General features: G+C 40.7%; 5 protein-coding genes across 7 annotated transcripts in view; 4 read left to right on the top strand and 1 right to left on the bottom strand.

Annotated features, from left to right (window-relative positions):
• Window positions 1-63960, top strand: part of LOC135465525 (uncharacterized) — an 87986-nt gene extending 24026 nt beyond the window's left edge. Inside the window, exons 4-33 of the mRNA XM_064742764.1 lie at window positions 31310-31552; window positions 32000-32260; window positions 32692-32810; window positions 33596-33703; window positions 34467-34641; window positions 35386-35524; window positions 37228-37331; window positions 37769-37928; window positions 38303-38421; window positions 39282-39367; window positions 40168-40366; window positions 41313-41473; window positions 41748-41884; window positions 42718-42867; window positions 49379-49527; window positions 53160-53774; window positions 54042-54257; window positions 54891-55139; window positions 55716-55834; window positions 56504-56617; window positions 57101-57275; window positions 57923-58070; window positions 58594-58703; window positions 59141-59304; window positions 59627-59726; window positions 59900-59982; window positions 60298-60502; window positions 60712-60872; window positions 61319-61455; window positions 63238-63960. Of these exons, the coding sequence (XP_064598834.1) occupies window positions 31310-31552; window positions 32000-32260; window positions 32692-32810; window positions 33596-33703; window positions 34467-34641; window positions 35386-35524; window positions 37228-37331; window positions 37769-37928; window positions 38303-38421; window positions 39282-39367; window positions 40168-40366; window positions 41313-41473; window positions 41748-41884; window positions 42718-42867; window positions 49379-49527; window positions 53160-53774; window positions 54042-54257; window positions 54891-55139; window positions 55716-55834; window positions 56504-56617; window positions 57101-57275; window positions 57923-58070; window positions 58594-58703; window positions 59141-59304; window positions 59627-59726; window positions 59900-59982; window positions 60298-60502; window positions 60712-60872; window positions 61319-61455; window positions 63238-63385 (5054 nt within the window). The 3' untranslated portion in view covers window positions 63386-63960. The remainder of the gene's footprint in view (window positions 1-31309; window positions 31553-31999; window positions 32261-32691; window positions 32811-33595; window positions 33704-34466; window positions 34642-35385; window positions 35525-37227; window positions 37332-37768; window positions 37929-38302; window positions 38422-39281; window positions 39368-40167; window positions 40367-41312; window positions 41474-41747; window positions 41885-42717; window positions 42868-49378; window positions 49528-53159; window positions 53775-54041; window positions 54258-54890; window positions 55140-55715; window positions 55835-56503; window positions 56618-57100; window positions 57276-57922; window positions 58071-58593; window positions 58704-59140; window positions 59305-59626; window positions 59727-59899; window positions 59983-60297; window positions 60503-60711; window positions 60873-61318; window positions 61456-63237) is intronic.
• Window positions 63961-67666: 3706 nt separating this feature from the next.
• LOC135465524 (Y+L amino acid transporter 2-like) lies at window positions 67667-83622 on the top strand. The gene is made up of 9 exons (XM_064742762.1): window positions 67667-68303; window positions 74988-75113; window positions 76578-76677; window positions 77128-77296; window positions 77593-77696; window positions 78680-78776; window positions 81556-81705; window positions 82513-82690; window positions 83570-83622. Exons 1-9 carry the CDS (start codon window positions 67667-67669, stop codon window positions 83620-83622), a joined length of 1614 nt encoding a protein of 537 aa, XP_064598832.1.
• Window positions 83623-87646: 4024 nt separating this feature from the next.
• On the top strand, window positions 87647-105788 carry LOC135465714 (Y+L amino acid transporter 2-like). Of its 3 annotated transcripts, XR_010444055.1 has the most exons (11): window positions 87647-87692; window positions 88079-88736; window positions 89447-89572; window positions 89921-90020; window positions 93981-94149; window positions 98330-98433; window positions 99987-100083; window positions 100760-100909; window positions 102239-102416; window positions 103150-103681; window positions 104969-105788. XR_010444055.1 is itself a non-coding variant. In XM_064743030.1 (9 exons), the coding sequence occupies exons 1-9, from the start codon at window positions 88106-88108 to the stop codon at window positions 103200-103202; spliced, it is 1608 nt and encodes a 535-aa protein (XP_064599100.1). In that variant the 5' UTR covers window positions 87957-88105; the 3' UTR covers window positions 103203-103888. The 3 variants fall into 3 exon arrangements, 1 of the variants encoding a protein (XP_064599100.1); XR_010444054.1 differs by lacking the exon at window positions 87647-87692 and having other exon boundaries at window positions 87957-88736; XM_064743030.1 differs by lacking the exons at window positions 87647-87692; window positions 104969-105788 and having other exon boundaries at window positions 87957-88736; window positions 103150-103888.
• A 946-nt stretch (window positions 105789-106734) lies between these two features.
• Window positions 106735-120744, bottom strand: LOC135465715 (mitochondrial import inner membrane translocase subunit Tim21-like). Its single transcript, XM_064743031.1, has 6 exons — window positions 120355-120744; window positions 115741-115803; window positions 114905-115002; window positions 114474-114547; window positions 113467-113566; window positions 106735-107334 (listed from the first exon to the last, which is right to left on the bottom strand). Exons 1-6 carry the CDS (start codon window positions 120671-120673, stop codon window positions 107245-107247), a joined length of 744 nt encoding a protein of 247 aa, XP_064599101.1. The 5' UTR covers window positions 120674-120744; the 3' UTR covers window positions 106735-107244.
• Window positions 120745-128889: 8145 nt separating this feature from the next.
• LOC135465716 (hemocyte protein-glutamine gamma-glutamyltransferase-like) lies at window positions 128890-143055 on the top strand. The gene is made up of 16 exons (XM_064743032.1): window positions 128890-129107; window positions 130101-130340; window positions 130910-131170; window positions 132262-132537; window positions 133228-133346; window positions 133639-133752; window positions 134269-134443; window positions 135188-135335; window positions 135515-135618; window positions 136108-136267; window positions 137602-137717; window positions 137948-138027; window positions 138410-138611; window positions 140065-140225; window positions 141395-141540; window positions 141947-143055. The coding sequence occupies exons 1-16, from the start codon at window positions 129095-129097 to the stop codon at window positions 142134-142136; spliced, it is 2505 nt and encodes an 834-aa protein (XP_064599102.1). The 5' UTR covers window positions 128890-129094; the 3' UTR covers window positions 142137-143055.
• The last annotated feature ends 1124 nt before the right edge of the window (window positions 143056-144179 follow it).

Raw genomic sequence — 144179 nt, 5'->3', positions numbered from 1 at the left:
GTGAGCTATCAGTGAGAGTCACCAAGGAGCATCAAGACTATGTTTGGGGGCGAGGTGGTGGTGGTGATGGAGAGTGGGGCTGGAAACCTTAAATTAGGAGTGGGGCCAATTTATTAAGATTCCAAAAGATTAAGACAAATTTATTTTTGATGTCTTCATGGCAGTAGAAGTGGAAAGCTCCCCTCTCCACAAGCCTGGGAGAGCATATGGTCCTGTCTGAAATTTAACACTAAACAGATGGTATTTTAATTGGGTTAGAAATGCAGTGTAAAGTTAGCCTGTCAGAACTGGACACAGAAGAAGGCTGTGAAGCAATAAGGCTGATGACTGTACCTAATGCCCCAGTACGTGTTCGTGATGGACCTAACCATGGAGTGGTTGTCCTGCTACAAGCGTCTGGTCTGGCAGTGAACAGTACTTCGTTTCATCCTGACAATTAAGCATCTTGGGGAGGTATATTCAGATAAGCACCACCAATTTGTATGATTTACAAAAAAAAGAGATAACCTAAATTTAATAAATTATACAAATTATTCACTTTTAGATGTTTTTTTAATTATATATATATTTTTCCTATTTGATGTTAGAAGTGTTGAAGGGAAAAGCTGTAGTCTTGAACTGGATCTTGTTGTATAGAGGATTTGTATATTTGTTTTTGATAGGTGCAGATTATATAAGAGCTTGTTGAGCAGATCACAGCCTTGTAGCCAGTGTTTTCTGTGTCAATATGAGGCTGCAAAATGGGTGTTCTTGGGTCAGCTGAGTACCATGCTGGTAGCCACTTGAGGCCCTCATAGCCTGTTCACTGTTTTTGAGTTCGCCATGCACATGTGCTGGGGTGACAGCTATTAAAATGTAGATAGCAGATAGCCTTGCACAGAAGGATTGCAGGTTCTGAGAAGGATGTAAATATGGTAAAAATTTGTTAATTTTTTTTCCAGGTGTATTTTTTTTTCTTAAAATTGCACATTATTTCAAACAGTTAGTTTACGCAGACTAACAACCAACCAGAATGAAGGGAATGGTCAAAAGCACATATGCAAAATATATGCACAGGTCCACCTGGTTTTTAACTTTATCTGAGGGGTCTTAAAATAAATCTGTATACAGAATTTTATCAAAAAAATATTCGAAATGATTATTGCATGGAAACTAGCGACCAGAATGAATCAAGGAGATGGTTAAATATTCATTAAATATTCAAAAGGTCAGATTACTGATGTTCCACAAGGTCAACCTGTGCTGATTATTTTGTCAAAATCTGACAATATTTGGAGCAGTTATTGCAAATAAATTTTCCAGTGAGAATCACAGAATTCATTAATTAAATGCACAAACATTTTGCATTGATCAAGCGCTGGTTTTCAAACATCATGCTCCACATCGTGAACCTGCAGGAATATGCCATATGCACATGAAAATAAAGGTGTGATAGATGGATAGATGGTGCGACAGATACTCAGGCAGACAGGCCGAGAATTAATAACCTAAGAATGTATACCCTGTTGGTAACACGATTCAGCCAGACATTAGTGATGACGAGGAGAGACATATTGTTATGTCATGTCTTGTAATAGGAAAATGCTAAGACCAAAGCTGTCTGATGTAGCAGCAGGGGAGACTATCTCACACATGCTATCTGAGGATGGCAAAGTTCAGTCTACATTCATCAATCCTTCAGATTGCCTCTGTGTGTATGTGTAAGAGTATCTCATGGGGGACAATGCTAAACCTGTTATAGAAGCTTACCCTGATTGATTGGAGGGGTTTTAAGCCAGCGTTTCTATTAACCCTTGCATCTGTCACTGTCATTTTCTCCTCCACCCACTGTGTGTTGTGGGAGAAGGTACCTGTGTTAATGACCATCTATGCAGGTATGAAAGGCTTTTGTCAGGTAACATATGACATGGTGTATTGTAAGGATTCTGAAAAAAAAGAAGAACAGCATACAACAGTGTTAACTTAAGACGAAAATACTGGAGCAGAATTTGTTGACTCAGGTCATTTTGTAGGGTTGTCTTATTTATGTAATTACAGGATATGACAGATCCGTATTAATTCGACCTTATCTGTCAGCTCGTGCTGTTCAGAACTTCATAAGAGTGCTTTGTCACTGAAGCTACTCGTGACTTAGCAGTGTACCTGTTTGACATTGAAGAGGATTACTCCTTTGATCTGTATGCTCTTATGTAATCATACCTGTCAGATTAATACCCTAAATCTTGATATCATGTTAAAGGGCTATAGTGGAACTTTGTTATTCTTAGCGGTTTACAGGCATTCTTAAAGCCGTTATGTGATTTGATTTTCATTAGTTTGAAGGCTGGCGTGGTTTTAAGGGGGGGTAACTTTTCACGATTTGAGCACTGTGTTAGACTTCAAGAGAGGACAAGTTTTGCTTTTCACAGGATTCTGTGTTTAGAAGTCTTGAAGGCAATAGTATATTATATGACTACTTCAGATTTTATGTATGGGTGATGGTAACCTGGCAGGGCGATGTTTATTTCAATGTCCTTAGTGTTTACTAACTTTCCCTTATCTCACAGAAGGTTTGATAAAGTTCACACTATTTTAAGAATGCAGCAGGATAAAAAGGAGACAGAAAATCAGATATCTGAGTCACAGAGAAAAGGGAGGCATCCAGCAAATTTATGGAATCTTCTAGTATTTAATAAACATACATGTATATGAAGGCAGCAAAATATTCAGGTTTCAAGAAGGAACATCTAAACACATCCTAGCAGAATGGGGTGGCATTAAAATTTAGAAAGTTTAGATGATAATGATGCAGAAAGGTTTGCCTGATGTCTTAATTAGAATTCAGGACGTCTGTTACACACAGATGTACACCAATAAGCAGGCTAAGTACTTCACATCAAGTGTTCCAGTTCCTTTTGCGATTGGCCGTTATGGATAGCTCACATGTCTTCTGATATGAAACATGCAGATGTACTCGTGGTTTGATCTGTAAACATTCATGGTTTATATAGCAGAGAATTTATACAGGTATATAAACAAGTAAGTTATTTCCTGACTTAAATGATGCCTGATACTCCAGTATGTTTAATGTAGATAATCATTAACAGGACAGATACCTGTAATAGACAGATACCTGTAATGGGCACATACCTGTAATAGACAGATACCTGTAATGGCACATACCAGTAATAGACAGATACCTGTAGGTTGTTACTTATGCAGAAAGATTAAATTTGCAAATCTTGTGGTAAAATTTTGATATTAATATGTAACATTTTAATGTAAGCATGGTTTCAGTGAAATCTAAAGTTGAGGACATTTCTCAGGCCATAAGTCTAAATTCAATTAATTTTGCAATGCGTTTTTGTTCTCAGTGATTTATTCTGTAAATGGGTGTTTGGAACTTCAGTATATAATTCATGTGTCCTCTATGTTGAATGCACTTTTAGCAGTTTTGTAATATTGCGAGTGAGTGCGTGAGTGCGTGCTTGGGGTTTAACGTCGTACTCAACAATTTTCCAGTCATATGACGACGAAGGAATCCTTAGGGTGCATGTACGTGATTGTTGCAGGACGGATTTTCCACCGCTCTTTTATTTAGTGCTGCATCACTAAGACGACTTACCGAAGGCAAGTAAGCCGCCCCGCCCGAGCCGTTATACTGATACGGGTCACCAGTTGTTGCACTATCCCTTCATGCTGAACGCCAAGCAAGGAAGTTACAAACTTCCTCTTTTAAAGTCTTAGTGTGACTCGATCAAGGATTGATCCTGGATCTACCGGTCCTGAAGCGGACGCTCTACCAACTGTGCTATCCGGCCGGTTTGTAATATTGCAGAAAACTTCATGATTGTAGGAATTAAATTGGCTTCATATTGTACATGAGGTCACATGATATGATCTCCACAGCCCTCAATCTGTAAAAATTGTTGTGTATTATTGTTTATTTATTTTCCTCTGTTTTTGTTTTTTATTTCTTTATTTTTTTCCCCTAATAGTGCAGAAAAAATGAGGAAAAAAAATGTTTCAGAAGCTGAAAAAAACAGTATATTTATGTACATAACGTTGTTTCAGCTGCTGTCAGTTTTTGTTTTATTTGTTGCGGTTCCATGTTCATAACTAAGTAGACAAATCTTTGCTAATTGAGGAACAGATGTTGTGGTGTGTAACATTAGGTATGGGTTGATTAGCACAAGTTTGGAGTTATCATGCTGTGATATGACATAACGCATAGGGCATGAAGAAATTGGCCTCATGCAGTCTCTTAAACAAACACACACCCCTCCCACCCCCCACTGATAACAGTTTGCATTCAGCTGAATAAGTTGTACTACATATCCAACTTCTGACACCAGTTAGAGAATCTGGTGTACGTTTAGTGTTAACTCCACAGGCTAACACTGTGTCTGTTTCCTGGTGTACTTTTAGTGTTAACTCCACAGGCTAACACTGTGTCTGTTTCCTGGTGTATTTTTAGTGTTAACTCTGCAGGCTAACACTGTGTCTGTTTCCTGGTGTATGTTTAGTGTTAACTCCACAGGCTAACACTGTGTCTGTTCCTGGTGTACTTTCAGTTTTAAACTCCGCAGGCTAACACTGTGTCTGTTTCCTGGTGTATGTTTAGTGTTAAATCTGCAGGCTAACACTGTGTCTGTTTCCTGGTGTACTTTCAGTTTAAACTCTGCAGGCTAACACTGTGTCTGTTTCCTGGTGTACTTTTAGTGTTAACTCCACAGGCTAACACTGTGTCTGTTTCCTGGTGTATGTTTAGTGTTAACTCCACAGGCTAACACTGTGTCTGTTTCCTGGTGTACTTTCAGTTTTAACTCTGCAGGCTAACACTGTGTCTGTTTCCTGGTGTATGTTTAGTGTTAACTCTGCAGGCTAACACAGTGTCTGTTTCCTGGTGTACTTTCAGTTTTAACTCCGCAGGCTAACACTGTGTCTGTTTCCTGGTGTACCTTTTAGTGTTTAACTCCATGGGCTAACACTGTGTCTGTTTCCTGTGTATGTTTAGTGTTAACTCCACAGGCTAACACTGTGTCTGTTTCCTGGTGTACTTTCAGTTTTAACTCCGCAGGCTAACACTGTGTCTGTTTCCTGGTGTACTTTTAGTGTTAACTCCACAGGCTAACACTGTGTCTGTTTCCTGGTGTACTTTTAGTGTTAACTCCACAGGCTAACACAGTGTCTATTCCCTGGTCTACTTTTAGTGTTAACTCCACAGGCTAAACACTGTGTCTGTTTCCTGGTGTACTTTTAGTGTTAACTCCACAGGTTAATACTGTGTCTGTTTCCTGTTGTACTTTTAGTGTTAACTCCATAGGCTAACACTGTGTTTATTCCCTGGTGTACTTTTAGTGTTAACTCCACAGGCTAACACTGTGTCTGTTTCCTGGTGTATGTTTAGTGTTAACTCTGCAGGCTAACACTGTGTCTATTCCCTGGTGTACTTTCAGTTTTAACTCCGCAGGCTAACACTGTGTCTTTTTCCTGGTGTACTTTTAGTGTTAACTCCACAGGCTAACACTGTGTCTGTTTCCTGGTGTACATTTAGTGTTAACTCCACAGGCTAACACTGTGTCTGTTTCCTGGTGTACTTTTAGTGTTAACTCCACAGGCTAACACTCTGTCTATTCCCTGGTGTACTTTTAGTGTTAATTCTGCAGGCTAACACTGTGTCTATTCCCTGGTGTACTTTCAGTGTTAACTCTGCAGGCTAACACTGTGTCTGTTTCCTGTTGTACTTTTAGTGTTAACCCTGAATTAGTCATGTGTCGCATTTGTGTATTTTCATTAGATTTGCTTGCAGGTGTCACTGAGTGATATTTAGTATTTCTATGGTATTCCAAATTCCAAAGGTAATCGACCCAATAGAAGACGATCTTCTATTTTTATCTTGTTGATGATTTGCCTCTTTTGCCGTGACCTGAAGACATCAGTTGTAACAGTTTTAGGGTTAGCTAATAGCTTGTGCAGACTTTCACTCAGGGCATGCCCGAACTCCAGCATTTCTGTATACTATATACATAGACTTGACAAGTCAAGAGGAGTCATGTAATTTCAAAGACATATACCACCTTGTTTCCTAATCAGTGAAAATTCATTGAAATCCACTGTTTTTAATACATTAACCCAGCTGTTAATAGGCAAATGAAAAATTAGATTGATAGCAAAGTATTTTTTTAAAGACATTTTCTGAGAAGATCTCCTTTTTTTCTGGTAAGCCGGAACTTGCAGTCAATTAACCGTTTCCTTTCTCACTGGTCATATCTAAGTAAAAAGCAGCTTTTTGCAAGAAAAATGATAATGATATTCGTGTATGTATGATTGGGATTTTACATCGTAAAAACAATAATGGAAAAGTGGTTGTAATTGTGTTGTTACCTCAACATCCTATACATTTAGAAGTTAGACAAGTTTTCTGTAGAGTAGGAGTGTGAGATCATGATTGGTTAGGGAAATGTTCATATACACATGTTGACCTTCCAACATGATCCTGTTTGACTTGGTATGTGGTGAGAATATTGCTCATGTATCAGTAAGCTTCCTGAAGGGGGGGGGGGGGTGCAGCAGGAGGCGTTCGGTGGGTCGAGGGTGGGGGGTATACATAGCTGCTGAAAAGTTGTTCTCCTTCCTGCACAGACAGCTTAGCACATATCACTTTGTAAGTTAATTCACTATTCAAAGACAAGACAGAGACAGGAACATTGGTGAAGTTTAGTTTGTTATAAAGATCAGGTGCACCAGATGCAGTTTATAAACCCTGTAGTACTCATGTCAATTCCTCTATATGTGAACATCAGCATTTGTTAGTGTTAGACCTCTTTAGCTTGATGGTTTCCATAGTATCAGATTTCCAGTCTGCCAATTTTTGGTGGTCAGGTGTTCTAGAAAGATAGGTTGGTTATAGTGTTAAGGAATGATAGGCTGGTGCAGCTTTTGGATGATAATTAAGGCTGTTAAATATAGACTCTGAAAGATCAGCGGTATAAAAGTCAGATAATCAGATTTGACTACATTTGAATAATAGGGGAATATTAATAAAGCCTAAATATATGTTTATTAGAACTGTAAAAAAGTGTAAAGGAAAGACCACTGAATCCCCGGTCAGGTCACAACCTCAACCCCAGCTAAGATCAGCCTAGCTGTCGATCATCAGTCAGGTCACAACCTCAACCCCAGCACAGATCAGCCCAGCTCTCAATCCCCAGTCAGGTCACAACCTCAACCCCAGCACAGATCAGCCCAGCTCTCTCAGTCAGGTCACAACCTCAACCCCAGCACAGATCAGCCCAGCTCTCTCCAGTCAGGTCACAACCTCAACCCCAGCTCAGATCAGCCCAGCTCTCGATCCCCAGTCAGGTCACAACCTCAGCACAGATCAGCCCAGCTATCTCCAGTCAGGTCACAACCTCAACCCCAGCTCAGATCAGCCCAGCTCTCACTTCCCAGTCAGGTCACAACCCTCAACCCCAGCACAGATCAGCCCAGCTCTCAATCCCCAGTCAGGTCACAACCTCAACCCCAGCTCAGATCAGCCTAGCTCTCAATCCCCCAGTCAGGTCACAACCTCAACCCCAGCTCAGATCAGCCCAGCTCTCGATCCCCAGTCAGGTCACAACCTCAGCACAGATCAGCCCAGCTCTCAATCCCCAGTCAGGTCACAACCTCAACCCCAGCTCAGATCAGCCTAGCTCTCAATCCCCAGTCAGGTCACAACCTCAACCCCAGCTCAGATCAGCCCAGCTCTCGATCCCCAGTCAGGTCACAACCTCAGCACAGATCAGCCCAGCTCTCAATCCCAGTCAGGTCACAACCTCAATCCCAGCTCAGATCAGCCTAGCTCTCAATCCCCCAGTCAGGTCACAACCTCAACCCCAGCTCAGATCAGCCCAGCTCTCGATCCCCAGTCAGGTCACAACCTCAGCACAGATCAGCCCAGCTCTCAATCCCCAGTCAGGTCACAACCTCAACCCCAGCTCAGATCAGCCCAGCTCTCAATCCCCAGTCAGGTCACAACCTCAACCCCAGCACAGATCAGCCCAGCTCTCTCCATTCAGGTCACAACCTCAACCCCAGCTCAGATCAGCCCAGCTCTCACTTCCCAGTCAGGTCACAACCTCAACCCCAGCTCAGATCAGCCCAGCTCTCAATCCCCAGTCAGGTCACAACCTTAACCTCATCTCAGATCAGCCTAGCTCTCAATCCCCAGTCGGGTCACAGCCTCAACCCCAGCACAGATCAGCCCAGCTCTCATTTCCCAGTCAGGTCACAACCTCAACCCCAACTCAGATCAGCCTAGCTCTCAATCCCCAGTCGGGTCACAACCTCAACCCCAGCTCAGATCAGCCTAGCTCTCAATCCCCAGTCGGGTCACAACCTCAACTCAGCTCAGATCAGCCTAGCTCTCAATCCCCAGTCAGGTCACAACCTCAACCCCAGCACAGATCAGCCCAGCTCTCTCCAGTCAGGTCACAACCTCAACCCCAGCACAGATCAGCCCAGCTCTCAATCCCAAGTCAGGTCACAACCTCAACCTCAGCACAGATCAGCCCATCTCTCGATCCCCAGTCAGGTCACAACCTCAAACCCATCTCAGATCAGCCTAGCTCTCAATCCCCAGTCAGGTCACAACCTCAACCTCAGCTCAGATCAGCCCAGCTCTCAATCCCCAGTCAGGTCACAACCTCAAACCCAGCTCAGATCAGCCCATCTCTCACTTCCCAGTCAGGTCACTACCTCAACCCCAGCTCAGTTCAGCCCAGCTCTCCCCAGTCAGGTCACAACCTCAGCCCTAGCAGTGATTGGTTGATAGTGTAGGTCTGGGTTAGGAGGTTTATCTCAGGTAACTGGCCCAGAATCCCATCTGCCATCATGTCAGTGACCAGTTTTAGAGTAGAGCATTAAACACAATAAATGAATAAATATACTAAATTGAACAGCAGAATGTATGATGTACTTCATATGCTGAAATACAGGTATGACCTGGGCAAGAAGTAATTATGACCATATTTATTATTAAGGTACATAATGTAACAGCACATGCTGGTATTTTATCTGGATATCTTTGATCCCAATCATTTGATCATTTCATTACAGTTTTAATGATACTGAGGCACACCAATAAAAAGCCCTGAGTGATACCTATCAGAGATGTTTACTTTGATGTTTGTATTGTCCTGATAATGTCACTTTCTGGTCTCTGCTTAGACTGAGACTGGCCAACCTGACAAAATACACAGCACGGTCTGGACAGGACAGAGGAGTGGCATAACCAGAATTATATGGAGAAGACTCTCTGATGTGTACAACAATAAAAATCAGACTATGATTGTTTATTCTGTAGCTAGTGAAAGCCTGTAAAACCAGTCTGGGAGAGGCTAATGACAACTCCAGCCCTCTGGGTTGGAATGACCCGGGTTAATAATGCCGGTTTCCATCTAGCTTTGCGTAGTTTCTTTTTCAGTATGGATGGAAGATGTTTTAAAACTTGTGATAATGCTAATAATGAGGTTGAGTAGTGCTGGACTTGTCAGTGTACATGGAGTAGTTCATATATAATCTTCATGTAGATTTATATTATCACCATAGGTGAACTAGGAAGAGAACTACTTAAAGCTATCAAAACATAACTAAATAGTGAATTACAGATAAAACAGGTGCAGTGTCAGGCAGATCTAGAGCTGTGTAGCCAGGAGTGGATACCAGAGTATAGAATATGTCATGATTTGTCTAAGAGGCCAAGCACTTTCAGAAACCTTTGTTAATTATAACTACCTTAATTCTTCACCGTTTTGAAGTATTAAACAGCGACTTTCAGTGCAATTTATGCACATTTTAAATTTGATATTGGAAATAAAATTACATTGGTTGGATTGGTCAGTTACAGGGCTTCACAAAAAATATAATTTTATCAGTCAACACGAAAACAAATACCTTGAGAATATGCCTGCATGTAAGTAAACATGAGAAAAGGTTGAAAAAGTACAGTGCTGTGTTTCCCCGAAAGTTTAGCATTTTTCAGGTGACATATTTTTCTTGATTCTGATTGGTTTATCCACCTTGTAGAGCTATGTAAGAGTTGTTTGTTTGTTTGTTTTTGTTTTGTTTTCTGTTGTCTTACAAGGATCTTAACAGTCAAATCCATGAACTGTGATTAATCATTCAAAAAACTTACAAAGTCGGCATCAAAAAAATGATTGTAAGGTTTTTAAGTAGATATTTACATATCAGTCTTCAGGTGAAATACAGTAGTTAGGTTTTTGTGACTTGAATATATCAGTACATGTATATTCAATACATGTGGATGTATATTCAATACATGTGGATGTATATTCAATACATGTGGATGTATATTCAATACATGTGGATGTATATTCAATAATCTGAAGACCATGGCAAATACTGGATGGAGAGAGAGAGTGGTTTCAGTATCAGGCATTCAGTATCAGCGATGTATTGATCATGATGGCAGTTGTTAACACATTACTTTTCTCACCTTGATTACATTATTTATTTATTTGGTGTTTTATGCTGTAATCAACGATGGTAGCGGACATTGTGGAGGGAGCAAACCGGGCAGAGCCCCGGGGAAACCTCACAACCATCCGCAGGTTGTTGGCAGATCTTCCCAAGTACGGCTGAAGAGCAAGGTAGCATGAGCTGGACTTGAACTCACAGCGACCACATTGGTGAGAGCCCCCTGGGTCATTATGCTGTGATAGCATGCTAACCCCCTCGGCAATGGAGGTGCGTTGATTACATTATCTTACCCCCCAAAGTTAACTGAAGTTGAATTTATGAGTTTCATGACACTCAATTAGCACCATAACAAACACTGTGTATTAACACAACAATTTTTACACTCTTATGACCAGTACTGCATTATGTAAATCAAATATTTTACACAACTAATCAGAAAAGGAAATACTGTATCCTGCTCAGTTAAGGGAAAAAGTGATGCACAATTTATGGGAAATAACTATGAAATTACTTTCTCTGTAACTAGATATTATTGTACATGTATTTTCCACTTGTGAATGAGACTGCTGTTTAAAAGCGGAAACAAGTGCTTGTTATTGAGGGGTCATTACATGAATTACCATTGAGTAAGCGCTTGTGACTTGACCTCTAAGTGCTGTATGAAGTTAGATCATTGCTATAAGCCTGTTTCTCTGAGTGAGAGGTTAATCAGGGGAGTATAACAGTCTGTAGGCATGTGGGTACTGTACCCAGATGAATGTCTGCATACCACATCCTGTGGCCAATTTATACCAACACATGCAGAGGAATTGATCCATTTGTTTTATACAGCAGTATACAGTTACCACATTTCACCTAAAGTTCAGTCTTTAGCACATTTGGTCTGATTCTGATTGATTCATCCACCTTACAGGGCGACTTACGAGTATTTATGTGAAGTTTTAATAATTTCTTACCGGCAAAACTTTCGTGTCGGCATCAAAGGTACAGTGCTATAAGGCCTTACATGCTTCTGAGAGTGCATTTTAGGTATCAGTTTTTAGATGAAATAAAATATGTTACTTATCCAATACATTAAATACACAGAAAAACCCAAAATACAGTGTATTACTTATCCATACGTTAAAATACACATAAAACCACAAAATACAGTGTTTTACTTATCCATATGTTAAAATACATAGAAAACCACAAAATACAGTGTTTTGCTTATCCATACATTTAAATACACAGAAAAACCAAAATACAGTGCTTTACTTATCCATACGTTAAAATACACAGAAAAACCCAAAATACAGTGTTGTACTTATCCATACGTTAAAATACTGCAATGCTTACTGCAATTTGTGTAGCCTTTGCTTAAAGTGAAGTGTTAATTTGTTTGAACCAGAAGTTTATTCATGACTACAGGTTACTCATTTCATTACAAAGGTGTTTTGAGGATTGTTTGAAAGGTAGACTGATCGTATCCTACAGGGAAAAATGGAAGCTTCAGTACCAAAAGTGTTCACAAATAAACTATGTGGGTAGAATTCTTAAGGCAGACACAGTAAGTTCAATGAAGCACTCAACTGCACAGAACTGTGGGCAATGTCAGTGTTAAAATTCATTATAAAACAGGTGCCAACAATTCGCTGAAGAATGAAGTCAGTGACAGACTAGTTGATAAGGATGCTAGCATGGTTAAGATCTATCAGTAACTTCACCACATGGTTCCCGTCTCTTACAATAAAATATCACCTCCTAATGTTACCCTGTCTAAGTTTACCTCCCTATGTGCAAGTGTTGATCATGTTGCCATGGTAACAGACAAGCTTAGCTGACCTGTGGTTGGGTGTGACTGGCTGAGCCCTTCCTGGGAGCATAGTCTCCCCATCAAGCACAAGGCCTGAACTTATAAACTCTGGGAATTTTTCTTAGGGAGTCTCTATCTTAGGCAACAGTGTAGCCTGTATGCTGCATATGAAATGGGGATTTTAATCACCTCCCCAGAAATTCCCACCTGTGGTTATGACAGTTATGAGGGACGCTACAGTTTCATAATAAAGAAGTCAATAAGTCACACTGTATTAAATTAAGTTTATTTGTTACATATGCAGTTATTCTGATGCTGTTGGCCATCACCAGCCATCCTTCCCCCCCCCCCCCACCAACTCCAAAAAAAACAAGAAAAAAAACTCACCAACTTCCTCTCCACTTAAATTATGAGGACAGCTGTATCAAGTACTCACTGAACATGTTGTAACACTAGACATATAGACATGTATTCTTAATGTTTCCTTGTTAAAAGTGAACCAGGCTTTCCACGCACACTTACATGTAGATGTGGAAGACTTAAAGGAGAGTCTGTAACTCAGAGACCAGGGGCCTTGTACAGTTTACAACATAACAATATCTGTAGTCACGTGTCCTAAGAACTCAGCTCAGAGACCAGGGGCCATGTACAGCTTACAATATAACAATATCTGTAGTCATGTGCCCTAAGAACTCAGCTCAGAGACCAGGGGGCCATGTACAGTTTACAACATAATATCTGTAGTCACGTGCCCTAAGAACTCAGCTCAGAGACCAGGGGCCATGTACAGTTTACAACATAACAATATCTGTAGTCACATGTCCTAAGAATTCAGCTCAGAGACCAGGGGCCATGTACAGTTTACAACATAACAATATCTGTAGTCATGTGCCCTAAGAACTCAGCTCAGAGACCAGGGGGCCATGTACAGTTTACAACATAATATCTGTAGTCACGTGCCCTAAGAATTCAGCTCAGAGACCAGGGGCCATGTACAGTTTACAACATAACAATATCTATAGTCACTTGTCCTAAGAACTCAGCTCAGAGACCAGGGGCCATGTACAGTTTACAACATAACAATATCTGTAGTCATGTGCCCTAAGAACTCAGCTCAGAGACCAGGGGGCCATGTACAGTTTACAACATAATATCTGTAGTCACGTGCCCTAAGAATTCAGCTCAGAGACCAGGGGCCATGTACAATTTACAACATAACAATATCTGTAGTCACGTGTCCTAAGAACTCAGCTCAGAGACCAGGGGCCATTTACAATTTACAACATAACAATATCTGTAGTCACGTGCCCTAAGAACTCAGCTCAGAGACCAGGAGCCATGTACAGCTTACAACATAACAATATCTGTAGTCACATGTCCTAAGAACTCAACTCAGAGACCAGGAGCCATGTACAGCTTACAACATAACAATATCTGTAGTCACGTGTCCTAAGAACTCAACTCAGCGACCAGGGGCCATGTACAGCTTACAACATAACAATATCTATAGTCACTTGTCCTAAGAACTCAGCTCAGAGACCAGGGGCCATGTACAGTTTACAACATAACAATATCTGTAGTCACGTGTCCTAAGAACTCAGCCCAGAGACCAGGGGCCATGTACAGTTTACAACATAACAATATCTGTAGTCACATGTCCTAAGAACTCAGCTCAGAGACCAGGGGCCATGTACAGTTTACAACATAACAATATCTGTAGTCAGGTGTCCTAAGAACTCAGCTCAGAGACCAGGGGCCATGTACAGTTTACAACATAACAATATCTGTAGTCACGTGCCCTAAGAACTCAGCTCAGAGACCAGGGGCCATGTACAGCTTACAACATAACAATATCTGTAGTCACGTGTCCTAAGAACTCAGCTCAGAGACCAGGGGCCATGTACAGTTTACAACATAACAATTGCTCATAAAAAGAGTACATTTGTACAGGCAATTAAAATATAATATTGACAAAATATTAATAAATATTTATGTAATACAATATTAAATTCTGGTGTGAAAATTACCATATTTCCAGTCACATATAATCCTACTTTCCAAAGAAAGCTATAAACACTTTCTAAGATCATAAGAACCAGGCAAAACTAGTCATTTATTCCTCGATGACATTTTAGGTCAAGTACAGTAATTCAAGTGTAGTGATGATGTCACAGTGTTGTACAGTGCCTGGGCTCATCCCAGCTGTGACAACACTGTCTACCTTCCGGTCACCAGCCTATGGCCTGTCTACTCAGACAGTGTGTGGGCAGTTTGAAGATCCAACAGGAATTCACCCACAGGCTTGGTACTAGATTCATACGCACGTAGCCTCACCTTCGTAGTGAGGGAATCAGAAGTAAAAAAAATATGCTCCCTAGTGATTTGTGAAGGGACATCAGCTAAAGTGAAGACCTGCAGCTTAGTTGATAGCTGTACTGCTAGCTAGAACAAGATTCTAATTGGAGCTGTTTTCTTTATTGGTATCATATCATAAGTGGATGGGATCGAGCTATAACCACTCGATGAAGCCGTGCATCTCTGACAGGGAAGGAAGGAACAATTTATACCTCAAAAACTTTCAACAACCTGTGAAGAAACATCCAGCAGCAAAGTTGGAAAAAAGTCTTTGACTATAGTGCTTAGAATTGATGTCATTATCATCATCAGCAGCAACAGCAGCATCTTGGCTGAGGGTGTAAGTTGTACTAAGTGTTTCTGGCTCAGATTCCGTCAGCCTTACCTACCTCCAGCAGTTGTGTGGAGAACCTGAGACTGGTTCATGTACAATACGTTCCCTGGTTATTTGTGAGCACAGAGATTAAACAGTCGCCTGAAGACGTACGCGCAAGAGGGACACACCTACCTTGTTAGCTGGTGGTCATTGTGGAGCAGGATGGGGTGTACATCGAGTAAGCTGTTGAGTCTTGGGGGAGGGGACAGCGCCCGTCGCACCCGCTCTGGCCATGTGGAAAGTTCCGAGTATTACCGCAATCATCCAGGATTACGTAACCCTAATTACAAACCTTTGGCATCTTACACCGGGGCAGAGGTTATCGGTAAGTCTGTCCCTAACTGTATCAGCTTAGCATAATATTCTCTCTTTGGAGTTGGGGTTGGGCGGGAGTGGGGGCAGTGGGGTTATTCTTAGTGGGAGCATAATTAGTTGATAATAGTAAGGTCTTGTGGGGTTTTTTTCTTTCCATGTGTAAGTAGTGTATCAGAATGAAGTAAAGTGAATTTCTCACCGTCACCGTGCTGACATTCCCCTGCCCACAGGGCCTCCTTGAAGACAAAGGGTTTTTCAACCCTTTTTGTCTTTTTTTTTATGTGGCCTGTGAATTACTTGCAGGGCAGTACGTGCATTTAAATCATGTTTGTTATATATATAACAACACCCAATTCTCTTTTGATTTAATTATATAGACAGCCACTTAATTTCCCTGTCTCAAGTTTACAATGTTAAGCCTGAAGTATAAAGTGGAAAGAATGTAGGAAAAGAATGAATCCATTCTAATGGCTTTTGAATGGCTTTATAACTTCTTGTAATCATCATGTAATTAAAGAGTTGTCAGGACATGCATGATTGATGCTAATTACTGTCTGTATGAAGGTCGGGATAGGGCTGGGTTTGGGGGTACTGGAGATTGGTGCAGACAGAGTGACAGCTAACAAGTGTGTATACTGCTACTGTATTGTATGGGCTCCAATATAGAGCACATCTCCCAGAGCCTGAACTGAGGGCTACATGTGAACCACATGTCAGGCTGATTTGTTCTATTTCTGGTGAACATGTGGGACTGACTCTATGACAACTCCAGTCATCTCTGTGTTAAATACATTCTCAAAACCGTACCTGCAGTGACATAGTAAATTATTTTGCAGCTGTGTTTTTTTTTTGGGTTTTAATGACTTTTTGAGCATCATGTGATATCTTGCACCTGACATTTGTATGGAATTATTTTTAGTTCTAATAAAGGGGAGTTTTTTTGTAATATAAATGTTCTGTATTATATTTCTGTTAATGTTACAGTGATATTAGTTTAACCCTGATGGTACTTATTGTCTGGCTGGCCAATCTGTCTTGTATTTGTGATATGAGTACTGAAAGCCTGTAGTTTACACTGCTATTAAGGAACATAGGCACATGTTACTTTTAACCCTAAGCCTCACTCTAGTATACATGTACATTCCAGTCTGCCAGTGTGGAAAAGCTGACGTAGACTTGTGTAAGTGGATAGGTGAGATAATGGTGTTATGTGCGTTACCTGTGTATGTTTTACCTGCGCTCACAGTTCCCTCCCCACCCAGAGTAAACAGCTGAGGACAATGGTCAGGGAATCTCTGGATGCATCTCAGAGCTACGTCATACATAGTACATCATACGTAGTTAGACCTTAAAGTCTCCTAGCAGTAACACATGCCTACCTGTTCTTGTACCCTTGTCAGCAAGCAATACCACACACCTACATGTTCTTGTACCCTTGTCAGCTAGCAGTACCACACACCTACATGTTCTTGTTCCCTTGTCAGCCAGCAGTAACACATGCCTACCTGTTCTTGTACCCTTGTCAGCTAGCAGTACCACACGCCTACATGTTCTTGTACCCTTGTCAGCCAGCAGTAACACATGCCTACCTGTTCTTGTACCCTTGTCAGCTAGCAGTACCACACACCTACATGTTCTTGTACCCTTGTCAGCTAGCAGCACCGCATACCTACATGTTCTTGTACCCTTGTTGGCCAGCGGTACCACACGCCTACATGTTCTTGTACCCTTGTCATCTAGCAGTACCACACACCTACATGTTCTTTTACCCTTGTCAGCTAGCAGTACCACACGCCTACATGTTCTTTTACCCTTGTCAGCTAGCAGTACCACACACCTACATGTTCTTTTACCCTTGTCAGCTAGCAGTACCACACACATACATGTTCTTTTACCCTTGTCAGCTAGCAGTACCACACACATACATGTTCTTTTACCCTTGTCAGCTAGCAGTACCACACACCTACATGTTCTTTTACCCTTGTCAGCTAGCAGTACCACACACCTACATGTTCTTTTACCCTTGTCAGCTAGCAGTACCACACACCTACATGTTCTTTTACCCTTGTCAGCTAGCAGTACCACACGCCTACATATTATTGTACCTTTGTCATCCAGCAGTACCACATACCTACATGTTCTTGTACCCTTGTCATCCAGCAGTACCACACACCTACATGTTCTTTTACCCTTGTCAGCTAGCAGTACCACATGCTTACATGTTCTTGTACCCTTGTCATCTAGCAGTACCACATACCTACATGTTCTTGTACCCTTGTCATCTAGCAGTACCACACACCTACATGTTCTTTTACCCTTGTCAGCTAGCAGTACTGCATACCTACATGTTCTTGTACCCTTGTCAGCCAGCAGTACCACACACATACATGTTCTTGTACCCTTGTCAGCTAGCAGTACCACACACCTACATGTTCTTGTACCCTTGTCAGCTAGCAGTACCACACACCTACATGTTCTTGTACCCTTGACAGCTAGCAGTACCACACACCTACATGTTCTTGTACCCTTGTCAGCTAGCAGTACTATATATCTACGGGTACATATTACTGTGCCTCAGTGAAGTCTGTCAGCTCAAACTTCACATATACATGTTCAAGTACTCTTGTACTATCTAGTACTATCTGTTTTGACATTAATATGTGGCTCCCAAGTAAATCTACCTAGTGCCCACTGGTTCTACTGGCCATCTGATATACACATATGGCATTCGTATGATGCCTGATTCCATGGCCTAGCCTAGCGTAATTACCTAGGGGCCTTTCACCAATGCGGTCACTGTGAGCTCAAGTCCAGCTCTTGCTGGCTTTCTCACTGGTTGTAAGTGCTTACATGAAGGTCTGCCAGCAACTTGCGGATGATCATGGGTTTCCCCCAGGCTATGATCGGCTTCCTCCCATCAATGCTGGCCGCCATCTTATAAGTGAAATGAATGAGGAAGACATAAAACACCAATCAAATAAATAAATAAATAAAACACCATTCAAATAAATAAATAAATAAATAAAACACCATTCAAATAAATAAATAAAACACCATTCAGATAAAAAAATAAAACACCAATCAAATAAATAAATAAATAAAACACCATTCAAATAAATGAATCAATAAATAAAACACCAATCAAATAAATAAATAAATAAAACACCATTCAAATAAATAAATCAATAAATAAAACACCATTCAAATAAATAAATCAATAAAACACCATTCAAATAAATAAATCAATAAAATACCAGTCAAATAAATAAATGAATTCTCTGACCTGTTGGAACTCTTATCAGGCACATGTAGGCCTATATACTTCACTGAGGAAAGCTGTAGCAGTTTATGGTCCTGATATGCCATGACTATGATCTAGCAGACTAAAGGGATTTCAGACAAATTCAGGCTGTGACCTGAAATGAAATCCAGTACTCAGTCTGTACCCTCAGCATGTTTAGCATCTATTTCTCCAAATTTCTCTATTAGTATATGTATATGTAACATGAACTTCAGTAAATTTCACTAAAACTATCAGGAAACAAGATTCCAACTGTAACCCGTGTGGTCCAATTCAACTTAAATGGTCTGTTAATCAAAAAGAGACCAAATTACAGACCATTTGAGTTAAAATGGAAATGATTAATAAATGTCAACCTTGGCATTAAGGAATCAGCCTCAGGTGCTTAAATCTGTCTACACTATAACTAATACATCTTTGTAAAGTGCACATATCCATGTATGTTTACTGTGGAGACTTTGGAAAGTGTACACCTCCATGTATGTTTACTGTGGAGACTTTGGAAAGTGTACACCTCCATGTATGTTTACTGTGGAGACTTTGGAAAGTGTACACCTCCATGTATGTTTACTGTGGAGACTTTGGAAAGTGTACACCTCCATGTATGTTTACTGTGGAGACTTTGGAAAGTGCACATCTCCATGTATGTTTACTGTGGAGACTTTGGAAAGTGCACATCTCCATGTATGTTTACTGTGGAGACTTTGGAAAGTGCACATCTCCATGTATGTTTACTGTGGAGACTTTGTAAAGTGCACATCTCCATGTATGTTTACTGTGGAGACTTTGGAAAGTGTACATCTCCATGTATGTTTACTGTGGAGACTTTGGAAAGTGCACATCTCCATGTATGTTTACTGTAGAGACTTTGGAAAGTGCACATCTCCATGTATGTTTACTGTGGAGACTTTGGAAAGTGCACATCTCCATGTATGTTTACTGTGGAGACTTTGGAAAGTGCACATTTCCATGTATGTTTACTGTGGAGACTTTGGAAAGTGTACATCTCCATGTATGTTTACTGTGGAGACTTTGGAAAGTGTACATCTCCATGTATGTTTACTGTGGAGACTTTGGAAAATGCACTTCTCCATGTATATTTACTGTAGAGACTTTGGAAAGTGTACATCTCCATGTATGTTTACTGTGGAGACTTTGGAAAATGCACTTCTCCATGTATATTTACTGTAGAGACTTTGGAAAGTGTACATCTCCATGTATGTTTACTGTGGAGACTTTGGAAAGTGTACATCTCCATGTATGTTTACTGTGGAGACTTTGGAAAGTGCACATCTCCATGTATGTTTACTGTAGGGACTTTGGAAAGTGCACATCTCCATGTATGTTTACTGTGGAGACTTTGGAAAGTGCACATCTCCATGTATGTTTACTGCGGAGACTTTGGAAAGTGTACATCTCCATGTATGTTTACTGTGGAGACTTTGGAAAGTGCACATCTCCATGTATGTTTACTGTGGAGACTTTGGAAAGTGCACATCTCCATGTATGTTTACTGTAAAGACTTTGTAAAGTGCACATCTCCATGTATGTTTACTGTGGAGACTTTGGAAAATGCACTTCTCCATGTATATTTACTGTAGAGACTTTGGAAAGTGTACATCTCCATGTATGTTTACTGTGGAGACTTTGGAAAGTGTACATCTCCATGTATGTTTACTGTGGAGACTTTGGAAAGTGCACATCTCCATGTATGTTTACTGTAGGGACTTTGGAAAGTGTACATCTCCATGTATGTTTACTGTGGAGACTTTGGAAAGTGCACATCTCCATGTATGTTTACTGTGGAGACTTTGGAAAGTGTACATCTCCATGTATGTTTACTGTAGGGACTTTGGAAAGTGTACATCTCCATGTATGTTTACTGTGGAGACTTTGGAAAGTGCACATCTCCATGTATGTTTACTGTGGAGACTTTGGAAAGTGTACACCTCCATGTATGTTTACTGTGGAGACTTTGGAAAGTGTACACCTCCATGTATGTTTACTGTGGAGACTTTGGAAAGTGCACATCTCCATGTATGTTTACTGTGGAGACTTTGGAAAGTGCACATCTCCATGTATGTTTACTGTGGAGACTTTGGAAAGTGCACATCTCCATGTATGTTTACTGTGGAGACTTTGTAAAGTGCACATCTCCATGTATGTTTACTGTGGAGACTTTGGAAAGTGTACATCTCCATGTATGTTTACTGTGGAGACTTTGGAAAGTGCACATCTCCATGTATGTTTACTGTGGAGACTTTGGAAAGTGCACATCTCCATGTATGTTTACTGTAGAGACTTTGGAAAGTGCACATCTCCATGTATGTTTACTGTGGAGACTTTGGAAAGTGCACATCTCCATGTATGTTTACTGTGGAGACTTTGGAAAGTGCACATTTCCATGTATGTTTACTGTGGAGACTTTGGAAAGTGTACATCTCCATGTATGTTTACTGTGGAGACTTTGGAAAGTGTACATCTCCATGTATGTTTACTGTGGAGACTTTGGAAAATGCACTTCTCCATGTATATTTACTGTAGAGACTTTGGAAAGTCTACATCTCCATGTATGTTTACTGTGGAGACTTTGGAAAATGCACTTCTCCATGTATATTTACTGTAGAGACTTTGGAAAGTGTACATCTCCATGTATGTTTACTGTGGAGACTTTGGAAAGTGTACATCTCCATGTATGTTTACTGTGGAGACTTTGGAAAGTGCACATCTCCATGTATGTTTACTGTAGGGACTTTGGAAAGTGTACATCTCCATGTATGTTTACTGTGGAGACTTTGGAAAGTGCACATCTCCATGTATGTTTACTGTGGAGACTTTGGAAAGTGCACATCTCCATGTATGTTTACTGTGGAGACTTTGGAAAGTGTACATCTCCATGTATGTTTACTGTGGAGACTTTGGAAAGTGCACATCTCCATGTATGTTTACTGTGGAGACTTTGGAAAGTGCACATCTCCATGTATGTTTACTGTAAAGACTTTGTAAAGTGCACATCTCCATGTATGTTTACTGTGGAGACTTTGGAAAATGCACTTCTCCATGTATATTTACTGTAGAGACTTTGGAAAGTGTACATCTCCATGTATGTTTACTGTGGAGACTTTGGAAAGTGTACATCTCCATGTATGTTTACTGTGGAGACTTTGGAAAGTGCACATCTCCATGTATGTTTACTGTAGGGACTTTGGAAAGTGTACATCTCCATGTATGTTTACTGTGGAGACTTTGGAAAGTGCACATCTCCATGTATGTTTACTGTGGAGACTTTGTAAAGTGCACATCTCCATGTATGTTTACTGTGGAGACTTTGGAAAGTGTACATCTCCATGTATGTTTACTGTGGAGACTTTGGAAAGTGCACATCTCCATGTATGTTTACTGTGGAGACTTTGGAAAGTGCACATCTCCATGTATGTTTACTGTAGAGACTTTGGAAAGTGCACATCTCCATGTATGTTTACTGTGGAGACTTTGGAAAGTGCACATCTCCATGTATGTTTACTGTGGAGACTTTGGAAAGTGCACATTTCCATGTATGTTTACTGTGGAGACTTTGGAAAGTGTACATCTCCATGTATGTTTACTGTGGAGACTTTGGAAAGTGTACATCTCCATGTATGTTTACTGTGGAGACTTTGGAAAATGCACTTCTCCATGTATATTTACTGTAGAGACTTTGGAAAGTGTACATCTCCATGTATGTTTACTGTGGAGACTTTGGAAAATGCACTTCTCCATGTATATTTACTGTAGAGACTTTGGAAAGTGTACATCTCCATGTATGTTTACTGTGGAGACTTTGGAAAGTGTACATCTCCATGTATGTTTACTGTGGAGACTTTGGAAAGTGCACATCTCCATGTATGTTTACTGTAGGGACTTTGGAAAGTGTACATCTCCATGTATGTTTACTGTGGAGACTTTGGAAAGTGCACATCTCCATGTATGTTTACTGTGGAGACTTTGGAAAGTGCACATCTCCATGTATGTTTACTGTGGAGACTTTGGAAAGTGTACATCTCCATGTATGTTTACTGTGGAGACTTTGGAAAGTGCACATCTCCATGTATGTTTACTGTGGAGACTTTGGAAAGTGCACATCTCCATGTATGTTTACTGTAAAGACTTTGTAAAGTGCACATCTCCATGTATGTTTACTGTGGAGACTTTGGAAAATGCACTTCTCCATGTATATTTACTGTAGAGACTTTGGAAAGTGTACATCTCCATGTATGTTTACTGTGGAGACTTTGGAAAGTGTACATCTCCATGTATGTTTACTGTGGAGACTTTGGAAAGTGCACATCTCCATGTATGTTTACTGTAGGGACTTTGGAAAGTGTACATCTCCATGTATGTTTACTGTGGAGACTTTGGAAAGTGCACATCTCCATGTATGTTTACTGTGGAGACTTTGGAAAGTGTACATCTCCATGTATGTTTACTGTAGGGACTTTGGAAAGTGTAAATCTCCATGTATGTTTACTGTAGGGACTTTGGAAAGTGTACATCTCCATGTATGTTTACTGTGGAGACTTTGGAAAGTGCACATCTCCATGTATGTTTACTGTGGAGACTTTGGAAAGTGTACATCTCCATGTATGTTTACTGTGGAGACTTTGGAAAGTGCACATCTCCATGTATATTTACTGTAGAGACTTTGGAAAGTGCACATTTTCATGTATATTTACTGTAGAGACTTTGGAAAGTGCACATTTTCATGTATGTTTACTGTAGAGACTTTGGAAAGTGCACATCTCCATGTATGTTTACAGTAGAGACTTTGGAAAGGGTACATATCCATGTATGTTTACTGTAGAAACTTTGGAAAGTGCACATCTCCATGTATGTTTACAGTAGAGACTTTGGAAAGGGTACATATCCATGTATGTTTACTGTAGAAACTTTGGAAAGTGCACATCTCCATGTATGTTTACAGTAGAGACTTTGGAAAGGGTACATATCCATGTATGTTTACTGTAGAAACTTTGGAAAGTGTACATCTCCATGTATGTTTACTGTGGAGACTTTGGAAAGTGCACATCTCCATGTATGTTTACTGTGGAGACTTTGGAAAGTGTACACCTCCATGTATATTTACTGTAGAGACTTTAGAAAGTGTAAATCTTCATGTTTGGTCCTGGCTTGGTTGTATTTTTGCTTCCGGTGCAAAGCTAATATCATAAATATGAATGTGTATGTAAATCATGTATGTACAGTAAGTTATATCAGTCACAGTTCAGTGATTTCGGGGAATGATTCGCTCTAGATGCATATATCTAATGAGGTTAAGGATACATGAAACTAGAATTAATCAGTGTGAATCATGTTGTTGGATGTGTGTTGTTTAAAATGGATTCACTGAACAAAACTGATGAAAACCAGACCTGGGAGCTGTGTTATTGGCGCTTGTTGCTCTTTTTTTGACGCATTTTGTCAACTACACAGAACAGGCCTAACCAGCTGTTCAGGTCAGCTGAAGTAGGGCGGTGAGTATATAGGGTGACGGTGGATCTGCATGTGAGACAGTCTGCTTCAGTCTTCATGACATGTGGATTACCTCTCATCACTGTTACCTTAATGACACCTGATGTAAATCTTTTCTGTGGAAAGGAACAAGAAGATCAGCAGCATCTACAGGTATACTGATGGTGGAATTGATCAATATTTGCTGTCCCAGTAGATGCCTGGATATAGCTTTGAATAAGTGACAACGTTATACTGGCACAGCCCAGGTATTTGCAGTCTGCCACAGAACAGAGGAAAATTGATTTCTTGGATTCTGGTGTGAAACATTAAGATGAACTGACAAAGTTTTATGCGTTCCCAGATTGAAATCGATTTCGTCACTTGCCATCCCATGTAAATACCAACCACATACTACTCGACCTGTTGGAATAGAGGTTTGTATACCTGGCTAAGGTATTGCGCCATCAGTGTGTCGATGTTTGGTTATCGCTACCTTAACATGGGAAATTCCAGTGGACGTCGCGGTGAAATCTCCGCAGACAGCTATGATTCGGATAGACGAAACCGCAGCGGGGTTGTGGGAGGTAGTTATGGTGGGCGATACAGTCGCAGAAAGCCGCTGCGCGGTCGCACCCACATCTCCTCATCAGATCGTTATCCTGGAAGTCCTGTGGGTGGAAATGTGGATGTAGTTGGTAGGTCTAGTATATTGTCGTATTTTACTGATACAGTATGTTGCAGATTGACAGTTAATCCTTAAGCCTGTGTTAAGGAACATGCACCTTCAAGTAATCCTCAGTGAAACTGTCCAATGGCTGGATGAATCTAGTTGTATACCCTAATTTCTCATCCTTTTCCCATATGAAAGAGAAAATTTCAGTGCAGTTGATTCACATTTTTCATTTGTATTTGGAGACAAAACTACATTGGTTGGATTGGCCAGTTTCAGGCCTTCATCAAAAGTATAAGTTTATCAGCCTACACAGAAAACTGCCTTCTGAACCTGCTTGAGTTAAACACCGTGCAAACATGCAAAGAGCTGAAGAATTACGTGTGCATCAAAAAGCACACGTGTGTCAGTTGTTTGATTGACCAAGTGTAGACATTTGACAGGAAAATGAAGACATGTTTACACCTGGTTTTTTTTCAGGGTCATATCTGCAACCATTTTAGTTCAGGAAAATGTTTAGGTTAGCAAGCCATTCTATCCAAACTTGTCATGCTGTGTTAAAATTAACGAGTAAATTCAACAAAAATATGATGGTTTACCAGTGCAAAGTTAACTTTTCATACATATTTCTTTGTTCTAAAACTTTTGTAAAATTTCTTTATGCACAGTGACATTGTTGAAGTTTGATAAAATTTGAAGATCGGTGACAAACTGTGGGATTAAAACCTTGATTTTTATCTAGATTTGACATTTATCTACATGTGTGAGATAATATAACAACAATCTAGAACATGCAAGTACCCATATTGTTTTTAACATTTACATTTCATTCCAGTATAAGTGCACTTTAACATGTAGACTAGAAGGCTTACTGATTTTATAACATAGTATCATAGCCCTATCAGAACAGCAGCGGTTTTCAGTGCAATGATAAAATCAGGAGTGTTTTAAGGAAGGGTCTGTGATGTCATAAAGAATACAAAAAGACAAACTTGTCTGACAACTTGTTAAGCATGTTAATAACAAACGTAGCTCACTCGGCTTTGGTCTAGTTTAATGCATGAAACGTGTTTATCTGTCAAATTGTTAATTGACATGTTGCCTAATGGCCAGTTGCGTGGCGTTGTCATGATACCTGTTAATACAAGGAAGGTTTAGCCAGTTTGAAAGCTGCCATGCTGGTTGGGTATCAAAGCACCATTTAAGATAATGCATTTCTATTTGTACATACACAACACTGTATACTGTATTTCACTCAAATTGTAATGTGCAGAAATGCACTGTCACATGTACGGGCCTTAAAATGATACCTTTTATACCAACACTTCAGTTGTTCTGATAAGAAATTAATGAAACTTCACGAAGAACTCTGAAATGGCCCAATAATTAAAGATAAGTGGATCAATCAGGATCAAGCAAATATTTATGAATATCTTTAGATGACCACAGTGTATGACTTTGCTTGAGATATGATGTCCTGAAGTGGTATATGATGTCCTGAAGTGGTATATGATGTCCTGAAGTGGTATATGATGTCATGTAGTGGTATATGATGTCCTGAAGTGGTATATGATGTCAAGTAGTGGTATATGATGTCCTGAAGTGGTATATGATGTCCTGAAGTGGTATATGATGTCAAGTAGTGGTATATGATGTCCTGAAGTGGTATATGATGTCCTGAAATTGCATGTGGTGACCTGAAGTGGCATGTGGTGTCCTGAAGTGGTATGGGATGTCATGAAGTGGTATGTGATGTCAAGAAGTGGTATATGATGTCATGAAGTGGTATATGATGTCATGTAGTGGTATATAATGTCTTGAAGTGGTATATCACTCTGGTATCTCTGATTAGTTCAGGATGGAACATTTATACCAGTTTCAGAGCATCAGTTGATTTTTGCACAAAGCTCTTCACCAGAAGCAACACGGTCAAATATGCTTTATTTTTGACCCAAAATTTTGGCCAAATAGTGCATTTTTAAGCACAAGTCTAATATAAAATATTACTTTTTGTGCTGAAGTGTATATTTATGTAGTAGAATATCACCTTACCTTCCAAGCAAACCTGAAAACACCTGATTAAGATAAATAAAAACCTCAGAATCAAGCAAAATGAGTAACAGTCATAAATTAAGTTAAATACACCTTAGCTGAATACAGCCATTAGTGTGCTCATTATCAATAAATATCTGAAAACATAAAGAAAAATGCTGGAGGACATGACACAGTTAACGCGCCGACACAGATGGCTGTAATGTATGGAATATGTTTACAGCAGTATCGATTTGTGGAGCGTGAAAATGTTTAGATGAAACAATGGTGCCATGTATTGTAAAGCACAGGGAATAAATCCATTGTGTTCATCTGCTGCACTCTTAATGTATGAACCCTGGTGTGCACTGAGATGTACAAATGCACTTTGGCGTTCCAGAAATTGAGTCCTCCAAAGAAAGAAAACTTTAGAGATTAGCTACATGTGTATGCACATATCCTCAGCGTGAGGTAGAAGTGACTTCATGCTGCTATGTATATGGCACATTACTATTCATCCACTTGTAAACCGATGGCGTACATGGGAAGGTCTGACAGCAACCTGCTGACGGTCCGATGGTTGTGGACTCCCCCGGACTCTGCCGGCTTTCCTCCCACTATAATTCTGGTTGCCGTCAGATAAGTGAAATATTCTTGAGTATGGCGTAAAACACCAGCCAAATAAATAAATAAACAGATGACACAAAGACATACATACAAAGATGACACATACAGATAATATACATGTATATGTAAGTACATGGTGATTTCTGTTTTCGGAAGTTTAAGGTACATGTGCCAGTTTCTATAATAATGAATTATTTATAACCTGGCTTACCTGTTGTCATATGTATAAAGAAATCCATGATTTCTTAAAATTAAATGCATTTGTTCATATAACTGTTTATTTATTTTTTTTTTTTACAAAAGTTAAAATTAATTTTATATGGAAGATAACCAGGAGTTGATTTTAAGAAGGAAATACATTGATAATGTATAAAAATGATGTATTGTATTTGCCTAAGTATTGGAATGGTTGATTCTTTGTAGTGGATTTTCAGTTTTATTTTTAATTCTATTTTGGGATTGTTTACTGTCAGCTCACCCATAAAACACAATTGGTGTCACCTAAGCTAAATGGTCACCGAAAGCATTTAGAAAACAACAAGTGGTGAAATAGGCCACATATTCTGGGGAAAATGTGACAAAAATAAGTAACATTTTTGACATTACAGTTTAACACAAAAGTGAAACAGATTGACAAGTGTATGACCCTGTGATTTTCAGTTGATTGTTGTTATGGGTCTAATTATCCATTTGAATTATTGTTTGGACATTCTGTACATGATGCCATGTAACATCCTGGACTCACTGCTATTGTTAGTGACACATGACTCCTGAATGGGTCAAAGTTCACTCAGTTTTTACATCAAAGTCCAATTTGTGGTTCTGCTAATTGTTTCAGATAGGAGACACAATCCAGGCAATGTGACATACGCAGTATATTATCAAACATTGATTTTCAAAATTTTGTAGAAGTCTTTGGAAATGCGTGTTAACTGATTTATTATCACATGGAACAACCGTGATAATTGCTAAAAAAATTGTGGTTTTTACATAATTTGACGCATTTAAAGACTTTAATGCTGTAACAAATTAATGTGGAGACTCAAACTTGATGTCACAAATTGAAGTCATATATTTGATGTGACAAATTGTGATGAAGTACAGTGTAGGTGTCTGTTCTTTCATTTTTGGTGTTTGATGTGTGTACCCTATTTCTTCTAATTTTTGGGGTCACCTGGTGTGCTCATTTTAGCCAATATATGTGTAATTGTAGAAGGAATTCTGAGTTCCTTTTTTTGTCACATGGTTAGACCATCAAATGAACATCCTCATATCTTCACTTTTCCAAAAGGCTGGTAAAGAATTATAATACTCTACTTTCAACACTACAAATGTCTGTCCCAGAAATGAGAAGAATGGTAGTGTGGAAGCCAGAAGCAAGTTTGCATTCCACAGAAGTACATGTATACTCCTGACTTCACCTGTAGTGTGTAGCGGTACCCAGTACTTTTGCCCTTATGGATGGCATAAGGCCTGCGTGTGTAGGTAGTCCTGTTTTACTCACTAAACTGGTCTGTTGACACTCACACAATACTGTCACATTCTTCACACTGTATGGAATGTGAAGTTGTCATTGAGCTCTAACATCTGGCCATATATTCCTGTGCGTGGGTGTATGGTTTGACCACACCTAGCTGTGGTATATGCTACATGCACATAACTGGCCAAATCTGATTTCTATTCATTACTTATCAGACAAGGCACGGGTGTGCCAAGGTATAGGATGAATAATTACTGCAAAAAAAGACATTGGTAATGAAAGAGTGTTATGTAATTTTTTTCAGGATTTATGAGTTGTTTTGTACCTGTATGTACCTGTATAGTTAGACTGTAATCTACATTTTCCTGTTGTGCGAACCATGAGGCTTTGTGAGTGTCCTGCTGGCATTTAGCCCAATCCCTCCAATTATCATCAGAATAGGGTTGGTTAAGGGTCACAGAGGCTGATGTGTTAACCTGTCACCAGGCTGGGAGATTTAAGAAGCCTGTTGACATTTGTCCTGTGTGTCTGGCTGGCTGACACATGGAGAGACTGGCACACTCTCTCTGTCTCCTCTACTGGGCCCCTCAACCAGTTCTATATGTACATGTATGGAGAGCATAATGCTTTGAGTGTTGAACAGGGGTGGAAACCAGCAGATTTATCTATCTGCTGGTTAAAATCATGTAGCCATTTTCAGAATCTTTCATCGTATGTTACAAAAAAAATTTCTTGACACCAAAGGTTAACTGTATTCAACTTAAAATTTTGTACAGGACTGTAAGTTCACTGCCGACGTGCTTGTATCTCATTTTGACGGTTCTCTTTATCTAACAGTGTATCTATGTAGTGTAAGCTGAGCTTTTTTTACTTGTAACAAGGTGTTCATGCAAATGCAGTTTACTACTATATTTAGATTGTATAAGGGCCTGTCACGCTTGTGATATGCACAGTAAAAGTACATGGAAGATGCAAGCTTTAAGTAATTCACCCAGCAGAAGCCAGAAAACTGTCTGGGATGATATTGAGCTACTGGGAAGCCTGTTAGTTAGGTGATGCAGGTGTGGGTTTATCATAATGATGGAATCTTGAGGGCCAGGGTCTCTGAGAGACAGGCTCCTGGGAGTCTGCACACAACCCACTCATGTAACTGTGCATATATTGTCATAAAACAGCCAGATAACCCAACTGCGGCTGGCAGGCATGGTTCCGGCAGCACCAGGCTTTATCACTGATGCTCACATTTAATGTGCAGATGTCTTCCAAGAAAAATCCATGATTAAATTTATTTACTTTAACAACTGATGTGAAATTCATACGCATGTATCAAGTAGATGCATTTTTAGAATGCTATTTTTCTTGTTGCACTATGTAAAAGCAATTAGGGTAAATACTGACACAGGTATGCATGTAGGTAGGAAATGTGAGGTAGACTTTTCACATTGCTGTGGTGTGTTTATATGCGTGCACATACATACCAATATCTAAAACATGGAGTATGTATGTTTTCAATGTTTGCCAGCAAATGAAACTTAATAACCCTGTAGTCATCTATAAAAGATGTCGCGGACCTCTGTGGCCAAGGTGGTTAGCATGCCAGAGTGGTGCAATGACCAGGAATCTCTCCCCAATGCAGTCGCTTTGAGTTCAAGTCCAACTCTTGCTAGCTTCCTCTCCAGCCGTATGTGGGAAGGTCTGCTAGCAACCTGCGGATGGTTGTGGGTTTCCCCTTGGATCTACCCGGTTTTCTCCCACTAATACTGGCCGTCGTATCAGTGAAATATTCTTCAGTATGACGTAAAACACCAATCAAATAAACAAATAAAAAGAAAAGATATCAAATGCCACATGTTTGTCAGTTACCAGCCTTCAGCATTGATTTTATTGAATAACGAAGGATAAATAGTGGGTATTACATCCATTTCAATGATTTTTTTGTTAAGTATACTCAATACAAAATCAAAAACTGGTAGTTTATACTTTACCGAGATTGTGGGAGCTAGATTCTAGTCATTAGGAATGTTTGCTACATTAATATATGCACTAAATGAAATATGTTTTTGTCCACTGAATTTTGTCTGTAGTTCCCAGGATTTTTATATTGTAAATTTCTGCTTCTTTGATGTTTTTCCTTAAGGCTTATTTTCTTGTTTCCCATCTAAATATTTTAATTGGAAAATTGGTGCAGATGGTAGAGCGCTTTTCAATTTTTGTTATTATTTTATGCAAACTAAAAGCCACCTTTTTCTGAAGTGAAGTTTGAAAAATGATATGCTTGATTAGAATTAGCCACACTATTTTGTGATATTAGCATGTTCCCACTACAATATACAAGCAACTGAAAGACCTATTCCTTGAAGAAAAATAATTATTCCTTCTTTCATTCACATTTGTTGTTGTTGCAGATGGGCATCGTGCTGGGGAAGACCCGTCAGTGTTACAGGTGCTGGAGGTGGACCTGTGTGTGGAGGCGAACACCAAGCTCCATCACACAGATGAGTATGAGATTACGCAGGAGGAAAGCAACACCTTCAGACGCCAGCAGCCCCAGCTTGTCACCCGCAGGGGACAGCCATTTGATATCAAGATTAAGTTTAACCGGGCCTATGATAGCAGCAAAGATGACCTGAAGCTAATCTTTGAAATTGGTGAGGACTTACTAATCATATAATAAGGTGTAACATTTTGACCTATTGGGGGCAGATTTTTCTCTGTTTAAAAATTAACTAACCTGTATTGGATCATTTGGATTAAAGATATTTGATAATCCAGAGGATCATAGGCTGTGTTTATCAGTAACTACGTCAAAATTCTTCAAAGGAATAAGATTGGAATATTAACAGGTGAGCAGGTTCATGTAGAATATACCATATTACAATTAATGTACATGTTTTTCTATAATACATTAAGAATGTCACACATTCCAAATGTTGCTTTCGTAAATTTTTCCAGACACAGTAGAGAAAACCTTTTTAAGAAAACGTACATTTATCATTGTATGCACATACAGTATGAGGAGGTGTGTATAAAGGTGTTGTTTAAATTATAGTTAATTATGTTCAATGATTGTAATTGAATTTGCTCTGGTTGATCAGGTGATAGCCCATTGCCCAGTAAGGGTACCCTTGTAGAGCTGGTCCTGTCTGACCGCGATCTGCCCAAACAGTGGGGTGCTAAGATTAAGCATGTCCAGGGGGAGCTGCTAAATGTTACCATCATCGTCCCACCCACCTGCTATGTGGGCAAGTGGAAGCTGAAGATCGATGTCATCAAGAGGAAACCAGATGAACGCATGAAGATCTACCGCTACCAGCATAAGAATCCCTTCTATATCATCTTCAACCCTTGGTGCAAAGGTGAGGCTGGCTTACAACCAATATCTGAGGGAAGAGAAAAACATTTTCCAATAACCACTAGTTCTGAAGCACAGGTAGCTGGCTGATATGGTAGAAATTGACAGAACTCTTTCTGAAATGGAAACAGTGAAAGAGCGCTGCTTTGTGTGTCATTTCCAGGAAAGATCGTGTACTGCCCAGCTGTAAATGGCTGTTCAATATTGTATAATTCACTAGACGTGCGTTTCTTCATGATTAGACACACGTTTTATATCTCTGATCAAACTGAACCTGTCCAGAGGTAGATACATTTATCCAGGGCAGAATGGGGATGTTTGTGTAGCTGTTGATAACCATCCCGACTTAACATGTTAAAGAGGTTCCAAATAAACCTGACGGGGCTGATAGCTGATGTACACATACTAACAATGTAATGTACTTTGTGTGAACAGATGACTTGGTGTACAACAATGACAAGACGGACATTGAGGAGTATGTCATGGCAGAGACAGGGAAGATCTACTCGGGCTCCTCAAAACAAATCAGCGCTAAGCCGTGGAATTTTGGACAGGTAAGTTCATGAACTTCAGTTTCTGGCAAACGTGTTAATTCCTGTGCCATGAGACATCAGATCAGTAGCTCTGATCAGCTAAATTCAGTTTCATTTAAATCATGGTAAGTGAGATCAAAGAATAAATGTGTTATGTCGGAATCTTTTTGGCATATGCATGCATGAAAAAAGTGAAAAGTAAATCTACAGATTCATCTACGTGCAAATGATGCAGTAAGCTGGTTTATTTAAAATTGATTCAACGATGACACAGCCTAATAAAGCAATCTTGTAAATGTATATAAAAAGTGTTTATGTATATAACAGAAGGAGTTATGCATGTGCTGTTGTACATTAGCTGTACATTAGCTGTGCATTAGATGTACATTGGCTGTACATTAGCTGTACATTAGCTGTGCATTAGCTGCACATTAGCTGTACATTAGCTGTACATTAGCTGCACATTAGCTGTACATTAGCTGCACATTAGCTGACATTAGCTGTACAGTAGCTGTACAGTAGCTGCACATTAGCTGTACATTAGCTGCACATTAGCTGTACATTAGCTGCACATTAGCTGTACATTAGCTGCACATTAGCTGTACATTAGCTGTACATTAGCTGTACATTAGCTGCACATTAGCTGTACATTAGCTGTACATTAGGTGCACATTAGCTGTACATTAGCTGCACATTAGCTGTACATTAGCTGCACATTAGCTGTACATTAGCTGCACATTAGCTGTACATTAGCTGCACATTAGCTGTACATTAGCTAATGCAGACTGTTTTCCTCTGGTGAGCAGTTTCAGGGGAATGTCCTGGACTGTGCTATCTATGTCTTGAACACAGCTGGACTGGCCTGGACCTCCAGAGGGGACCCTGTCAAGATCTCCAGGAAACTCTCTGCAGTGGTAAGTACTAGGCATTTTTATGTCTAACGTGACTGGCTCTGCAGGTGTGTTTTTGGAATAAGTGGCCTATGGCATGTAGGACCATGCACTCTGCCTTTTTGCCATTTTCTTGTAAATATTTTATGCTGATTTTTAATGGAATGATCAGCTGCCTCCAATACATGTAAGACTTTCCCCTTTGATTTCTGTACCAGATACTAACCATCTTATTGTAGATGTCAAACTATAGGAGAATCAGGTTGTATGTAATCAGGTTGTATGTAATAACCAGTAACCTATAACCAGTACAGAGTGTAAAAGACTACATACATAGACTCTTCAAACTATAGTTCAAAAGACCAAAGCATTACAGTTTCCAGTCAACAATTTATTTGTTTCACAAAATTATAATTTATTATGATTGTTTACAGTAAAATATGTGTGTATAGAATTTGTGTAGGTGGACTAATGGGAGACAACCCATGGCAACAATGAATGTGTGTATGCAGACTAAGGGCAGACAACCCAACATGATTCGTGCAGTTACATTGTAAAACACATGAGATTAGCTTCTAATAACTGTTTGAATGTGCTCCAAAACACCATTTACTGTTTTCTGTGTGAACTAAAATTATCTATGATCAAAGGATGCATGATTTGAACTCTATTAACCTGTACAAGATGAATACAAATACGAAAGCCTCTCCCCTAACAGCAGGACCACATGGTTGTTAATCCAGGTCAAAAGGTGAAAAAATGACATGCACTTTGATTTATGTTACAGGCAAACTCACCTGACGATAATGGGATCCTGGTGGGGAACTGGTCAGGGAACTACACAAGTGGGCGGTCACCTTTAAGCTGGACTGGTAGTGAGGAGATTCTGGAGAAGTTCTACAGAGAGAGACAACCGGTCAAGTTTGGCCAGTGCTGGGTCTTCTCTGGGGTGCTGACCACATGTAAGTTACCCTCTCATCACCCACTCTGCATCATACAAGGACAGAAGCACACAAAATGAACTAAAATCAGATAGATCACTGCCTCCATAGCCCCATGGGTTTCCCGAGAAAAGGTAGATGTGAATGTTCGTGTGAGTCTCTCGTGTGAGTGGAGAGATACAGCATGGGTGTTTCTCTATATGATACATGGGCCCAGTTGTTAGAAACTGTATTAGCTAATACTGGTATTAAGTCACATTTTTTAGTGAAAATTTTAGCAGCCAAAGTCAAAGTGTAACAGCAGCAGTTTTAGTTCATATTTAATGAAAAGTAACACAATCTGTTTTAGGGTAGGTACAAAATTGAACACATGGCTAAAAGTTAAATCTGGTATTAAGTCTTAAACCAGTTTTGAATAACCGTGCCATGATTTTGAAAGTCTGTAATACACAAGCAAACTGATATAGTGACAGGCAAGTATAGACTGACCACTGAGATGAATAAACATGGGGATGTTCAAAAGTTTCCATCTGTGATTTGAGGTCGATATCACTATGTTGCAAATATTCTTTCTAAAGACTGAATTTTGATAATTTAAAAAATTAAAAATCATACACCTGTTCCAAAATTCCATAATTTTTCGTGTATGTTCTAATCTTTTTGGATAAAATTTCTAAAATTCTTATTGCAGCACACTTTAATGTAGATAAAATAGTGTTTTGAGTGCGGCCTGTGGTTAACCCATTGCATCTTTTTCACCTGCAGTGTGTCGCACGTTGGGAATCCCTGCCCGCAGTGTGACAAACTTTGCCTCCGCCCACGACACTGACGGGACAGTCACCATTGACGTGCACTGGAGTGAGGCCATGGAGCCTCTTAGCGACTTTAACAAGGATTCTGTGTGGTAAGATAGCTTTGTACATGTGTATCTACAAGTATGGTACTTGGTGTTAAATTTTTTAAATTTCAAGTTTTTGCAATGTTTTACAAATACAGTTATTAATTAGGATAACTGTGTAAATGATCCTTGTTTAACATCACAGACTGCAAGTGTATCAACCCCATAAGCCTTCCCTGGTGCTGACAATACATGAGTCCTGGCTACAGTATAGTATGAGCAGGATGATGGTGATAATTCCCAAAAAGGCTACCCTCATTCCTCAACCTTTTCACATATGACGGAGTTACGTTCTGTGCAATGTATGCACATTTATAATTAGATTTTGGAGATGAAGCTACATGAGCATTGGGTGGATTTACCAGTTTCAGGGCTTCACAAAAGTATTATTTTAATTTTATTATTAGTCAGTGTAGAATAATACCTTCACAGTGAAATTAGAATGTTCTGTGACATGTAATGATCATCCAGTATGTTTTATATTAGACAGCGGTTTATTACTGCAGGTGTTATACAACCTCAGCTGTGACTTGTAATGATCATCCAGTATGTTTTATACTAGACAGCGGTTTATTGCTGCAGGTGTTATACAACCTCAGCTGTGACTTGTAATGATCATCCAGTATGTTTTATACTAGACAGCAGTTTATTGCTGCAGGTATTATACAACCTCAGCTGTGACATGTAATGATCATCCAGTATGTTTTATACTAGACAGCGGTTTATTACTGCAGGTGTTATACAACCTCAGCTGTGACATGTAATGATCATCCAGTATGTTTTATAGTAGACAGCAGTTTATCGCTGCAGGTGTTATACAACCTCAGCTGTGACTTGTAATGATCATCCAGTATGTTTTATACTAGACAGCAGTTTATTGCTGCAGGTATTATACAACCTCAGCTGTGACATGTAATGATCATCCAGTATGTTTTATACTAGACAGCGGTTTATTGCTGCAGGTGTTATACAACCTCAGCTGTGACATGTAATGATCATCCAGTATGTTTTATACTAGACAGCGGTTTATTACTGCAGGTATTATACAACCTCAGCTGTGACATGTAATGATCATCCAGTATGTTTTATAGTAGACAGCAGTTTATCGCTGCAGGTGTTATACAACCTCAGCTGTGACTTGTAATGATCATCCAGTGTGTTTTATACTAGACAGCGGTTTATTACTGCAGGTGTTATACAACCTCAGCTGTGACTTGTAATGATCATCCAGTATGTTTTATACTAGACAGCGGTTTATTGCTGCAGGTGTTATACAACCTCAGCTGTGACTTGTAATGGTCATCCAGTATGTTTTATACTAGACAGCGGTTTAAGGCTGCAGGTGTTATACAACCTCAGCTGTGACTTGTAATGATCATCCAGTATGTTTTATACTAGACAGCGGTTTATGGCTGCAGGTGTTATACAACCTCAGCTGTGACATGTAATGATCATCCAGTATGTTTTATACTAGACAGCGGTTTATGGCTGCAGGTGTTATACAACCTCAGCTGTGACATGTAATGGTCATCCAGTATGTTTTATACTAGACAGCGGTTTATTACTGCAGGTGTTATACAACCTCAGCTGTGACTTGTAATGATCATCCAGTATGTTTTATACTAGACAGCGGTTTATTGCTGCAGGTGTTATACAACCTCAGCTGTGACATGTAATGATCATCCAGTATTTTTGACTTCTCCTGTCAGGAACTTTCACGTGTGGAATGAGGTGTGGATGGCTCGCCCTGACCTGCCTGCTGGGTACGGAGGCTGGCAGGCGATAGACGCCACTCCTCAAGAGGCCAGTGATGGTAAGCACAGACACAGCCACTTTAATATAATAAGTCTGTCTATGTTACCTATGTGAAGTCATATAGAAGTTAGACAGGTAGAACAACCAGGTATTTGATGTACATGTACTTGTAAATGTAAGTGTACTAGCTGTACAGTATGTGACCTAATACTTGGCTCTCTTTTTGTCACATTTGTTAATTGTTTCTTTTTCCTTAATTTGTATCCTGACTTTGAATTAGTGATGAGAGTCTAACTTTTTGATTTTGAAAAAAACCACTTATGTCTGTTTTCACTTTTAGCATTATTCATGTTTTAATGAGTTGTTTCCCTTGTAAAGAGTTGTCCAACTTTAAGTGGGAAGTTTCTCTTAAGTTATGCATATGTAAGTAAAATTTTATCATGATAATTTCAAAAAAATAGACGTAATGAAATACCTGTACCCTCTCTCCCCCAGGTGTGTACTGCTGTGGTCCTGCTTCGCTGACTGCCATCAGACGTGGGGAGGTACACCTGCCCTATGACGGCTCCTTCATCTTTGCTGAAGTCAATGCAGACAAGGTGCACTGGCTGCTGCAGCTGGATGGCACATGGCAGAGACAGTTCCAGAAGAATGTGTAAGTCGCAGAAACCTGACAATGTAGACCACCCAGCAGAACAGTGGAACAAGGGGAGATAATTATTCCTGAGTATGTACATGTGTACATAGGATGGCTGGATATTGTTGTTGTAGCTTGATTTGTTTACATATATCCTCATAAGGAAATGATGACTAACCATTTTCACTACATATGCTTTGTTTTCTTTCCTCTGTTGAGGAATAACACATTGCCCACATATACAAAAATACAAATAAAGAAAGAGAGATAATTTACTTCAGTAACAGTTTATCCCAGTGTATAAAGAATAGAATTTTAATCACTTTGTAGTTCTTAATTACTATGTAGTACCTTTTCTAAGCTGTATGTACATGTGTATGTTTTGTGTGTAGTGTTGGAAAGCACATCAGCACAAAAAAGAAAGGCGTGATGAAAGGACGTATAAACACCACAGCTGACAAAGATGATGAAGACAGAGAAGATGTGACTGCCTTGTACAAGTACAAAGAGGGTAAGCAACCATTCATACACGGGTAGAACAGCTTTTCTGCTTTACATGTGTATAACCATTTATTTTCTTTTTTATTATAAGTCAGTGTCAATTCCATTGTGTTTTTGTAAGCACATGGGTAGCTTAGTCTGCAGGATGAACTAGATAGAGGAGAGTGCGTTTGTGCTAGAGTAGTTGTGTGTCATGGATATTTTCATAAATAAGTCAGTTTGTAAACTTACGTATACACCATGGCATAAATATTCTGGTATTTTGATTTTGTTTTTATTTTTTTGGTTTTTTTGTTGACGTCTAACATACAAAAGGAAAAAAGTTTGCATTTTATTAGCAATAACCCATCGTAAAAGGGAGTTGCGAAATGGGCCAGGTGTGACTTCCATGAGAACATGTATACTTGTGGTGAAGAGATATGGTAAATTAGCTTGGTGCGGCCGGTGAGAAACCTTTGTATAACGAAAGCCACGTGTGTCTTCAGATACCTCAACAGGCACAGTTATTTATTTATTTATTTGATTGGTGTTTTACGCCATACTCAAGAATATTTCACTTATACGATGGCGGCCAGCATTATGGTGAGAGAAAACTGGGCAGATCCCGGGGGAAACCCCCGGGTTGCTGGCAGACCTTCCCACGTACGACCGGAGAGGAAGCCAGCATGAGCTGGACTTGAACTCACACTGACCGCATTGGTGAGAAACTCCAGGATCATTACGCTGCGCTAGGGCTCTAACCGACTGAGCCACGGAGGCCCCTCAACAGGCACAGAGCACAGTTGATCTAATGTACATGTACAGCCAGATGACAGTACTAACTACATTCTGGATTAAAGTCCCATGTGTATAATTTACAAAACTTTTCAGGTTCGGAGGAGGAAAGAGCAGCTGTATTGAGAGCCCAGAAACTGAATGTGAACACCGGCTTGGGCATCTATGAGACAGGACCCACTGTAAGTTCTCATATACATGTGCAGTGTGAATGATTGCCAGGTTTTTTGTGTCACCTTCAAACCATTGACCACAGTACACATTATATATGTGATAGCCTGCATGTTTCTCACAGCACCATCCAAATCCAACACAGTCAAATTTATTCCACTGCATGTATATACTTTATACACTACATCTAACTACATAACTTACCTGTATTCAGGTGAGGAAATCATCAAAGTTACATCTCATTACTACAGAAGGTTTTTAAGCTAGCTGAGAAGCTGTAGTAGTTTTCTCCAGGTCTGTCAAGGTTTCCATCAACCTCACCACATTGCCATCAGCCAATTATATGTAAAACATTCAAAGAAACAAATGGACCGTTTAAAGCAAAATATGTTTTCACGCCAACCAAAAAAACTTGAAATGCCCTTCGACTACCTGCATTCAACACAGTACCGGACAAGTTTACCATTCGATGGGTAAACAAACACACTATTAGCAGCAGGGTGTGCAGTATGTGATTTTGCAATATTTACCACAACTCCAAAATCATGAACATTTCAGATGGCAACTTGCAGAGTTACCCCCCTTTGTCGTCGCAAGCTTGGAAAGAGGAGTGTGTAATATTTTAAAAGTGTTTTGGAGAAGAGTTCTTTTTCTTATTTTTGTCAAGATACATGTATTTTAACTTAATAGATAAATCTTAAGACAGATACTTTAAGCAGTGATTATAAACATATTTTGTACAGTTCCCATATTTTTAAATGCTTACTGAGTTATGAAAATTATGAAATTACTTTGTATTTTCTTTTGGCAGGATGTAGAGTTTGAGCTGATTGAGAAGGACTCTATCTTCATGGGAGAAGACTTTGATGTGACACTGAAGGTGTCAAACAAAAGTGGGGCTGAACGTACGGTCGCCATCAAGATCACCGCAGATGTTGTCTACTACACAGGAGTGCCTGCCTGCAAGATCAAAACTGATCACTTTGAGATCAAACTTAAACCAAATACAAGTACGTACTAACAATTTTTGATGTTGATGTTGATGTTGTGGAAATAAAATCTTTCTTTTTTAATTCTGTATACTAGATGCCATGGTAAATATGGATTATGTCATATCAGGATTTGAACTCAGCCAGATCTCCACACCAACCTGAAATTTCCCCGGGCTAGTGCTAGTATGAAGCATACATGTGTTCCTGTTATTAGCTTTGTTCACATATTGTAGTGTAGTATGTGAGATTATCTAGTCAGTTTAAAGTAATAATAATTCTACTTCACGGGCCACTTTCATATAGTGTGATTTGTTGGAATGTATATACATTGTCATATTAAATACAGATGTATCCTGTTTTTTACTTGACTGGCTGAATATGTGTGGTCAGTACAACAATTTGTGTGGTCAGTACAACAAATTGTGTGGTCAGTACAACAATTTGTGTGGTCAGTACAACAATTTGTGTGGTCGGTACAACATATTGTGTGGTCAGTACAACAATTTGTGTGGTCGGTACAACATATTGTGTGGTCAGTACAACAATTTGTGTGGTCGGTACAACATATTGTGTGGTCGGTACAACATGTTGTGTGGTCAGTACAACAATTTGTGTGGTCAGTACAACAATTGTGTGGTCAGTACAACAAATTGTGTGGTCAGTACAACATATTGTGTGGTCGGTACAACAATTTGTGTGGTCAGTACAACAATTTGTGTGGTCAGTACAACATATTGTGTGGTCAGTACAACAATTTGTGTGGTCAGTACAACAAATTGCACCAACTACCTGTATATGCTACTAAGCAGTGAAAAGCTGCCACAAGCTGATACATATAAATCCTGTTTGTTACTCAGGTGGTTTGATTTTGTATTTTAAAAACACAAATACTAACTAAAATCTTTTGTGACCGGGCATGCTGTTTGTCACTTGTGTGACTGTTTGCGTTGGTGCGTTTGTACAGGTGAGGATGTGGTGATGCCTGTAAAGAAGAGTGAGTACCTGGACAGGTTGGTGGACCACTGTAACCTTCGCTTCTCCTGCATGGCCAAAGTCATGGAGACGAAGCAAACGTTTGCTGACCAGGACGACTTCAGGCTGCTCAAACCAGAGCTCACAATCACGGTACATTAGTGTATTTGTAGAGCCACTTTAAGTTTTTCTCCATTTGAATATGTTTATATCATTTCAGACAAAGTTAGATGTGTGATATATACCTGTGTTGTTTTGTTATGAGGTTGATCAGATACCTGCTGAAGGGTCTGGTTTCTGTATGACTATGGCATACAGAGACCGCAACAAATCAAACAAGTACAAATTAACTTTGTGTGTATAAACAGGGGTCTCTGTCTGCACCACACCTGTACACGTAAATACACCTCTGGGCTTTTCTCTGCAGGCTCCTGACGAGGCACATGTTGGAGAAGCCTTTGAGGCTCAGGTATCCTTCACCAACACCCTACCCGTAGCGCTGACAGGCTGTGTGCTGAACGTGGAGGGACCAGGCCTCCAGAAGCCGCTTTCCCTGCCCCAGGCGTATGTATTACTGCTTTCCAACTTCTACTCTCTTAATGTTAATATCCATTCTAATGACATACTAATGGTGACAAGAAAAAAATCTTGTAATTACCCTGTATATGTCTGTGTGGAAAATTTGCTGGCATAAAGTATGGATACTGGTTGTTGTGCATCACACAAATGCAAATCTCATTGAAGATGAGGTCAAATTTCAATTCTTAAAAACACAACCAACTGGTGTTGTCTAAATAAAGCTGTAATTTAAGCTGAATGCTACATGCCAGATGGAACAGAGCATCAATTCTTAAAAACACAACCAACTGGTGTTGTCTAAATAAAGCTGTAATTTAAGCTGAATGCTACATGCCAGATGGAACAGAGCATCAATTCTTAAAAACACAACCAACTGGTGTTGTCTAAATAAAGCTGTAATTTAAGCTGAATGCTACATGCCAGATGGAACAGAGCATCAATTCTTAAAAACACAACCAACTGGTGTTGTCTAAATAAAGCTGTAATTTAAGCTGAATGCTACATGCCAGATGGAACAGAGCATACTGGTTCTGTTTACAGTCGACTAGTCCCCTATGACAAGTGGTGATTGTGCCAACATGACCATGTCTGAACAAGTATGCATGGGCCAGATTTTAGGCAACTCCCTAAGCTGAATAAATAGCTCCACTTGGTATCCAAACCTGAAATATTTCTTGAATAAATGATGTCAAAATCTTGAGTTGCCAACTAACCATGAAAACACTTTTGCTCAGACAAAGAAACTAAGAAAGTTTTTAGCTGAGGTGAATAAATATGATGTGGATTAAGCTGATGGCTGTTTTCTTGTCTTCCTTCAGGAACATCCCAGCCAATCAGACGATGTCTACCACAGTCCGGCTGGTACCTGCTAAAGCTGGCTTCCGACAGATTATTGTCAGCTTTGACTCACGCCAGATAAGCATGGTTGATGGGCTCAAGAACATCTTTGTGAGGAAGAGGAGCTCATAAACACAGTGTTTGGTTACTGAGGAGCTCGTAAACATATTTTTTGGTTACCGATGAGCTCATAAACACATTGTTTGGTTACCAAGGAGCTCATAAAGACATTGTTTGGTTACCGAGGAGCTCACAAACACATTGTTTGATTACCGATGAGCTCTTAAACACATTGTTTGGTTACTGATGAGCTCTTAAACACATTGTTTGGTTACTGAGGAGCTCATAAACACATTGTTTGATTACCAAGGAGCTCTTAAACACATTGTTTTGGTTAATAAGGAGCTCATAAACAGAGAGTTTGGCTTCCGAAGAACTCACTGTCTTTTTGGTCTAAAAGAGCCTGTTTACTTCTCTGGAAAGCTGCCCTTTAGGCTTTGAGCAGTTCATAAACATTCTGAGTATTTTACTGTGGAGCTGATGAACAGTATGTTTTGGCTATGGACATTTGTGATTTTGTTCAGTGCTGTGTTGGTTTGTTTTCCTGAAGGAAGCATAAACTTGATCTTGTAAAGGATTTGAAGCTGTTGTTAAACTGAGGTAATATAATTGTTGTTAACATTTTGGTCAAGTGGGGATGGGTACATATAACATTGGGTTTGTGTTGAGGGTAAACGTGGTTTGTTTTTGTTTGTTTTGTTTTTTTCTGGTTTCCTATTATAAGTAAATAATTGGTTCCTTCAGGAACAGAGGAGCATCGGGCCTTATCTTTTTCAGCGAGTTATCAGTTTTTATTTGAGTGAGTTATTCACTAAGAACAAACATCAGTGCTCACATTTCTGGAGAGGTACATGTTATATGTTTAATGTATTGAGTTTCTGAATTTTAATACTAATACATTGTGCATTTGCCACAACTTCACTATACACTTACACTCACGTACTCAAAGAAGCAGACAAATTTCATGTACATGTATTGTCTGAAAATACTACATTTTACACATGTAAGTATGGAATACGCGCCTTTTGGGAAGAAATGGGATTTAGTATTTACTGTAATCTCCTGTTATTATGTGACAGATAAATGATGGTTTAGTGTGGGCTTGTGAAGTTTATACCCAGTGAAAGAGAGGGTTTGGATTGGTTTGTTGTATCCGTGCTTTTATTAAACTTAAACGGTTGTTGGTGCTGACATGGTAGTTGATACTGTATGCTGGGAAACATGAATACCTATGTTGAGAAATTTGTTCCTGGGTGACAGGAATTTACCTGGAAAAGGTACTGAAGGAACTGACCTGGTAAAGGTACTATCTAGGAAGGGTACAAAACAGTTGAGTTGATGTGCATGTGTGGAAGTTTGGGCCATGTGTAGGTTGGGGGTCATGTTGGAAATAATTCTGAGTTAATATGATGTAAGAAGTGTAGGCAGGGCTACGAAAGTTTGAGGCAGATTGGGAAAGTTTGGGCCTGTTTGGGAAAGTTTAATCCAGGTTTTGGCTAGGGGTGGGAAAATTTGGGAATGTGTGTGCTAGGTTGGTAAAGTTTGGAACAGGTTAATTGAGAAAGTTTAATCCAGGTTTGGGCTAGGGTTGGGAATGTTTGGGCCAGGTTGGGAAAGTTTGTGTCTGGTTGGGAAGGTTTGGGCCAGGTTCCTGTATTACAGCTGACACAGATAACTCCAAATATAACCATGTGTGATTGAAATGTGTGTATAGCTTTTTGTAATTTCATGTGGGTCCTGGTATAATTGTATCATCACTTCTGTGATCATCCTGAAGGGTTGTGATAGCATGGAGGTGAACAGTGAAACTAAGGTCAGGTCGTGTGGAAATGGTGACAATGATTTAATCTACTACCATAACCCTGTCTGGAGATCTCTGATGACTTTAGCAGTGACATGACAGTAGGAACACTACCAAGCTATCAGTTCATCGCCAGCTGGTTCAGTTGAATCGTCACCAACCATTGGTACTACCCATGAAGAGCTGTACCCAGTGTCTTCCATTGTTAAGCCAAACCGTCATCATACACACGTGAATGAAGGGAAACTCCTCGAGTACAACTACTCAATGAGGCTGGCTGCTCCATGCAGTAACTAATTATGTCATCGTCAGCGAAGCCTACATAATTTACATATGATTTGATTTTAATTAAACTGAGAGTTGAGCTTGTTATATTGAAGCCTATCAAGTATTAATAACCCATGCATTTTTTCAGTATTTCTCCCAAGACCGTACCATTATAGTATCATTAGAATTGTGTGAGCTATGTTTGTTGTGGTTGTTTTAGTGCGGGCCTAACATCTACATTTTCTCTCGCCATGTGCCTACATTCAGCCTGCAGCCTTATTCTATCATTTATGTCATGTTTTTGGTAGTAGTTATCTTTGTATCTGTGGGGTCGCAGACCACAAATGTGTAGGGTTAAAAGGGTGCTACATCAACATTGTATTATGCTCAATTGTTAACGTGTTTGTGCAGCCTAAGTATATGCCGTTTTGATATTGCTAAATGTTCTGATGCTCTGAGTAACCGGTAACAGCTCTGCTAAATATGGTGCGATTATCAACTTGTTGGGTCAAATTTACATCAGCAGTCTAAGGTATCGTGGTTTTCTGTTAATCCTCCAACCCTGTCAACCTGTAAAGCACTTTTTTACTGGAATTTATGCATACAATTATTATAAAAATGATTTGTTTGTGTAACTAAAGATGCAAGCTTCATAAAACTGTGCAACCTATTTCTCTGTACCCAATAGCTCTCTCAGAATGCTTCAAAATATTACTTGCAGAGGCGGATGAAAAGGTTGAAGGATTTATGGAGAACTTGAGATTTAGGCCTAACCTATTCATTATCTTTGCAATATACATAAGTGTCCATAGGAGAAATTTCCTTAATGATCAAAAGGGCTAGCCAGATAATAAGGAGCTTCAGTCTAACCCTTCTGTGTTGTAGCTTAATGGTTGTAAATTTCCAAATGTTGTCAGCGTAGAAATTTACAGTAGCTAAATTGTATTGCTTTTAAGACTGTTGAGCTGTGAAATGATGTCACTTTTTTAAAGTGTTTTTTTATAGCTTTTCATAGAATTTGTAACTTTTATGTGTGTTGTTACTTATTGTCTCAGCCGTGCTATTTTTGTATATTTACTTTATTGCTAAGATTTATTATATTCAAATATTATTGGACATTTATTCATGTCATTACATTTTTTAACTTCATAGTCTGTATAACAAGTTTGCTGCTGACAGATGTAAGCTGATTTGAAAATACCAGTCATGTTGTATATCTACGTTGTGCCTTTAGACCACTGTTACTTAATTGTTAGTTTCTCAATCCCTTCTGCATCTAATATATCGGACAAAATCATAAGAAAATAAATGTGCGGTTGGCATATTCAAACAAAATTTTATTAAAATTCTCAAACATTTTATTTAAGAAATAATAATGAAAAATTATTGCACACTCAGTTTCTCTGTTTTCGAAAGGAGTGTCATGTGACGCTAAGAATTAGTTAACAATGGCCTTATTCCGTTCAGTATATACATGTATGTACAAGTTGAAGAGTCCATGTGGATTAACCAATGTGCCTTTGTGGAACAGCATGTGTGTCTTATAGACAAATAAGTGCTGATGCAATATGTGCCTTGTAGCATAATATTTTTTTTATTATTTTAATATCAGTTTATGTCAAACATTGGCAATTTTTACTTTTATATTGCCAATTTTTACAAAGAAAGACGAAGCGAAAAAACAAAAGACAAATGTATATTGGATGTGCCATGTTGTATCAGAGTGCTGTACATCACTAGTTGTTATATCCTAGATGTCTGAGATCGTTGTTAACATGATGTCATTTTTTTTTTTAATGTTGGAATTTAAAAATTTGTTTTATTTTGGTATTAAAAATTGTAGCATTTCAGGGTGTAGGATCTTTTCCTGAGATTCATCTGTATCAATAACAAAGCTGCTCTTTCCTCGGTGACATTTGTTAGCGTTCTCCACCCCTCACAGCTGTATTGGCTGGAGGACTTTCTGCTGATAGTATACCTTTAGGCGTGGTTGTTTTTTCGCGCGGGATCAAGTCCGCTGTCTTCCCCTATATCTGCTGAACAATGTATGTTACTTATGAGCGAAATGTTTGTGCCATTAAAAGAAATAAAATACTAATAACCATTCCGTTGTGCGATTTGTATTATTGTATATAAAGGTAGTCTAAACTTGGATGTAGGCCTAATCTTGTATTGGACTGGTCTCAGATATGCGATTCCTTTTTCCCTGCCTTCCAAAGAAGCGTAAAAACGGGCATTTCTGTTTTCATCCCAGTTACATGACAAGTCGTTCTACATTTCAGATCGTCTTGATGTCTTATAAAATAAAACAACATCGTTGACTAATATCAACAGTTGGATTGAGTTTGGTGGCGTCAAAAATCATCGCCATCGGAAACGCATATGCTGTGGTCATTTTCACAAAACCTCGTGCATGGGCGCATTTTCCACCTGATCAGAGTTTTGGACCCCTTGGAGTACTGCTTTACGCCTATCTTAAGTGCTTATAATTATCTTTCTTGCTGCCTCAGATCGACTGAAAGTTAAGAATGATCATCTTCGCCCTCGAAGCGGGGCGAGATTCACAAGCATAAATTGTACACAATTTCTGCATATAATCGTATACTTGGTAGCCATGGACAAAAGTAGGCTCAACAATTTTCACCTAAATGCTTAGCCATCTTCTTAAGACAAAATGTTATTTCTTACGTACCAAGGTCGAAATTCTGCTTATCGACTATAATTCTGGATAAATTATTGTTAAAACAAATTTTAGCTAAAACTACATAAAGAATCATTACAAGTTTAATGAATTGTCGATCTAAGATCTCTTCGTGATCCCGGGACCCATAGAGTAGACACTTTGCATTTTGTTGGTATAAGATGACACAAGCTGACCTTCTCTGATCTCTTTATTATATTGGACTGAGAAAGGCATGATGAGGCACTTTCTTAAACCTGAAATAAATCCTCAAGTTTTCTATTTATGGCTTCTCGTCTATTTTTGGAATCCAGTATAAGGTTGTAGTACGAGAGATTAAGATGTAGGTTTGGAGTTAGTCAATACTGTTTCTCCTGAGTACATGCAGTGGTGGTGTGGCTGGTGCTAGTGCTGATGTAACTAAAAAATGTGATATTATTTTACTATTATATGATGGTCGTCGGTTAAAATATGGATTAAATCAAGCCGGACTAAGGCCAATATTATGTTATGCTCAGATATACACGCCGTATTGGCGGAAGACAAGTGGTCTTTGCAGAGCGTAAGACTGCGCAAGTTGTCCCACAAATACCCTGAACGGGGGAAATGTACAAATCCTCTGCCAAGGTCGAAACAGAACTCCCATGTACCTCCTGTACCTCGTGGCTATAATGTCGCCAGGAGATGTGCATCTTACTAGCCAGGCCACGTCCCTCTAACCTTCATTATGTCAAATACCTTTGCAAATACTTTGATAGAAGCCCTTGATCAAATTGAGATCTGACCGTTCATTACATGTCCGTCCAAACTTCTGAAACTGAGATCTGACCGGGTCATTACGTGTCTGTCCACAATGCTCAAACTGAGATCTGACTGGTCATTACGTGTCCGTCCATACTGCCCAAACTGAGATCTGACGGGTCATTACGTGTCTGTCCACACTGATCAAATTGAGATCTGACCGGTCATTACGTTGCCGTCCACACTGCTCCAACTGAGATTTGACAGGTCATAACGTGTCCGTCCTCACTGCTCCAACTGAGATCTGACCTGTCATTACGTGTCCGTCCATACTGCTCAAACTGAGACTTGACCGGTCATTACGTGTCTGTCTACACAGCTCTAACTGAGATCTGACTGGTCATTACGTGTCCGTCCACACATCTCAAACTGAGATCTGACCGTTCATTACGTGTCCGTCCACAGTAACCACCATGATTCATACAGCATATCTAAGCTACAATTTTATGTAAGGCTTCTCACGTTACGAGAATCGTTTTGGCCTAGACAGTTTGATGACGAGATGAAATATTCATATTCACCAAGGCCATGTGATGTGTCACGGCGTAGTCCCATGCCGGTATCTTGTCCCTTTTACATGTATGACTTATCCACGACTAACTTTATGCCTTATAAGGCAAACTACACGAACTTTAACAATACTCTCCGATCCGAAAAGCTTGGATACCTTGGATAGGGAGAATAAGGTTATTTCAATCAAGGCTCATGTGGTGATTATTCAATATTTAGCTTTCTTTTTTCTTTTTCTTGACTAAATTACAAAATTGAGTGGACCGACTTGTGGCCTGTGGCTGTTGGGAATCCTCGAGAAATAAATAGGGGCCTAACACTAAAGAGTTAAATTAAAGGATAATCATGGAATTTAGCATAGGTATATTGAAAGCGCGTTGCCACTTAATGAATTTGAGAAAATTATGAGTTAAACACACGAATAATACTAAATCAACCTCGGTTATCTTAACATTATTCTCCTTCAGAGATATTGTGCTTTTAAAATGAAAAGCTATCATATGTTTTGGGGTTGCCATTACAGCTTGAAAACAGGATCTGTGACAGAGTGGTTTAATAAGGATGTCTTCATTCTCAATAGGATGCTGATGTTTTGCCATGTCTCCTTGTTTATCACAGAACGAGCTTCTGTCTCATTTGATAAGAGGTCTTGTGCCTGGTTGTCGAGAAATAGTAAGACCTATGATATAAATATGTTACATAAATTGTACACCTGAGAGCTTCAGGTCATATTATTCATAATAAATACCAACAACAACAGGTCATAAAAAGTAAAAAAAAAAACTTCGAAAATTTAGTGTTCTGGTTGGTAACTTTTCTACATATTATAATACGATTATTTTGAGCTTAGCTTAATAATACTTAATTTAATACTTGGCTTATAACAGTAAAAATCCGGTATGGAATTGTAAAACACTTATACACACGTATAAACCCCCACGGGTCATACATCAACTCCCACCAAATAGTACAACGGAAATCGAGTCTGTTTTCATTACGGATCGCAAAATAAAAGCCCACTATCATCCAAAAATGGGTCACGTCAAGAGATATAAAAGGCATTTCCTCCGCTAAGTACTCGTGTATATGTGACAGTGTTGCTGACAAGATTGAATGGACAACACGGATGTGGTCTCGGTACATCCCATAATACGTCACCCACACATTATCGTCACAGGCGAGGGTTTCACCTGTCAAAATAGGAACACATTCATAGCGACAAAACACCTACATGAGAATCTCTATTTAAGTTTACTACGGATGTTTGGAATCTTAACAAACACTGTACAGAAGCAACTTATATGTAGAATATTAATTACGGCACTGTATACCTTTTCGAGTCAATGTAACTTCGTATATTCACTGCTATACTGAGTTCTGTTGAAGGACTTTAGTTGCTGGTTGCGCCACAGTTTCTGTTCGTATTTGTACGGGGGACGGGGAGAAGATGTAAAGTAAATCGTGTGAATGTGGGATATTGATGTTAAGTGTTAGGGCGAGACTCATGCACTATACTATAGTTGAAATCGTAGACGTATGGTTTGACTGTACCCGGGCTTACACCCGCGGGATACAGATACAATTCTCACCCACCCGGATAGGTACCAAAAGCTCCCTCTCAATTATACTAATATTTGCTCAACAACCAAATAAATGAAGAAAAGAAATGCGTGCCTTTAAGACGAAACTCTCAGAAAGGGTCTTTTATTGAAGCCCCCATCCACGGCAGTCGACAATAGCCTGCGCCCCCGAATTTCTGATCACAAAATCCCCCACCTCGCTTCACATATACACGGGGTTATTTGTGGGTCGGCCAAACTACAAATACAGGGAGCTTTGCCAGTCTGTACCATACCAGTATTGTGTCGTACAGAAGTCGGTCACCTACAGTTGTCAATAGCTTCTGTCGACTACTTGAACTAAGTACCCGTACATGTAAGTATATGTATATGTATAGGTGTGTATCTATCCAGCCTTCACATGTTTGTATGTATATATATATATATATATGTATAACTCTTGTCAAAGGTCGGTGGTTTTCGTCAGATAGTTCGCTTCCATATGCAGATAAAACTGACCCTAAAGCTGACAAGCTGATAAAGCTGTCATATAGCAAGAACGGCGTTAAACATCGACCAACCAACCTTGTTTCCGCGAAAGGTGGAGAGTTCGTACCTCTTCGATGCTCAGGGATTTGTGTCTGGCCATTAAGTATCCACCGGAAAAGTCAGAAGGTCTGTCAATCGTGAGGCGTTCTTTCATGCTTGCAGATCTTCGCCGGACGACGGCTATGTTGAAAAAAAAAGACAATTTATCTACATTTGTTACGATTTATAAGTTTCTCAAGCTAATTAGTTCAGTTTTAAGTCATCAGTCTTTTGTTGGGTCATCAGTCTTTTGTTTTGATTCTTCACCATTGAAGACAGGGCAGAAACTTAAAGAAGCGTCCCTATAAACGGTTCGTGTGGTTGCTCCCTTGGAGTCCTTTTATTCTGGTTTATTTACTATTTCATATTTGTTCAACGCAATACCCAAACCTATTTTACTTACACGATTTGCGAGTGCATGAACAAGTAGGATTCGTTAACCTTCGTGAAGGCCTCACGAACAGTGAGAGGGTGAAAATGTACAAATTACCTGCTCAAACCGGGTTTGAACCCGCGCAAAACGTGTCCCAGCGATGGGAAGACAATCACTTCAACACAGGGCACAGCCCGCCCAAAAGTACAAGTCTAAAGCCGTTGCCGTAGTGTCAGGGCTAAAGGTATGAGCCCAGAGGTGAAAAAGACAATACTTTGAAATGTACAGGTTACAGCGCAGCATTACTATCCTGGATACAAAAGTAAAAGTGCCATACAGCTCAGGTCTTTTAGCGATTCCGTTCAATTCTTTGTTCAGAATGCCACATATTTGCGCTTGGCCTTATATTTCACTTATATGACAGTGGCCAGGCATCAGGGTAGGAGGAAACTTGGCAGAGCCCGGGGGAAACCACTGTATTAGTGAGAGACTTCTGGGTCATTGTGCTTGTAGAGTGCAGTAAAGTTACCAGCGGGGTGTATAACATGGACAGATGAATCTTCCCTGGTGTTAACGTTCTATACTGTTATACATGCTACACTCGTCATATGACACAATATGCCACTTGATATATAATCAGCTAAATCGGACCCTAGGTACAATTTTTAGGGAAACGTGGCGCTTAGACTTTCAGTATACAAAGTTTGGTGGTCACGACTTTCGGATTGACAATGCCTACCAAGTTAGACAGATCCGGGCAGTGTTTGGTTAGTGAAATCGTTTTCCTGACAAAAGGTTGGGTGTTTGAGTACACAGTCAGCTTTTATGTCCTTATTGTGTCTGGAGGGCAGATCCACTTTATCAAAGAAACTGCACTGTGTGTACAACTACTATCCTACTATATTTCACAAAAACGCAGTGTCATGGTAAGATATAGGCGAACACTAGTGACTGCTTTAACATTTTGTGACAAAAGATAGTTAGGTAATTTTGAAAACGACGCCACCTATGTATTCCTTAAGGACTTTTGATGTCAGTAGGGAACTTGTGAATATCAATAAAATGCAACTAACTTGCAGTGCTTTTCAGAAGACTGTCGATGGTTTTTTTGTGGTCAAACATGTTTTGTTTGTTCAAGATCAGTGTTAGATAAAGTTGACTAGACAGCGCCTGTTAACATGTTATCAGAGGGTATTCAGTGGTTGTATACGACCCTCTGAACATAACTCCGTTTCTCCTGTTAATAGTTATGTGACACCCTCCCCTGGATGACCAGGTTTTACAGTCACCACGTGACGTTGTCGTATTACAGGCAGTCGATCGAATCTGCCACCGTATAATTTATGGCGTTCTAGTCACTAGTCGTTATTAGATACTTTAGTACTTCAATACACTAGCTATTCTGCCAGTGCAAGGCTGTGCAAAGTTATCTCAAAGTAAAGAAAAGACGCTCTATTCTTAAACAAACTGGACAAATGACACTCACAAATATCCCCCTCTCCTCTACCAAATCCACGTATCCACTAAACTATTTCGCTGTACAAAAAAGAGATTTTTGTCAGCTACATATGTGAATCGGCTGGTGGGAAGAAAAAGAACAAAACTACGAACGCAAACATCAGTCCATAGTGAACGACTACTGCATTCCACAACAAAATGAAACGGTTCTGTGAACGAGTTGTTGAAAGTTACACATGGTGTGTTCTGATTTATATCACAACGTGACGCCAAAGATTCACATGTTTGCAGCAAACATTTTTCCATTGTATTATAGTTATGACAAGAAATTCAATCAGCAGCCGCAGCTATGCCATGCAGAAGAGGTCGAGGTCGTTTCGGGGGAAGACCAGGGAGAGGACGTCGCCACTTTGTTTATGGTAGACGGGGACGCTCACCATCGCCTGGGAGACGCCATTCCCCAGGACGTCATTCACCTGGACGTCGTTCACCCGGACGTCATTCTCCAAGACGGCATTCCCCGGGACGTCATTCACCTGGACGTCATTCACCTGGACGTTGTTCTCCAGGACGTCGTTCTCCAGGACGTCGTTCACCCGGGCGTCACTCACCCGGGCGTCACTCACCCGGGCGTCACTCGCCCAGGCGTCACTCACCTGGACGTCATTCACCAGGTCGTCATTCACCTGGACGTCATTCACCTGGACGTTGCTCTCCTGGACGTCATCGTCCAGGAGGTTGGTTCCCTGGGCGTCCTGGAAGATTACCAATCTTCAGCTTCCCAGGGGGGTTCCGCGGGGGGCGACTGCCACCATGGATACTGCCGATTGGTCCAGGGCGCGGACCTTGTCGAGAACGGCCTACCAATAAGCCTCATGTCCCTGGAAAGCCCGAAAACCCTGATGAAGAAAAGCCGAAAGATGAACGACCTCCAACTCCAGGTAAGCGATGTTAGTCTGCTGACTTATCTGTGACACATAAGGAATCATAATACGTCTTAATGTCTTTAAGTGGTCCAGATAAAGACTTTGTGGTCCATGTACGTTTTTGTGGTGTTCAAATACTAGTGAGCGTAATCATTAAGAAACTCATGTACTGATTGTTGTATGTTGTATGACGAATCTATTTAACATGCTTTCTGGAAGTATTCGATGTGCGTTAACATAACTGGTGTCATTTTCGCTTGACTGTTATCGTTATCTACATAGAGATTCCAAAAGAAGAGATGCAGAAGAACATGCATGTGACCCAAGTTGACCTTCATATTCTGACGAATGGAAAAACTCACCACACAGACACGTACGACTGTGTAGATGAAGAACAAAAGCTTGTACTGAGGAGAGGAGAGGCCTTCAGGCTGACTGTTACCTTCAGCAGGCCAGTGAACACCGCTAATGACAAGTTCAGGCTCGTTCTCGAGATAGGTTAGCCCTAAGCTACAGTAAATAGGCTGTTTTAATAACATTTACATAATGATGTTTGCCGACAGCGAAATAATAACAGACTGTAACCGTAATAAACATATATTCTATTCTTACATAAATATTATTTTAGTTGGAGATTTCATAATCTTTATCTTTTATAACAGTATCCAGCTCTCGCGGGTACGACTGTGGCTTTATGTCGGGAGATTTGTCAAGTACAAGTACCTGGTGAAGGTCGATGGTTTACTCCAGGCACTCTGGTTTCCTCCAGGCACTCTGGATTCCTCCAGGCACTCTGGTTTACTCCAGGCACTCTGGTTTTCTCCAGGCGCTCTGGATTCCTCCAGGCACTCTGATTTACTTCAGGCACTCTGGTTTCTGATTTACTCCAGGTACCCTGGTTTCCTCCAGGCGCTCTGGATTTACTTCAGGCACTCTGGTTTCCTCCAGGCACTCTGATTTACTCCAGGTACTCTGGTTTACTCCAGGCACTCTGGTTTCCTCTATCCTTAAACTTGACCACTTTCGTGTATGTGAACGGACTTGCACACTAGACAAAGCTACTGTCGAAACCGTTTGCTTCTAGGTTATGCGTTTATGTTTGGCCTCATTGTAATGACCTTGAACTTGCAGGTAAAAACCCCTCCCCGGGAAAAGGGTCCCTGATCCGGTTACCCATTTCCGCTCAGGTGAAGCCCAAGAAATGGGGCATGGTGCAGGAGAGCCAGACTGGCAATGACCTTCACCTGAAGATTCACATCCCTGCGGACTGCATCATCGGCAAATGGAAGCTCTTCTTGGAAACCAAGGAGCCCGGCCAAGCCCAGTGGTTGAGACGAGACGCAGAGCCGATCTTCATTCTTTTTAATCCCTGGTGCAAAGGTATTCACGCTTTGTTAATTTATGCATAAGGAGATAAGAATGAAGGTTATATGGCATATGTAGGATCTCTGTTGAAGGAGATAGGACAATCGTCAATAATCAACTATACAAGTTTAACCCAGTAGACCAGTCTTCATTTTTTTAAATTTAAATACATATACGTATATGTACCTTTGAAGAATAGTAAAATCCCGTCTATTAAATTAGATGGTGACGTGTATCGTAATTAAAGGGCATTATGGTACTCATGAATTCTGCTGGTGGGCATCTTTCAGGTGCTTTAAGTAAAAACCCTTTCTCCGGACCCCCACCGTCACATGATGAATACACAACTACCACCGCCACATGGTGAATATAAAACTCCCATCATCGCACGGTGAATTTAAAACTCCAATCATTACAGGGTAAATATAAAACTCCCACCTTCATATCCCACCATAAAATCTCGTCCATCCATCTCCAGTCCGTTCTGTAAAATAACAGTGCTCAGGTTTCCGGAGTTTCTGTTCACTCTACTACTGATACGCCGAATGTTGAAATTAGGCTGAAGTTATTCTATTTTTGTGCGTTTTCTAGACGATTCCACGTACATGGAAAAAGAGTCGGATCTCGAGGAGTACGTGCTGAATGACGTGGGCTGTATTTATAACGGTAACTCCAGACAAATCGGTGCCAAGGCCTGGAACTTTGGACAGGTATTGTTTCTCTCTGTCACGATATAATCATTTATGTTTTGACCTCAAACTCATCCTTGTTAAGAGAATAACTAAAAACAAAGAACGCCCTGAACTGGTCACCATCGCTACAGACTGTTGATGCATTCGTTCCGACTGGCCAGGTTGTCACGTTTGTCCTGGTTGGCTAGCGTGGTTGGAAGCTTACGTGCATTCCACACTGGTGCCACGTTGGTCCTGATTGACCAGCTGTGGTTGGAAACTTACGTGCATTTCATACTGGTCTCACGTTGGACATGATTGACCAGCTGGGGTTGGAAGCTTACGTGCATTTCATACTGGTCTCACGTTGGTCCTGATTGACCAGCTGTGGTTGGAAGCTTACCTGCATTCTATACTAATGTCACGTTGGTGCTGATTGGCCAGCCGTGCATTTGACACTGATGTCATATTCGTCATTACTGGCCAGCCGTACAAACTCGTGTACCTGTTCTCTGAGATAAAATAAGATCGGACTATGCGTTTTGCTTGGCATCGGTTTTGTCGGTTCTGATATTCTGACTGTCCCTAAATCTCACCTGATTGTATATTGTGTATCGTTACTTAGCATTGACCATTAAAATCGGTATTCACAGAGATGCTAATTCGAAAGAGGTTCAACAAATTTTGTTTTGTTTAAATTTTTTACAGTTTGAAGAAGGTATTTTGGAGGCAGCAATGTTTATCATGAACAAGGGATTTGCCTGGCAGTACAGCCAGATCCGAGGAGATCCTGTGCGGGTTAGCAGAGTCATCTCTCAAATGGTAAGTGAGCACGACTTAGTGAGAATTGTATCATCGCTAATTACATCATTCCTCCATAACTTGCCCATGGACACGTATTGTTTTTCTGCGATTGTTATACAATGTGTGTCATTTGTCTTCGAATTAAAGCCAGCTGAATGAAACACGTATATCCTGGAAATATATGCAACGAACATCATCCTTATAATGTTTACGCAATATGTAATATATCATTTTCATGAAATATGCAATAGTCAGTGTGTTAAGAGATGTCTGATAAGTAAAAATGTCAGTATGGTAATAAAAAAACTTAAAGAGAAAGGAATACGTTAATGCCACAAACTTTAGTTCCACCATTCACCTTGGTTTCCGTGACCGAATCCCGATTTATTAGCCTAACAGTTGGAATTGAAAATTCTCCAATGATGTTTAAGGTATAAGCTCTCCTTTATCAGGAGAAGTTCTCGTTTAGGTGTACACTGTATGCGCATGTATGGCTGACAGGTGAACAGCAATGATGACGAGGGTGTGGTGTACGGGAACTGGTCTGGTGTCTATGACGACGGCACCGCTCCCACACTCTGGTCAGGCAGTGTGGAGATCCTACAGGAATACATGGCTCGCCGGAAGCCGGTCAAGTACGGCCAGTGCTGGGTCTATGCTGGGGTCACCACCACGGGTAATCACTTTTCTCAGTCATGAGCATAGTCTCTTCATACGTCAGTTCGTGAAAGTTTTAACGAACTGAACACCTCTTGTTGACAGCTGACAAACAATTCAGACCAGAAACATCATTTTGTAATCTTACACTATCCTACGACTGTTCTATGTGAATTGGTTGAAATAGGCGGCGGAGGACAACCGTAAGGCTGCTTAAGGTGTCTCCTTGATGAAGTTTGTTGAAGGTGGCGTGCCTTCCACCAAGATGCTATTACCTTTGAGTTGGCTTGGCCGGTGTAAAATGGTGCGTCACATTGGTCACTTGCTTGCTCAAGTTTGCTTGGCTGGTGTAACACCGTGCGTCACAATGGGTCACTTACTTGCTCAAGTTTGTCTAGCGGGTGTAACACGGTGCGTCGCAATGAGTCACTTACTTGCTCAAGATAGGTGGTTTACTCACAAATCTCCGGTTTCCTCTTCTCCAGGAAACTAACCGCTTTGAGGACGACGCTAAACAAACATCGGTCCGTAAATGAAAGGTTGGTCCAAACTAAATCTGAAATTGTTACGGATTAATTTTCTTTTACAATATGTATTCTTATAGTTTTAAGACTTATATTTGCGAGATTGGTTCAATTTCTACATGCCATGTCGTTTCAACTTCAGTCTGTCGTGCTATTGGTCTCCCATCCCGGTGTGTCAGTAACTTCCAGTCCGCGCATGACACTGACGGCAACATCACCATTGACTCGTACTTTGAAGAAGAAGGGGGCATTATTCAGCCAATCAACGAAATGAATGAAGATTCTGTCTGGTAGGACTGTTACCCTTTTTTGCAAGTCACAAACCGGAACTCTTGCACCAGACAGAGCATACATTGGACCTCATTAGACTCTATAGACTATGGCTAGAACAGTGTTTTAGTCGTTATTACTGTAAGAAGTATAGGCTTCTTAACAAACGATCCCACACCGAAAACTGGATGGTGGCCCAGTAACTGATATACCATTTCCTAACCCTTCCGAGAGCACAAAGTAATAGTTCCGTTTTCCCTGATGAACTTTTAGAAAATCGCCTATTTAAAGCATTTTCAAACAAAAATGTCGATACATAGTATATTTTGAAGTCAGAAAGACAATATGACAAAGTTATACGAGTAACAACTTCGTGTTTATTCAATATAGGTTCTGTCACCGCTGTAAACTATAATCTGTATTCCAGTGTGTACCTATATCGAAACGTCGGTAGAAGTTGTTGTTCATTTAACTTTGTCATGTTTACAGTTTACATCTCTGATGTTCGGATTAGTTTATTCTGCAAACGTATAATCCCCGCAGGAACTTTCACGTATGGAATGAGGCTTGGATGCGCCGTCCGGACCTTACTGCAAACCCTGGGTACGACGGCTGGCAGGTGATAGACGCCACCCCACAAGAGGCCAGCGACGGTAAACCAACCATTTTAGATACACCTGGTTATTTAGATAGCAATTCGGTGCCATGTGGGGCTCATTTTACATTATAGAACTTCTTGAAAATCATACATTAGGAAATATAACACAGAAATCAAAATCCTTATACTGAATGAAGTAGAGTTGTTTCAGGTATCTGCCGATAGGCCGTGGTGTATTCAACCTCTTAACATGGCCTTCTTTGTATAAGTGAAACATTCTTATGTATGGCATAAAACGTATTAATCATCTGAATAAATAGATACGTCTCGAGGAAGCATTCGAAAATGACATTTGTCCCAAGCCAAGTATAATATGCAGAAAGTTTAAACCTAGATATTCCGTGGCTGAAGACATGATTGATTGTTGTGTAAACAGTGCACACCATGTTGAATGTGCAGGATTGTCCGAATAAGCAGCCTTGTTTGTTGCAGGTCTGTTCTGCTGTGGTCCAGCTCCAGTGGCCGCCATTAAGGCCGGGGACATTGGGGTGTCTTATGACGCCACCTTCATCTTTGCCGAAGTCAACGCTGACAGAGTCTACTGGATGGAAACCCCTGATGGCGATTTCAAAGTCTACAAAATCATGGAAAACATGTACGTAATTAATCAGAAAAAAATCAGATTTATTTGAGTCGGGAGCCTTGGGAGATGTGATTGAAAGAAATGCTTTAACATGAACCATGAGTGATCGGTGAAGTCAAGGTTTCTCTATGGTAATTATGTGCCCGTGCGTATATCTGAGAGCGCTTCTGGAGACATGCCCAAGCTACTTTGACTCTCTTAGACTGATTATATACCTTGTACATGCAGATTACTGAAAGCCTCGTCAAAGCAAACACTCACCTTGGGCATGGCCAGTATCAGATCTTATGTTGTATACCTTCATCCTTATGGATTTTACTTCTGTTCTGTAAGGGATTGGGCAACACATTAGTACAAAGACTCCAGATGGACAGCCGATGGAAGACCATAAAGCTCAGCGACTGGATATCACCGATACATACAAACATCCGGAAGGTACGTTGTCCTTTCTTTTTTCATGCTGTTTTGGCGAAGTGCTTAAGGTTGTACATGTTAACCTTTTAAACATTCAAATAAAAGTCCACTTGTGATAATTCAGCCTCTTAAGACAAGTTATGGGATAATCAACTTTGTGATAAATACCTAGAGATTTATTTTATACCTCTCAGGACTTGACGCTGAAAGAAATGCTGTCATCCGGGCAAGTTTCAACGTGACCTCTGACCGGAGTGCATATGACCAAGATCTTGGGGTGAGTTACGACCAAGAGAGACAAGCCTTGAAAGGTGTAAACGTGCAGTTGTAATCAAGCTTGACTGGATAGTTAACATAGTTATGTTTCCAGTAATCTTGGTAATATATCTAGTCGAATATATCTATGCGTATATGCTTGGTAGGAAACACCAGATTCTAAGAATGAAGTTTTCTTAAGCCTCGGGGTGTAATCAGGTGTCAATACAATTTGAATAGAGGGTGCTCATTTCACACTGGCTGATCAGTTTAATTTTTTATTCTCGGACCGCCGCACACTGGTATTTATCACTGATCTGTTTTCCTTATTCGACAGAGTATCCGTGCGGAGTTGATTCTGAATGACCAACAGATGATAGGGGAGGACTTTGACGTGCAGATTGTACTTACAAATATCAGTGATAAGGATGTAACTGTGGGACACATGAGACTGCACTGCGAGTCTGTGTTTTACATCGGAACTGTAGCAGGGGAAATCAAAACAGAACTGTTCAAGGACATCAAAGTAAAAGCTGGAGAAAGTAAGTGTAAAGGGATGAAATCTCCTCTTGAGCAATTTCTCTCCAATAAGAAGTGATGATGTAACTCTAATATGTAGTTCGTTAGTAGATGAAATATACGCCCAGTGTTTTCTCCATTAGCAATCGATTAGGAAGCAGAATATACAGGCCTAATGTTCTTGTGCGACTGTGTCAAATTTTTATTCCTGCAATGATTTTTGGCATTTCAGGCGTAACTGTGGCGACCACTGTCACCAAAGACGAGTATCTCCCCCATATTGCTGAGCTGAATGGTATACGCATGCGCGCTGTCGGCATGATAACCGGAAGCGACCATTACTTCCTATGTGAGGACGACTTGCGACTGGATCCACCAAAACTTGAACTTCGGGTAATAGAAGGGGCTGTGTTTAAGACAGGAACACAGATTAACTTGTAGAATTTCGAAATGAGAAGCTGTGTTTCATTTCAGATTGCTAGATATCATTTAGAAAGTGCTTTTTAATATCACTGTCAAAGTTATTAGAGAGCACACTTCTTGACGTACCAGACTCACACTCCGCCTCCCTTTTTGTTACAGACAAGTTGGTCAAATAGTCAAGACGGTTTATATGTATTGTAGGCGATTATTTTTTTCTAAACTCGGGGTGGTCACGGCCAATTTTAAGCTGTAGAATTTGTGCTATATCCAGAAAGTACAAGCCCTAATAATGACAATGCTCTCATTTTGACAATTTCCTTCTTTGATATTTAACATTAAGGGACTTTCCCTAAGCTAAATGACCAAAGTATCTGTACGCAACAACATGCAAACTTTAAAGAAATATTTCATTGCAGCTACCTGCCAGGTCCAAAGCTAAATCTCCATTCACTTGTAAGATCAGTTTGACCAATCCACTTCCTGTACCGTTAACCAACGGTATCCTTTCCCTGGAAGGCCCGGGCATGCGCAAAGCTAAGAAAATAAAAATTGCGTGAGTAAAATTATCTGAACTTTTCTGAATGTTGACGAGTAAAGTTTTGTCAGTTTCATACATTATATGTTTCCTATTCTGAAAATCAATACTCAGTTTAATCTATCGTGCAACCAACGATTGCACTCGATTAAACATTATGTCGATTCGACTTGTTTCATCATTGTTTTAGTAGTGAAATCCTCTTGCAGTTCTTTTTTCATAATATCCAAGCAAACCGATATGGAGGCCAAACAGCGCATCTTCTAACAATGAGTTCATGTCTGGCAACACTGACGCAGGAGTCGTAGACTTTGTGATTCATAGTGGTTATCTGGGGAACTGTTTGGAGAACTGGAAACTATATACAGTGGATCTCCTTAGACAAAAATTCCCGTGTCTTGAAAGGCTGTATCATGAGTTGTACAATTTGATGACTGACAGTGACCATCGGCCCCGTATACTCAGCCATCACAACTCCCCTTTAGGGAAGATTCCAATATAAACAAAACTGCAACATAATGAGTGAAACCAGAGCAGTAACGACAATGTGTTACTTGGCAAATGGTTATAGTAACCGGTGAAAACCGGCCTTGCGTCAATTGTTTATTCTATATAAACTGTTCATGTAAATGTATAAACAGTAGCAATTCAATAATTTAAGTCGACTAGGATAAAAACACCTGTAACAAACTGAGTGCTTCACGTCAGGTCATCGAAGAATGTTGTTAATTTTAATTTGGTTTCTTGAGTAAGAATTGTATTTGTTAAAACTGAGTTTCAGTATTCCGTTAACTAACATTATCTGCGGGATTCGATCCGCTGTTAATACATAGGTAGCAGGTGGCATAGAAAGATTAAACAGAAACATAAATGGTAGAATTGCTCGTCCGGAGTATATATACAAAGTAGCTCAGGTCAAATTCATCTTTGTAAATCTTAAAATCGTTTTCAATTATGTTTGGCATTTTTATTTAAACGCCTAGCTGGCTAAGACTCTTTCAGAGTCTGCGTTCACATGATACTCTGACTTAAAACATCAGGCTTCAGGTCACTTAAGCCTGATGTTTTAAAGGGTATTTCAGAAGATTATTAGTGCCGCCGGATGTAATAATGACGCTTAGCCAGTGATCGAACACACAATATCTCGTTAGAAGATTTTTATGGTTGCTAAGGTCTTCCTTGAGGCAGTTTATTAGTGCAGGTCGTTTAAAAAACTCAAACATGGAAAAAGTACTCGAAAACACACAGTTGCTTAATTTAGTATTCTAGACGAAAAGTGGCAGATTTCTTTGCATGTATTTATGGAGACCATATCTCCCATGACTGCCAATATCAAACCCTGTCTGTTTCGAAAGTCAACGGTTTTAGTTCTGGTGTCTAATGTTGTCAGAAAATAAAACCAGATGTTTTCTGGAATGATCGGCTATTATTACCATCCTAGCGATTACTCTTATCCAGGCTTTTTGCGGGGCCTCCATGGCTCAGCATAATGACCCAGGAGCCTCTCACCGATGCGGTCGCTGTGAGTTCAAGTCCAGCTCATGCTGGCTTCCTCTTAAGCCGTACGTGTGAAGGTCTGGCAGCAACCTGCGGATTGTCGTGGGTTTTCCCCGGGCTCCTTCCACCATAATGCTAGCCGCCGTCGTATAAGTGAAATATTCTTGAGCACGGCGTAAAACACCAATTAAATAATAATAATAAATAATATCCAGGCTTTGCTTGGCCCATTCTCATCACCGATCCCCTGTGATTGCTAATTAGTCTTGCCCATGTAATCAGTGTCACTTTTTCTCTCTTCAGTGAGATCGCTGCCGGTGGCTCCTGGGAAACCGAGATTGATTTGACGCCACGCAGGAGGGGTAAGAAGCAAGTGCTTGCTTCCTTTGACTGTGAAGAGTTGCAGGACGTTACTGGATCGGCAGTCATTCAGATCTCTCCAGCTCGCTAGATGTCGCTCTACATGCCATAAGCTACACCGGTAATCACTGCAGAGCCTCTAGGTCACCGTCTATGTCCTACCCAAACAGAACGTCCATGTACTTTCTATTATATAACAGCTGCATTGCAAATGACGTATCTTTCATAAAATGTTGACGGTATTTTGACACTTTACAGGGTTTCTATATGTTAAACATAAGTATTTTCGCTTTTCCGCAAACATTTATTTACTTGGCGGATTCATCACACAAGTCCATATGCATATATGCAGTTTGCTTTGCTATATTTGCTATCAAAATTCATTTTGACATTTTATGTAAAACTAATCCATGCAAAAGGTATTAAATAAACAACCAAATCAGTTTGAGGCGTTGCCATTTCTGGTGGGGATGGATTTCTACAATGGCTAAGCTGTTCTTATGAGTCCAGAACTGATTTTTATGTTTTTGTATGTCTCGAATTTGTTATTTTCATGAATTTTGTATCAATCTATACTTAGACAGTAATTTTGTCAATATTCAGAAGTTCACTGTGTCTGTTCAAAATTGATTGCTTTCTGTACCACCTGATTTACAGTATTAATAAAGGAAATGTATGTGAATTGTATATTTGCTTTTTGAGTACAGTTCATGTGGGGTCACTGTCACTCAGTTTCTGGCCTGTAGCATTTCTGCCCATGCATTATATATATGTATTATATATATTATCACTTCTATGAGACCGTTCAGGTTAATAGGTCAGAGTGCCCAGAGGCACAGCTGACCGAGTGTCATGCACCAAGAGGACTTAGTTTTTGTGATGAAAACAGCGTTTACTGAAGTGGACAAATGAAGACTGCTTGTTGATAAAAAAAAAACGTTTATTCAAGGCGTCTTAGCGCGGACGTATATTAAAAATAATATTTTCTTTTAAATATCATTTCATCAGGTTTTGTGATTTTATCTGCATTTTAAGTAAATACTATGCACCTCACGGAAAACGAAAGATATGAGCTTTGTGCCAAAAAGTTACTATAGTCTATTTCATTTTATATCTAATCGCGTGTATTTAGATGTCTGTAAAATACGCCATGCTAGCTGCACAAGTTACCTTTAGTCGGTAACACGTAACAACACAAGCTGCAACATGTATATGTTAGAAGTCATAACATAAAATGAAATTATAACACTTCTTCTCATCTATAATGTTAAACCGCATAAGCTCCGTTTCGTCATATTAGAAACCGACCGTTGACCCTGTTGGACAATGTTTAGTGTTTGGCATCGCCATATTAGAAACCGGTTGTTGGCCCCGTTGGACAACGTTTAGTTTGAGATCGTCGTATTAGACACCGACTACTGACCCCGTTGGACAACGTTTAGTGTTTGGGACCGTCACTTTAAATGCCAGTTTTTGACCCCGTTGGACATCGTTTAGTGTTTCGGACCGTCATATTAGATACAGGCTGCTGACCACTTTGGAAAACGTCCAGTGTTTGGGTCCGTCATATTAGATACCGGCTGCTGACCCTGTTAGATGACGTTTAGGGTTTGAGATACAGGCCGCTGACCACGTTGGACAACGTTTAGTGTTTCGACACTAAACACATAAGATGCCAGTTGTTGACCCCTATATAGAAAGTTGTTTAGCGTTTGGGACCGTCACATCATATACCAGTTGTTGACCCCGTTGAACAACGTTTAGTGTTTGGGACCGTCACATTAGATGCCGGTTGTTGACCGCGTTGAACAACGTTGCGTGTTTGGGACCGTCACATTAGATACCGGCTGTTGTCCCCGTTGGACAACGATTAGTGTTTTGAACCGTCACATTAGATGTCATTTGTTGACCTCGTTGAACAACGTTTAGTGTTTTGGACCGTCACATTAGATACCGGCTGTTGACCCCGTTTGACAACGTTTTGTGTTTTTGACCGTCACATTAGATACTGGGTGTTGTCCCCGTTGTACAACGTTTAGTGTTTGGGACCATCGTAATACATACTGGATGTTGTCCCCGACGGACAACGTTTAGTGTTTGGGGCCGTCATATTAGATACCGGCTGTTGACCCCGTTTGAAAACGTTTAGGGTTTGAGACCGTCACATTAGATGCCAGTTGTTGACACTTGATAACAACTCCTGACCACGTTGAACAACGTTTATTGTTTGAGACTGTCGTATTAGATACAGGCCGCTGACCACGTTGGACAAAGTTGAGTGTTTGGACACTAAACACATTAGATGCCAGTTGTGGACCCGTATATATAAAGTTTTGCGTTTGGAACCGTCACATCATATACCAGTTGTTGACCCCGTTGAGCAACGTTTAGTGTTTGAGACCGTCACATTAGATACCGGCTGTTGTCCCCGCTGGACAACGTTTCGTGTTTGGAACCGTCACATTAGATGCAAGTTGTTGACCGCGTTGAACAACGTTTCGTGTATTGGGCAGTTACATTAGATGCCGGCTGTTAACCCCATTTGACAGCGTTTAGCGATTTTGACCGTTACATTACATGCCATTTGTTGACCCCGTTGAACAACGTTTAGTGCTTTGGACCGTCACATTAGATACTGGCTGTTATCCCCGTTGTACAACGTTTAGTGTTTGGGACTATCGTAATAGATACCGGTTGTTGTCCCCTTTGGACAACGTTTAGTGTTTTGGACTGTCATATTAGATACCGACTGATGTCCCCGTTGAATAAGGTTTAGTGTTGGGACCGTCGTATTAGATACCGGCTGTTGTCCCCGCTGGATAATTTGTAGTGTTTGGAACCGTCATATTGGATGCCACCTGTTAATATCCTTGCTTGACAACTTATTGGATTATGGCCATTGTGACATACCAGTTGTCGTCCACTGTGGATAACATGGAGCAGAATGTTTGGTGGTCTTCTGCATGCGCTTTGCCTATGCTGGCGTGCTTTCTTCTTGCAAACAAATGAAGAAACGACTAAACAGTGGCTGCATGCATGGGTAGTCTTACAACATACTGGATGTTTTGAGATTGGTCTTGTTTTATGTTCCTGATTATTAATTTTGTTACGTCGGATTAGCTTCTTCCCATTTCAGTGATTCTAGATTAGTGACGTCTGATTTACTTATGTTTTTATTTCATTTGTGTTTTACGCCGTACTCAAGGATATTTCACTTATAAATACGATGGTGGCCAGTATTATGGTGGGAGGAAACCGGGCAGAACCCAACGGTATTCCACGACCATCCGCGGGTTGCTAACAGAACTAACGTACGATCACAAAGGAAGCCAGCCTGAGCTGGACCTGAACTCACAGCGACCACAGTGGCTTCTGAGTCATTGCTCCGCGCTGGCGTGCTAACTACACGGCCACGTGACATCTGATCAATTATAATCAACTTTACTAAATTGTTTTTTTTTTCTAATTCTACGTTTCTACCGTTTAAGGTACTTAAATCAAGAAAAAATTGAGGTAAATTGACAATTTACCAACTATATCGCTGTCTCGACTGCCCTGCCCTGGTTTCACTCTCCCTCTGTATGTAATAATCTTTTTTATATAACCACTATACAAGCACTTACATCAACTGCTAAAATAAAATTCTGACTGAGATAAACATATAACGATGGTCACAGGTTACCGGATACCATCGGTTATCGGTGACCATTTGTCAACTATAATTCTTTATATTGACTCAAGCTACTGTGGAGCCCACAGTTTTCAATGTTATGGGTGTAAAATGCGTGCTTGTTAAACTTTTTGTCAACCGAGAGCCCAGAGAGTCCAATTCCTCATTTATAACGTGTGATAATCATGCACTCAAATGATAAATGCATGTTAAACGCATCAAACCTATGATGAATAAAACACATTTTAGGTCACCATGCCTTGAATACTAATTCTTCTGTGGCATACGTTTTCAAACAACTCCCAAGCAGTACTTTCACGCACAGATTCCCCTTGAGATTTCTCTATACTATAATACTTGATGCATCTATTAGAATGGGATATACAACTGCCAGACAGACGAACTGTACATACCGCTTAGCCTTTTTCAGTTGCGAGTATAAACGCTTTCAGAGAGGTCTGAAAACTGAAGGACAACCTTACTATTGCATGTTTTTCCACCAAAGGAAACAGTGTCAATCGAGATTAATTGCTAACGAGGGGCCATTCAGTGTCTGTGCCTACCCCAAAGGCCTTCAGTCAGGCGTACAAGAGTGAACAGATAAGGGAGGGGGTGGGGGGACGATCTAACACCTACAAAAGTAATGTCTACCCAGTAAGTCCTTGCCCGTGATATCGATCAGGTCATCGTGATTTGTTGGCTATGGCGATGCAGGACGAAGGCGGAGAAGCAAATCATGGTTTTGAAGACATCGACCTAGGTGAAAGTCCCTCAAGTCTTGACACTGGTCACCCTGGTAACTCAAGCCCGATCAACCAGACAGGGACCCAAGTAATACATAAATGTGACATTTACACCGCAACAGGGGCAGTTAAACCAGAGTGTGAAGCAGTTGAGAAGTCGCCTCCCATAAATACAAGAAATGAAACTGTACGGCTGGATAGGTTTATGTCTTTGGGTCATTTTGTGGTCATTTTAGTAGCTTCTACAGGCGGTCAATCTGTATTTATATCCCCTGGTCCGGTCTTGCAATACTCCGGCTCGGTGGGACTCGCTCTGATCATCTGGTTCGCCGGGGGGATTTTAAATCTGCTATTGGCACTATGCTTCACGGAACTGGGCACGCTGTTCCCAGAAGCTGGAGGCCCATATGTGTTCACCCTGAGAACGTTTGGCTCGATGCCTGCCTTCCTGACAGCGTGGGGCTATACTATTCTGGTGGTCAGCCCCGCCTGGGCGTTGTTGGCGTACATCACGGCGCTCTACTCTGTCCAACCGTTTTTTTCTGGCTGTTCCCCGCCATTGTTGGGGGTAAGGCTTCTGGCAGCAACTGTCCTCCGTGAGTAAAATCCCATCTCTGATTTACACATGTTTTTTTTTAATATAGGGTGCCAAAAAGATCTGTATTGTTCAGATGTGGATGATTGTTTTAACAGCCCTTCATTATTAGCTATAAATTACACAACGAGAAAGTCAAAGTATATATGTGTATTTACAGATGCTGCTTATACTTTATTAAATATTAAATGCCTAGGTCCATAAACGGATGCTGCTTATACTTAAATATGCTATTTGTTTTGACGCATGCAGCTTATACTTTATATGATGTTAAATGTGTAAGTCCACATACGGATGCTGCTTATAGTTATCCAAGCTATGCTAATTTACTGCATGCGCAGATAACGTTTATACTTTATTATACTTCGTGCTTCAACACATTCTGCTTTATCGTAGCTTTGCTTTATTTTACTTTTTCATGTCAGTTGTATAATTTACATGTGTCAGACGGATGCTGCATATGTTATATTATGCTTACGCACAGATATCGTATGTACATGTACTTCATTATGCTTGTATATATCTGATATATTGTTACCCCTCATTAATCTGTGTGTGTGTACAGACCGAGCTGCCTTTAAGATCATGTCGTAAGTATGTACTAATGTTGAGTACACTCCATTAAGCGATACATGTATATGTATCTATAGACGATATTCTGCATACACTGTCTTCGTATTTTAGTAATTAAATTTTCAAAGTGCATAAAGGATTACGAACACTCTGATATTGTGGATTCCTTATGTTCATGTTCCATAACAATATATTTAGATCCCACCCCCATTACTTTAATTAAAACTGACTTTAATTAAAACTGAGTCATTGCGCGAGTAAGATAGATTTTAATTAATACATTTCCAACTTGTATTCAACGTACATGATATTTATGCCAAAAACAACCAGTGACGACGATACAATCTGAATATCCCTGCGAATACCCACATGATCTGTACGGACGCTCCTGTCCTTACATCTTGCTAAAGAAACTTGTTATTACGAGTTTTAGGCCATTCACAAACCGCCGCAATTTTTCTCTAGTGAAAAGTATAGAGCAAGTACATGGTTGGGGAAGTAGAAAGTGTTTGGCTGAATCACAGATGAGACCGCTTCGAAGTGATCAATCCCAGATCGGGTTATAGCAAACACGTTAAAAATGGCACTGTCTCGCTTGGTGCTCAGAACTGAGAGGTTAAAAGCAAGGACACATCACTATTTGGCCCGGAGTCAGTATAATGATACCTCAGTGGCGGCAGCATTTTGGCGGTATGCACTCGCTCTGTCACAAGAAGACACAGTATATGTACACAAACCTAATGAACTAAGCAGAGGCTTGGGTGTTATTGTAGGTGAGTACAAGTACGAAACAGAAACTTGGGTGTAATTGTAGGTGACTTCATCCACTAAACAGAAACTTGGGTGTAATTATAGGTGACTTCATCCACTAAACAAACAACTTGGGTGTAATTATAGGTGACTTTATCCACTAAACAGAAACTTGGGTGTAATTGTAGGTGACTTTATCCACTAAACAGAAACTTGAGTGTAATTGTACGTGACTGCAAGTACGAAACAGAAACTTTGGTGTAATTATAGGTGACTTCGTCCACTAAACAATAATTTGAGTGTAATTGTAGGTGACATCATTCACCATAGAGAAACTTGGGTGGAATTATAGGTGACTACATCCACTAAACAATAATTTGAGTGTAATTGCTGGTGACCTCATCCATTATAGAGAAACTTGAGTGTAATTGCTGGTGACCTCATCCATTATAGAGAAACTTGAGAGTAATTGTAGGTGACCTCATCCATTATAGAGAAACTTGAGAGTAATTGTAGGTGACCTCATTCACTAAACAGAAACTTGAGTGTAATTGTAGGTGACCTCATTCACTAAACAGAAGCTTGAGTGTAATTGTAGGTGACACCATTCACTAAACAGAAACTTGGGTGTAATTGTAGGTGACTACATCCGCCAAACAGAAACTTGAGTGTAATTGTAGGTGACCTCATCCAGTAAACAGAAACTTGGGTGTAATTATAAGTAACTTCATCCACTAAACAAACAACTTGGGTGTAATTGTAGGTGACTTCATCCGCTAAACAGAAACTTGGGTGTAATTGTAGGTGACCTCATCCAGTAAACGGAAACTTGAGTGTAATTGTAGGTGACCTCATCCACTATAGAGAAACTTGAGTGTAATTGTAGGTGACCTCATCCAGTAAACAGAAACTTGGGAGTAATTATAAGTAACTTCATCCATTAAACAAACAACTTGGGTGTAATTGTAGGTGACACCATTCACTAAAAAGAAACTTGGGTGGAATTGTAGGTGACACCATTCACTAAAAAGAAACTTGGGTGGAATTGTAGGTGACACCATTCACTAAAAAGAAACTTGGGTGTAATTGTAGGTGACTACATCCGCCAAACAGAAACTTGAGTGTAATTGCAGGTGACCTCATCCACTATAGAGAAACTTGAGTGTAATTGTAGGTGACCTCATTCACTAAATAGAAGCTTGAGTGTAATTGTAGGCGACACCATTCACTAAATAGAAACTTGAGTGTAATTGTAGGTGACCTCATTCACTAAATAGAAACTTGAGTGTAATTGTAGGTGACCTCATCCAGTAAACAGAAACTTGGGAGTAATTATAAGTAACTTCATCCACTAAACAAACAACTTGGGTGTAATTGTAGGTGACTACATCCGCCAAACAGAAACTTGAGTGTAATTGCAGGTGACCTCATCCACTATAGAGAAACTTGAGTGTAATTGTAGGTGACCTCATTCACTAAATAGAAGCTTGAGTGTAATTGTAGGTGACCTCATCCACTATAGAGAAACTTGAGTGTAATTGTAGGTGACCTCATTCACTAAATAGAAACTTGAGTGTAATTGTAGGTGACCTCATCCAGTAAACAGAAACTTGGGAGTAATTATAAGTAACTTCATCCACTAAACAAACAACTTGGGTGTAATTGTAGGTGACTTCATCCGCTAAACAGAAACTTGGGTGTAATTGTAGGTGACTTCATCCACTCAACAATAATTTGAGTGTAATTGTAGGTGACATCATTCACTAAACAGAAACTTGGGTGTAATTGTAGGTGACTACATCCGCCAAACAGAAACTTGAGTGTAATTGCAGGTGACCTCATCCACTATAGAGAAACTTGAGTGTAATTGTAGGTGACCTCATTCACTAAATAGAAGCTTGAGTGTAATTGTAGGTGACCTCATCCACTATAGAGAAACTTGAGTGTAATTGTAGGTGACCTCATTCACTAAATAGAAACTTGAGTGTAATTGTAGGTGACCTCATCCAGTAAACAGAAACTTGGGAGTAATTATAAGTAACTTCATCCACTAAACAAACAACTTGGGTGTAATTGTAGGTGACTTCATCCGCTAAACAGAAACTTGGGTGTAATTGTAGGTGACTTCATCCACTCAACAATAATTTGAGTGTAATTGTAGGTGACATCATTCACTAAACAGAAACTTGGGTGTAATTGTAGGTGACTACATCCGCCAAACAGAAACTTGAGTGCAATTGTAGGTGACTACAGGCACTAAACAAAAGCTTGGGTGTAATTGCAGGTGACTACATGCACTAAACAAAAACCTTGGGTGTTTTTGCACATAAGCTTAATGGGTGTAGTAAGTTACAATTACCACGGGAAAGAAAAGAGTAGGCCTACAAAATTTTAAACCGCTTTGTCAGAACCAGGGAGCAGTTTTATCTACTGTAGTTTGCAGCTACTTCCAGCTTTCTGTTTCAGTATCCTGTTTCGCTCTCAGCTGTTTCAGTATCCTGTGTCACTCTCAACTGTATCCACTGTTTCAGTGTCCTGTGTTGCTCTCAACTGTATCCACTGTTGCAGTATCTTGTGTCGCTCTCAACTGTATCCACTGTTTCAGTATCCTGTGTCACTCTCAACTGTATCCACTGTTTCAGTGTCCTGTGTTGCTCTCAACTGTATCCACTGTTGCAGTATCTTGTGTCGCTCTCAACTGTATCCACTGTTGCAGTATCTTGTGTCGCTCTCAACTGTATCCACTGTTTCAGTGTCCTGTGTTGCTCTCAACTGTATCCACTGTTGCAGTATCTTGTGTCGCTCTCAACTGTATCCCCTCTTTCAGTATCCTGTGTCGCTCTCAACTGTATCCACTCTTTCAGTATCCTGTGTTGCTTTCAACTGTATCCACTCTTTCAGTATCCTGTGTCGCTCTCAACTGTATCCACTCTTTCAGTATCCTGTGTCGCTCTCAACTGTACCCACTCTTTCAGTATCCTGTGTCGCTCTCAACTGTATGCACTCTTTCAGTATCCTGTGTCGCTCTCAACTGTATCCACCGTTGCAGTATCCTGTGTCGCTCTCAACTGTATCGACTGTTTCAGTATCCTGTATCGCCCTCAACTGTATCCACTCTTTCAGTATCCTGTATCGCTCTCAACTGTATCCACCGTTGCAGTATCCTGTGTCGCTCTCAACTGTATCCACTGTTTCAGTATCCTGTGTCGCTCTCAACTGTATCCACTGTTGCAGTATCCTGTGTCGCTCTCAACTGTATCCACTGTTTCAATATCTTGTGTCGCTCTCAACTGTATCCACTCTTTCAGTATCCTGTGTCGCTCTCAACTGTATCCACTGTTTCAGTATCTTGTGTCGCTCTCAACTGTATGCACTCTTTCAGTATCCTGTGTCGCTCTCAACTGTATCCACTGTTGCAGTATCTTGTGTCGCTCTCAACTGTATCCACTGTTTCAGTATCTTGTGTCGCTCTCAACTGTATCCACTGTTTCAGTATCTTGTGTCGCTCTCAACTGTATCCACTCTTTCAGTATCTTGTGTCGCTCTCAACTGTATCCACTGTTTCAGTATCTTGTGTCGCTCTCAACTGTATCCACTGTTTCAGTATCCTGTGTCGCTCTCAACTGTATCCCCTCTTTCAGTATCTTGTGTCGCTCTCAACTGTATCCATTGTTGCATTATCCTATGTCGCTCTCAACTGTATGCACTGTTGCAGTATGTTGTGTCGCTCTCAACTGTATCCACTCTTTCAGTATCTTGTGTCGCTCTCAACTGTATCCATTGTTGCATTATCCTATGTCGCTCTCAACTGTATGCACTGTTGCAGTATGTTGTGTCGCTCTCAACTGTATCCACTCTTTCAGTATCCTGTGTCGCTCTCAACTGTATGCACTCTTTCAGTATCCTGTGTCGCTCTCAACTGTATCCACTGTTGCAGTATCTTGTGTCGTTCTCAACTGTATCCACTGTTTCAGTATCTTGTGTCGCTCTCAACTGTACCCACTCTTTCAGTACCCTGTGTCGCTTTCAACTGTATCCACTGTTTCAGTATCTTGTGTCGCTCTCAACTGTATCCACTCTTTCAGTATCCTGTGTCGCTCTCAACTGTATCCCCTCTTTTAGTATCCTGTGTTGCTTTCAGTATCTTGTGTCGCTCTCAACTGTATCCACACTTTCAGTATCCTGTGTTGCTTTCAACTGTATCCACTGTTGCAGTATCTTGTGTCGCCCTCAACTGTATGCACTCTTTCAGTATCCTGTGTCGCTCTCAACTGTATCCACCGTTGCAGTATTCTATGTCGCTCTCAACTGTATCGACTGTTTCAGTATCCTGTGTCACTCTCAACTGTATCCACTCTTTCAGTATCCTGTGTCGCTCTCAACTGTATCCACTGTTTCGGTATCTTGTGTCGCTCTCAACTGTATCCACTCTTTCAGTATCTTGTGTCGCTCTCAACTGTATCGACTGTTTCAGTATCCTGTGTCGCTCTCAACTGTATCCACTCTTTCAGTATCCTGTGTCGCTCTCAACTGTATCCACTGTTTCAGTATCTTGTGTCGCTCTCAACTGTACCCACTCTTTCTGTATCCTGTGTCGCCCTCAACTGTATCCACTCTTTCAGTATTTTGTGTCGCTCTCAACTGTATCCACTCTTTCAGTATCCTGTGTCGCTCTCAACTGTATCCACTGTTTCAGTATCCTGTGTCGCTCTCAACTGTATCCACTGTTTCAGTATCTTGTGTCGCTTTCAACTGTATCCATTGTTGCATTATCCTATGTCGCTCTCAACTGTATCCACTGTTGCAGTATCTTGTGTCGCTCTCAACTGTATCCACTCTTTCAGTATCCTGTGTCGCTTTCAACTGTATCCATTGCTGCAGTATCCTATGTCGCTCTCAACTGTACCCTCTGTTTCAGTATCTTGTGTCGCTCTCAAGTGTACCCACTGTTTCAGTATCCTGTGTCGCTCTCACCTATATCCACTGTTTCAGTATCTTGTGTCGCTCTCAACTGTACCCACTGTTTCAGTATCCTGTGTCTCTTTCAACTGTATCCACCGTTGCAGTATCCTATGTCGCTCTCAACTGTATCCACTGTTTCAGTATCCTGTGTCACTCTCAACTGTATCCACTGTTTCAGTATCTTGTGTCGCTCTCAACTGTATCCACTGTTTCAGTATCTTGTGTCGCTCTCAACTGTATCCACTCTTTCAGTATCCTGTGTCGCTCTTAACTGTACCCACTGTTTCAGTATCTTGTGTCGCTCTCAACTGTACCCACTCTTTCAGTATCCTGTGTCTCTTTCTACTGTATCCATTGTTGCAGTATCCTATGTCGCTCTCAACTGTATCCACTGTTTCAGTATCCTGTGTCGCTCTCAACTGTATTCACGTGAAAATCGTCACCAAAGTCCAGACATTCCTCAGTAGTGTGAAGCTCCTGGCTCTTCTCATCATCGTGGTAGGAGGCATTTACAGAATGGCCACGGGTGAGTCAAAGACAAAGAAACCTATCAGTGATTTGTAGGCAATTTATACCATGCCAATTAAATATATATGTGTAAATAATTCCTATCTACCACACAGTGTAAATACCATGGCTATAGGTGTCATTCCACAGGTAACTGAGCACTTTTGGAGATCTGAGGAATGTGATTTTAGTGCACAAATCCAACATATCGAAGGCAGTGCCCCTTTAATAGACGAAAGGTGTTTTATTGTCACTAAGCCGCTACCGGGATGCGAGGAATCTATGGTTTATGTAAAAATCCAACATGTCGGATTTTTTCATACACAATATTTCCATACTTGAACACTTCACTTTCTTTAGTGTTCGGGAATATACCCGGCAAGTGTGACGCCCAACGGATGAACAGTTATGGAGGAAATCGAGGGACATTAAAATTGTAATGAAAGGAGCTCTATCCCATTTTCGATTAATAATCGCTACGCCAATTCACACAACAACGTTTAACAAAAAGTCACCAAAGCACTAAGAAAGCATGATGTTGGAAAGACACAAGGAATACTCTAGTCGGAGGAACGAAATCAGTATTCAAATCGCCCATGTATAGACACTTGCAGTCCTTGGGAGATAGAGATCAAATCATGTTTTCTTTCTCGGGGAACCTTTGCATCTCCCATTACAGATTTCGTGAATAAAAATTACGCTAATAAAAGCAAATACAAACTGTTACCCCGAAAATCCAATCTAAGGAACGCTTGTATTTACTGATACAGGGAGTCAGATGTCTGCCTTAGTCCGGACAATGTGTGCACCCGATGATGGCAATGTATCTGTATTCTGCTACCCGATCGACAAATCATACTGCATCCAAATCCACTTGATACATGGTCTGTGCGCAGGCTAAGACATTTTATGTACCTTTTGCAACCATTGACACTGACCTTTATCGAATATTTCCCCAGAAAATCTCAGTCGAATTCGAAAATAAGGCCGCGCATTATACTGTCTACCCGACTGACCTCAGTACACTGACGTCTGTTGAGAATCTGACATGTGTAAACATATCTAACAACCTTATTTAAGTATTCGGATTTATAGAACAGCTCAACACGCAAAGAAGAACAACAATGTTGTTTTGAAAGCTTATTCTAGAAGGAAATAGAAGTATGAAATGCCAGATAATTTTAAAATAACAAGAAATGGACGTTTTGAGAGCGAGTTGATGTACTATGGCGCGCCACGGAATGAGATAAAGAATGTCAAGGTTACCACGAAGACTTGGGTGAACGTAATTTATCTGACCTTTGCCCGTGACACGTAAGTTTTGGCATTGTACTATTGTATAAGGCTCTGTGTTGACAAACTGTGTAATGTTATATTACACAAAATACAGGCAATGGTACATCTGTTGTTTGTGTCGCTAGTAGTGACGACTAATTATACGACTAATTATACGACTAATCAGAAACATTCACTTCCATTTTAGGGGAAATAGAAAAGTTTAATCAGTCATTCGATGGAACCACAGAGAAACCGGGACAGGTAGCACTGGCGATATTGTCCTCGTATTACGGATATGGTGGGTGGTACGTAGAACTATTCCTGTTTAACTTTGCTTAAGGTTCCCTTATGGAGTGGCAATGATCTAAAACTCTTCGATAAGTCATATCGTGTAACATTATTACCTGTGGCATTTCATCTCGAAACATTACTGTTTTGACCATTGCTATCAACACGGTTACTCATTTACGAAATCAGAGTTAGAATGTACGCCAAAGGCGCATGGCTGTCGATATTTCCTGGAAAGAGTTTTTATAAAACAGAAGTATGTCCTTTATGGTTTATTTTAATTTTCTTTTTATTTTGGATTCAAATAGTTAAACAGAAAACCAAGAGGTTATTTTACATTTACCGTGCCAACAAAAATGGCATACTGGCGAAATCTCACTTTTTTTCAAAACAATATTTCCAGAAAAATTCGATAAAATATCAGAAAATCAAGACTGATTTCCTGTTATTCCCGTTGTTTCCGTCAGGCAGGTTATAGTGAACGTGGTTGAGGAGAGCAAGCGCCCGGAGAGAGATCTACCTCGATCTGTGTACATCAGCTTCGCTCTCGTCATCACCCTGTTCTGTCTCACCAACATGGCTTACTTCTCCATCCTAAGCTTCACGGAGATCACAGGCACCGATGCTATAGCTGTTGTAAGTGAGGTCATATTGCAAAAGGTTGCTCGCCTAGTATTTCCAGCAGTAATGATGTTTGTGGTATAGGATTACAAAGTATGAACTATTTTAAACCAGTGAAGCCAGCAGAAGAGGCCAAACTTGCCAAGTAAATACTCGTGATAAAATGATCCATTACTTTTATGCTTTTACTTTTGGACTCGAGTCTTTTTTATTACAGGTACAACAATGTAATGTCACCTTGTGCATAAAAAAAACGAGCAATCCCAGTATTAAATACGGTAGTTTTATATGACCATTTCCCCGTGTTTTAGTTATATGCAGACAGATTGTACCGGCCAATCACAGCTGTAATATCTGTTCTGGTTGTGGTGTCAGCCATCGGAGCCCTCAACGCTCTCGTCCTCGGCCACTCCAGGTGAGAACAATACCAACTGGATGTATATACTAGATGATAAAACCATTAAACACTTGAAAAATAGGTTGGTTTATTAATGTTTTCTCCACCTGAGTTTGATCATATTCTCACCAGTGACATGAGGATTTTTGGCACCTAATACACATTCATTGCTAGCCTTCTGCATTTAAAATGTTTATACTTGTACAGCTGTGAATGCATTGACCTTGAAACAAATTGATGTGACATAATCGATAAGCATTTTACCCGGAAACGTTCAAAGAAAATAAACGTACCGGTGTATAAATTTCCTGGACAGCTTTTAATTTTTTTTCCGTTTATCACGGATTTTATTTTAGTTACAGTGACTTCGTTGTTAGCATATTTTTAGCATGTCAGCACTGCACAATGACCCAAGAGCCTCAACTGATGCAGTCGCTGGGAGTTCAAATCCAGTTTATGTTGGCATCCTCACGGGTCGTACTTGGGAAGGTCTACCGGCATGTTACCCCGGGTTTCCTCCGACCATAATGTCGGTCGCCGTTATATAAGTGACATGATCTTAAGCACGGCGTAAATCACCAACCAAATAAGTTAATAAAATAATCCGGCAACCAGCGGGTGGTCGTGGGCTTCCCCAGGGCTCTTTCCGGTTCGTCCAACATAGTGCCGGCTGGAGTGGCATATGTGAAATGCGTATAACACCAATGAAATAAATGTGCACAAAACTTAAATCAAATAAATAAATATCATAATGTTTTCTGTCTGTGAACTGATTTCATATTGCTACAATGATGATGGTGATCATCGAATAAATGCCTCTTAGAATGTGACCTCAAAACGTGTGTAAATAGTATTGGCAATCACACGAGCGATGTTGTTAACAGGTAAAATTTATAAAGATTACTTTTGTTAAAATTTAGCTTTGAAATTAGTGACAATAAAACACCTTTTGTCTATTAAAGGAGCACTGCCTTTGATATGTTGGACTCCTTTGTTTTCAGGTCACTGTTCGCCGCGGGTCGTGTGGGACATATGCCGTCGTTTGTGGGAATGGTTCACCAAAAGTATCACACTCCATGGCCATCACTCTTCATTCTCGTGAGTTTACCGTGAGCTCGTGTCCATCCTTACAGCTCACACCATGATTCGTGTTAATTTGCACAGCACACATCACGGTTCGTGTAAATGCGTCCAACTCACACCACGATTCATGTCATTGCGTACAGCAGACGTCAAGATTCGTGTCAGTGTGTGCATCACACACCACGAATCGTGTTAATGCGTACAGCACACTCCACCATTCGTGTCAATGCATAGGCCTAAAGCACACACCACGATTTGTGTCAATGCGAACAGCACACACCACGATTCGTGTCAAAACGCACAGCTCACACCACGATTCTTGTCAATCCGCACAGCACACACCACGATTTGTGTCGGTGTGTGCGAAACACACCATGATTTGAGTCAATGCGTACAGCTCACATCACGATTCGTGTCAATGCGTGCGGCATACACCATAATTCGTGTTAATACGTACATCACACACCATAATTCGCATCAGTGCGTACAGCTCACACCACGATTTATGTCAATACGTACAGCACACACTACTATTCGTGTCATTTTGTGCCACACAATGCGTACAGCACACCACGATTCGTGTCAATGGGTATGCTTGCACCACACACCACGATTCGTGTTAATGCGTACAGCACACACCATGATTCGTGTCAGAGTGTGCATCGCACACCACGATTCTTGCCAATGCTTGCGACACACAATTCGTGTAAATACGTACATCACATTACCATGATTCGTGCCAGTGTGTACAGCTCACACCACGATTCGCATCAATGCCCACAGCTCACACCACGGTTCGTTACAATGCGTACAGTTCACACAACGATTCGTGCGTACAACACACACCACAGTTCGTGTCAATGTGTACTGTACACACCACGATTCGTCTCAAGGCGTACAGCTCACACCACGATTCGTGTCAAGGCGTACATCACACGCCACGATTCGTGCTAAGGCGTAGATCACACCCCACGATTCGTGTCAATGCGTGTGACGCACACCACGAATCGTGGCAATGCGTGTGACGGACACCACGATTCGTGTCAATGCGTATAGCTCACACCACGATTCGTGTCAATTCGTGCAGCTCATGATACATCTCATACAAACTCACTGACAGCAATCGAATGTTTGTTGATTATAGAGGCATATACGTTTTTACCCAGCCGGTTTGATTTAAATTAACGTCTCAAAAAGCTGTGTAGAAACTCATTACATTGAAGAGATCTGGTAAGTGTAAACTGTCAGTTCAGAATTGTTCTACATTGTTGTGGAACAGGTATATAAGAGTAAGTGAAGGCGTGATCAGTACGTTGCTGTAAATCCTCTAGATGACCTGAAATCGAGCGAACATGTTGGATCTCTAATAAAACACTTTCAGGGTGTCTTATGGAGTGTGCCTTTCATTACAGCTTACACATATCCAAATTAAATACATGTGTTTGAATATAATAAACAAATTTACATCAGACTTATTAGACACATCTTTATTTACAACATTATTATGCAAAGAAGATATATACCAAGGGGTGGTCCCAAATATCCATCGTAGAAAAAATTCCCTTTTCTGCTAAAAGAAAATTTTTTTTAATAAATTTAAAGACAATATTTGCAAATAAGTTTTCAGGCTCTTTTGGTGTCATTGTTATGTTTTCTTCTCCCCTAACAAAACCATTTTCGACTTGTCAATGCTTAAACCCTCCTTAAAAGTCTTAATTTTTCTTCTGGATGTTGAAATTTTGACTTTTCTGGAGATAGCATTAAGGAAGTGGTTAAAAACTATGCTTTTAAATCATTGTCGAAATTTAATTATTAAATTGCACAGTGGAATTTGCCCGAGGACTTGCTATATGTAAATATATTTTTTGTTCATCCCCTACATTGTCTTTTTATCAACTGATAAACCCGTGTGATTAAGTCCACGTTTGTGCATTTTAAACGGCCATTAAACTCTATAATCTCATTTTGTACTTAAGTGGAAAATGAAAACCTCAATATAATACACAGTTTATACACCCAGAGGTTCAGAGTTAAAACTGAGGGAGTGAGGGCTTAGGGTTTAACATCGTACTTGTCAATTTTTCAGTCATATGATGACGAAAGAGTCCTTAGAGTGAATGCAATGTGCCTCCTTGGTGCAGGACGGATTTCCATTGCTATTTTATCTAGAGCTGCTTCAGTGAGACGACTTTCCGAAGGCAAGTAAGCTGCCCACTCGAGCCATTATACTGATACCGGTCAACCAGTCTTTGCACAATCCCCTTAATGCTGAACGCCCAATGACTGACGCTGGATCTTCCGCCGTCGAAGTGGGCGCTCTACTACTGAGATGTTGAGGCCTCCAAAATTAAAACTGATATATTTGACCTAACATATCACCTGTTACTCGTCTCCGCTTAAACTTCGCTGGGACTAAGAGCAAGCGTTAAATCAATTTTAAAATTTTAACTTAATTCAGAAATGATTTGGAGGAATCGGTTCATGTGACCAATACATGAACCTCGATTAAAACATTCTAAAATCAAAGTCTCTTCTAATCACTCATGAAATACAGCTTCGGACGAACCGGTCTCGCTGCATACATCATCTCCTTAAAAAATAACGTCGCGTGTTCGAATCCAGTTCCGGCGTGTTGGGTTGTGGCTTTACGTCACAAGCTTTACCTCGAGGGGATGTAGCAGCAGCCTGTCTGCTCTTGGTTCCCTTAGTTCACACACCTCATCATCGTCGTATTATGGATATATTTTCTGAAAATCCCCACCCTAATTGAAACACGGCCTTTATTTTCACTCAGGGCATCATGTCCATCGTCATGCTGTTTACTGGAGACACCATAGTCCTGATAGAATACGTCAGTATTGGCGCCATCTTGATGGCTTTGGAAGTTTTGGTTGTTCTGCTATATCTTCGCTGGAAACCGACCAACAGGAAGCCTCCCTATAAGGTACTGTTACGCATGCGCTCGTCATTTTGAATCTTCAAACGCAAAAAATCAAGGATTAGCGTTTGAAAATTTAAACTGTGGAGATACCATTTAGAAATGAGTAATACATTACCCAAGAATTAGCTTTTTCAAGCTTATATTCTGAGGACACGATAAAAAAATGAGTAATAAAAATACCCAGGGGCATTCGCAAGCTTATATTCTCAGGACATAACTGAACAATAGATAAGAGAAAAACAGAGAATTGGTATACCCAAGCTTATGTTCTCAGGACATGGATAAGAGAGAAACAAAGAACTGACATTCTCAAGCTTATATTCTCAGGAGATAACAGAAAAATGTACAAAAGAAAAGTCAAGGGTTGGCATTTTCCATCCTGATGCCGTCAGGATGTAGCGTGGATTGTTATCCATAGAAACAATCCAATGGAAACCGAATGAACACACGAGTTTATTCGTATTAACAAGCCATATATTAATTAGAATCATTACCCATTACTACATTGTTTGGGCAGAAAAAAAACAAACAATGTAAACCCAGTCAACGAGTCTGTATTAGCAAGTTGTGTATAGGTCAGAACGATTTGCCAAAATCCCATTCCATGCAGGCGCTCCGCTACACTGGTGTGGCCTATTGCGGAGTTCATTATGGCTTGCCTGCCTACGCGTCAGATGCTGTCAGTGACTTACACAGGTTGCTAGGGCACTCCGATTTCTTCCACTCACAAAACTGTGACAACAACTTTTAACAACAAGCAAATAAATAAATAAAACATATTTTATTCCCACTTGTATTACTCTTTCACAGGTGTCACTTGTGGTGGCTGTTACGCTGGTTTTCATTCATCTGGCCGTTGTGGGTTTGTCTGTTTACCAGAAGCCCAGTGAGATGGGAATAGCCCTGGCCGTCATCTTTGTGGGCATCCCAGTCTATTGGTTTGGGGTGGCTTGGAAACATAAGCCTAAAACCTTCCAAGCCTTCTTAGGTAAGCTGTCAGAAACCACTTCATCAGTCCATCAATTCAGCTGAGTGCTTTTACATACATGTTTGTTTGTCAAACGAAATGTTCACAGCGTAATATCATGGTGTTTAGCGCCATGCACAAGAGTTTTTTCGCATATGACGGCAGTCAGAGGTAGGAAACTGTAGTGCCCAGATTAAACCACCGACCGTCGTCAGATACCTGATGAATTTCCTCACTTAAAGCCCCAGCCGAAACAGCGAGAGTTGGATTCGAACAGGCTTTCATTGGTCAAGGGGCAGACAATAGAACCGTCCCAGCACTTTAACCATCTGAGCCTGCAAGTTCCCTCCACAACAAGAATTTGAGCAGTACATTTCCTGGGTTAGCTGTTACACATAAAAACTTTATATACAATGTAGTCATGTTGACTCACTACATGAAATAAAGTGTCGAATAACTTTAACATCCTTAACCAATGATATCAAAGACTCAAATCCATGATCTGGCTGGTTTTTCCACGGTTTCGCTAAATGCTTAAGGTTCGTTAGGTATTTAGCGAAGTACGTTTTTTTTTTACCCCTGACACTCATATTTCTTTCAAACATATCTCTGACTGCAGATGTATATGTTAAAAGCCTGGAGTATGGCGTTAAATGCAAGTCAGATCAACGAGCACATATCACAACTCTTGATGGCTGTGCGGTTAAGACAAGACGCGATTGCATATGCCGAAACTTGAAGTTTAACATATTTCATACCTACTTATAATATAATTGATACCGCATTGTTGTGTTGTGTTTTCATACACAGTTTTCATATAAATGAAAATGTGAGAGCTCAGATAGGGCGAAGAACTAAATGATGAAGTTGTTATTGTTATTTCATGTCTACAATCTACAGACAAATTCACCCGGATAATGTCCAGCGCCTTGGATCTGACGAAAACCCAGTGAACCACGAGGTACCGCCTCCACCAACTTGTGTCTTTTTGGATTACTTGTCATTTCTCATGGATGAATTCTACACACGGATACTATGCGGTGCCTTGGATCTGACGAAAACCCAGTGTACCTCGATACACCACCTACAGCGACTTGTGTTTTGTTGGATTACGTGTCATTTTTCATGGATGAATTCTACACACGGGCAATGTGTGGTACTTTGGGTCTGAAGAAAACCCAGTGAACCTCGAGGTAGCACCTATGGACATTGCCGTAGCGATTTGTGTTTTGCTGGATTACAATTATTTCCTCATGGATAAGCTCTGAATGCGGACAATTAATGCCCATGGCCTTGGGCCTGAAGAGAGACCAGTGAACTTCGAGGTTGATGAATCATAGGGCTACACACTCAATTCCCCGGGAATGGACAAATGCACAGTTCATTCCTTTTCGCAATCTATACAGGTGTCTCTGATTCAAAGGGTCATATATCCTCGCTCGGGGAGAAAACTATCGGTATCTGTACAAAAACCCAGAACAGAATTTCGTAACCAAGATAAAAAGCTATTTTGGGGGCATTGGCGGTCAGCTCAAAAATGTAACTCTATCGACTCAATTTATACTCATACATGTGTACAAAAGAGATTATACAATAGGTTTCGCTATGCATGGTTGCATATCGATTTGTAAGTGCCGTTGTGTTTAAATGCATGACGGTCACGTTGAAACCAACAACATATAAGACGCGTCACAAGCTGTGAAAAATAGGCATTGTCCGCTGAATACTAAAGTACTTGAGTATTCTTTGTTTATTTCATGAACATTAGCTACAGCTCAAGTAATCACTACATATGTACATGTATAAAAGCCTATGTATTCGTTACTGTACATACTTCCTGACTTGTAACCACTGGCGTGTAGTTACAATCAGCAGCATCAACCCAGGTAAATAGGGCAATGAACTGGACGTGAATTCATTAGGGTTCAGCAGTGCATATACATACTGGTTCTTTATTTGCCTTGGGCAAGGAATTTGCGCACCCCTCCGCTCTCAGTATTCACCAGGCATTGTTTACATTAGGGGCATGCGCAGTCTAACATCTATCCAATATGGTGTGCTTACAGCTGTATATGTATGTACGTTACACCTGGGAAAGTTCTTCAGTAACTTACCAAAGGTTGATGGTTTCTGCCAAGGATTTGAGAATTACACGTATTTTGTGACATTATTATATAAAGTCATAGTATGTAAATGTACACAGTTAAACTGCGGCGTGTCGATTAAAGCACGCAAGATCTTTGCTCAAAAAATTGGCATTACGGATCAGTTGCGTTTGGTATCAATAAATGATATTGCGGATCAACGGGTTATTGGAAATGGGTTGCAGGCTACAAAATACAATACAATTATTTACAAGCAGTTATATCTGTAATGGGGGCCTCCGTTGTTGAGAGAATAGCGTGCTGGCACAGCACACTGACCCAGGAGCCTCTCAGCAATGCTGTGAATTCATGTTGGCTTGCTCTCCGGTCGAAACGTAGGAGGGTCAGCAGCCTGCGGATGGTCGTGTTATCCCCCACCCCCCCCGTGTTCTGTCCGGATTTCCTGCTGGCGTAATGCTGGCCGTCGTAGTTTAAGTGAAATATTCTTGAGTACGACATAAAACACCACAATCAAAAAAAAATTAATACTTATGTAGGTAATCAGGTGTAGGGTGCTTCATAGAACTCTCAACGCAGGTCTTTAATGAATGTTAATTTTATAAATATTTTGAAATTATTTAAAAAGCGCTAGTGTTTGGCCTGATCGGCAGAGTGCGTGTAAGTGAAACTTAGAATGTTTCATTTGTTGCCTTTTTACATTTTATTTATTGATTTATTTGAATGATGTTTTACGCCATATTCAAGAATATTTCACTTATACGACGGCGGCCAGCATAATAGTGGGAAGAAAACGGACAGAACTCGGGTGGAAACACACGTTCTTCGGCAGCCTGTTGCAGACTTTCCCGCGTAGAGCCAGTGAGGAAGCAAGCTGAACTGGACTCGAACTCACACTCGCACTGGTGAGAGGCTCCTGGGTTATTTTTCGTACATTTCACATTTAAACCATCATGCAACTGATACGTTAACTCGGATTGATCGCTATACTCTGCATTTCTCGTCAAACAACAGATTTTGTTTCTTTATAAATTCTATATACTGACAGGCTTACATACCGACATACAGTATAGATCTGTGTGCGGTCTATTCAACACGATAAACGCGTGCAGAGTACAAACCACCTGTATATTTATTTCAATATCAACATTATAATTAAAGACATACAACACAGAGAGTAGAACCAGAGCAGCCATGACAGTGTAATAGACGTACAGCACAGAGAATAAAACCAGAGCAGCGAGGACAGTATGATGGACGTACAGTATAGAGAGTAAAACCTGAGCAGCCACGACAGTGTGAAGACGTACGGCACACAGAGTAGAACCAGAGCAGTCACGACAGTGTGAAGACGTACAGCACACAGAGTAAAACCACAGCAGCCCCACAGCATGATAGACGTACAGCACATAGAGTAGAACCAGGGCAATCACCACAATGTGATAGACGTACAGCATAGAGAGTTAAATCAGAGCACCGACGACAGTGTGATAGACGTACAGCATAGAGAATAAAACAAAGGCAGCCACGACAGCTATCACGTGATAGACGTGCAGCACATAGAGTCGAACCAGGGCAGCCACGACGGTGTGATAGACGTACAGCATACAGAATAAAACCAGAGCAGCCACGAAACTGTGAAAGGTATCACATAGCCAGCACATAGAACAGAACAATGGCACCGACGACAATTTGAATAGACGTACAGCATAAAGAGTAGAACCTGAGCAGCGAAGGCAGTGTGATAGACGTAAATCATAGAGAGTTAAACCAGGGCCGCCACGACAGAGTGATAGACGTACAGCACAGAGAGTAAAACCAGAGCAACCACCACAACGTGATAGACGTACAGCATGGAGAGTAGGACTAGAGCAACCACGACAGCGTGTTAGACGTACAGCACAGACAGTAGAACCAGAGCCGCCACGACAGTGTTATAGACATACAGCATAGGGAGTAGAACCAGAGCAGCCACGACAATGTGATAGACGTACAGAATAGAGAGTAAAACCAGAGCAGCGACGACAGTGTTATAGACATACAGCATAGGGAGTAGAACCAGAGCAGCCACGACAATGTGACAGACGTACAGCATAGAGAGTAAAAACAGATCAGCGACGACAGTGTGATAAACGCACAGCAGAGAGCAGAACTGGAGCAGCGACGGCAGTGTGATAGCTGGCAAATGGCCACACGTAAGCGGAGAAATACGAACTCTTGTTAACTTTCTTGAGTAAGGGTTTTATTTACAGTGTGATAAACATACAGCAGCGAGAGGAACTTGAGCAGCGACGGCAGTGTGATAGCTGGCAAATGGTCACACGAAATACGGCCTTTTTGTTAATTTACCTGAGTCGGGGTTGATTCTAACTATGCCGCCCCATTGAAAAAATGTTTTACTTCTCACACAATGCGAGTATCTCTATGTCGGATCTAACTACAAAAAAAAACTTTTTTGAAGCAAGTAACTTTCCAAGAAAGTGGCTAAGGGTATAGAAAATTATTTTTCTTAGCGTGATCGGGAATGTATGTTATAACCTAGGAGTGGTTTCAGATTAAATCGTCAAAAAGATAGACGTTGTCGTTGCAGCACGTTTCACAAGATAATTCTATTCTGAATGATACTAGCGATGTTTTTGGAGAGAAATCAATTGTAATTTGGAATGGGTTTGAATGTGTTTACGTGGCTGAAAGGTATCACATAGCCAGCGACAACAAGGAAGATCACATGACCGGGTACGGGTAGAGCCTTTGACAGCAGGCCTCCGATGCAGATGGGGCTAGGTTAGGTACGTTGATATAATCTAATACCGGTTTTGTATACATATGTGGGTTAGGCCCAATAGCTGGGGACGAGAGGTTCTCACATTACCAGATTGAACAGAACTTGCCACAGTCTTACAGAAGTATACATTTAGAAGGTATGAAGTAAATAGGTGACTTCAAAAAACCAGCTAATGTTACTTTGCTACCAGGTTTTTCACCAAATAATTTACCGTTTATTCTTTGTTGGCAGTTGATCAATCAAACATAGTACAGATGTACTTAGATTTGAAACCCTCTGGCGCTTTTGTTCAGGAAACTGCGCACGTGATTTTCAGAGAACTTAAATGACTCTAGGTTTATGGATGACTACCCTGTCACGGTTTATTGATGACAAGCTTTACACCAATGACTATGTCTATCGCCAGCCTTATGCTTAGATGTGGTTATAGCTTTAGACAAACATGCTAGACTTTAGTCATTCTTAGTCGTGAGTTCAACAGATTTGTTTTCACGTTCATCCAACATTTTTCTTGATTCATAGGCAGTCTGCTGAAATAGTTCACCAGTCATGCAGGTTGCGGCCAAGGACGGACGAACGAACCCAGGCTTTGAGGACGTTGACTTAGGCACTGGATCTTCAAGCTTTGACCACACCCAAAACGGTCCGCTTGGCAACACAAACCCGGGCAACCAGACAGAGCCGACGGAAGTGAGCAATAGCGATGACAACTCTTCTAATGGAGCTGCTGTGGCCGGGACGGCGGAGAAATCTCCTCGTGGTGCTGTCATTGTCCGATTGGACAGGTCTATTTCTCTGCCACATTTAGTGGCTATTTTGTTCGCTGTGAGTGGAGGATTGTCCATATTCATCTCCCCTGGTCCCATCTTGCAATACTCCGGCTCTGTGGGACTGTCACTCATCGTCTGGTTCTCTGGTGGAATTGTGAATCTCTTGTCAGCGTTATGTTACACAGAACTGGGCATCCGTTTCCCGGAAGCAGGGGGGTCGTATTCGTACGTTTTGCAGACATTCGGGTCAATGGCTGGTTTTGTTACCTTGTGGGGCTATATTATTCTTCTTGTGTGCCCTGCTTGGGCGTTGTTGGCTTACGTCTCGGCCGTGTACATCGTCCAGCCGTTCTTCTCAGGCTGCGCCCTGCCACTAGTGGGAGTGAGGCTTCTGGCTGGGGCTATTTTCTGTGAGTAGATAATTTGTAATTTACGATTGCACTTAGAGAACAAATACTGACCCATCTTGAGCACAGGGGTGTCGTTCCTTGTCATTTAGTAGTGCGAATATATGACCAGTTGGTTCAATCCCAGCCGCTCGGCACGATATGGCTGCAAAATTGCCGATGTGGCGTTAAGCCATGATCATTCATTCAATTTTGGGCTTGGTCAGAGAACTTCGCACTCTTCTGTCTCCGTTGTTCTCGTACCTTGGTCCCAATAAACGATCGATATCGTCTTGAGGACCATTCAGACAGCATTACACAAAGTTTGGCGGATACCACATGCCTTCCAACAATAAGGCATTAATACTGAGCTTAATGCGGATGAAAACACGCGCGTCAAACGTCAACAAGTTTCTCAGTTACTCAAGAAATGAGCGTAGTTCGTTCCGGGTTGTTTTCACAATGAAATTTACCACCGTTGCATGTCATTGAGTACAGCGTTAGAGACATCAGTGAATCAGCAGTTCAATCTTTAGGCTGACAGGTATTTTCACAATCACATTCACGGATCCCGCCCTTTTAAGAGCCGCTTGGGTAACACTTGCCATCCGCATGCGGGTAATACGATGATACGATGGCTTGCAATGGTTAACCAGCTGTCCACCATCATATATATAAGTGAAAAGTTCTTCAATATGGCGTTAAGCACCACTCGAAACAAAATTCCATTTCAGTATTATGCGCCGTCCTGAACTGCATCAACGTCAAGTACATCTCCAAAATTCAGATATGGTTCAGTGGGGCAAAAGCAACGGCTATTGTACTTATCATCGTGGGAGGAATATACGAAATGGCATTGGGTATGTATAGATAACAAGACACGTTGGAAACATTCAACCACAATATAACAAAAAAAAAGGAAGGAGAATGAGCTGAATGTTTCGAATGTTTCGTTTACATGGTGTAAAGAAGTATGGAAATAAGTATGAATAGTTAATAGGAAACGTCGGTGAAAGCTCAGTTATAATGTCGCTATAGACCGGGTTAGAAGAATGAGTTGGGCGTTTTGAGTATGGTAAAAGGAAGCTATGTATACAAATTGACGATGGGTGTGTTTTTAGTGTACAGCGCATAAGATAACCAATTAATGCAGAAGAAGTATGTTTTGGTGCCAACACACTAATGATTATTGCATCACCTTTACGTAGGAAACACTGAGAACTTTAGCCAGCCTTTTGAGGGAAGTTCAACTAAGCCAGGCGAAATAGCTTTGGCCATGCTTTCATCTTATTTTGCGTATGGAGGCTGGTAAGTGATGCTCTTGCTTTGCGTTTGGTGGCTGGTAAGTTATGCTTTCCTTTTGCGTTTGGAGGCTGGTAAATGATGCTCAATATTTGCGTTTGGAGGTTGGTAAGTGATGCTCTTATTTTGCTTTTGGAGGCCGGTAGGTGATGCTCTTGTTTTGCGTTTGAAGGCTGGTAAGTGATGCTCTTATTTTACGTTTGGAGGCTGGTAAGTAATGCTCTTGTTTTTGCATTTGGAGGCTGGTAAATGATGCTCTTGTTTTTGCGTTCGGAGGCTGGTAAGTGACGCTCTTGTTTTTGCGTTTGGAGGCTGGTAAGTGATGCTCATATTTTGCGTTTGGAGGTTGGTGAGTGATTCTCTTGTATTGCGTTTGGGGGCTGGTAAATGATGTCCTTATTTTGCGTTTGGGGGCTGGTAAGTGATGCTCTAGTTTTGCATTTGGAGGCTGGTAAGTGATGCTCTCATTTTGCGTTTGGAGGTTGGTAAGTGATGCTCTTATTTTGTGTTTGAAAGCTGGTAAGTGATGCTCTAGTTTTGCGTTTGGAGGCTGGTAAGTGATGCTCATATTTTGCGTTTGGAGGCTGGTAAGTGATGCTTACATTTTGCGTTTAAAGGCTGATAAGTGATGCTCTTGTTTTGCGCTTGGAGGCCGGTAAGTGATGCTATTATTTTGCGTTTGGAGGCTGGTAAGTGATGCTCTTATTTTGCGTTTGGAGGCTGGTAAGTGACGCTCTTGTTTTGCGTTTGGAGGCTCGTAAGTGACGCTCTTGTTTTGCGTTTGGAGGCTGGTAAGTGACGCTCTTGTTTTGCGTTTGGAGGCTGGTAAGTGATGCTTATATTTTGCGTTTGGGAGCTGGTAAATGATGTTCTTATTTTGCGTTTGGGGGCTGGTAAGTGATGCTCTTGTTTTGCGTATGGAGGCTGGTAAGTGATGCTCACATTTTGCATTTGGGGGCTGGTAAGTGATGCTCTTATTTTGCGTTTGGGGGTTGGTAAGTGATGCTCTTGTTTTGCGTTTGGGGGATGGTAAGTGATGCTTTTGTTTTCCGTTTGGTTGATGGTAACTGATGCTTTTATTTTGCTTTTGGAGGCTGGTAAGTGATGCTCTTTTCTTTGCATTTGGAGGCTGGTAAGTGATGCTCTTTTCTTTGCATTTGGAGGCTGGTAAGTGATGCTCTTATTTTGCATTTGGAGGCTGGTAAATGATGCTCTTATTTTGCGTTTGGGGGCTGATTAGTGATGCTCTTGTTCTGCGTTTGGAGGCGGGTAAATGATGCTCTTGTTTTGCGTTTGGAAGCCGTTAAGTGATGCTGATATATTGCGTTTGGAAGCTGGTAAGTGATGCTCATATTTTGCGTTTGGAGGCTGGTAAGTGATGCTTTTATTTTGCGTTTGGAGGCTGGTAAATAATGCTATTATTTTGCGTTTGGAAGCTGGTAAGTGATGCTCATATTTTGCGTTTGGAGGCTGGTAAGTGATGCTTTTATTTTGCGTTTGGAGGCTGGTAAATAATGCTATTATTTTGTGTTTGGAGGCTGGTAAGTGATGCTCATATTTTGCGTTTGGGGGATGGTAAGTGATGCTCGTATTTTGCGCTTGGAGGCTGGTAAGCGATGCTCACATTTTGCATTTGGGGGATGGTAAGTGATGCTCTTGTTTTGCGTTTGGAGGCTGGTAAGTGATGCTCTTATTTTTCGTTTGGAGGCCGGTAGGTGATGCTCTTATTTTGCGCTTGGAGCCTGGTAAGTGATGCTCTTGTTTTTGCATTTGGGGGCTGTTAAATGATGCTCTTGTTTTTGCGTTTGGAGGCTGGTAAATGATGCTCTTGTTCTGCGTTTGGAGGCTGGTAACTGACGCTCTTGTTTTGCGTTTTGGGGCTGGTAACTGACGCTCTTGTTTTGCGTTTGGAGGCTGGTAGGTGATAGTCTTATTTTGCGTTTGGAGGCTGGTAATTGATGCTCTTGTTTTGCGTTTGGAGGTCAGTAAGTGATGCTCTTGTCTGGCGTTTGGGGCTGGTAAGTGATGCTCTTGTTTTGCGTTTGGAGGCTGGTAGGTGATAGTCTTATTTTGCGTTTGGAGGCTGGTAATTGATGCTCTTGTTTTGCGTTTGGAGGTCAGTAAGTGATGCTCTTGTCTGGCGTTTGGGGCTGGTAAGTGATGCTCACATTTTGCGTTTGGAGGCCGGCAATTGATGCTCACATTTTGCGTTTGGCGACTGGTAAGTGATGCTTGTATTTTCCCTTTGGGGGCTGGTAAGTGATGCTTGTATTTTGCGATTGGGGATCTTTAAGTGATGCTCATATTCTGCGTTTGGAGGCTGATAAGTGATGCCCTTACTTTGCGTTTGAAGGCTGGTAAGTGATGCTCTAGTTTTGCGTTTGGGAGATGGTAACTGATGTTTTTATTTTGCGTTTGGAGACTGGTAAGTGGTGATCTTGTTTTGCGTTTGGGGGCTGGTAAATGATGCTCTTGTTTTGCGTTTGGAGGCCGGTAAATGATGGTCTTGTCTGGCGTTTGGGGCTGGTAAGTGATGCTCTTGTTTTGCGTTTGGAGGCCGGTAATTGATGCTCTAATTTTGCGTTTGGCGACTGGTAAGTGATGCTTGTATTTTCCCTTTGGGGGCTGGTAAGTGATGCTTGTATTTTGCGATTGGGGACCTTTAAGTGATGCTCATATTCTGCGTTTGGAGGCTGATAAGTGATGCCCTTTTTTGCGTTTGAGGGTTGGTAAGTGATGCTCGTATTTTGCGTTTGGGAGATGGTAACTGATGTTCTTATTTTGCGTTTGGAGCCTGGTAAGTGATGCTCTTGTTTTGCGTTTGGAGGCTGGTAAGTGATGATCTTGTTTTGCGTTTGGGGGCTGGTAAATGATGCTCTTGTTTTGCGTTTGGAGGCCGGTAAATGATGGTCTTATTTTGCATTTGGCGGCTGGTAAGTGATGCTCTTATTTTGCGATTGGGGGCCGGTAAGTTATGCTCATATTTTGCGTTTTGAGGCTGGTAGGTGATGCACATAATTTGTGTTTCGAGGCCGGTAGGTGATGCTCTTATTCTGCTTTTGGAGGATAGTAAATAGTGCTCTTATTTTATGCGTTTAGAGGCTGGTAAGTGCTGCTCATATTTTGCGTTTGGAGGCTGGTAAGTGATGCTCTTATTTTGCGCTTGGAGGCTGGTAAGTGATGCTCTTATTTTGCGCTTGGAGGCTGCTAAGTGATGGTCATATTTTGCGTTTGGATGCTGGTAAGTGAAGCTCTTATTTTGCGTTTGGAGGCTGGTAAATGATGCTCTTCTTTTGCGTTTGGAGGCTGGTAAGTGATGCTCTTATTTTGCGTTTGGAGGCTGGTAAGTGATACTCTTATTTTGCGTTTGGAGGCTGGTAAGTGATGCTCATATTTTGCGATTGGAAGCTGGTAAGTGATGCTTTTATTTTGCATTTGGGGGCTGGTAAGTGATGCTCTTATTTTGCGTCTGAAATTTTCTCAAAAATTCAAAAAACTTGTACGATGGTTGTCATTTTTTTGGGCGGAAGGCACTGGAATGCCCGACTTTTTTAAACCGCCGACGTTTGGCCAGGTAGTAGGGAACTTTCCCAGTTGTGTGTATACACCTTACTGGTGCAAGACAAGTGGTTTTCATCAAGCTCTGGACTGCGCAGACTTTTGGTCTTGTTCCAGAAAATTGAGAACATCCACCATTTATTGTCACCAATAGGAAGAGCGTGGAGATGGCAAATATGCTTGCCGGAGGCCGGGTTTGAGGCCGCACGTAACGAACGAAAGACGCGCACGTTATCCACTAAGCAAAAGCCCGCTCCAATATTCTTGATTTTAAGAATTTAATAGCTGTTGTGAACATATTTTCCAATATGAGTCTTTCGCAGCGCCCTTGTACTCCAGTGGCTTCTGTGATCGATAAATACCGTTTAAAATGGGACGTATTTGTGTTTGATTTATATCTGCAACAAGGCAAGTGATAGTGAATATGATGGAGGAGAGCAAGCATCCAGAGAGAGATCTACCTCGGTCTGTGTACATCAGCTTCACTCTGATCATCACCCTCTACTGTCTCACCAATATGGCTTACTTCTCCATTCTAAGCCACACGGAGATAACAAGCACCGATGCCGTGGGTGTGGTAAGTATATACATGTTTGATTGTAGTCAGGACAGGGTGCCATACCAATTAAAACTTTTTGCTTTAATTACAGGCTTAATTTGCCGACTGGGTGTCTTTGCAAATCTGCTGAAGCCTTGATGTCAGGGGCATAAAGTAAAGCATAAACAGTTAGAATAAAACCCTAACGAAAGTGTATTGGCGAGAAGTTATGTTAAAGTCACTGGGGGTGATTCCAAAACCATTCAGATATAGACGTTGCAGTGTCGTTAAAAGCTAACGGAGACAAATAATCTTCTGCATCGCTTAACATCTTTTGTTTGATGTGGTCCTAATCAACATGGCTTACAAATGAAGGAAAAATCTGCACCAGATTCCTATCCTACTGACTACCCGTGCAACTAGACAATATCCGACCACAGGTCAGTCAAATCATCGCCTAAAAGCGAAAGAGAACTTGAGATGTGTCGCTGTTTAAATTAACTGTTCACAACAAAGGAACAGTAACTTTTAATATAGTCGGCCACATTAATTTCATTAATTACCCTTTCTTTTCTTAACCGGAATGAGATAAGCTTTTCTTATTTTACCGAGAATTTTATCCTATATCACTTTTAATTAATATGTTAACATTATTAGCCTCTCGGGCATTTTATACTGCACTCCCGCTACTTAGACAGCAAACTAACATTTGCGAGCTAGGTTCTTTCGGTCTGAATGGGTAGGTCCGGTTGCCCGTTAGTGCCTTTCTAAATTTTTAACCTTTTCCACTGATTTACAATAATTCACAGGACGTTCTAATGAAACTTATAATTATGAACAAAGGATTTGAAGTATCGCTATATATAACAGGAAATCAAAGAAGAAACAAAAACTTGATACGCACCGCGGAGGAAAGGTTTATACAACGGAGAAAAGGATTAAGCACCGCGGAAAAGGCGTTTATACCTTGGCGAAAACCTTTCCGCTGCGTAGAACAACAAAAATATTTCTTAGAGAAACCTTGAAAAAATGTCCAATGGCACTAGCAGGCCACCGTAAGTACGACACAAACAATAAACATGTTTACAACAGTTCACAGTTGATTCTAATAGCAACACAGAGACAACATATATACATCGACAGTATATATCCTGATGGATGGCTAAGATAAACAAGAGGCATGTTTGAAAGTGTTAACAGCCCAATGTCTAAACGTAGATCATACACAGCTGATCACCCTAAAGTTCATTCCCCGAGTATAACAAAGCAATAAGCAGACTGGCCAGGACATCCCACCCAGTCCCATTATACTGACACCGGGTCAACCAGTCACATTATACTGACACCGGGCCAACCAGTCACACTATACTGACACCGGGCCAACCAGTCTTGTTTCCTTGCTCTAATCTCTCGCTGAGTCAAGCGAGGCAGCAGCAAGTGCCACTTTTAGTCAAAGGGTATACGTGAGCCCTTTGGATTCAAAGACAAACAAAACACTAGTATACGAAAGATCATTAAACACTGTTCCTGAATATTAAGATAGTACAATGCGTTTGAAATACTGCATTCTGCACTAGCCATGATTGCCGTTTTGGCCATATTATATACAAGTGAAATCACGTTAGGATTTTGCTACTTGAGACACCCACACTGTTTTATATCTGTATTTTAAATGTATGAAAACACATACCTATGAATATATTCTCCGAATGGACCTTGAAATGAAACATTTCAAGCAAAGCATGAATGTGACATCGCTGATCTCAATTGGGTCCCAACAGCATTTTACTGATTGGAGAAAAAACACGAAAAAAAATAAATCTAACTTTTTTTTATCCCATGTGGTACTTCATCGGGCAAGTATGTTCTTTTTTGTGTTCTCTTGGCCTTTATCGTAAACTCTAATGATGTTGCCGGGTGTCGATGAAAGGTGTTAGTGAACGCCCTATTACAGCGGTGATGATCAGACAACATATGCCCCCCTTCTAGATGTAGCCAAGAGATTATAAGATGAACAAATTACAATAACGCGCTTCTGTCTTGTGAAAGACTTGACCCTTTCTTAATGTGCCGTTGGTGAATCTTCTACACAAAAACATTGCTTGATATGTCCCAAAACATCCGCTCTGTGGCAATGAATTTTTGCTACAAGTGCAGATGAAAGTATACGTGGAGCAGTATTGTGATGAAAGAATCCTTGATCTATCTGCTTCAGCCTCATACAGTTTTTCTACTTGAGACTCCTGCATGTAGACATCTACGGAGTGACCAGAATCTCTGTTACTTTACAACTGTGTTAATTCCGCTTAACCTAGGACATGGGCAGTATATCCATCCAGCTGAGTATGATCTCCGTGTTGGATATACGAACAGTTGTAATCCAAGTCAATTTCCATCCTTACAGAAAACTGTGGACTATGCTTTTCTTAGTCTCTCTCAACCAGACCTAACCTCCCGTATCCTACCTGTTTCCGGTCTGTCGAAATACCTATCAAATTAGTATACAAGTGAACAGTGATGTAATCATTGGTCGAAGTGTGGGTGTGTCTTCGGTAATATTCATCATCAAGCAAGAACTTGCAAAAGTCAGATGTCGACCGAAGAACTGCTGTTTGTTCGTTTCCCACTACTCTTTAATATCCTTGCAAATATCACCGCTCTTTCGTTTGCATGTTTCCTCTTTCCGTATTACAGCCTTTTCTGATTTATTTAATCTCACGAAACATGACATGCAGACGTAGCCCTCTCCTTTTACCACAACAACGCTAGGGAAGACGAAGTGGAAAGCGTCCAGGAGCTCCTTAGAAGTCTTCCTTTCCGTCGTCAAATCCCGCCTTTGGGCGGTCACAACACGATTATTCATTGTGGATACTAGCTGTGCTAAACAAATTCAACAGTAATCCTTGAAATCCACATGATCTTTCCACTTCATTGGCGTGGCCATCGAATCACATGATTGCAGTAGATAGAGCTATAGGTGTCTGTACATGTCAACTGCCATTCACTGTTTACGACTTTCCGCCCGAAGATAGAAGAGTCGTTTCCATTGGTCAGCCAAGATTATGTTAAATAGCTATGTTTACGTCACCGTATGCGAGTTGTGCGGGATTATCAGCAGAGGTTGAGTAGACTTACGGCTACGATACTCTGCATAACGAGAGTACGCTTTTCTTTGCGGGAGCCTTGTTTTCCTACTTTATGACAGTCTGATACAGAAATTATAATTCCTTATTGTGTCATTATAGGCATGTTGTTGGTGAATATAAGTGAGTCAAAAGTCAAAAAGTGATCTGCTGTTTACTGTCTTCCTGTGGAACAATTCAGACTGTCTGCAATATTTGATTTATTTATTTGATTGATGTTTTACGGCGTATTCAAGAATATTCCATACGACGGTAACCAGCATTATGGTGGGAGGAAACTGGGCCGAACCCGGGGGAAACCCACGACTATCTGCAGATTGCTATTTGGAATATATCCGGAGTGATATATTAATTTTATTTTCAAGCGTGGGCTTGGAACACTAGACCGGAACGATCTTAATTGCTGAAAATGTTCCGTATATTTGGTCGTGTCCTAATTGCAACATCTTCATTAAATCACACCAGACACTATTATATACATCGCTACGATTTAATGTCACTTCATTATCTGTCTTGATTCTACGAACACGCGAAAGGTTTCTTATGGAACTGAACGGACCGTCATCATCATATAGTCAGATATTTACTTAGTCGACTGGTAAAAGATTTATTCAAATAAAAATTCATTAAAGGTGCACTATTTTATAGACGACAACCCCTTTAAGGATACCTGTTAGCTAAGGAAATCATATAAAAAATGGACTAAGGACATGTACCAATTTAAAAGTAGCAAGGAAAATTGGCTACATTGGGTGGTACCAGTATGTGAAATCCTGGGCGTTGGCCCACTGTACTATGTGCCTTGTTTGCTCTTTGCGTCTGTATTGATGGATTTGATGTCTGTACAGGCCACTCACTGTACTATGTGTTTGTGTGCTCTTTGCGTCTGTATTGATGCCGTCTGTACAGGTCACTCACTGTACTATGTGTCTTGTTTGTTCTTTGCGTCTGTATTGATGGCGTCTGTACAGGCCACTCTGTACTATGTGTATTGTTTGTTCACGTGTCTTTGGGTTATATTTGTCGCAGTAAGCTCACAGTACAACCTTCCTGTTGTTATTTTGTTACTCGTACAGCTATTTATCAGCCGATTGTACAGTCCCCTTACTACGGTGATATCTGTTCTCGTCGCCATATCGTCTGCTGGGTCACTTGTGGCTGTCGTGATGGGACACTCAAGGTAAGTGTCAGTGCCAGGACAAATACCCGTATGTGAGGGTTAGACACAGAACGTACACACAAGTTAGTAAAACAACAACGTCGTAGTTTCTAACAAATGGCAACAAATTCAATGCTAGTCAATGTACCAAAACCAGAGACCCTTATATATATATATATATATATATATATATATATATATATATATATATATATATATATATATATATATATATATGTGTGTGTGAAGTGACATATATATAGACTTCCTAGTGTCAGAGGTATCTTGATCAACTTTTACCATATGATATAGCGCAAGGCTGTTGGCAATAGTGTGCATATCGTTTTGAATTTGTAAATTATTTTCTCGCTGGCTGAAATTATTTTGGCTTTGGGTTGAAATTTTGTGAAGCTTTGTGGAGTGTACATATTCGTCAACCCCCAAAATAGCTATTATGAAAAAGAGGAATACAGTCCCAGATTTTATCATCCGTCTCGCATGAGCCACCCGTGCACTAAACCGTGTAGACTGGCAAACACTGAGTAAGAAAGTCTTGATGTGTTTCATCCGGAGAATGATAAGGTAGGCGGATATACATAAAACAATAGTTCATGGTATAATGGATTTGAACTCATTAAGTTGTGTAACTCCTAAAGGCAAACGAAATATGAGTTCATCCCCGCCCTTGGATGAGGGGATTTATAGACTTACCTCTTACTGTCTCATTTTTCACGAGGCCGTAATGGCAATAAGCGGTCAGTGGTGTTCAACAGTTTATCGTTCGTTGACAACAGCTTGTCTTCTATCTGTATTGCGCGCAAGTCTGTGGAAAACAAGTAGCAAAGTTCATATGTAACTTGCCAAAGGTAGCTAATTTTAACGTTAAGTATGATAAATGTCTGACGGAAGTTACCTGGTACGAGATCATTCAAAGTCGAGAGTTAGAATCTGAATCTCTGGTTTCATTTTCCTACAGCCGGTTTACATCAGGTGGTTTTCCTTGTACCTGTCGGTAGTTTTGTATAGGGCTCTACTAGTTTCCTCCACGAATAAACTTGACATGCTATGTACATCAAGCATCATGTACAAATCGATTAAATACATAAATAAAATTATAAAATCATAATTATTTCACGTTCTTCGAACACAGCAAATTCTAATCTCCCTAGAGACAGAGAGTAAAATCCCGATGTCGCCTATTGCAATGTGGAAAAAGACACATTCTTCAACTGGACAAGTTTTTCCTACCGGTTTCAAAAGCCATCCTCTAGTGAAAATCAGCACCATTTGCGCGGGAAAATTGATTAATAGAAAAAAGAAAATTAGTGCAAGTATTGCAGTAAGGGTATACACGTAGAACTCTACAAGAGTGTACATTTTCTCAGAATTGTTCATGATGAAATTCCCTGAAGAGACATTCATTCCTTCAGCACTGATCTTCTATGGTCCATCAGGCACCGTGCCCGATCTGGTAAGCAGTGAATCTATAATTGGCTTGCCTCTGATAGGCCGTGCATTCGGTGAATTGCCCTTACCAATAAGACAGCATATTAAATGAGCCCAACCCTTCACAGGTTATTATTCGCAGCGGGTCGTGTGGGACATATGCCGTCGTTTGTGGGGATGGTTCACCAGAAGTATCGCACTCCATCGCCATCTATCATCATTCTTGTGAGTTAACGGACGGGTCAGCTATAACATAACAGCAACATTCATGACTATTAATGACTCTGATGTCAACATTCCTGGTTATTGATGACTCTGAAGTCAACATCCCTGGATATTGATGACTCTGGTGTCAACATCCCTGAATATTGATGACTCTGATGTCAACATCCCTCAATATTGATGGCTCTGATGTCAACATTACTGGATAGTGATGACTCTGGTGTCAGTATTCCTGGATACCGATGACTGATGTCAACATTGCTGAATATGGATGACACTGATGTCAACATTCGTGGATATTGATGACTGATGTGAACATTCACGTAACACATATAAGAAAAATGTATCACAGTTGTACAGAAATCATTACACGTTTTAACGTGACACAGTGTTGCCAGTATTAAGATGTATTAGATTTTGTTGAATCGTTCAGTAGAAGATGTGGCCATGGATGAAATTTATTTGCTCTTATCACTGAATCCATATAAGTATCTTATATACCTGTACAAAGTATTCAGTCCTGATCTTTTTTCTTCTCGTTAAAATGATTTTGTAGTTTACGCACACAATTAATTTACTTGTTTAATTCGTGAAGGATGCCCTCATGTGACCGCTGGAAAAAAAACAAGAAACAAAACGAGGATAGGATGTCTGATATGTCAACATCTTCCTTTTTCAGAGTTTCCTGACTCTAGTTATGCTGTTCACGGGACAAGCGCTAGTCCTGATGGAGTATATAAGCCTCTTCAGCGCTCTTATGTCTGTGGAATTGCAAATAATTCTTCTGTACCTACGATGGAAGAGAACCAATGAGACGCCATCATTCCAGGTGACTTTTTATCTAGAATTTATCTCAGACATACATACAGTTAGTTCTGATTCATACATTTGTTTCATTTAACTATTTGCTTCACTCATTATTTACGTTTGTACTGATATTGATTCAGTATAGGCCTAGTTTGTACGCTTTTTGCAGTTGTTGCCTTAATAGATAATATGATAGATTGGATATATATGATGTTTTCAGCCAATCAGTTGTCGTGGATATTCATTATGAAAAATCTTTATAATTATGACTCGGCTTGATCACTTCGCTACATGCACCCAGTCGTACACTTTTCACAACGAATCTGCTTGCAAGCCTACAAAGATTTACAGAATTATCGAATTTCTAGGAAAGTTATACTGAATACCGTTAGCACAAACCTTCTATGCCTTCTGGTCCTGTGTATCCGTGTATCGCGGAACTGATCTATGTTGAAAGAAGGTGCTTCAGCCAGGCTGAACCCAAAATTAAGTGACAAATACGCTTCAAGAGCCTCAAATTGGAAACATGCGCGAAACAATACGTCAACTGACGCCTCATACTACATGTGTAAGCTCTGTCGCAAAATTCCTAAAAAAATATCGTCTACCTTATGCGTAGCAGTTTTGAAAGGTTATTCTTAAATTCATTGTTAATATTGCAATGCGAATAAACCATATACTTAGGTGCAAATCACAAATAACAAACGGTGTTGATACACACTCCTGATAACGTCACTCGGTAACACACTCCCGGTAACGTCAGACGGTAATACACCTGTTGGCACACACTCCTGACAACCTCAGACGGCAAAACACGCTGCTGACACACACTCCTGATGACGTCACACGGTAACACACGCTGCTGACACACACTGTTGGTAACGTAAGACGGTAAAACACCTGTTGGCACACACTCCTGACAACCTCAGACGGCAAAACACGCTGCTGACATACACTCCTGATAACGTCACACGGTAACACGCTGTTGACACACACTCTTGGTAACGCCAGACGCTGCTGACATACACCCCTGACAGCATCAGACGATAATACACGCTGCTGACACACACTACTGACAACGTAACAGGTGATCTTGATTATCGCCGTTTTACTCCTGTTATTTCACCTGGCCACTTTTCCTTTGACTCCGCAGATGCCTGTGATTTTCGCCGTTTTACTCCTGTTATTTCACCTGGCCACTTTTCCTTTGACCCCGCAGGTGCCTGTGATTATCGCCGTTTTACTCCTGTTATTTCACTTGGCCACTTTTCCTCTGACTCAGCATGTGCCTGTGATTATCGCCGTTTTATTCCGGTTATTTCACCTGGCCACTTTTCCTCTGACCCCCCAGGTGCCTGTGATTATCGCCGTGCTCCTCCTGTTATTTCACCTTGCCGTGTTGGTGTTGTCTGTATACCAGAAGCCTCGTCAGTTGGGCATCGCTCTGGCAATCATCGTTTCGGGTATTCCTGTCTACTGGCTGGCGGTGTCATGGAAACAAAAGCCCACATCATTCACAAACTTCATTGGTAAGATTACCTTATAAGTTAAAACTCTAGCCATATTGATAATGATAAATTTCTTTTATTTTGACCAGAATTTCAGATCAAGTTAAACGCAGAGATTATATAACACTATAAAAGATTACAGCTGTAAAATAGGTTACATTCTGTCAGGATTACACAACCAGTACAAGGCACTATGTATGTACTTGTGTATCGGCATCATATTTGACAGTACATCTTACAGTGATCTTTTCTAAATAAACACTTATGAAGGTGAACACGCTTAAAACGTGTAGAATATATCCTCATCGTGCTCAGATGAGATGCCCTAGATGTTAAAAAGCATAGTTTTTCACCCACACAGAGTGGCTTACAGTTACCAAACCATGTGACACAAAATTACCATGCCCGTACATCCCATTTCTTGGTATTGTGGTACAACATTACATCATGCGTAAAGAGCGTATATATAGGGCGTCAGTGAAGCCAGATTAGAAACTTTTTGTAGTATGCACCGACCTAGATGCACATAGGCCTGCAATTTGTATAATTTATTCAGAATTCACTATTGTCCTGACCACAGTTTGACTATGTTCCCGCTGAGAAGCTGTCATTTGTAACTCAGTAGCCATACTGATAATGATAAAAGCTGTCTTATGCATGTATCTAATCCTGACATCAGATAGAATATTATTTATAAAAGCGAGCATGCTTGCGATACTAATGTATTTATATCAAACTGTTCATCTGCTTCCAGATACTCTCACCAGGATCGTACGTTGTACTCTGGATGTGAAGAAGACAGAATAAATATTCGCTACTCCTTGTATGTTGCCGTAATTCTGTAACCGTTCGCAGACGTCATTATTTCATACTTATTTTGCACCAGCTAGGAACTATGAAGAGTAACCTGCCCCTTACCAGTGAGATATTTGTAGCAAACTCCAGCCTGTTGTCACCAGTTACCCTTAGGCATTCAAGGAGATCAAAAGATAAAAATGATGCCACAATCAGATAAAGGATTCTGAAAACTTATTTGCAGATATTTGATTTATTTATTTGAATGATGTTTAACGCCGTACTCCATAATATTTCACTTTATACAAAGGCGGCCACCATCATGCTGAGAGGAAACCGGGCGGAGCCCCGCTGAAACCGACGATCATTGCTGGCAAACATACCCATGTATGGCAGGAGAGGAAGCCAGCATGAACTTGACTTAACCAGACATCCAGCGATCGCCTTGGTCAGAGGTTCCTGGGGCATTCCGTCGCGCCTCGTCTAGGGTGGTGGGTATTTGGAACCTCCTCTTGGTACATATCGTCTTAGCTTAATAATGCTCTAAATAAGGAAGTGCATGTCTAATAAATTTATTTGAAAGTACATTTGTCGTTTATATATCCAAACACATACATTTATAAATACATTAAAATATAAATATATGATCATAATCCAGGTTAACCAGATTTGTGGCTTAAAAGTCCAAATTCTAGAGCAAATATTTTTTATCAAATATGTGTTACATCCTTTTTTGTAACATTATTATGCAAACAACAACAAGGTGGTGCGAAGTACCCGCCATACAAACATAAGTGTTTTTTTTTTCGTTTTTTTTTTTGTCTGTAAAGAAAAATGGGAAAAAAATACTGAAAACTACATTTACAACTAGTTTTTCGCACTCTTTTATCTAAAGTTTATGTTTTCTCCACCGCTACGGAAGGATGCAGAAGTTTCCTGCATGCAACTCATCATACAAAATGAGAGTGCTTCGGGTTTAACGTCCTTAACAATTTTTCAGTCATATGACGACGAAGGAATCCTTAGGGTGTATGTAATGTACCTCCTTGTTGCAGGACGGATTTCCACCGCTCTTTTATCTAGTGCTGCTTCACTGAGACGACTTACCGAATGTAAGTAAGCCGCCCCGCCCGAGCCATTATACTGATACGGGTCAACCAGTCGTTGCACTATCCCCTTCATGCTGAACGCCAAGCGAGGAAGTTACAACTTCCTCTTTTGAAGTCTTAGGTGTGACTCGGCCCAGGATTGATTCTGAATCTTGCGCTCCCGAAGGGCATATAAAATGAAAAGTTATTGAGCACGGTGTTGAAACAGCTGTTATGTACTTTTATTTTATTTCAACTCGTTCATAACTTCTGCGTATATACCGGTACCTTTTGATACAATGGCATAAGCGTGGTCGAGACAGTCGCCCCGTAAGCCCTCACAGCCAATATTTCAGGCTTTTTTGGGAACATATTTTAACACCCATGACATTTGCTTCTGCGGCAAGTGTTAAGTGTAAACAACGGGAACTTCCTGAAGAACTGACTTCGTACTTTAATTTTCGTACTTTACGTTTAAAGTACTTAAAGGCCCCAACCACAGTCCGTCAATGTAGTGCATTTACAGAATTCCATTCGTGACAGAACAGCTTGAGTATTTTAATTTTCGAGAAGAATCGACAAGTATTTAAAGGCAGGGACCACAGTCCATCAGTATACACTAGTGCACTGACAGAGGTTCATTCGTGGGAGAACATTTTATATAACCAGTATATTTTTTCCCATTTGCAGCTATATACCTATACTGTATGATAGCGCCGATACTTACTGGATACTTGGACTGGAGGACACTGCCGACTGAGCTCTTTCATGAACAATAAAAGTAAGCCTACAAGTACCTTGCGACAAAACGTTCAGGGCCGATTTCCGTGGACCGAGATCAGAGCAAAATGGTTACTTAACGCGGTCACATTTTTACTTACATGTATCTATGTAAACATGCCAACTTATTTTATTGCTTTTTGTCACCATGCGTTCGTATTTAAGGACAAGCGTAATAGTGTATTTGAACTATTTCAATGCATTCTTTTATACGTTTTTTTTTGTTTGACGAGTCCATTGACTGAACGACGACTGAAATGGCAGCTTTTGTTTACAAGCTCTTTATTTTTAATGTTACATCACAGAGCATCCAAATAAATAAATGTGAGATGACGGACAGTTTAATGCAAAGAGGAAAAAACAATCGTCCCTCGTCAGATTCTTGACAAACCTACTAAAGTAAAGCTGTGGACGAACCAACAAACGATGGATTCGAGCCTGTTATCTCACCCGCCATACATAGGACAGCCGTCCCATCATGTGACTCGGTCAGCAAATACCTCATACTGCCCTACATGTATCACTTTAACTGCAATAAGATATTGGTTCTGAGACTGTGTACCAGGCGACTGGGATGCACTTTATATATATTGTCTCCACTCCTTATGTAGTTTAATCAGAAACACGCTACCAACCTTTTGTATTAGCATGGTGGCCCCTTGACATTGCGTTATTAAAGTACAATTTCTGCTATTCTACCAAAACGGCCTTGATTCACTTATTTATTCGATTCGATTATTAACGCGGTACTCACTGATTTTTCGCTCATATGATAAAGACAGGGATTATTGCACATCCGTATGACGTAAGAAGTAAACGTATGGAAAGGAGCAAATCACAGCTCAATGGGTAAAGCTCAGAGGAGCTGAGAATGCTGTTGCAAGGGAGACAATTCCGTAAATCCTAATTCAGAGGAAGCACATGCAATGGTGTTACACGGGTCGAGTCTCTAGTTCTTAACCTCTTGATTTTTTTTTTTTTTTTTTTTTTTTTTGATTGGTGTTTTACGCCGTACTCAAGAATATTTCACTTATACGACGGCGGCCAGCATTATGGTGGGTGGAAACCGGGCAGAGCCCGCTGGAAACCCACGACCATCCGCAGGTTGCTGGCAGACCTTCCCACTTACGCTTAACCTCTTGACATTAAAACCGCTAATGGGTGGCGACAACCACCAGAGCACGCGAGCCTTTGGTTTTCACCCACAAACACACTACCTCATTGGCCATGAGCCTGTTTCATCCACGGAACAACATATCACTGGTTCCGAACCTCTTGTTTCAAACGAGCAACATACCAACAAACGCCCAGTTGTAAAACTGTATAATGTTGTATTGTCTCAGCATATTACAATGTCCGTTATACAAAGTACATGGAGTGCTGTATAGAACATACGCTTTCTTCACCACACACAACAGACCCATAGTTTTTTTCCCTTGAAACAGCATTCTGGATATACAGCTGTATCTCTTGCTGTCAATATGACAGCTACTGTAAGATAGTTTGTGTTCATACTGTTTCCTGTCTTAAGCAGTCACACGTAAATTAATTAATTAATTTATTTGCTTGATTGATGTTTAAGCCGTACTATTCACTTTCACCTTTCACTAATACGACGGCGACCAACATTATGGTGGCACGTAAATTAATCAAAAACCACTGATCATATCGAATTTCAATCACACAATTTCAATTCGATTATACAATTAAAATGTAAGGGCAGTAGAACAAAGAAAGTGAGCACACTAGGGCTACCGTACTTTTCTACCATTCATTGTTCATTTCCCTTCTTCCATGACTTGTCAAAGAAATATCCCTGTATAGATCTGAAGCCTGCTTAGTTTCTATCGCTATGAAGCTTCATGTGCATGCATATATGATTTAGTTTATTTATTTGATTGCTGTTTTACGCCTTACTCATAAATATTTCACTTATACGACGGCAGCCAGCGTTATGGTGGGTGGAAACCGGGCAGAGCCCGGGGGAAACCCATGCATATATGAAGCTGTGTTCATAGTTTCATGCTGTCACTAAAAAGGTGTGGAAAACTGCTCAAGATATTGAACAATTTCACCCAGACTTATCACCTTAAAGATCTGCGGGCAAGATGGAAGTTGTAGTTGTCATGAATTGTGGCAAATTTAAGGTCATCCAAGAATAAAATAAGTTAGAAATTGCTGCAAAGCTATCTCCTATCTTCTAGAACAATTCTTCTCCTCGGGTAACCCTCCAACTCCACAAATAAGTACCTGTACTCGTACTTCCCGCTCTCATCCTACAACAGAAATTACACTCACTGATCAGTCGTACATCTCACTACACACGCACATCTCACTACACACGCACATCTCACTACACACGCACATCTCACTACACACGTACATCTCACTACACACGCACATCTCACTACAAACGTACATCTCACTACACACGTACATCTCATTACACACGCACATCTCACTACACATGCACATCTCAATACACACGCACATCTCACTGCACATGCACATCTCACTACACACGCACATCTCACTGCACACGTACATCTCACTACACACGCACATCTCACTACACACGTACATCTCACTACACACGCACATCTCACTACACATGTACATCTCACTACACACGCACATCTCACTACACACGTACACCATGCATAAATATCGTTGGTGTTCCACACATAAAAGAACAAAGGGAGGTGAAATCTTGCCCTTCCTGTCAGGTATGAATTGCACTGTGTGAATGGCTTACTTGTTCAACCTCTGCCTTTCCCCATCAGGTACATGTATGAACTGTACTACTGTACATAAATGACTTACCTGTCTAACCTCCCACTGAACTGTGCCTTTCCTGTCAGGTAAGACCTGTAATACATGAATGACTTACCTGTCTATCCTCCGACTGAATGGTGTTCATCCTGTCAGGTAAGAATTGTACTACATGAATGACTTATCTGTCTAACCTCCAACTGAATTGTGTTCATCCTGTCAGGTAAGACCTGTAATACTTGAATGATTTACCTGTCTATCCTGCGACTGAATTGTGTTCATCCTGTCAGGTAAGAATTGTACTACACGAATGACTTACATGTCTAACCTCCAACAGAACTGTGCCCTTCCTGTCAGGTAAGAAATGTACTATGTGAATGATTTACCTGTCTATCCTGCGACTGAATTGTGTTCATCCTGTCAGGTAAGAATTGTACTCCACGAATGACTTACATGTCTAACCTCCAACAGAACTGTGCCCTTCCTGTCAGGTAAGAAATGTACTATGAGAATGATTTACCTGTCTAACCTCCGAATGAGCTGTGTCCTTCCTGTCAGGTAAGAAATGTACTACATGAATGACTTACCTGTCTACCCTCCAATCGAACTGTGCCCTTCCTGTCAGGTAAGAAATATACTACATGAATGACTTACCTGTCTACCCTCCAATCGAACTGTGCCCTTCCTGTCAGGTAAGAAATGTACTATGTGAATGACTTACCTGTCTAACCTCCGACTGAACTGTACCTTTCCTGTCAGGTAAGAAATATACTACATGAATGACTTACCTGTCTACCCTCCAATCGAACTGTGCCCTTCCTGTCAGGTAAGAAATGTACTAACGACTTATCTGTCTAACCTCCGACTGAACTGTACCTTTCCTGTCAGGTAAGAAATATACTACATGAATGACTTACCTGTCTACCCTCCAATCGAACTGTGCCCTTCCTGTCAGGTAAGAAATGTACTATGTGAATGACTTACCTGCCTAACCTCCGAATGAGCTGTGTCCTTCCTGTCAGGTAAGAAATATACTACATGAATGACTTACCTGTCTACCCTCCAATCGAACTGTGCCCTTCCTGTCAGGTAAGAAATGTACTATGTGAATGACTTACCTGTTTAACCTCCGAATGAGCTGTGTCCTTCCTGTCAGGTAAGAAATATACTACATGAATGACTTACCTGTCTACCCTCCAATCGAACTGTGCCCTTCCTGTCAGGTAAGAATTGTACTACATGAATGACTTACCTGTCTAACCTCCAACTGAACTGTGTTCATCCTGTCAGGTAAGAAATGTACTATGAGAATAACTTACCTGTCTAACCTCCAACAGAACTGTGCCCTTCCTGTCAGGTAAGAAATGTACTATGAGAATGACTTACCTGTCTACCCTCCAATCGAACTGTGCCCTTCCTGTCAGGTAAGAAATGTACTATGTGAATGACTTACCTGTCTAACCTCCGAATGAGCTGTGTCCTTCCTGTCAGGTAAGAAATATACTACATGAATGACTTACCTATCTACCCTCCAATCGAACTGTGCCCTTCCTGTCAGGTAAGAAATGTACTATGAGAATGACTTACCTGTCTACCCTCCAATCGAACTGTGCCCTTCCTGTCAGGTAAGAAATGTACTATGTGAATGACTTACCTGTCTAACCTCCGAATGAGCTGTGTCCTTCCTATCAGGTAAGAAATATACTACATGAATGACTTACCTGTCTACCCTCCAATCGAACTGTGCCCTTCCTGTCAGGTAAGAAATGTACTATGTGAATGACTTACCTGTCTAACCTCCGAATGAGCTGTGTCCTTCCTGTCAGGTAAGAAATATACTACATGAATGACTTACCTGTCTACCCTCCAATCGAACTGTGCCCTTCCTGTCAGGTAAGAAATGTACTATGAGAATGACTTACCTGTCTAACCTCCAACAGAACTGTGTCCTTCCTATCAGGTAAGAACCGTACTACATGAATGGCTTACCTGTCTACCCTCCAATCGAACTGTGCCCTTCCTGTCAGGTAAGAAATGTAGTATGAGAATGACTTACCTGTCTAGCCTCCAACAGAACTGTGTCCTTCCTATCAGGTAAGAAATGTACTACATGAATGACTTACCTGTCTACCCTCCAATCGAACTGTGCCCTTCCTGTCAGGTAAGAAATGTACTATGAGAATGACTTACCTGTCTAACCTCCAACAGAACTGTGTCCTTCCTATCAGGTAAGAAATGTACTACATGAATGACTTACCTGTCTAACCTCCGAATGAGCTGTGTCCTTCCTGTCAGGTAAGAAATGTACTATGTGAATGACTTACCTGTCTAACCTCCGAATGAGCTGTGTCCTTCCTATCAGGTAAGAAATATACTACATGAATGACTTACCTGTCTACCCTCCAATCGAACTGTGCCCTTCCTGTCAGGTAAGAAATGTACTATGTGAATGACTTACCTGTCTAACCTCCGAATGAGCTGTGTCCTTCCTGTCAGGTAAGAAATATACTACATGAATGACTTACCTGTCTACCCTCCAATCGAACTGTGCCCTTCCTGTCAGGTAAGAAATGTACTATGAGAATGACTTACCTGTCTAACCTCCAACAGAACTGTGTCCTTCCTATCAGGTAAGAACCGTACTACATGAATGACTTACCTGTCTACCCTCCAATCGAACTGTGCCCTTCCTGTCAGGTAAGAAATGTACTATGTGAATGACTTACCTGTCTAACCTCCGAATGAGCTGTGTCCTTCCTGTCAGGTAAGAAATATACTACATGAATGACTTACCTGTCTACCCTCCAATCGAACTGTGCCCTTCCTGTCAGGTAAGAATTGTACTACATGAATGACTTACCTGTCTAACCTCCAACTGAACTGTGTTCATCCTGTCAGGTAAGAAATGTACTATGAGAATAACTTACCTGTCTAACCTCCAACAGAACTGTGCCCTTCCTGTCAGGTAAGAAATGTACTATGAGAATGACTTACCTGTCTACCCTCCAATCGAACTGTGCCCTTCCTGTCAGGTAAGAAATGTACTATGTGAATGACTTACCTGTCTAACCTCCGAATGAGCTGTGTCCTTCCTGTCAGGTAAGAAATATACTACATGAATGACTTACCTATCTACCCTCCAATCGAACTGTGCCCTTCCTGTCAGGTAAGAAATGTACTATGAGAATGACTTACCTGTCTACCCTCCAATCGAACTGTGCCCTTCCTGTCAGGTAAGAAATGTACTATGTGAATGACTTACCTGTCTAACCTCCGAATGAGCTGTGTCCTTCCTATCAGGTAAGAAATATACTACATGAATGACTTACCTGTCTACCCTCCAATCGAACTGTGCCCTTCCTGTCAGGTAAGAAATGTACTATGTGAATGACTTACCTGTCTAACCTCCGAATGAGCTGTGTCCTTCCTGTCAGGTAAGAAATATACTACATGAATGACTTACCTGTCTACCCTCCAATCGAACTGTGCCCTTCCTGTCAGGTAAGAAATGTACTATGAGAATGACTTACCTGTCTAACCTCCAACAGAACTGTGTCCTTCCTATCAGGTAAGAACCGTACTACATGAATGACTTACCTGTCTACCCTCCAATCGAACTGTGCCCTTCCTGTCAGGTAAGAAATGTAGTATGAGAATGACTTACCTGTCTAGCCTCCAACAGAACTGTGTCCTTCCTATCAGGTAAGAAATGTACTACATGAATGACTTACCTGTCTACCCTCCAATCGAACTGTGCCCTTCCTGTCAGGTAAGAAATGTACTATGAGAATGACTTACCTGTCTAACCTCCAACAGAACTGTGTCCTTCCTATCAGGTAAGAAATGTACTACATGAATGACTTACCTGTCTAACCTCCGAATGAGCTGTGTCCTTCCTGTCAGGTAAGAAATGTACTATGTGAATGACTTACCTGACTAACCTTCGACTGAACTGTACCTTTCCTGTCACATATGAACTGTTCTACACTAATGACTTAAAAGTACATGTACCTGTCTTACTTCCAACTGCACAGTGTGTTTTCTCTCAGGTACATGTATGAATTGTACTACATGAATGACTTACCTGTCTAACCTCCTACTGAACTGTACCTTTCCTGTCAGGTAAGAAATGTACTACATAAATGACTTACCTGTCTAACCTCCAACTGAACTGTGTCCTTCCAGTTGGGTAAGAAATGTACCATGTGAATATCTTACCTGTCTAACCACCGACTGAACTGTACCTTTCCTGTCGAATATGAACTGTACTACACTAATGGCTTACATGTACATGTACCTGTCTGACCTCTAACTGCACAGTATCTTTTCTCTCAGGTACATACATGAACTGTACTAAATGAATGACTTACCTGTCTAATCTCAAACTGAATTGAGTCCTTCCTGTCATGTAAGAAATGTACTATGTGAATGACTTACCTGTCTAATCTCAAGCTAAATTGAGTCCTTTCTGTCAGGTAAGAAATGTACTATGTGAATGACTTACCTATCTAACCTCCGACTGAACTGTGTTCATCCTGTCAGGTAAAAATTGTACTGCATAAATGATTTATCTGTCTAACCTCCAAATGAACCGTGCCCTTTCTGTCAGGTAAGAATTGTACTACATGAATGATTTACCTGTCTAACCTCCAACTGAACTGTGCCCTTCCTGTCAGGTAAGAATTGTACTACATGAATGATTTACCTGTCTAACCTCCAATTGAACTGTGCCTTTCCTATCAGGTAAGAAATGGACTATGTGAATTACTTACCTTTCTAACCTCCGACTGAATTGTGTTCATCCTGTCAGGTAAGAAATATACTACATGAATGAGTTGCCTGTCTAACCTCCAATTGAACTGTTCCTTACCTATCAGGTAAGAGCTGTACTACATAAATGACCTACCTGTCTAACCTCCAATTGAACTGTGCCCTTCCTGTCAGGTAAGAATTGTACTACATGAATGATTTAGCGCGCTAGCGCAGTGTAATGACCCAAGAGCCTCTCACCAATGCGGTCGCTGTGAGTTCAAGTCCAGCTTATGCTGGCTTCCTCTCCGGCCGTAAGTGGGAAGGTCTGCCAGCAACCTGCGAATGGTCGTGGGTTTCGCCCGGGCTCTGCCCGGTTTCCACCCACCATAAAGCTGGCCGCCGTCGTATAGGTGAAATATTCTTGAGTATGGCATAAAACACCAATCAAAAAAAAAAAAAAAAAAAAAACATGAATCATTTACCTGTCTAACTTCCAATTGAACTGTGCCATTCCTGTCAGGTAAGAAATGTACTACATAAATGACCTACCTGTCTAACCTCCAATTGAACTGTGCCATTCCCGTCAGGTAAGAATTGTACTACACGAATGATTTACCTGTCTATCCTCCAACTGAACTGTTCCTTTCCTATCAGGTAAGAACTGTACTACATAAATGACCTACCTGTCTAACCTCCAATTGAACTGTGCCCTTCCTGTCAGGTAAGAATTGTACTACATGAATGATTTACCTGTCTAACCTCCAACTGAACTATACCTTTCCTGTCGGGTAAGAATTGTACTACATGAATGATTTACCTATCTAACCTCCAACTGAACTGTTCCTTTCCTACCAGGTAAGAAATGTAGTACATAAATGACCTACCCGTCTAACCTCCAATTGAACTGTGCCTTTCCTATCTGGTCCTTCTATGTAAAACTTCATCCTCATATGTTTCACTCCATTAGCCTCAAACTCTGCATGGCTGTGGGACAAAATGTTAACATGTATGACAATTAGAGATACAGAGTTCGATGGAGGGCCGGGCATATTCCTGACGATCACTGCGATATGAGGTGCTGTTAAGGATGAGACACATGAAGTAAGTGTCATCAGAAGATGCACTTATGTGGGACTAAATGTTAACATGTATGACAATTAGAGATACAGAGTTCGATGGAAGGCCGGGTATATTCCTGACGATCACTGCGATATGAGGTGCTGTTAAGGATGAGGCACATGAAGTAAGTGTCATCAGAAGATGCACTTATGTGGGACAAAATGTTAACATGTATGACAATTAGAGATACAGAGTTCGATGGAAGGCCGGGTATATTCCTGACAATGACTGCAATATGAGGTGCTGTTAAGGATGAGACACATGAAGTAAGTGTCATCAGAAGATGCACTAATGTGGGACAAAATGTTAACATGTATGACAATTAGAGATACAGAGTTCGATGGAAGGCCGGGTATATTCCTGACAATGACTGCAATATGAGGTGCTGTTAAGGATGAGACACATGAAGTAAGTGTCATCAGAAGATGCACTAATGTGGGACAAAATGTTAACATGTATGACAATTAGAGGTACAGAGTTCGATGGAAGGCCGGGTATATTCCTGACGATCACTGCGATATGAGGTGCTGTTAAGGATGAGACACATGAAGTAAGTGTCATCAGAAGATGCACTAATAACACTATTTAACAATCTACTCATCTTAAGGATTTCTTTTCTCACCTGCCATGTAACTGTACTGATTTATATGTTTGTATTCTCAGGTGGGTTATATGAACAATATACAGATTAGTTTAATGTTTCTTCTTTCATTCTTCCCTGGTTTTTTTCTGTGCTGGTTGCTTAGGAGCAAGAGCAGCCAATAATTCTAACCTGACGTGACGGCGCCGACCGCGTCTTGAGAGTTCTCCATAACCTTTGATAGGCTCTCCAAGAGCAGCAATTATCTGTATAAAATACAACAATGAAGGAGAAACTCACACCATACATCACATTCAAAAATTCTTTTTAAAATTTTTTTTACAGATATTTTATACTTATAAGAGGGCTAAAAATACACAGAATCTTGTACTACTCAGAACAGTTCATCAATTAAAAGACTTCAGAAACTGGAATCTATAAACAAGCAGCAGACTGACATTGCAGGTATTGTCTTGATTAAAAGCTAAAACTGAAAGATGGCTCACTGATGACTACACCATAAGGTAAAGCATATATTAAAGTGGTTAACATTACTATAATATCTCCACACACATTTAGCACCAGTACAAAATATACACTCAAATAGCAACATGATTCTCTACCTCTGGGTTCTGTTTGCAAAGTTTCAGGGCTTGACCATAAACACCACTGGGACTGTCTTTGGACAAAAGCTCTTTCCCAATTGCATAAAACATTAAACCTGGAGAAAAAACAGAGAGAAAAAAGCCACAACTGTTCTAGGTCAACATATTCTAGTTAATTCAGTGGATCATTGTCGTCATCGGACTGAAAAATTGTTAGGTATGATACTCACTCACTCACTCACTCACTCATTCAATTCAGTAGATGACTGGTCCTGGCAATTATGTCATATGTGAATTATGTATATATCTGAAAATTGTATTCATATGCAAGAAATCATCAACTGTAGAGACATAGTTGTTATTTTTTCAATATAGTTCAGTAACAGTTAAAGTAATATTGCACGTAGATACATGTACTTACATAAGTACCTGTAATTCAGGGCAACACATCTCACCAGGTTTTGCCTTACCCAACAAACTTGATCATGGTTTATACATGTACAGATAAATCCTAATATTGTTGAGCAGCCATGGTGTAAAACTTCAAACTAACCAATCATCTGACTGACCAACTAACCAATCATCCGACTGACCAACTAACCAACCATCCAACTGACCAACTAACCAATCATCCAACTGACCAACTAACCAACCATCCAACTAACCAACTAACCAATCATCCGACTGACCAACTAACCAACGATCCAACTGACCAACTAACCAATCACCCGACTGACCAACTAACCAACGATCCAACTGACCAACTAACCAACCATCCAACTGACCAACCATCCAACTAACCAACCAAACAAACAAAACTGTTCATACTGTCTGTGAGTTTTGGAAAAGCATACCTGTGACTCCAACACCCACAATAATGATGCCGGTATACATGGTGTCCTTACCAGCTTCCTTCACTGCAACAAGACAAAGTGAAGTACTATCACAAGAAACGAAAGATTGTTTTATAACACATAAGAACAGGTAGACTTAAGTCCCTGAACAATTACACACATCAGCACACAGATGTACACATTTATAACATTAATATGTAGTTAATCTAAACTTAATAACATGACATAAAAACAAAATCTCCTGGCACTGCACGTACAATATTAAGTAGAGCCTGTAATTACAGATTTATAGCAATGCTGTGAATCGTCACAGCACACTTTCATAGAGTTATGCTGACATGCCATGCTGTTAATATCTGACAACACTTGCCCTTCTTTGTCAGGTACAATATTTCTAAATTGGTCAGCCTAGTACAGAGGTCATTTTGTCATTCTTCGAGTTAGGCCTTACTGAAGGACTGAGGCCTCTGTGGCTGAGGTGGTTAGCATGCCAGAGCAATGCAATGAACCAGGAGACTCCAACAAAAGTGGTCACATTCTGCCCGGTTTTCTCCCTCCATGTTGCTGGCTGTCAAATGTACGTGAAATATTCTTGATTACAGCATAAAACACCAATGAAAACATCAATTGCAGGCTGTAGGAGACTTTATAGTATGAACAAATGGCCACTCTAAGGTTCAAACCTACCAGTGATGTCAAAGGCGATTAATATACATGCAGGACAATCTTGAAGACATTTCCACTAAAGAAAAAGTGAAAAGCAGAATTCGATGTAGCTGATGGGAAGAAGATATATTACCCCTCTGATGGTCATATCTTTATAATGCACCTAAACATGGATAATGTTGCAGGAAGTACTTCAAAATAAGTCCATTATTCCATAATTGTAACATTGTTTCTTTACTTCTGCTCAACTGCTAACTATGCATACATTCATTACCGTTCATTTTATTCTATCAGCATCATGTTTGAAAAGGGGTACATTTTGAACTATTACTCCCTTAGCCATATACAGTAAGTCACTATATGCAGTAGTTACAGCTTCAAAATTCAACGTTAACGTTCGGGGGTAAATGAACACCTTGTTTTAAGAATAATGCACTCAATTTCCAAAACAACATAAACAAACATCATAGCTTTTAGCAGTATGGCTGTCCCACAGAGTGGAACTGCACATATGTGGAATGAAGTAACTATCCTCCCAGGACATGCCCTTGCTAGAGTTACATAGATTTATATTTTCGATGGTCACAGTAATTAAGAACAGTGTGTCTGAATTACTTGTAACAAGACTCCAGTTTCATAGCAAAACACCGCTGATCTGGGCAGTATTACCTCATTCAGGACATATCCATGGTCACAGTAATTCAGGAGAGTGTGACCGAATTACTTGTAACAAGATTCCAGTTTCACAGCAAAACACCTCTGATCCGGGCAGTATTACCTCAGTCAGGAGATATCTATGGTCACAGTAATTTAGGAGAGTGTGACTGAATTACTTATAAAAGGACTCCAGTTTCACAGCAAAACACCGCTGATCTGGGCAGTATTACCTCATTCAGAAGATATTTATGGTCACAGTAATTCAGAACAGTGTATCTGAATTACTTGTAACAAGACTCCAGTTTCACAGAAAAACACTGCTGATCTGGGCAGTATTACCTCATTCAGAAGATATTTATGGCCACAGTAATTCAGAACAGTGTGTCTGAATTACTTGTAACAAGACTCCAGTTTCACAGAAAAACACTGCTGATCTGGGCAGTATTACCTCATTCAGAAGATATTTATGGCCACAGTAATTCAGAACAGTGTATCTGAATTACTTGTAACAAGACTCCAGTTTCACAGCAAAACACCGCTGATCTGGGCAGTATTACCTCATTCAGAGGATATTTATGGTCACAGTAATTCAGAACAGTGTGTCTGAATTACTTGTAACAAGACTCCAGTTTCACAGAAAAACACTGCTGATCTGGGCAGTATTACCTCATTCAGAAGATATTTATGGCCACAGTAATTCAGAACAGTGTGTCTGAATTACTTGTAACAAGACTCCAGTTTAACAGAAAAACACCGCTGATCTGGGCAGTATTACCTCATTCAGAAGATATCTATGGTCACAGTAATTCAGAACATTGTGTCTGAATTACTTGTAACAATACTCCAATTTCACAGCAAAACACCGCTGATCTGGGCAGTATTACCTCATTCAGAAGATATCTATGGTCACAGTAATTCAGAACAGTGTGTCTGAATTACTTGTAACAAGATTCTAGTTTCACAGCAAAACACCGCTGATCTGGGCAGTATTACCTCAATCAGAAGATATCTATGGTCACAGTAATTCAGAACAGTGTGTCTGAATTACTTGTAACAATACTCCAGTTTCACAGCAAAACACCGTTGATCTGGGCAGTATTACCTCATTCAGATGATATCTATGGTCACAGTTATTCCGAACAGTGTGTCTGAATTACTTGTAACAAGATTCTAGTTTCACAGCAAAACACTATGGTCACAGTAATTCAGGACATTGTGTCTGAATTACTTGTAACAAGACTCCAGTTTCACAGAAAAACACCGCTGATCTGGGCAGTATTACCTCATTCAGGAGATATCTATGGTCACAGTAATTCAGGAGAGTGTGACTGAATTACTTGTAACAAGATTCTAGTTTCACAGCAAAACACCGCTGATCTGGGCAGTATTACCTCATTCAGAAGATATCTATGGTCACAGTAATTCAGAACAGTGTGTCTAAATTACTTGTAACAAGGCTCCAGTTTCACAGCAAAACACCGCTGATCTGGACAGTATTACCTCATTCAGAAGATATTTATGGTCAAAGTAATTCAGAACAGTGTATCTGAATTACTTGTAACAAGACTCCAGTTTCACAGAAAAACACCGCTGATCTGGGCAGTATTACCTCATTCAGAGGATATTTATGTTCACAGTAATTCAGAACAGTGTGTCTGAATTACTTGTAACAATACTCCAATTTCAAAGCAAAACACCGCTGATCTGGGCAGTATTACCTCATTCAGAGGATATTTATGTTCACAGTAATTCAGAACAGTGTGTCTGAATTACTTGTAACAATACTCCAATTTCACAGAAAAACACCGCTGATCTGGGCAGTATTACCTCATTCAGAAGATATCTATGGTCACAGTAATTCAGAACAGTGTTTCTGAATTACTTGTAACAAGACTCCAGTTTCACAGCCAAACACCGCTGACATGGGCAGTATTACCTCATTCAGGAGATATCTATGGTCACAGTAATTCAGAATAGTGTGTCTGAATTAATTGTAATAAGACTCCAGTTTCACAGAAAAACCATTGATCTGGGCAGTATTACCTCATTCAGGAGATATCTATGGTCACAGGATTTCAGAACAGAGTGTCTGAATTACTTGTAACAAGATTCTAGTTTCACAGCAAAACACCGCTGACCTGGGCAGTATTACCTCATTCAGAAGATATCTATGGTCACAGTAATTCAGAACAGTGTGTCTAAATTACTTGTAACAAGATTCCAGTTTCACAGAAAAACACCGCTGACCTTGGCAGTATTACCTCATTCAGGAGATATCTATGGTCACAGTAATTCAGAACAGTGTGTCTGAAGTACTTGTAACAAGACTCCAGTTTCACAGAAAAACACCGTTGATCTGGGCAGTATTACCTCATTCAGAAGATATCTATGGTCACAGTAATTCAGAACAGAGTGTCTGAATTACTTGTAACAAGATTCTAGTTTCACAGCAAAACACCGCTGATCTGGGCAGTATTACCTCATTCAGAAGATATCTATGGTCACAGTAATTCAGAACAGTGTGTCTGAATTACTTGTAACAAGATTCTAGTTTCACAACAAAACATTGCTGATCTGGGCAGTACTACCTCATTCAGAAGATATCTATGGTCACAGTTATTCAGGACATTGTGTCTGAATTACTTGTAACAAGACTCCAGTTTCACAGAAAAACACCACTGATCTGGGCAGTATTACCTCATTCAGAAGATATTTATGGTCACAGTAATTCAGGACATTGTGTAACAAGACTCCAGTTTCACAGCAAAACATTGCTGATCTGGGCAGTACTACCTCATTCAGAAGATATCTATGGTCACAGTAATTCAGAACAGTGTGTCTGAATTACTTGTAACAAGACTCCAGTTTCACAGAAAAACACCACTGATCTGGGCAGTATTACCTCATTTAGAAGATATCTATGGTCACAGTTATTCAGAACATTGTGTCTGAATTACTTGTAACAAGACTCCAGTTTCACAGCAAAACATTGCTGATCTGGGCAGTACTACCTCATTCAGAAGATATCTATGGTCACAGTAATTCAGGACATTGTGTCTGAATTACTTGTAACAAGACTCCAGTTTCACAGAAAAACACCACTGATCTGGGCAGTATTACCTCATTTAGAAGATATCTACGGTCACAGTAATTCAGAACAGTGTGTCTGAACTACTTGTAACAAGACTCCAGTTTCACAGCCAAACACCGCTGATCTGGGCAGTATTACCTCATTCAACACCTAACCACAATGTCCCCCTTCAACAGTTCAATATTTATGAATACCGGTACCTTTTTGCGCCGGTGTCATGCCAGCATACGGGCTTTCCTTCGATGTTACTAAGCCAGTCTGTTTCGGTTTGGTACTTTCCCATCTTCTACTTTTGCACCACGTGGTTTGATTTTGATGCTTCGGTAAAGAGTATGTAATATAATGAAGCCTTCGTGTTTCAGTCCAAGCCATGAAAGGCTGTTGTTGTTGTTTCGATGAGGATAGAGCGTCGATGATGCAGCTGGAAGCTAAGCCCCGTTGAGTTGTCAACATATAACTGCAAATGCATGCACATCTTGGTGCAGCGAGCATTCTACAGCTTGCAGCTATAAACGGCATTTACGAAGGAGCGGAGCAAAGTTACAAACAAGAAAGCTTGATTTCACCGGTGACCCACATGTCACAATTTGTTTTCCTGTGAACAGGCGTTTTGTACCTTCTGGGATTGAAGAGCGATTCAGTCGTCGTTCGGCTTGATGCCGACGACCGAAACATGTTCTAGAGGCCTACATATATTTGTGTGCAAATTTACCCTGCTTACTTATATGAGGTCTGCGGGCAGGGTGAAGGGCCGCGAAAATTTTATTCCACCCAACATTCTGTTTAATGGCATGCAATTCTTAAAAGAGAGGGCTTTAAAGAGAGTGTTGGGCAAGACAAAATTTTCGCGGCCCATCACCTTGCGAGAAGTTGAAAAAAAAATCTAAACATGGCAGACGCAGGTTTTAGTTGTCCGATTCGAAGGTTTAAAACGGCTGGATTACTGAAAAGTGGTTTGCCAATGCTGGCTTTGACATATTACACTTCGGGCGTTTTAGGGAGTTGGTGGATAGCAAAAATAATGTAGGGTTGTTGTTGTTTGCTTTTTTTTTGTTTTGTTTTGTTTTTTTGTTTTTTTTGTTGTTGTTGTTTTTTTTTTTTAGTGAAATGGTCTATAGATATGTCTACATGACCGAAGCTGGGCGTTGCGCTAGGAACGTCCAGCTCTTTGCTTTGGACTAGCGCGCCATTTCATCAGTCATGCTGCCAGCCTGAGAGATTGATTCGAACTCACGACTTCGGCACTGTTAACAAACATAGTAGATTTATGAAACTGACGTACGATTTGGCCCTTGTCTCTTTCAAATTACATGCAATAGACCTATCATCCTTGAATTTACTCGCTTGGAGCGTAAAGTTGTTATTTTATTTATATGATTGTTGTTTTGGCCGTTACTCAAGAATATTTCACTACAAGCTGGGAATATGATGATCCGGGTATCAGAATCCGCGATGCCAGCTAGCATGAGCTGGACATGAACTCATGGCGACCGTGGGCCCAATAATATTAGTATCATTTGTAAAGTATGGTGGTTTTGTTTACCTGTAGGCCTACCATGAAAGTCAGTCGAGCTGCACGGGTTGTACAACAACTATTTTATGAATAAAATATCGTAATGTCGCGTTGCGCCCCTGTTAAACTGAGAACAGAAAGACAGCCGAGAACCTCGTCAATCCAACTTTGAAATGGCATGGTTTTCAGTTCTTGATTCATCCACTGGAAACACTGGAAATTTTAGATTTTAGAAATGTTACGTTGTCGCCTTGGGAAATTAAAGATGTAAGAAGCATTATATTTGAATTTGTTTTGTCGCCTTGTCTACCCATGTATTTTTAAATAAGGGAGATGTGGCTATGTAACTTTAAAATGGAGCATATTTTTCTACAGAAAATAGGTGGCGTTGAACCTACAATCTGGAGACAGCTATAATGCAAGAAAGTGGGACACTGTCAACGTGTGCACAGCGGCGTGAAAAGTACACGGACACCGATCGATAAGTGCATTTTGACAAAGCTTTATCTTGTGTGCCAGCATGTATGCATATAGTACTATTCGGGTAGATATGAAGGGGGAGATAGTACATCAGTAAATATGTTGGTTATTAAATGTCTTGTTTATTAAACTTCTCTTACTTGATAGCCAATTTTAGATCACAATCCTATGTCCTGATATATTATTCTGCTTCATATATAAACTGATTAAAGTAAGGATTAATTCAGCATGTAAATATTCAACCCATATACCCGTAAATATATTGTTGTGGGCTTACATGTATACATACATATACTAGAAGAGGTATGCAGTGTTTTGTAGGCTACATTTGGCTTTTATTTCACTTATATATTCTCAATATCCAATAACACTCTGTCTCAGGGCAAGGTCCACGTATATGGAAGTAAAGGTGGCTCAACACGCCTTACAAAAGCACACAAACACCGTACATACAAGCGAACTATGCCTTTGCACACCATCGTCCGCTAGACCGTGAAAATGTAGAAATATTACAGCACATGGCTGGATGCACTTTGTATCAAGCTGGTGAGGACTGGAAGATTTCAGCGTACCATTTCAGATACGTGGTACCCCCTGTGGGGCCTACAAAGAGCATGTGCATACGCCGCCGTTCAGTTGGGTTTCGTTATTTTCTTCGGCTGGTGGTTATTCTATTATTATTTATTGCTATTCTACTCAATGAACGACCTATTTAACCGAGTGAAGGTCAGAGAAACCATCGTCGCCTGGCTGAGCGTTGTATCTGTTTTGTACTATTGTCAGTATTAGTTTTCGTGTTGCCGTGGACCCGCGGATACGCCCAGTTACCCGTACGCTTCGTGAGATACCTGTAGAGGGTTGTGAGTTTAGCGCTCGTAGGTGAAGGTAAGTGTTGATCACAATGATGTGGTCTGTCATCGAACAATAGTTTCAGATGCCGTAGTTTGTCGTCATGCTGTGGTTTTAGGTGGTGTAAGTCGCACTGACACCGTCATTAGGTCAGCACACAAATGCGAAGCGAGTGTTGATAATAACGCAATTAGACAACACACAAATACGAAGCGAGTGCTGATAATCATGCAGTCAGACCACACAAATGTGAAGCCAGAGCTGATAATCTTGCAGTCAGACCACACAAATGTGAAGCGTGTGTTGATAATACTGCAGTCATGTCATCACAGAAATGTGAAGCCAGTGTTGATAATAAGGCAGTCAGGCCACACAAATGTGAAGCGCGTGCTGATAATCATGCAGGCAGGTCATAACACAAATGTGAAGCGATTGTTGATAATAGTAAAGTTATGTCATCACACAAATGTGAAACGATTGTTGAAAATAATACAGTTATGCTATCACATATACAGTGCTGTATATAAAGTAGTCATGGCCTGAAGATGGCATAAGTGTTGACTATTAGGCCATTATATCATCACATAAATATCACGCGAGTGCTGTTTATAATGAAGTCATTTCATCACACAAGTGTGGTATTATAGTGCGGGCACTAACGTTATCATGTCATCAAAGAAATATATAAGTGCTAGTATTAGTGCTGTCAGGCCTTCGCCTGAACGTGATATTGGTCATGGTTTTATTTATTTATTTGATTGGTGTTTTACGCCGTACTGGAGAATATTTCACCTATACGACGGTGGTCAGCATGCTGTTTTGAGGAAACCGGGCTCTCTGCCCGGATGTTTTGATTATGACAGTTACGTTACATATATATTGTATTATATTAACAGCTTACAAAGTTGATCCATTAGCTGAAGATTAGACTGTGGCTCTAAGTCAGGACGTAGGGAGATGGCATGGTGAGATGGTTTCACAGATGGCATTGTGAGATGGTTTCACAGATGGCATGGTTAGATGGTTTCACAAATGGCATTGTGAGATGGTTTCACAGATGATATGGTTAGATGGTTTCACAGATGGCATGGTGGGATGGTTTCACAGATGGCATGGTGAGATGGTTTCACAGATGGCATGGTGAGATGGTTTCTACTGGGCCTTGTCTGGTCTCCTCCATCCATCAACCTGGCCCGTATTTTAAGTCAGTAATTCTTAATAATGGAATAGAAAGACACAAATGTTTTAGCTGTGAAGATATTTGCTTTGTGTAGGTTAATCTAGACTAGGCATTACTGCGAGGCATAAGTGCTGTATACGAAAACCTTGAATAATGAAACATTGCCATGCATTATTGAAATCCACGTTTCAAACCTAATAACATTTCGGTAACTTTAGACGTGTTGTATTGTATGTCGTGTACAACTGTTCGTATTGAAGTTTTGGTATCCTTGGTGTCAAAGGTTTATCCACCTGTTGTAGACACAGTAATGTCAACGGTGTAGTAACGGTACTCGTAATATATACTGCGTGTTTGTAATTTGTGATTAATGGACAATCATGTCTGTATGCGCTCCCAACCAACAGGTGAGTAAGTGGGTATCGGAGTACCTTACGCCTGGTACTTCGGGGCTCACAACATTAGCAATTTTAAAGGGATACAGAATGGATGCTGATTGGCTGACACTGGACATAGGGTTTCCTGGGTCAAACCCAACAGCCTTGGTCACACTTGAATAAGTGTACCATACCTAAAATTAAGCTTAGGCTAGGCATAGCCAGGGCTTGCCTATCTCTCACACCAGCCAATCAGAATCGATTCTGTATACCTTTAAGTGTATACATAATTTGCAAAATTTACATTCGATTGTGGCCTTAAAATACGTTACATACATGTGAATTTCAATTTGATGCTTTAATTTCCTTTGAGTGGTTTGTTCATGTTACAAATGGAATGTAAATCATGCCTCGGGTGGTTGGACCTCTAAACAGATTAGTTAATGCCATATTTCAGAATGTCCCTGTTCACTAAGTGTAGCACTCATATAGAAAGATTAACAAAAATCGTGCCAAATGTGCCTGGTAGAGTGTATCCCAGTGAATAGTTTACAACTTATCACCCTGCTGTAGCCGCTTATGTTGGTAAAATATTGTTTGTAATATTTTATGAGGTTGACAGTAATTTACAAATAACTTCTCATGAGTTTTAGCAAATAAGATCACCCTTTGGTACTGCAGTTCGCACAGCGGGATTATTAGTGAATGAAAAAATTTTGAAATTACCGGTGACTTACAGTAATTAATCAAAAACGGCAATGACAGGTCAAAGTTCATCGCTAACGATTAGAAACCTTAATTAATGATATGCAGTGTTGCCAAATGTGTGAGTACAACCTGTGACGAACTGACAGTTTATATTAGTCCCAACGTATACTCCTCTGCGCTTTGAAGTCTTCATGCAATTATCGACATTCAATACATAGCCATACAGTAAAGCAAAATTTTGTTGTTGTTTTTTGCTTGTGTTTAAGGATATTTTCAGCTAACATTGCTCAAATACAATCTAAAACACACTTATTTATGTAAATATATAACTGGACTGAGGTTCGGTACAAGAATTTCTTAGTGCAGTCAGCTTATTTTCCAGTGTAACGGATTTCCTTGAATGCTGTAATTGTATACTTGAGTCATGAGAAACACGCAGATTTTTACTTGCAGTATATGTACACTTTACCATATAAACTTTTCACATATGTTCTAACACTGTGCATCATATAAAGAAAAGCGGAACCAAGGATTACTCAATGGATGTTATAAAGGATAAAACATATTAAGGGTCTATGTGTATTGTGCCCACTTGTTTCCGGTAAGATCTGTGTTGGTTAGGTAAGCTTGGCATTTCGTTAGGAGTTTTGTAAACTATCTATTATTCATGCACATACTCATCGTGGCCTTTGTGCTAAATGCAGCCAAGTTCCTTTTGCTGACTCTACTGATTAACAGAGCAACAATTAAAAAAAAAAACACATCTGTAGATTGTATAACATCTCAAAAACATCTCAAAGAAACTCTCAAAATATATTTGAAGAGCACTTGTTACATGTATTAAAATGCGCATTTTATTGAGCAGAACTTCGAGGTTCCATAAAAAGTCTCTCAAGTGACCCACAACGAGTTCTATGCTGTCTAACGTATCCGTGTCGCGTTGTTAACTCATCGACACTGTCCCCCCGGGCATTATTGCCAAGCTGACCTTGACCTTGACCTTAACAACTGGAGGAGCCACAACAGTGAAAAGTTTATGTGTTGTCATAGCGCCACCATAAACAACATGTCCCTGGTCTTCATGTGTAGAAGTATCGCCTTGTGGTTCCGGTATTTAGAGCTATGGTAACATGGATCCAGCGCATACATTTACACACAATTCCACCCTGTCTGATCAAGAATGGAACGAATGGTTGTGAGGGGGGTGTGCACGGGGGAGGGGAGCGTGATTTCATTACCCAAGCTTGAAACTATCCCACACGCCAGAATTTGTGGGCGTCTTATAGTACTCTGTACCTTACTTGTTTTTACTGGTCATTGAGTATGGCGGTATAGGAGATATACCGCACCTGCTTACAACATCAATGAAGTTTTAACCAAAGTGTTTATCATTGTTTTCAAATGCCATACACAAAACTCTGCCCGACATTTTGTTCTGTTATAACTATAGTGTTTCGATCAAACTCTACAATTAATCCACATTTGTTCGAGACGCCCTTTATTAACTGAACCTGGGTCAATAACCTGACGTGTTGGTCATGGGTCATATGTCATAATTTATATTTTGATCCTCTTGTAATCGTATTATTCCAATCTCAGGTAGTTTATGGGTATAATAAAATGCGGTGTATAGGTTGTAGAATTTTCAGGTCTATGTCAAAGATATTCGCTTCAACCACTCTTATTCACGTCATTTTAAAAACAATGATAAACAACTTAGTTAAAATTTCATTTATTTGTATTATATTCATATATTTTACCATATTTTAAAACCAAAAAATCATATAGTTTAGTAATGTATTCAGCTAAAAGACGAATTGTACAGGATGGTCTGATACATTGATTAAATCCACCATCCAGAATGTGAGACACAGTCACTAGTTTCGGCCTCCATATCAGCGGTGTCATTTTGTCATGACCGGAGCCATAAAGTTTAGGGAGAATGAATTCTCCCTTAACTTTCAAAGGTTTGCCGCAATACATCTGATGTATCACGCAGTTTTAATGGAAGTGTGACGTGACGGGTGTCGACAGCTCTTGTCGTTCATAACAGCTGACCTGTACATATGCACATGTGTTTTTCTATAAACACAATGGTGTAATTGAGTGATTAAATTTCCGGTCTATAAAGTGTTAAAACATAGTCAATGTGATGAATTTGAAATGTAGATATTGTGGCGTGGAATGATCCTTAATTTTCTGCAAAAATGTGGAAATCACAACACTGACGAAATGGGTGAAAATTTAACTCACTTTGTTCGCAATTCTTTTTCCATGTATATTAAATTAAAACTGGTATAACAAGGTATTGCTTTAAATGAGCCGACGCAAAGGGTATGTAACATAAGTTAGGACTGTGCCTTATACACGGGTTCCGAGTCAGTAGTGCTGAGAAAGAGTGTTTCCATCCCCCAACGCAACACAGTATCCTCTGAAAAAGAAACAAAGATACTATCATTGCCAAGTATTAGGATTGCCAAGCAAGGGAACTGCGGGTTCATTGACGAATCCGGCGGCACCAGCTAGGATCAGTACATTGGACGGGTGAGGTTAATGCAGTAAAAGGCACAATGTACCTACATATATGAGTGCACCGGGTCCTGCTCTTAGCAAAGGATTCTTTGAAAGTGAAATTGTTAGTTGAGTTTGTAGCAAGCCTCACGGTGTCCTTCATTGACAGTATTTTGCCAACTAATGGTACATGTAATCCACCATGGCATGTCTAAAATATAATTGAATGTAACCGGAAAATGCTCCCGATAGTCCTATCTTCTGCTTTGTAACGTCCCGGAGGTTATCTGGGCGGTTGAGAATAAATACATATTAGTGAAATTCTTGCAAAAGGCATTACGGGAGTAGATCGTTTCCTTTTTCCTTTGTATGAGAAGCAATGTTGATGAAGGAAAGAAATGGCATGTGCATATGATGAGCTATTGCTAGAGCGAAAGTTTGGTTTCCGGATTGTAAGGAGCCATTTATTATCGAACAGTTTGGTTTGGGAACAAAACACTAAACAAGGTCATGAGGATGTAATTTTCTAAGTAAAGGAATGCTGTCTTTGTCCATAAATATAAATTATTCTGCCAGCAGACTGAAAATGTGACAAGTTTTATGCATTCTATATTGATCGATGTCAATGTGATTTAGGCATAGTAGTAACCTGTATGTTTTATGAAAGCATACGTCCCCTGTATAGTTCTATTTAGCTATAGCTCATAGGGGGCCTCTTGTTACCACGAGTAACAAATGTTGCAGATCCAGTGTTTACAATTCGAATTGACAGAACACGTGATTGCTAATTGTACCACAAGGGACGGCACAGGGATGTTTCAGCTTGACTGCTACAGATTCGAACTGTTCAGACCCCTTGAAGGTGCAACGAAGTGTTTCATCCTGAATTACCTGTTACTGTTTGACTTCTGTATAGGTAGACAGTCATGATCCAATATCAAATTGCTCAGCCTATAATTGAACTCATTCGTAATTCCAGGTCAAAATGGACTTTAAATAACAAATGCAACTTATCTCAAGTTTTAGATTACGACACGTTCCGGATGCCTACTTTGTATTTTGCGCGTCATATGATTGTACTACTGCTTGTCATATTCAGACCTGAAAGATACAAGTAAAGGCCAACGAAGCGGCCTGTATTGTAGTGCAATTGTGCATAGTGTCACTGTACCAAGCACTGTACCATTGTACCCTAGTACTAATGTACTAGGTGTAGTACCATTGTACATAGTAACACTGTACCAAGTGCAGTACCGCTGAACCATAGTACTACTGTACCAAACGCAGTTTCAGTGTACTATAGTATTACCGTACCACCGTAAATGGATTTTTCAGGTAAGTGGCAGATAACAAAGATCTCTGCATGTTATCTGAATACAGCGGCTCCAACAAAAGCCTTCCTTTATATACTTATGTTGTCTACACGATGCTTAATATACATTTCATCTTAATTCCTCTTGGTTTTTCATAATCTAAGCAATTTGGGCATGTGCATATCTTTAGGCGCCTGAGCATATTTCACGCTGTGGGTTGTCAAGGTGTCTTTCCTTCATTTTGCATTAAAACATTATTAAGGTAGAGAGACGCTAAAATGTTTTCCTAAACCTTTTATTGCATGTATATGATGGCTTGTGCGGAACAAGTACCTTTCTCAATTGCGCTACTCCAAATTAAGTGGCACATATTATTTTGCTTATCTATTTATTTATTTATTTTAATGGGCTGTGTTCACCTGGTGCCGAACATTATTTTGCTGATGTGGTGGCATCGGATTTGATGATTAATGAATTCCTAACCTACAACACAAAGCCAGTTTTAGTTCATCAGATGAGAGCACTTAAAATACGTGAACCCGGACCATCTTAGGTCTGACACCTGGCCTGAGTGATCAGGCGCTTGTAGGCTAATTCACAGGAACGATTCTGACACTACCAATACAGCGCCAGGCCTTATAGACCAACCGTCACAATGTATAATCCTAATCGCCTTCGGGATCGCTTCAGTGGCTTAATGGTTAGAGCGTCCGCCTCAAAGTCTGGAGACCAGGGATCAAATCCGGATCGGGTCATACCAAAGACAGTATAAAATGGTACTTATTGCTGCCTCGCTTGGCGCTCATCACAGAGGTTAGCACAAGAAAACAGGGCTGGTTGGCACGGTGCCAGTATAATGTGACGGGGAGTGCTGTCATGTCTGGTGACTTTGGCATGATACCTCACTGGTGGCAGGACGTTGGCGGCATGGACTCGCTCTGCCACAAGAAGACACAAAGTACGCTGTTACATTCCAGGCATTCATTCATTCATTTTAATCGCCTTCTCATTACAGAAGATCGTCTCTCGGAGATGTTTTCCCGCTACCTCCGCCCCTATGTGCCGCCACCCCGCCGTCGATGGTACAGGGGAGGCTCCCGCTACAATCCACGCTACTCGGCATTTGACCCCTGGGCAGGACACCGCTTCCGCTACGGAAATAGCCGAAGACGGAGGTTCCGAAGACGTCCTAATTTCCGGTTCCGGGACCGTTTCTATTACAGACCGGGAACTATACCAGAAACACCCAAAGAGGGTGAGTTATTACTTATTAATAGGGTTTACCTGTTCTGTCCAGAATACAGTAATGCTTAGTAGGCCAGGGCAAATAAACAATGCTACTCTTGGCTTTTGTTTTTTTTTTGACAGTTATGATGTTAACAATTATTGTGCTTCTATGGCAGGCTATCGCTGGTCTGTAGAACTAAAGCATATGACCAATCAGGGCCAGAGTTCGAATTCAACCATCGCTGCTTCGGCTGCGGTCTAAAGTCAAATTTGTCAAAGACTTGGCGAGGTAGGGTGGTTTTCTCCGAGTTCTTTTTCTCCGGGTTTCCTCGACAAATAAGTTTTAAAGCCATCGTCCTGTATCAATAATCAACAACAATCTTAGAAAATAGTAAAAAAAGACCTTTTTGGAGGATTTTTCTTTTTTTTATTGACATAACTCTTTTTCGGAGATAATACCACGTTATTTGTTAAAAAAATCTTCAGAATATTGTTTTAAATCAATAAATTAAGGTTGACCGCCGTCAAAATAAGTTGATATTCCTGAGTGCATGTGACCTAAGCAGATAGTTAAACCCATGTCTCTGTGGTGTACAGAGGAGCCTGAGGAGCCTGAACCGCCCAGCGAGGAGGTCCTAAAGGTTCTCCACGTAGAGGACGTCGACTTCCACATCGCGGAGAATACACGGGCTCATCGGACGGACAAGTACGACAAGACACAGGATCGGGTGTCCGATGATGGGGAAAAGGAAAATGGTGAACTGGTGATCCGCCGGGGTAAGGAATTCCTGATCACCCTCAATATGGACCGGCCGTACAACAAAGAGAAGGACGATCTGAGACTTGTGTTCAGGATAGGTATGTGCGGTAGTGCTAATGCTTCCCTGCGTGACTTGATGGGATACAGAGGGCTTGAGTGGACTAGTTTGACTAGTGGATTTGTTATACTTTAGGTCGGGAGGTTCACCTGTTAACGTAGGTGAAACAGTACTAAAGCCATCTGTTAACGTATGTGAAACAGTACTAAAGCCACCTGTTAACGCAGGTGAAACAGTAGTTAATCCACCTGTTAACGTAAGTGAAACAGTACTTAAGCCACCTGTTAACGTAGGTGAATCAGTACTAAAGCCACCTGTTAACGTAGGTGAAACAGTGCTGAAGCCAACTGTTAATGCAGGCGAAACAGTACAAAAACCACCCGTTGACGTTCGTGAAACAGTACTAAAGCCATCTGTTAATGTAGGTGAAACAGTACTAAAGCCATCTGTTAACGTAGGTGAAACAGTACTTAAGCCACCTGTTAACGTAGGTGAAACAGTACTAAAGCCACCTGTTAAGACAGGTGAAACACTGCTTAAGCCACCTGTTAACGTAGCTGAAACAGTACTAAAGCCACCTGCTGACACGGGTGAAACAGTACCAAAGCCACCTGTTAACGTAGGTGAAACAGTACTGAAGCCACCTGTTAACGTACGTGAAACAGTGGTTAAGCCACCTGTTAACGCAGCTGAAACAGTTCTAAAGCCACCTGTTGACACAGGTGAAACAGTACTAAAGCCACCTGTTAAGGCAGGTGAAACAGTGCTAAAGCCACCTGTTAACGTAGGTGAAACAGTACTAAAACCACCTGTATACACAGGTGAAATAGTGCTAAAGCCATCTGTTATGAAACATAATCACCTCATCCCAGACGCTTGATTATGGAAGCCGATATCGTCCAATCGCCGTCTTGCCTTCTCGACCATATAAAAATCTTATTCTAAGTTCGCAATTTTAAGCCCTATCACCAAAGACATCATCGCTAAAACAGAATGCTCTGACCAATGATAGCCCAGTTCGTTTTTAAACACTCGATTTACAATTACTAACAACCTTTATATATATCGTCATTTCGTGGAGTGGGAAATAATTAAAATATCTACATAAATGTTTAAATCGCACTGTTTTAGGGGATACACCTTTACCTAATAAAGGAACAGAGATTGTTATCAGGGTGAATGAGAAGTCGTATTCTTCTATCCCTGACATCACGGCCTGGAGAGCATCGATTCAGTCCATCAGAGGTAATGACGTGAAACTGTCCGTGTACCCCGCCGTTAACTCCATTATCGGAGAATGGGACTTTGCTGTCCAAACCGTGCTGAGCCAACAGGATGGGACGGACAAGGTGTTCGAGTACGACGAACCGGACAACGTCTACATCCTCCTAAACCCGTTTTGTCGTGGTAAGACTTTCACACTTTACCAGATCTGCTTACAGGGATACAGAATCGACGAAGGTTAGATGGTAGTGGAGAAAGGGATTTCAGTGTTAAAACCTTCAACTTAAAATTCAGCTTAGGCTAGGCATATACAGGGCTTGTCTACCTCTATGAGTTACGCCCACACGAGTGTCTCCAAGTCCCCATGTTTTTCTGTGCGTTAGACCTACACACCGGTTCCCCCATGTTTCGCTGCGCAGTTGCTTTCATGTTTGGTTTAATTCCACACCCATAAGACTTCCGAGAATGAAACATAAATGAATCCTCGGGAACCTCGGGGACCTCCGTGGTCGACTCTCACGAATGAGGTCGCTGTGAGTCTAAGTCAGGTCAACTCTTGCTTGCTTCCTGTATGGCCCACGTCTGCAGCCACCTGCCATAATGCTGACCGCTGTCGTATGTGAAATTTTCTTGAGCATACGGCGTAAAACTTCAGTGGAATAAACAGAATACTCTGTGTTAACACTCAATGAAGAGTCAGTAAAATTGTTAATTTAACATAGAAACTTAACATGACAAATTGATCTAGCTTACGTGTTCATGTAACTTTCATTCATTCGCGAACCGTATAGTTATTTTTGATTATCTCGTTTCACTGCTGTCTGTTCGTTTTCTTACTTATAATACCAGGCCGTTTATTCTCTGCTTCCTCAGACGACATAGTGTACATGGACACCCAGGATCTGCTGGACGAGTACATCCTAAACGACCAGGGCTGTCAGTGGTACGGCGCCTACACAAAGCCCAGGGCCAGGCCCTGGTTTTTCGGACAGGTTAGTTAGACACTAGATACAACGGGTATACTATCAAGTTTTGCTTATCGTATTTATTTATTTATTTGACAGTTGTTTAACACCATAGTGAGCCAGTTCGGTGGCAGCCAGTTTTATTGTGAGGAGGAAACAGGAAGTACAGGACACCGACCTTTGAAAAGTTACTCACGAAATAGTTCGGTGATTTTTACATGGAATAAAAGAGAAAAAAAGAGAAAATGCAGAAGATGTTTAGTTAAAATTAGTTAAAATTGTAAACGTTACTCTCAATGGCGTGTTTCTTCCCTTACAGTTTGAGGATGGAATTCTAGACGCCAGTCTTCATCTGCTTCGGAAAGGTTATGGTCTCGAGATTACCAAGGAAATGTCCAATCCTGTGATGATCAGCCGGATGCTGTCCAAAATGGTAAAACATTATCCGAGACCTTGCAACGATCAGCCAGATACTGTCCAAAATTGTAACACATTATCTCAAACCTTGTAACGATCTGCCAGATGCTGTTCAAAATGGTAACACATTATCTCAAACCTTGTAAGGATCAGCCAGATGCTGTCCAGAATTGTAACACATTATCTCAAACCTTGGAAGGATCAGCCAGATGCTGTCCAAAATGGTAAGTATTATCTGAAACCTCATAACTATCAGCCAGACGCTGTCCAAACTGGTAAAACATTATCTGATAGCTTGTGACCATTTGCCAGATGCTGTCCAAACTGGTATAACATTATCTGATACCTTGTGAATTTGTTGATTTTCGATAGAATGATGGCCGCTTTTGGCCTACTTTGAACTCTGGCGTATTCTGACGTATTTAGATAGGTGACCTGTGTTACCAAGGCAATACTTCCAGCATGCTTATTTTCTACTTATTTTATATCTCTTCACCAAAAATCGAATCGAGATCACCTTCTATTTTCTCAGGTGAATAATTGCGACGACAACGGCGTGCTGGTTGGCAACTGGTCAGGGGTCTACGACGACGGACAACGACCAACGTCCTGGAGTGGAAGTGAAGCTATCTTGAAACAATACATGGAAACAAAAGAACCTGTGAAGTATGGACAGTGCTGGGTGTTTTCTGGACTCTTGACAACAGGTAAACGCATGCGCTTGCTTTACTTTATTTATAGCCACTACTAGACAAGTTAAAACCGCGCGACATGGACCTGCGCAGTGTCAGCCTAACCATTAATTTTCCTGCGCAGAACTATAATGATTAGTTCTTAATAAATTTGATTTAGGACTTTGTTACAATCATGCTGAACATACTTGATGTACAAAGAATGCATATCTACGAAGTATTATTAAGAACAAAGGTTGAGGCAGAGTTTTTGTGTTTCCTGAATTCATTTCCTTTCTCTTCACCGTCACGTTAGCCATCTTGGCGTTGTTCAAGATTTCTGCACAAAAAATTCTTAGTGGTTACAGTGAAGTGAACAAAACCCAGAGAGTGGCGCGTGAGGTAAACAGCACAGATAAACAGCGACAATAGTGAGACGGGAGAGAGTCTGCATATATACTTGAAACCTCAAGAGCATTTCATAGTAAGGATAAAATTAAACAAGCCAACTGGTGATGCAACAGAGAGCGACCACTGAGTTTTGAGGAATATGGAGAAAAATCAACTTTGAAGGCGTTTGAACATTTGTTTTCCTGAGGTTAAATACAGTCTGACAGATTTATAGTGCTACCTCACTGTAACGCTATTTCAAAGACATTAAACCAGACACCAAGTGACAGCATGTGCATGGTATTTTACAGAGGCTATCATACATTGTATGCCAACATAGTTTTGCATCATGTATAAGGCGGATCATTGAAATGCTGATTCTGACTTCAGTGTGCAGGGCGTTGGGCTTACCGTGTCGCAGTATTACCAACTTTGAGAGTGCTCATGATACAGATGCCAGTGCTACCATTGACAAGTACTTCAAAATAGAGAACGGGAGAAGGATCGAACTGAGAGGAATGGCGAGTGATTCCATTTGGTATGCAAATAAAACTTTGACTATCTATCAATTAATGCTTTTAGTTCGTCCTTTTTTCATTTGTTTTATTAATAAAATAACGTTCTGCACTGAAGAATTACACATCCCAAAGACTGATGTCAAGTTTATCGGAAGAAAACGCAACAAAATATTACTCCGACATTTGTGTTCTTTGCTAGGAACTTCCACGTGTGGAACGAGGTCTGGATGTCACGCGCTGATCTACCCAAGGGCTACGATGGTTGGCAAGCCATCGACGCCACACCACAGGAAACTAGCGAAGGTACACAGGCAACTTTTATCCCAAGTCAAACATATCAGAATATCTATAAAGGCTAATGAGGTGGGAATTGTTGTTAATCACTTGTTAATCACACCAGTCTGGTCGTGGCCGAGTGGTACAGGTGTTTCTCTCTATGTATAGAGATGATATAAAAAAAAATTTAAAAAAACCATCTTGCGCACTGACTGGTTGTGAGAATTAGAAGACAATTAGCGCTTGACGAGGTTTGCGGAATCTTTTGTGCAGTGTATAACGCTCGTGGAACACTTGCTTTCCAACCATATCGTGTGCAAGCTTGTATGTCTAAGGCGTGAAAGTGCATCGGTAACTTGTTAAAGGTCGGTGGTTTTCCTACACTCATAAAGGTAACTGTCATCATAGGGATGAAACCTTTTTGAGTATGGTCTAAAAAAGTCAAAACCGAAACCATTTACTTACAAGATTACTAGCGAGAAAACCGAACTTGATTTGCTGTGTTGTATGTAACAGGCATGTTCCAGTGTGGACCGTCGCCAGTGGCGGCCATCCGTAAAGGACATCTGTGGCTGCCTCATGACTCACCCTTTGTCTTTGCTGAGGTGAACGCCAATGTCGTGTATCATGAGGTTACTCTTGGCGGTCTCAAGGTCGCTGAAGTGAATAAGAAAAAGTGAGTGGTAAAACATATAATTTCGTTTAGCACATGGGTGTGGGGTTAGCTTTCATATCCTTCTAGTACGTGATGGTGAATAAAACCACATTTTCTCCTGATATGCTAAAAATAATTCAAAATAACCTCATTACCGACAACTTTACAGCATTGTTTTACTGCCTTTAAGCATTAAATGCAGTCTAAAATTCATAGTTACTCTGAACGTAGGTTATTTCTAAACGTATAGAGAATAATAGTGTGAGAGATTACATTGTCGACACGGAAAGTCCAAGAAATGAAATGCAAGCTTAATGCATGTTTAAGGACAGAAAGATTATCTATTATATCGCCATAAATATGAGCTTCCTTTTCTCGGAGGTAAATTCTTATTTATTTATTTGATTACAATTTTACGACTTAATCAAGAATATTTCATTTATACGACAGCGGCCGAGCTTAATGGTGGTAGGACACTGGGCAGAGTCCGGGAGAAACCTACAACCACCCGGATGTAGGACCGGACAGGAAACCAGCGTGGGAGGGGGGGGGGCTACTTTCTTAGCAGAATTATCATTTGTGTTCTAATTTTTAAAAAGTATATGCAGATATTTAAACAAAGTGGACAGTAGCACAAGACATGGACACAAAATGGACGATGACACATGGCATGGGCACAAAGTGGACAGTAGCATAAGGCATGGATACAAAATGGACGGTCGCACAAGGCATGGACACAAAATGGACAGTAGCACAAGACTTGGACACAAAATGGTTAATAGCACAAGACATGAACACGAAGTTGACAACAGCACAAGACACGGGCATAAAGTGGACAGTAGCACAAGACATGAACACAAAATGGACAATACTACAAAGCATGGACACAAAATGGGTAATAGCACAAGACATGGACACGAAGCTGACAGCAGCACAAGACATGGGCTTTGAATAGACAATAGCACAAGGCCTCCACATATTGTCACTGTTTGTGGATTAGACTTTAACACCATATTTTGCACAAACAGCAGAGATTTTTTTCGCAAACCTACATGCTGTAAATAGCACAAACTATAGAATACCGTGTGTCTTTCTTACATCGTGAGATATACCAGCAATCTGAGTGCATGTATATCTGGAGAGAGTTTGTGAATATCTGTATATGTCTACACCTGGAACATTGTACACGTCTTTGTCACAGCGGTATATTCATATAGTCATTGCTTTAACAAAAGAATAGCTTTATATTTCTCTCATGACTTCTTCGCTTATCCAGGCCTAAATTAGTTATCTCCAACCCCATATCTTACTATCACCTGATGAGTTTGTGATTTAGGCGTGTTTTTGTCATGCAGGGTTGGGAAGAAACTGTCCACAAAAGCTCCAAATGGAAGGCCTCTGCAGATGCATTTCGGAATCGGAGACCATCCTGACAGATTAGACTGTACTCACCTTTACAAACCACCAGACGGTATGAGATCAATCAGTAAAGTCGTAACAACATTGGCGGCGTTTCAGGTGACACCGTTGAACTTGTAAGCCCAAACCAAATGTCCTTATTCGACGCTTCGCCCTAAACCATTCAAAAACGCACTGTTTTTTATGCCTGTCATGGACGTTAATGTTGTATAACGTAGTGTGACTGGTAGATTTGTATTTACTTTAATACGCATTAGAGCAACTCTGCGTTTTCTTTTGAAGGTAGCAACGACGAGAAGTTAGTGTTGGAAACTGTCGCCAGGTACGTCGGCAACATTGGGAACTTTGAAGGCGTTGACCAGGTAAATGCATCTATATAAGAAAATGACATTATTACCTGATAAAACGGACAAATCTGTTTTCATGTGCACGACAGCCAGTTTCACGTCTCGTGGATTTGTTCTTCGTGATTTTGCTATATTAGACCTGAAATACTGTCAATGTGAGTATTATAAAAGACGAGAACAAAGCGAGTACAACCAGAAGGGAGGCGATAGTGCCACACGTAACAGGTGAAATTAGGCCACTTGTCAATTTACCTGAGTTAGGATTTCATTTTAATTGTTCATATAAATGCTTCAATATCAGTGACTTACACTCTCCCTAGTTTAACCAACATTAAGTAAAAAGAAGAATGCAGTGATTTAAATAGCACTTGGCCATTCAGTCATTGTTCATTTTCAGGGAATTTCTGTGTTTATTGATAACCTGGAGACAGTAATGGTGGGTTCGAACTTTGAGATCCGGAGCCACGTGCAGAATGTCAGTCGAGTGAGAAGTACAGTCGACATCACAATTACTGTGAAAATGATCAAGTACACAGGCGCGGAACTGGAAATCATCAAGTCTCTGTCCTTCCTGGGAGAGCTTCTGAGATCGGGAGAGAGTAAGTGTTTAGCTTTCTTGGGATGAAATCTCAAGAGACTAAGTGTTTAGTCGTGGTGTAATCTGCAAAGAGTGTTTTGTTTTGTATTATGGAGAGAGTAGGTGTTTTGTGGTACAATCTGGAGAGAATAAGTGTTTTGTTGTGTATTCTGGAGAGAGTAAGTGTTTAGCCGTGGTGTAACCTGGAGAGAGTCAGTGTTTAGCCACGGTGTAATCGAAAGAGAGTAAGTGTTTCACCATCATGGGAGGTGAAATCATGTGTGGATATGAATATAAATGTGAAATATGAAGAGATTGATTGTTTTACCTTCAAAGGTGGACATAAATCTAAATGTGAAATTTAGAGAAACTAAGTGTTCAACCTTTATGGGTGGACATGTGTATAATCTAGGAATCTGGGGAGAGTACGTGTGTAGCCTTCATAGATGGGCGTGTAGGTATTAACTTCTGAATTTGTAACTCAAGAAATGCCCACACCACCAGTTCTCTACACACCACACATTTCTCTACACACCACACAGTTCTCTACACATCACACAGTTCTCTACACACCACACAGTTCTCTACACACCGCACAGTTCTCTACACACCGCACAGTTCTCTACACAACACACAGTTTTCCACACACCACACAGTTCTCTACACACCGCACAGTTCTCTACACACCGCACAGTTCTCTACACACCACACAGTTCTCTACACACCACTCAGTTCTCTACACACCACATAGTTCTCTACACATCGCACAGGTCTCTACACACCACACAGTTCTCTACACACCGCTCAGTTCTCTACACACCACACAGTTCTCTACACACCGCACAGTTCTCTACACACCACACAGTTCTCTACACACCGCACAGTTCTCTACACACCACACAGTTCTCTACGCACCGCACAGTTCTCTACACACCACACAGTTCTCTACACATCGCACAGTTCTGTACACACCACACAATTCACTACACACCGTTCAGTTCTCTACACACCACACAGTTGTCTACACACCGCTCAGTTCTCAACACACCACACAGTTCTCTACACACCACACAGTTCTCTACACATCACACAGTTCTCTACACACCGCTAAGTTCTCTACACACCACACAGTTCTCTACTCACCACACAGTTCTCTACACACCTCCCAGTTTTCTACACACCTCCCAGTTCTCTACACACCATCCAGTTCTCTACACGGCATCCAGTTTTCTACACACCACACAGTTCTCTACACACCACACAGTTCTCTGCACACCACTCAGTTCTCTACACACCGTTCAGTTCTGTACACACCACACAGTTCTCTACACACCGCTCAGTTCTGAACACACCACACAGTTCTCTACACACCACACAGTTCTCTACACATCACACAGTTCTCTACACACCGCTCAGTTCTCTACACACCACACAGTTCTCTACACACCATCCAGTTCTTTGTTCTGATTGCACAGGTAAGTTGCTGACGGTGTCAATTAGCGTGGAGGATTATCTGGAGAAGCTACACGGGGAGGACGGTATGAGGGTGGAGGTGGCCGGCAAGGTGCGTGAAAACGACGAAAGCTTCATGAAGGAGGAAGAGTTTACGTTTGATCACCCAGATATAATCGTCACGGTAAGTGGCGTTTTATCTCAACGCGTCTCTTAAGTCACCTGGACATACAGTGTTTTAATAATAATATTGCTTTATTTCAGACTTTCGGCACATAGAACTGGGTGAAAAATTGTCAGCGCAAAGGAGCAAAAGCAATTCCTTGAACTGTTGTGGAAGTATACGCAGAGCAGAGAGTAGAATACATTTGAGAGTCACACTTATATTTACAGTTATGATGACAGGATTCCTGACCATTTCAGTTCTAGATATCAGTGAAGAATGTGGTCACTTTATTACCTCACTAAACGAGGGTACAACATTTATGGCAAACAATGCAATCACACAGTGCGCTGTTGCGGATGAGACGTAAGTCATTTCCGATAAGAATGCACAAGAATGTGTATTCCCTCACAGCCTTCATTGGCTGCTACCAACAGCTAACGACTCGTGACGGCTGTTCAGTCGTTTATGTCACAGAATGGAGACACGGTAGTGGACACCTGTCCCTGTGTAAGTTAAGTGAATATTTATGAAGCCACACCTCCACTTCAACCATTGAATTGCCAAGAAGTTCTTCTCGTTCACGTGTTAATACGGATTACGTCCCCTTTCTGTATAAAACCAGGTGTACAGAGCATACGATCGATACATTCGAATGGTGTGCCGTGGCGGAGAAAGTACTGCTCACTAAACGCTGGGTCATTTCTGAACACTCTCAGGGTTGACTGACAACTTTGGTGAGCAGTTCAAGTCCAGGTCAAATACATGTTACAGCATATTTCCACCAATGAAACCCTAGAGTGGGGGAGTTGTGGCAAGTCTGAATGTCCATTTTAAGTATGCATGGCAGACGAGAGGGCGCATCATTATGCAACATCGATTTATAGATATGACGCGAAAATATGTCCGGAGAGGTTTCCATTGATGAGCCAACTTAGATTACCCTGTAACTGGATCGAACTATTGTATGACTGGACAAAGTCAAGGAATCTCCTGTAGTAGAGCGAAGTAAAAAAAACGTTGAAATTATTAAGGTGTGGCCAGTTCGAATACAGCTTTAAGCATAAGCAAATCCGACGCCCTGGCTTTCCCCTATTATAAACTTGACCACAGCCATATAACTGAATAATTGAATATGGTATTAAAGGTCAACCAAGGAAATAAATGTGTTTAATTTCTCCGTTATACAGCCGAGGGGCCCATACATCATCGACAAACCTTTTGAGGTTTTGCTGGAGGTAGAGAACCCTCTATCTGTGCCGTTAACTGAGTTGTCCCTGCGTCTGGAGGGACCCGGATTGCGATCCAGTGGCAAGATAATCCGCCCAAAGCAGACGTGAGTTAATCCCTTCTAACTCTTCTCATTGCATTATCTTTGCAAGGATATTGACCAGGTAGCTGGATGACCTTTAGAAATGCCACAGCACATTCTTCATTACAGATTACAATTCTGGATGTCACACAGATCATAGTGTTAAAAAATTTGGCCACCCGGGTTTCGAACGACTCCAGAGTCTGAGCACAAATCACCAGCAATACATGTCAACCTTTTAGACCGCTTGACTGAGAAAATTAGGAGATAGCTGACTCCACTTACTTTGGGTTCCAGACAACTAGACACTGAAACTAACGTTTCCGATTGCTTGTCGAATTCTGGTCGTCCCGTATCGAACGATTTTCTGTAACTGTATATGTTTTGGTGTTGAAATTAGCCCATGTCTACTGTCTAATTCTATTTTCAGAACGGTTCCAGCTTTAGGTAAATTCTCAGAGACTATCAGTCTAACACCCAGAAAGGCGGGTAATCGAGCCATCATCGCTAATTTCGACTGCAAGGAGCTTCCAGATATCACGGGCCAAGTTGAAATCGACGTCCCACCAATTGACGTCATAAATGAAAACATGCATGCTGATGTCACTGTTCATACATGAATGGTGACGTCACAAATCATATATGTATGTATGATGGCGTCACGTGCAGGGACCACTTCCACAAAACTTCGTAAGTTACATTTCTCGTAACTTTTTTCGTGAAACGTTGTCTAGATTATAGTGCCATAAGGCGACGTCACTTATGAGAAAAGTTACGAAAGATTTATTTACGAAGTTCTTAGTAAGTGGGCCCAGGAGCGAAGGCTTCATCTACTCTGACGTCATATCGTTACCCATGCGGACTACCCTTACCGATAGCAAAGGTATTAGATTGTAAGATAAAGAAGGCAGCAAAGTCAACTTTGTAGACCCTTTTGAAAATAGCTTTTGGTAACCATATACCGTGTGTAGACATATGTTTATAAAATGCGTGATCCCTCTGCCATACAAGTCTTCCTGTATGTAACAATATTTTCGATGTTAATGAACATAAGACTGAAAATAAATTTTAGTAATATACTTTGTAAAAATGTACTAATATGTTAAAGAAATATATGTACCAAACAGAAACGAGCCCTACAAATGTAAACGAAAGTTATTATGTCGCATTGATATATTCTAATGTATCATTCTGAGATATCAGTGTTCATCTTCTTTAAGCTGTACGTTAGAAAGTGAGCATATGTACACAAGTCCTGCAGAGTTTTTGTTATTTCTGGAGATTTATTTGATAGTGAACTGCAAAGTGTATACACAAACCCGTGGGTAATATTTACATTAAACTACACTGTTGACCATAAAGTTGGAATAAATTAATTCGACGACTGAATTCGGAGTTATTCTAATTGTACGCGGTATTGAATGCTTGATTATGGCGTAGATATCAGCATAACACCAAATGTTGGTCTTTTCTACACATATCAGCCTATTGTAATCTTTAATGGATCGATTATAGGCTGTAGAACGGCGTAAAAACAAAAACTGGCATTTCAAGACGAAAGGATTGCAATGTCTCCATATCACAAACATAAACGTATTTGTTCCCTTCGTATTATAAGTTACAGACAATACAGTTTGTAAGATAAACAGTCATTAATATCTCGTATGACCACCCCTGACACGAATCAATGCGTCAAGACGTCGTTACATGCTGTCGACCAGATTGTTAATGAATTCAATGGGCAGAACGTTCCACTCATTGATCAGAGCCTGTGCCAGTTCTTGCAGATTTTCAGCAATATTGTCACGTGCGTTGATGGCTCGCCCTAACTTGTCCCAGGCATGTTCTATTGGGTTCATATCAGGGGAACATGATGGCCAAGGTAACTGCTCCACCCCTTGTGCCCGAAGAAATTCTCGTGTTGCAGCGGCCCTGTGTGGTGTAGCGTTGTCGTCTTGCAAACGAAAATTGTCTCCATAAACCCTTCGTGCGTATGGAAGGCAATGGTTTTCAAGGATATCAATGTACACGACGGCGTTGACGTTTTCGTCGGGCACCACCAACGGCGCTTTTCCACCATAGTGAATACCGGCCCAAACCATTACTGAACCGCCACCCCCTTGATTGTTTTCCTGCACACAGTTATTTCGAAGACTTTCTCCTCGCAAACGACGAACCCTTTGCCTTCCGTCCACAGGTTTCAGGAAGAAGCGACTCTCATCCGTGAAGAGCACATGTCGCCAATGCCCTAACTGCAATTGTCTGTGCTCCCTAGCCCAGCGAAGCCTTTGGACTCTATGTTGGGCGGTTAGGCGGGGACATTTGGTCAAACGTCTTGCTCGATAACCATGCTGAAGTAATCTGCGATTCACCGTTGTTCGGGAAACATTGATTCCGTAATGCCTCCGCCAACAAACGGCGAAGATGGTTCGCAGACATTTTCCGGTTTGTGCGAGAGAGATTGAGCAGTCGGAGGTCATCCCGTCTCGTAGTCAGTCGTGGTCGTCCTGGAGTTTGACGTGGCCGCAAATGACCCACGTCTCGATGACGTCTGATGATTTTGCTGACTGTACTTTGCGATATGCCTACAAAATCGGCAACATCGGACTGTTTGTAGCCTTCTTGATGGAGGGCAATCACTCTCCGGCGTATTGGCATTGGAG

The sequence above is a fragment of the Liolophura sinensis genome, chromosome 5 (assembly GCF_032854445.1).
Source record: "Liolophura sinensis isolate JHLJ2023 chromosome 5, CUHK_Ljap_v2, whole genome shotgun sequence".
Lineage (NCBI taxonomy): Eukaryota > Metazoa > Mollusca > Polyplacophora > Chitonida > Chitonidae > Liolophura > Liolophura sinensis.
This window is presented reverse-complemented; position numbering and strand designations above follow the sequence as displayed.

Excerpts from the sequence above, each read along its gene's own strand:
- LOC135465524 (XM_064742762.1), top strand. The coding sequence starts at position 67,667 with ATGGCGATGCAGGACGAAGGCGGAGAAGCAAATCATGGTTTTGAAGAC. Across the intron at positions 76,678-77,127 it reads TATTACGGATATGGTGGGTG|GCAGGTTATAGTGAACGTGG; the intron begins GTACGTAGAACT and ends TGTTTCCGTCAG. Across the intron at positions 82,691-83,569 it reads AACCTTCCAAGCCTTCTTAG|ACAAATTCACCCGGATAATG; the intron begins GTAAGCTGTCAG and ends TACAATCTACAG.
- LOC135465714 (XM_064743030.1), top strand. The coding sequence starts at position 88,106 with ATGCAGGTTGCGGCCAAGGACGGACGAACGAACCCAGGCTTTGAGGAC. Across the intron at positions 100,910-102,238 it reads ATGAGACGCCATCATTCCAG|GTGCCTGTGATTATCGCCGT; the intron begins GTGACTTTTTAT and ends CTGACCCCCCAG. Across the intron at positions 102,417-103,149 it reads ATCATTCACAAACTTCATTG|ATACTCTCACCAGGATCGTA; the intron begins GTAAGATTACCT and ends ATCTGCTTCCAG.
- LOC135465715 (XM_064743031.1), bottom strand. The coding sequence starts at position 120,673 with ATGCCGTTTATAGCTGCAAGCTGTAGAATGCTCGCTGCACCAAGATGT. Across the intron at positions 113,567-114,473 it reads GGTCGGCGCCGTCACGTCAG|CCATGCAGAGTTTGAGGCTA; the intron begins GTTAGAATTATT and ends TTTGTCCCACAG. Across the intron at positions 107,335-113,466 it reads TTCAATTGGAGGTTAGACGG|GATGAGAGCGGGAAGTACGA; the intron begins GTAGGTCATTTA and ends TTTCTGTTGTAG.
- LOC135465716 (XM_064743032.1), top strand. Across the intron at positions 130,341-130,909 it reads ACCAGAAACACCCAAAGAGG|AGGAGCCTGAGGAGCCTGAA; the intron begins GTGAGTTATTAC and ends TGTGGTGTACAG. Across the intron at positions 141,541-141,946 it reads ATAATCCGCCCAAAGCAGAC|AACGGTTCCAGCTTTAGGTA; the intron begins GTGAGTTAATCC and ends TTCTATTTTCAG.